The following is a 110201-nucleotide window of genomic DNA, read 5'->3' as shown; positions in this document are numbered from 1 at the left end:
AGATTTTTAAGAAGAGTCTGGAATAGCATAGAGTTTTAAGAGCACTTTATATCATTTTGGCTTTCCTGACAAAGTAAATATAAAATGAAACAAAATAAAAAAAGTCATCACCATATAATAAATAAATATTAATAATTAAAAATAATACATGAATATAAAAATAAAAGAAACGCAAGCAAGCAAACAAAATCCTCAAAGGACAGACTCGAGGGACCGCAGGGTCAGTTTCTGCGGTCAGTTTTCTATTTTTATTTCTCAATGTTTAAAAATTAGTTTAAGGACATTGTGCGATTGTACTAACCTCAAAATGCTAAAGAGTAAGATATATCTGATTTAGTGTTGCTTCATAAAACTTTGGTAAGACTGTACTTAAAATACTGCATCCACTTTGGTCACCATATTACAAAAAAAGATGTTAAGGTTCTGGAAAGAGTGCAGAAAAGAGCAATAAAGATGATTGGAGGCTGGAGGCTAAAACATTTGAAGAATGGTTGCAGGAATTGGGTATTGTTCTGGTCCGCCAGCAGCTGGCAGCAGAGTCGGACAGTGAGGAGGCTGGGAGGAACATGGGCCAGTCCTGGAGTATGGGGAAGGCTCAAATGAGGGCTCTGCATCTGAGGCAGAGGTGGGGCCAGGGCCATCTGGGAGTTATGCGTAGAATCCAGAGCCTCCAGAGTCAGACATCAGAGAGGCAGAGGAACAGGAGGAGCCTGTTCCTAGTGTGCGTGTGTGCAGAGCTGCCAGAAGGCAAGAACAGCTAAAACAAAAGGGACGACTCGGGAGTAAGGTCTGGAGATGATTGGCCCCTCTCATAAGGCTTAAAAGAGGAGCAAAGGCATGTGGGTCCTTTGCAGGAAAGCAACATTGTTAATTCTGTTCCCACTCAGCATCTCTGTTTGATTCTGGACTCCATGTGGCTTTGCCAAGTAGGTCTTTGGCAGCATGTCAAAGGAGATAAAGGTTGGTGATTATCCTGAAGGACTTCTCCCGAAGGACTTTTTGCAACTAATTGGGACTCAGCTGTGAATGAACGTAATTCACAGCTGTTGCAATAAAAGAGGTTTTTGGGACTACTTGTGTGTTTTAATGACTCAGGAAGCCTATGTCACAACAGGTATGTTCAGTCTACTGAAAAGAAGGACTAGGGGATGACATGATAGCAGTGTTCCAATATTAGAGGGACTTCCACAAAGAAGAGGGAATCAACCTATTCACCAAAGGACCAGAAGGCGGGACAAGAAGCAATGGATAGAAACTAATCAAGGAGAGAAGCAATCTAGAACTAGGAGAAATTTCCTAACAGTGAGAACAATTACCAGTGGAATTGCTTGCCTTCAGAAGTTGTGGGTGCTTCATCACTGGAGGCTTTTATGAAAAGACCGGACAGCCTGTGCAGGGGGTTGGACTAGAAGACCTCCAAGGTCCCTTTCAACTCTGTGATTCTGTTATTCACTGTTCTGTCTTTCACGCCTTGCCTATGCAAACAGCAACACAAATTTATTTATTGTGATTAGTTGGACCACTTGGCTAATGATTTACAAGACAGATCTTTCTGTTCCCTATTGGCATTTTTAATTTCCAAATTATTAAAACTGAGTCTTAAGAATTCCAAAGCATCAAAATACTCAGTGGGAATAACTTTCTATGTTAATATATTGAGCATGCTATTAAATATGCTTCCTTCTAATCTTCTGATAAGACAGTTTTGTGATAAAGCTGCATATGTTACATGAATTATTAAAGGACTAGATACTTAAGAGAATCTGTATATTATCAAACTATCATTATTTACTTATTTTTATTTTGCCAGGAAAGCCATAAATCTTTGAGAAGACATTCTAGAGAGCCCTTTCCTTGCAAAAGCTCAAGAATAAAAATGACAAAATATCTCAGGGCACTTCAAAGACTTTAGCCTGGAATAAAGTTTGATGGTATAAAGCTATACTGGCTAAACTGCCATTACATTTTGTTACATGGTTCTCCAGACAGAACTATTGTGTTTGCATTTCTATTTAATGCATCAATTTTTTTCATGTAATGTTCTCTAATATAATACACTTGTATTGTGCATATGTGATATTGTATATCTCATTTTTCATGTGTTCATGCTTTTTGCACAGTTTTCCCCTAATATTATTTTTAAAATTGCATTGCAAAAAGCCCTCCTTTGTTTACATTCTGAAATAAGTTTTGGTTTGTTTTTGTTCAAAACTGAAAATCTATGTAAGTTCACATTACAGTGAAAACTGTTATGTATCTACGTATCCCTCTCTATGTTGCCAACTGTGCTTATTAATGTGATATGGAAGCTGTTTAGGCTAAAAACACTGCAAGATTCCTTGTTCCCCTGCTAAGAGAGGGATGGCAAGCTGAACTACATCACTCAGAACTGTGATGGAATAAATGTGAAGAATAGTTGATACTCAATACAGTAGTATTGATGCTTCAATATCCACCACATTCACTGCTAAACACAATAATTGCACACATGCTAGCTCAAGGAAGTGATCCTCCCTCCCTCCCTCTCTCCCTTTGTTCCCTCTCTCACTGTTCCTTCTGCCTCTCTCCCTGCCTTCCTCCCTTCCATAATTCTTCTTTCCCTCCTCCTTCCTTCTGTCCTTTTCTCCCTTCACTTCCTCGTCCCTCCCTCCCTCCCTCCCTCCCTCCCTTCCTTCCTTCCTTCCTTCTTGAGGAAATATGCCTTGCAGTCCTAGACAGACGATTCAAAGGAAAAGGTGAGATGGGCAGTGTCGTAATTTAATAAATAAAAGAAATAAAACCCTTTCTCCTAAGTGTTTACTCAACTTAGCTATATATATGTCCTCTTTAGAATGATTCATCTTTGCAAGCCTACCAGCCAATGGTTATCATTGCAGCCTAAACATGTTCTTTGAGAAGCCTTTATTTTCAAAAGTTACTATTAAATTATAATTCTAGGGGGAGAAAAGAGAAAATGTATTCAATACACGGCTGAAGAAAAATAGCTATATTTCAATTTAATTAAATGTAAATTAAATCTATCCTAGTTTTTCTCCCAGCCCTATGCATGATTTCCTGCTGGGTACTTCCCAACCCATAGCATGACTCTCCAAGGCTAAGTGTAGCTTCAATCTTGAGAAGCTGTGCATGGCTGCCTTAGGAGAATTGAAGTCTCAATGTCTGTCCCATCCTCTAACAAAATAGACAAGGATGCTGCTTCAGCTTCTCCAGTTGCAGTTGTGTGACACATTTGGGGGGGGGGAATCTACAGAGACAAGTGTGAAATAACTTACCTGTGCTGCCCAGCAAGAAAAACCAGCCTCTAGGAAATGTCTTCCCAAACTCACACAACAAACCAATTTCACTCCTGACATCTATTAAATGAAATCTCACTTCTGCACATATATTTCAGCCTCCTTCCAAATTTGCATTTTAAATTTTAAGCTATGAATAATGCACCCAATAAATTCTGAATGAGGCATGGTCTCCTGGAAGAATTGGGCTTTTGTATCCAGTTATTGCAAGAGCATATTTCATATTAATAATTAAGAATATTTAATTGGTCTTCCCCCCCCCTTCCCACTTTCACTGTAGACACAGCAAATAAAAATTCTCTTCTACGTATGGAAAGAGAGAGATTTGTTTTTGATTGCTTCCGGGTATATCCTCTGTCCCCTTCCAATCTCTTCTGGCACAAAGAGATTGCAAGATTTCTACAGCACAATATTCCATAGTGGGGTGAGGTTCCTAAATCAATTAGCAGGGCTGAATCAAAGCACTTGGGTGGCGTGACAGAGCAAAAGGCTGTCCCTTCTTATTGCATATCTACAATTCAAGGACTTTTCAAATCAGATAATCTTTCAACAACCCACTTATGACCATAGTGGGGCTCAAAATTTTCATGGCTAAGCAAGACCAGTTGTTAAGTGAGGTGTGCCCCATTTTATGACCCTTTTTTGCTGCAGTTGTTAAGTGAATCACTGCACTTGTTAAGTGAACCATGCACTTGTTAAGTGAATCTGGCTTCCCCCATTGATTATGCTTGTCAGAAGCTGGCTGAAAGGTAACTGTTAGGAAATGATTTTACCTAACTTGTTGGGTTGGCAATATATAAACCATAAATATAGCTTTAAGACTGCTGTGTTGCTGTACTGCATCATACTGTGTCCTGATTGGTTAGCTCTGTAGCCAATGTCCTTAAAAGGGAGCTAGAACCTGGTTTGTTTCTCTTTGCTTCTCTTTGCTGTTTTGCTGTGTGCTCTTTACTGTGTTTTGCTACTGTTTGCAACTGTTTATCGTGTATGACTACGACGATTGGTAAGAAGACTTTATTATTGGATTATCCCTGGACCATTGTTTAACCATCTACTGCTTTATATGTGAATGATCTGGACTGTTTATTGGACTCTGCCTTATTACTATTTCCTGAAAGTAAACACAACTCAGTGTATCTGTGTGTTGGCTGTGTGATTTCCTAACTACTCTCAATTGCTTTTTATGTGCACACCCTTGCTACTCAACGGTTGCTCTGCAAATTCCTCAACAGTAACAAATGGTGATCACATGACCATGGGACAATGCAACTGTCATAAATACATGGCAGTTATCAAGCACCTGAATTTTGATCATATGACCATGGGGATACTCAACAGTTATAAGTGTGAAAAACACTCATAAGCTATTTTTTTCAATGCCATTGTCACTTTGAAGGGTCAGTAAATGAATGTCTGTGGAGATTCTCAGTCATTCAGGTTGTCCTAAAGGTGCTTTTTGAAGAGACAACTGGACTTTCTGATTTTTCTTTGAAGATGTTTTGCTTTTCTTCTCATCCAAGAAGCTTCTTCGGCTCTGGCTGGATGGTGGGGAACAGAAGGATTTATACTCTTTACAGTGATGACACAGATAAACCTCCAGGTGGCCTCAACGACTCTCTAAAAGAATACAGATGACCAGCTGTCTATAAGCAATATAAATCCTTCCATTCCCCACCATCCAGCCAGAGATGAAGAAGCTTCTTGGATGAGAAGTGAAACATCTTCAAAGAAAAACAAGAAAGTCCTGTTGTCTCTTGAAAAAGCATTTTTGGGACAGTAAATGAATGATTGCAAGTCAAAGACTACTGTACGGAGAAAATGCAATGCTCTGCTAAACCAGAAGGCATCAGGTTATCTTAAGATGACTCATGACTTTCTCCTCAGACAGTTTTCTGCCACCTTCAAGAAAGTGATATCCGAAGGATGGGACTCATTCCTCTAATGAAATGTTTGATCTTGTTCAATGGAAGATAAAAATGGTGTGAAGGCAGAAGAATTCAATCCAGCATCACTATTTATATGTCCAGGAGCAGTGAATGACAAGTATTTCTCCCTTGATCAACCTGCTTCCAGTCAGAGTACCCTACACTGTTAGATGTGTTGGGGAGAGGTGTGACCCTCTAACAGAGGTGGGTTTCAGCAGGTTCTGACCAGTTCTGGAGAACCGATAGCGGAAATTTTGAGTAGTTTGGAGAACTGGTAGTAAAAATTCTGACTGGCGCCGCCTCCATCTATTCCCTGCCTCCTGAGTCCCAGCTGATAAGGAGGAAATGGGGATTTTGCAGTAACCTTCCCCTGGAGTGGGGTGGGAATGGAGATTTTACAGTATCCTTCCCCTGCCATGCCCACCAAGCCACGCCAATCAAGCCATGCCACACCCACCAAGCCACGCCCACAGAACTGGCAGTAAAAAAATTTGAAACCCAGCACTGACCTCTACCCCAATATTAGCTTTATATCTCATATCTACAGCTCCACATTGAGAAGCTGGCTTCTATTCTCAAGTCAGTGACTCATGTTATCTTTCAACAGTGTGATTTCATTGGTCAAACTTCTTTTTAAAGAAGCAATCAGGAAGTATCTATCAGAGTTCAATATTCTAGATATGTAGAAATCCTTTAAATATCTCAGGGGGAGACATTTAAAACATCCCTTTGGAAGGAGAGATGTTTTTTCAAACAATCAAATGTCCCAAACAATAATATTCTAAAATCCAGATATGTCACATCTGGAACCAGAAAAGTTGACTATTAGATTTAGCATTTCAGTCACGCTAGATAAGATCCCAGATCAGGAATTAAGAATATTGAACAATGAAATAACGAAGGATAGTATTATAATACAAAGGGAATGTTTTTTAATTAATGGTGTCATGAATAAAAGTTAGAATAAAAACAGAAATAAGAGAAAAGGGGAATAGTAGTAGACACATTTTTATAAAATAAAACAACTGCAATGATAAGAGGGACGTTTAGAAACTGAACAACGGTAGTGTTATGTATGTTTAAATAACATGAAATAATGGAAGATTATAATTTGATATGAATGTGTATTACTAACTAGAAATATATAAACTGGATGAATGTGATAACTATGATCAATAATGCTCTTTTATCTGTATTGTAATGTATGGCACCCAGATGTCACACTGTTCAACCACTGATATGTATATGTAATATAAAATTAAAAACTTGATAATTAAAAAAAAGGAATTAAGATTCTGTTTCTCATCATATTGTTGGCCGTAAACTGAAAAAATGAAACATTTAGGAAAGTAATTCTCTTGAAAAAAAAAGTTTACAGCTAGAGAGCAGGTAATAGAGGCATGGGCAACAGACTTCCGGTGCTCCTCTCCTTAGCAAATTTATTGCATCTTCCCACTGAACATTTATTAGTTAGTTATGTATCAATTTAAAGACCACTCATTAAACTGTGGTAAGACTAGGTCCCTCTTTGGGTAATGTGTGAAATGCCTCCTTTAACAGTACAGAAGAACAACCATTGTTTTTTGCATAACTTTGGTTGCAACCCAATTTGGTTGTGACCCGAGCCTAATTTTGGAAATTTGGTGCTTACAAAAAAAAAATGGTGCGGAAGGGGAAATCGGTGCCAAAAAAAAAATGTGAATTTTTTGGTCGGAGCCCGATTTGGTCATGGTCAGAAGCATTCATGATCAGAGGTTCTACTGTATATGCTAAGCAAGAGCAGTTCGGATAGTTAAACCAGGAATCAAGATACTTTCTGGAATTTTAGAAATCAAGTGATGGTGTTTGATTTCATCGTTGTGAGTTTTCCTACAGAAAAAGTGTCCCAGGGCCTATGCTTTTCTTCGTTTTCCTCCATATCTTTTCATTTCCCCCTACCAATAAATCATATCTGCCTCATCTCTCAATTCCTGATTAAATTACAGTTCCATACTCTCTTGCAGAACCTCTCATTAGATCTTCATCTTTATATGTCTAGTAGAGCACATCTCACATTATTAATATGGCAAATTACCCTTTTCCTTTCATCCTTTAATATAAGCTGCTCTTTAGACTAAAACCTTTGGAGACCAACCAAAAGCGAATTGATGAGAAAAGTACACTGTTTTTGTGTGCATATGTGAGCACACTTTCTTTCCCTCTTGCCTACTTTTTAAAAAACTATTTTTTTTGCTCAGTTGTTTCTTTCTTATTGCTCTCCGTTTCTCTGTTTCTCTCTCTCCATCTCATTTGCCTTTCTTCTTTCTCTCTCCTTCCATCTATCTTTCCTGCATGTCCATTTAACATAATATCAATTTTAAAAGAGATACACAGACAGGTTAGCCTCTTACCACAAACACAATCCTTTATTATTAAATTATAACGCATATCTTTATTAATTTGTGTATTAATTCTATATTTCATTGAATAAGAAATGGATCTGATTGTACATGGTTGTACATGGTTTAGTTCCTTTCAGAGGAACTAAAGAGCCTCTTGATGCAGGTGAAGGAGGAGAGTGCAAAAGTTGGCTTGAAACTCAATATTAAGAAAACTAAGATCATGTCATCTGGCCCCCTCAATTCCTGGTAAATAGATGGGGAAGAAATGGAGGTAGTGACAGATTTTATTTTCCTGGGCTCCAAGATCACTGCACATGGGGACTACAGACAAGAAGATGCTTACTCCTGGGAAGAAAAGCTATGGCAAACCTAGATAGCATACTAAAAAGCAGAGATATCACCCTGCCAACAAAACTGTGTATAGTCAAGGCTATGGTTTTCCCAGTTGCAATGTATGGCTGTGAAAGTTGGACCATAAGGAAGGCTGAGCGCCAAAGAATTGAGGCCTTTGCACTATGGTGCTGGAGAAGACCAGCAAGGGCCTGGTGGCTCAGCAGACTAAAAGCATTGTGATTAACACCAGCTGTCTGCAATTACTGTAAGCTCGAATCTCACCAGGCTCAAGGTTGACTCAGCCTTCCATCCTTTCTAAGGTAGGTAAATTGAGGACCCAGTTTGTGGGAGCAATAAGCTGACTTTGTATAAATATACAAAAGTATGAAGGCTATTGCTTAACGCATTGTAAGCCGCCCTGAGTCTCCGGAGAAGGGCAGCATATAAATCAAATTTTTAAAAAAAGACTTCTGTGAGTCCCTTGGATTGCAAGGTGATCAAACTGGTCAGTCCTAGAGGAGATCAACCCTGACTGCTCTTTAGAAGGACAGATCCTGAAGATGAAACTCAAATACTTTGGCCACCTAATGAGAAGGAAGGAGTCTCTGCAGAAGAGCCTAATGCTGAGGAAGATTGAGGGCAAAAGAAGAATGGAACGACAGAGAATGAGGTGGCTGGATGGAGTCACTGAAGCAGTAGGTGTGAAGCAGTAGGTGAACCAGAGGATGGTAGAGGACAGAAAGGCCATGGGGTCACTATGGGTTGGACAAGACTTCACAGCCAACAATAACACAATGCTTTCTGTTGAATTTATAGAAAGGAGGTATTGCCTGTTTTAATTTATGCTATTTTATTGTATTGGAAATTCTTTAGCCACTAGAGAATATGTAGCCCCCTCAAACTGAAGTGCAACAATGATAAAACACAACAGCAATAAATGAAACAATTTCTAAACAAAACAACTATAGAAACAAGTCATGCCAGTGACAACATAACACCAGTTATTAATTACCATAACATCAGGAAACTCAATTCTATATGCAATATCTGAAATAAATAAATAAATAAATAAATAAAATTAAATAATTAAATAAATAAATAAATAAATAAATAAATAAATAAATAAATAAATAAATAAGTAAGTAAGTAAGTACATACATACATACATCAGTGGTGGGTTCCTCCCAGTTCCACCTGGTTCCGCTGAGCCGGTAGCAGTGATGATATGATGTCACCGAACCGGTTCTGCCCTCCCCCACCCCCCCACCCCCCACGTTATTCTTACCTTTTATTTGGCCCTACCCCCAATCTATTGCTGCCTCCTGAGTCCCAGCTGATGGCTAGAGGGAAAAAAACTGTTTAAACTCTTGCCGCAGGGCTTCAAAGGGCCGCCCTACAGCTGATCAGTGCTAAAAGAAAACAAATGAGTAGACCAGTGCCTGCAAAAATACATGATTAGATCAGTGCCTGCAAAAATACATGAGTAGACCAGTTCCTGCAAAAATACATGAGTAGATCAGTGCCTGCAAAAATAAATGGGTAGATCAGTACCTACAGCCTGGTAGATCAGTACCTCTGCTAAATCCTAAATAATTGTCACATGACAATCAAGCCACACCCACAAAATAAGCCATGCCCACAAAATAAGCCACGCTCACAGAACTGGTAGTAAAAAGATTTAGAACCCACCCCTGACATACATACATACATACATACTTCAACTTTCAGGACATATTAGGAATATTATGCAAAGCATAGATGTGTAATAAGAAATAGCAAGCCAAGAAATAGAAATATAACTAAATGTAGTTTATCCAATTTATTGCATTACTCATGCCTTTCTATCCTTGCAAAAAAATCTTCCTGCCAGCATATCCATTTACCACTTTAAATAATAGAATAACAGAGTTGAAAGGAACCTTGAAAGTCTTCTTGTCCAACCCCTGCTCAGAGTCAGGTATAAGGTCAAGAGATCTTATAAGACAGAAGAGACTGTCCAGTCTCTTCTTTTTTTTTTTTATTGAAAAAGTTTTTCAAATACAAGTTTTTCCCCCTTTTCCTCCCTTCTTCCCCAACCCGCCCTCACCACCCATCCCCCCCTGTGACTTCTTCTTCACAACAATAAGCTAATTCATAATTAATTACATAATATTTTACCATGCCCTTACTCACTCCTCAAAGTACTGACCCTTAGCATAGTATTCTTATAACTCCGCTTTTCTCCGCTTTTCACAATCTACCCTTTTTCTCCTCCCCCAAACTTATAAAATATTATTATTATTACAACAACATAACTTTTACTTTTATATATATTAATTTAACATTTCAAAGCAGCCTTCTCCAAATTTATTCAGTTCTATCCAATTCTTCCACTCCCCAAAATATATGACTTAAAAATCCTTTTTCTTAAACTAATCAATCACTAAACTAGCCTATTTCAACCCAGTTTCCTGCAAGATTACCATGCACTACAATTCTAAATATAATCCACTGCCCACTCTGCTGAAATATACATATGTCTATATATACATTCCATTTTATAAAAAGAGAAAAGACAATAACTTTAAATTTATAATTCATTTAGTATCTTCTTTGATGTCTTTCCACTAGATTGTTAAATCCGTCATCCATAATAGGGTAACATAGCATCCTGGTGCAACAGTTTATTCAAAATCTTCAGTCATCTTCTGCCCCCATCAATAATGAATATCCTCATGTATATATAAAAGTAAAAACAACCACCCGAGTGACATTATAATTATATTCCATATAGTTGTAATTGTGGTTTTCATCAGGATTATAAATCCCCATCATCTTAGTGGGTAACAGCCAGATCTTCTGCATGCCCCAGCATGACTCTCTTGCCTTGTAACTCAAAATAGATATAATATATTTATCGGTAAAAGAAATCCAAAATAGATAGTTCAAATCCAACAATGTAAGGCTCTTTCCACATCCCAAAATCACGGCATTGCAGAGATCTGCCACTTTCCTCAAGATAGTATTAAACGATAATTCGCCTCCAATATCTTTTCACATATTCATTTTTTTTTTTTAAATCCCTGGCTTCACTGTTGCTTGGTTTAGAAACTACTATTTCTACGAGATCTGTTTCTTTTCTTTTTCTTTTGCGGGTTGCATTTCCATCCAGATTTCCTTCCTACAAGTTGTGTATCAGCTGATCGGTTGTCATTCTGCTTTGTAAATTGATCTTGTTGGTTTTGTTTTATTATCTCATATGTCTTTTCCATCACTTGTATATCAACTGGGTGATTTACGCACTTGTCTGTAAGTTGATAGTTCATCACATTAGAATCAGATGACACTGCTCTCAAATTTATAGACAGTCCAGCTGGGGTATCCAAGGAGTCCAAAGACAGTTTATCTACCACAGCCTCTGTAATTTGATGTTTTCCCTTTATTTCCAACTCCTTTTGCTTGTCCTGTGTTATGCCTAAAGATGTTAGATTTATTTTTAAAAATTTTTGATAAAATTCTTCCGCTTTTTCGACAGTATTCAGTTGGTATCTTACTCCTTGGTGTCTCAATATTAAACCAACTGGGACGTCCCACCTAAATAGAATATTCCTTTTTTTTTAACTCATTCACTAGAAAACCAAATTTCTTCCTCTCCATTAACATCTTGGGCGGGAGTTCCTTAAAAATCCAGATCTTCCTTCCACGAAATTGCAAAGCAGAATCATAAGAATTCTGGACAATATTATTTCTAATTTCTTTGTCTGTAAAATAAATCACCACATCTCTAGGCAATTGCCTTTGTTTTGCCAACCAGGAGTTTATTCTATAAATTCTGTCAATCCTGCAAAACACTTCATCAGGTTGAACCTTTAAAATCCCAGCCAGAATTTCAGAAGATATCTTCCTTAAATCTCTGTCATCTTCCTGCAAACCTCTCAGTCTAATTGCATATTCTGTAAAATTGTATTGGATCATTAAAACTTCTCTTTCAATCCTCTGTTGTACATTTTCTTCATTAACAGTCTTTTGATCAGCCTCCATTTTAAGTTTGTCTTCTGAACTATTATCCTGAATGTTTGCCAAATCCTTTTTAATTTTTTGGATCTTGTCATCCAAATTCTCCTCAGTTTCTTTCATTTTAGAGTTAGTATTTGCTTCCAACTGAGTCATAAAGTCTGCTAAGCCATTAGCTACTTTTAAAATCTTTCGATCCAAAAAGCCAAACTTAGATTTCACCAATTCACCAATTTCTTTGATTTCCAACTTAAATTTTTCAAGTTGCTGATTCACAATCTCATCCCTTCTTACAATCTCCTCAAGAAGAAATTCTATTATATTAAAGTCAGGTTTCTGAGACTGGAGAGTTAAAACTTGTTGATGTAATTTATTAATGGGGGAATCCCCCCCCCACTGCCTGTTTGTCTAGTTTTATAAGTCTCGGTGCCATTTTTCCACGCAGACAAAATTTACTGGAAAAGAGAGAAAAAAAAACTTTTTTTCCAACCAAGATCAATATCAGATCCTCAAAGAGAGAAGAAAAAAAAAAAAAGAAAAAAAAACAGAAGTGAGAGTGAGATTTTGCCTTCAGTTACAGCCAAAAGTATTCATTCCGCTACTTTGTAATTGAAAACGGAAGGAGTTTCCCTTTCAGCCTCTCTTCAAGCCGCAGCAGCAATCGCCATTTTAAAAAAAAACTTTTTTTCCCTTCACTTCACTTCTTAGGCAAAATAGAATAAAAAGAATACTTGCGCTTCAGGATCAGAGGTCCAGCTCATATCTTCTTTAATTAATTTATTTGACAGATTTACAGGCTTGCTTTTGCCCCCTAGCTCTGCGTGTAGCAGAGATTTCCCAGAGCCCGGAGCATCGGCTGGGGATACGGGGAGTCTCTTCCGCTCCCTCCCAAAAGTAAATAAAAAACTTTTGGGATTAGGCAGAGGACTCTACCCACCCCAGCCGGCTCTATCTCCGTTTCCTAATGGAAACGGAGTTTTTTCGAGCCGCCATTCCGCTGAAAAAGGCGGCTCTTACAGGCAGTGGGTTCGACGATCCCGGAGGAGCGTCCAGCGGGAACAAGCAGCAAACCAGAAGTCTGTCCAGTCTCTTCTTAAAAGCCTCCACTGATAGAGCACTTACAACTTCTGAAGACAAGCCATTCCACTGGTTGATTGTTCTAACTGTCAGGAAATTTGTCCTTAGATTAGGTTGCTTCTCTCCTTGATTAGTTTCCATCCATTGCTTCTTGTCTTGCCTTTTGATGCTTTGGAAAATAGGCTGATCTCCTCTTCTTTGTGACAGGCCCTCAAATATTGGAACACTGCTGTCATGTCACACTTAGTCCTTCTTTTCACTAGACTAGACATACCCAATTCCTGCAACCATTCTTCATATGTTTTAGTCTCTGTTCAGTATTGAGTCACTTACTAAGCATTCCATTTATTCACAATACAATGCAAAAAGATGCTGAGGCCCTAGAAAGAGCCACAAAGAGCAACAAAGATGATTAAGGGGACTCTGAAGGCTAAATAATATGATGAACAGATAAGTGTGTTAAGTCTAATGAAGAGAAGGCTTAAGGGAGACATGATAGCCGTCTTCCAATTCTTCCAATTCTTGAAGGGTTGTCATAGGAAAGAGGTGTCAATTTATTCTCCATAGCACCTGAGGGCAGGACAACAACCATTTGTTGGGGATGGTATAAGGACTCCTGCCTTGGACAGGGGGTTGGACTAGAAGACCTCCAAGTTCTCTTCCGTATGATTTTATGATCCTGTGATTCTCACATATGTTAACTTGCATTATACACCACTCTTAATCATCAACCAATTTGAGCAAAGCATGCAATAGCCCAAGCATATTTATTTATTTTATTTATTTGTCAAGAATATATTAGGTAATATATATAAGTATAAGCATGAATTGGATACATAAAATAAATACAAATAGAGGATACATTAGGACAGTGACAGTAGGCATACTGCTGCGCTTATGCACACCCCTTACAGACCTCTTAGGAATGGGTGAGGTCAACAGTAGACAGGTTAAAATTTGGGGGGTTTTAAATGATAATATTTATCATTTACATTCTCCAAACCCTCAGGCACAGAATTAAGATTCTTTCTCATGGTATATGTTTCTTAATAATTTGTCAAAGTGCCAAAATCTGGTCTGTCAACTCCTTTCCCATCACTGGGAAAAGTAACCCAACATCTACAAGTAATGTGGGAACATAAATGATGAATCAGGAATCTTTTAAATTTCCTTAGTCTGTACATGAGGTCTGATTTAATTGAAAAGGTTGTATATGTAATGAACACTCTTTCAGTGATGTTAGATATGTGATGGGCCATTCAAATTAAGAGAACAAAGAAGAGCAACAAATATGATTAGGTGACTGGGGGCTAAAACATATAAAGAACTTGCTGGAATTGGGTATGTCTAGTTTAATGAAAAGAAGGACTAGGGGTAACATAATAGTAGTGTTCCAATATCTCAGGGGCTGCCACAAAGAAGAGGGAGTCAAGCTACTCTCCAAAGCACCTGTGGGCAAGACAAGAAGCAATGGGTAGAAACTAATCAAGGAGAGAAATAACCTAGAACTAAGGAGAAATTTCCCGACAGAACAATTAATCAGTGGAACAACTTGTCTCCAGAAGTTGAAAATGCTCCAACACTGGGAGTTTTTAAGAAGAGATTGGATAACCATTTGTCTGAAATACTATAGGGTTTCCGGCCTAAGCAAGGGGTTGTACTAGAAGATCTCCATGGTCCCTTCCAACTCTGTTATTCTACTCTACTCTACTCTACTCTATTCTACTCTATTCTACTCTACTCTACTCTACTCTACTCTACTCTACTAATTATAAGGAGTCACTTGATGTCTCAGTCAACAAATGAAATTTTTTACTCTTGACCATGCTAGTTACATTTGATGGGAGCTGCAGTTCAAAACCATCTGAAGAACCATACATTCTCTGCCCTAGGATAGTATTTCTCTAGAGATAGCAAGAAAATAGTACTTCATAGGTCACCTTGCTTTTTCCCATCTTTATTAATCAGTACATAATGTTTGAACTAGAGATTTGGGACATTTATGCACATTTTCCAGGATTAGTTTCATTAAAATGACCATCCTTGGGCATTTTCCTTATCAATCATCCACTTTTCATATCATTATTATGATGTCTGAGATTCGCTTGAGCACTTTTTTTCCTGACAGCTTCTATATCCTGTTACTAAAAATGTAGTTAATGCATTATTAGCAAGTGGATTAGTCAACTGCTGGCAGAAATGATGGTTTAACATGTTTACATGACCCTTTCTATTCCTCTGAACCTCAAGAAGAACAAGAAGATGTGCTGGGATTTGGGAGCATGTGGAATCTATTTATCCTCATAAAAACTGAGGTATACTCAGTCCTGCTGTTGTCTTAAAAGCTCCATCTGTTGTCTCAACGGCAAAAATGAAATGACTGCTCCCCATATGGTCTGACACGTAGCTATTTTCCTTCATCCCTTCATGTCCACTTTGATCTTAAAAAAATTTAGAGTGACAGAAGAAAAAGAATTATTAAAGGTTATTATGGAATTGGGGTAGATATTTTAAACTCCGAACATCTGCCATGTGTTAAGAGAGGAAAGTGCTTGTCAGAATTGAGCAAAATGGTTGGAAATGTCATTTTTCAAGTAGTTCCAGATGCAATCAATTATGTTCTCATTTTACCTGTGCAAGCTACAAAATCCAAAAAGAAGAATTTGGGTCAGTCTGTACTTCTTAACAGATGTAAAACAGAAAGACATAACCACATGGTTCAGTTAAATTTTTATTTTAGCATGCTTATGGGATCCGAAGTTCCATTCCCCTAGTCAGGTTTGTTCATTGGTACATCTGGAACACTTTCAAACAGAAAGGACTTCGTAGTCTTTAATCTACTATTAAAATCTACTTGAAACTGTTCTTTTCAGTAAATGTCAAGATAAAGTTCTTGACATCAACACAAAAGACGTACCAGAAGGATTGTGGTGGGATCCTGAAAATTTGTGTGTAAAGATGTAGACCCCAAGAAACCTCTGTAATAAATATTGCACATGCATCTGTGTCAGGACTGACTCCTAGCAACTACCTGGATAAACTCCTGCAGTTTCCTTGGCAAGCTATTTCAGAAGTGGTTTGCTATTGCCTCCTTCCTAGGAGAGGGAGGGAGGGAGGGAGGGAGAGACTGTCCAAAGATCATCTTGTTGGCTTTGCGACTTAAGATAAGACTAGAACTTTCTTCAGGTTTCTAGCCTGATGCTTTGACCACTACACCAAACTTGTTCTTATTAATTAATACTGACAAATAGCTAGGTCATTGAGCACAAAGACACTTCTCTAAATTACATTTTGTTCAAGATCACACCGTCTCTTTGCAGCCATGAGTTGTTTTGATCACTAAGGCATATAACAAGAGCTAAATAAGGAAATCTTCACAAGCTGTCTTTATTTGTTAATGTTTAAGAGACACAGGGAATGTTCTCTCTCTCTCCCTCTCCCTCTCCCTCTCCCCCTCCCTCCCTCCCTCTCTCTCTCTCCCTCTCTCTCCCTCCCTCCCTCTCTCCCTCCCTTTCTCTCTCTCTCTCTCTCTCTCATGCTTTTCATCCATCAAAATCTAGTTTAAGGAGCAAATTGTTTTCCTATGCTATGTATTTATTAAAAATATAACTTCTAATATAATGAATGTTTGTTGGCAGTTTGATTTCATGGTTAAGGTATCAGGCTAGAAGCCAAGACTGTGAATTCTAGTCCTGCCTTAGGCATGGAAAATGAATGGGATGACTTTGGGCCAGTCCCTCTTTGTCAGCCTTGTTCATCTCACAGGGTTGTTGTTGAGGGGAAAGTAGGAAGAGGAAGGAGTATTAGGTGTGTTAACCTCCTTGTGTTATTTGTAAAAATAATAAAGGCAGGATATATTTTTTTTTTAAAAAATGAGGTAATCCCACATTTGGCATCCAAGAAAACTATGCTATGAACATTTTTCTTTGTAAATGGGATCTACTGCTACTTACTTAGTCAGTATGCTTTTAGCACTCTTTAAGGGAGTATAGAGTATGGAGTTGACAATACTCAATATTCAATAGCACATCCTCTAACTAGGGCTCCTGCTATATATAAATCCCCAACAACTTCCATCTATCCAAAAAGCCACAATCTCCCATTTCAAAGACACTAAGAGAAGCAGCAAAAACAAAAGTTTTAGGATGCTAAAACCTAAGGTTTATATTAGAATTTTTCTCCAAGATTTCCATCTTCAGAGTAGAAGTCTTACTAAAAGCACATTACAGGTCTTCTGTGGGATCGAAGCAGTTTGCTGCTTGGATTGCCTCTTTAGGATTGCTGCTGCCTCATCTCCATTCTTGGTGCTGGGAATCATATCTGTGGCTATCATATCCCTTACATGAGTATCTCCTTGCTCATCAGCTAGACACTCTACCAAATCTTCTCTTCACAATGTACATAAGGCAGACAGCCAATCCTTGTTATTGTCGAATGTTCTCAGATGCAGGAGCTGAGGTTACATAATCAATCTTTGGCAAATAATGGGTTTCCCAGTTCCAGAGCAAAACCTATGAATTTCTGGGTCATTCCTTCTTTCCTGCATTCAAAACAAGAGTAGGTTATGAGCAGCAGAAGAAATATTCTTTTCATAATGTTCCTTCAGGCTGATTCATTCTGTCTTTGAAGCTGATTCCCTGCAACGTCTTGTTAAGCCTACAAGTAGAATGTGCAGGAGAAATCGCACTGCAAGAAAACTGGCTGGGCTCAGTCTTGATTGGGCAGACAGGCCTAATATGACATCTAATTAATTCTTTCTTATTTTAATTATGTCTCTCTTTTTCTCCTTAATTCAGGAAATATTTGGCTACTTGAATAATTTTATTTAACATTTTCTGCGTCATGCTATGTTGTTCTGTTGGAAAAGATGATACAACAATATTAAAATATCTACAGGTTACTGCCACTAATGAGTGATCTTCCTGAAAACTCAGCACAGCAGGAAGGAAGGAAGGAAGGAAGGAAGGAAGGAAGGAAGGAAGGAAGGAAGGAAGGAAGGAAGGAAGGAAGGAAGGAAATTATTTCCTCCTTTGCTTTGGTTCCCTTATGATTTATAGGGCAACTCTTTTAGATTTATAGCACTGCAAATATATTCTTCCTTTATTGTCTAAACTTTTCATATGAGACTGGAACTTATTAAAATGTGTACATTTCCCTGAAATGTGGCAAATAAATGAATGAAACACAGCACATTATGTAGAAGCAAGTATTAAATGAGGATAATTAATCACCTAGCAAATAAATCAGGAGTAGTGACTAGGTCATACTGCACAAGAATGAGAAGTGGCTTGGCATACAAACCAATCCATATGGGTAAAGATGCGCATTTTCCTTAACTGCAACCCATTATCTCCTAAACACAGCTCACATTTCTCTTAAGAGACAAAGAGACTTTGATTTATGACCATTAAACACTACCGAACATGGCAGATTGTACACCAATCTAGACAAAAAGATGATGAAGAACAAAGATTTGAATCAATGCAAGCAGTTGGGCATAAAAAACCATGAATAGTTTGTTTTATTTTCAGAATTACTACCCACTCCCTGATCCTCTCCCCTTAAAATCGATCCACAGAGAATTCAAAATCCAAAAGAATCTAAGAACTGCAATATATGATATTAAAAAAGCAAGAGATAAAAGGAAATCTCTATTTTAGAAAAGCCAGATATCTAGATTTTGGGTAGAAATCAGTAAAATAATTATTTAAATTCACTCTCGGCAAGTTTTGTGGAGCCTTTTTTCATTGTTTATGGCCAGATTATACAAAAATCTAAATTGATTAATCAGATGAGTTTCAGTTCACCGATTCATCATGTCATCAATTGACCAAAGCTGCATAAGAGCCGTGGTGGCACAGTGGTTAGAGTGCAGTATAGAGAGCAGGCTACTTCTGCTGATCACCGGGTGCCAGCAGTTTGGCAGATCGAATCTCACCAGGCTCAAGGTTGACTCAGCCTTCCATCCTTCCGAGGTGGGTAAAATGAGGACCCAGATTGTTGGGAGCAATATGCTGACTCTTAACCACTTAGAGAGGGCTGTAAAAGCACTATGAAGCAGTATATCAGTCTAAGTGCTATAAATGCTATTAACAAACATTTTGAAGAAACAGTCTCTTTTCCAGTATATCAATGTTGTAGCTGCAGGTGACATCTGAAAAGAGGCATTCCCACCTGGGTGAAAATAAGAGCCCTATCATCTGTAGATTTATATGTTTTAAAATATATTGTTCCAAGATTTGGGCAAAGGCTTGGAAAATTTTAACTAGGTAGGCAGCCAGCTATTGGCAACAGTAAGCACACTTATATTTCCATTCCTTTTCATTTCTCTTGTAAGCCTTTGCTATTAAGTGATTTGGAAAAGGAAACTATTTCAGTCCTCTGAAATATTCAGGTGCTTTAAAACACAAACTGATACATTAAGCTCTGAAGTCAGACCTTAATTCAGATAATAATTCAGATAAATCTGAAGTCAGCCTTCTTCTGCTTCTCTCTCTTCCATGCCTAGCCTTCTGTTTATGGTGGAAAGAGGGGGAGGAAGAAGGGGAGGAGGGGGAGGAGGGAGAGAAGGAGAAGGAGAAGGAGAAGGAGAAGGAGAAGGAGAAGGAGAAGGAGAAGAAGGAGGAGGAGGAGGAGAAGGAGAAGGAGAAGGAGAAGGAGAAGGAGAAGGAGAAGGAGAAGGAGAAGGAGAAGAAAAAGAAATGTAGTGACCACCTGGATATTTAATAATAATAATAATAATAATTTTATTTCTATACCGCCCTTCTCCCGAAGGACTCAGGGCAGTGTACAGCCTAATTAAAAAACAGAATAAACATCAATTTAAAATAATTTAAAAATATTAAATAAATTTGGCTTAATTTAAAACCCCAAAAATTTAAAACATCCAATTTAAAATTATATTGCTATTTATTTATTTATTTAGTTTGTTTGTTTGTTTGTTTGTTTGTTTGTTTAACAAATGTATAGCCCTGGTTGGACAAAAGTGACAGTTGAGTCACTCTCTACTAGGGTAGTTCTTAAAAAAATATTTATTAAGAAAATTTATATTGCCACCCAACTCACTCATGGTGACTCCAAGCAGTTTACAGAAATAAAACCCCAATACAAACCCAATAAACCCATCCCTTCTGAGAGAGGGGAGATGAATGCCTCCAAGGTTCCCTGTGAATAGACTTATGAAGGAGCACATGGCTTTGGGACCCCAAACTGTCTCCACATGAGCAATGAGCATACATGCTGCTGAGGAAGGATGCTTGGTGTTATTGTAAAAGCTTGCATTTGTTGAATCCCTTTTTGAATACAAATGGCCCTGTCTCAAATGTGCAATAAACCTAACCACTATACAGGTTGTCCATGACTTACAACAGTTCATTTAGTGACAGCTCGAAGCTACAACAGCACTGGAAAAAAAATGACTGATCACCATTTTTCATATTTACAACTGTTGCAGTTTCCCCATGTTCATGTGATCAAAATTCCAATGTTTGACAACTGACTCATATTTATGACGGGTGCAATATCCTGGGGTTACGTAGTCGCCTTTTGCGACTTTGTGACAAGCAAAGTCAATGCGGGAAACCAGATTCACTTAACAACCATGTTACTAACTTAATAACTGCAGTGATTCACTTAACAACTGTGGCAAGAAGGGTCATAAAGTGGGGAAAATTCACTTAACAACTGTCTCACTTAGCAACAGAAATTTTGGGCTCAATTGTGGTCGTAAGCTGAGGACTACCTGTAGTTTATAAGCCATATGTAAAATTTAGAGGGATGTGTGAATCCAACCATTCAACAAACAATGGCTAAAACAAACCCTAGCTTAGAAGAATGTATGGCATTCACTGGATACTCCAGACCCAAAGACCATTGAAATTAGTATTTTATTGAAAGTTTAATGTGTCAGAAGGGACAAATATTATATTATTGGGGATGAATCAAATCAAGTGAATTTAAATGAATTTAATTCATACAATATGGAATCTTTTTTAGTTTTTACTCTGATCCTACCAGCTCCTGTTTCAAGTATAGCTTCCATCATACCACTTAAAGGCATACCAAGAGCAGCTCCGGGCTTGAAAAGAAGTCACACAAGTTCTGAAAAAACTGAACTTATTGAAATCATTATCAGGAGTTTCCAAACAGTTGGACCAGATGCCAGAGATGGCATGAAATATTCCCCTTCAGAAAGCAGAGCAGGTAGGATGCCATCTTTCAAATGCATTCAGTTACTGCTTAGGAGTCCCGATTACTTGTATGTGATTTGATTCTCCCTAGTACTCACAAACGCACGCATGCAAAATTGCAAACATAAGCAACCCACCAGCATAATGTAATTAGCAGCTTGAATGTTACCAATTTTCCTGGGAAATAATGACCTGGACTCTTTTCATTGCTGCCAATGCTGCAAAGCTGGCAGCCATCCCTGTATTCAGATAGCTGCCCCCTCACCCATCCTTTTCCCTATATTTCAAATCTGATTACATATTTGCTTGTCGTACCAGATACCAGTTTTACCAAACTAACACAGGAAGATGACAGCTTACCCAAACTTCTTCCTGAGTCCTAAAATAAATTGCTGAGGGTCTGCCAATCCTGTCGCCACCCACCAGGCTGATGATTCAGAAGAGAAGTACTTTATGTTTTCCTGTTGGACTGCAGGGCAGTGATGGCTTTTAAAGGGACAAGAAGGCAGATGTGGGATAAATAGGAAGGGAAATTGAGAAGGGAGATGAAATGGTATTTGGGTTTCATCCTCAAGCAAGCCCTCTTCATTTCATATGCTTTAACCAAGAAATGAATCTATTAAGAGGTTTAGTGCAACACTGACTGACTTTTTTTGGTACTCTGGGGGATCCATTGGAGAGTTCAAATAAGTCAATACAGCAGATACAATTTGCAAGGGAAACTTAATGGGGTTTTGATTGTGTAGTTGTAGCAAACATCTTAACCTTTTTGACCCCACCTCATCCCTACCTGTGCTTCCTATTCAGGGGGAAGGGGAAAGGAACCACCTTACTAAAGTGATGGGGTCATGGAAGAATAGAATAGAATAGAATAGAATAGAATAGAATAGAATAGAATAGAATAGAATAGAACAGTTGGAAGGGACCTTGGAGGTCTTCTAGGCCAACCCCCTGCTTAGGCAGGAAATCCTATACCATTTCAGAAAAATGGTTATCCAATCTCTTCTTTAAAAATTCCAGTGTCGAAGCAAGTTGTTCCATTTTGAAGGCAAGTTGTTCCACAGATTTGGACGAAACCACAATTTTCTTTTTTATATGTATTTCCTTACTTTCCAATTATAATTTTGAGAAATTCTCCTTTCTGCCTTTTTTCATACTTTTTACATACTTTTTGTATGTATGTATTTTATTGTTGGCTGTTCACCACCCTGAGTCCTTGAGGAGTAGGGCGGTATATAAATCAAATAAAAGTAAAAGTAAAAGTAAAGTTTTCCTCAGCTTTCTTTTGGCTGTATCCTGCTGTCTTGGTGTACTCCCTACTTAAAAGGAATCAGAAACCATGTCAAAAATAATCACAAATCTAGTCAGAAAATACACCAGAGAGACAAAGAACAGATTCGGAGGCTTCGTATAGTACAGGAGCCTCAAGATGAACAACCCTAGTTTCATAGCTTATAATCAGTTGAGCTGCCTCTTGACTTTTTTCATTGCTTAACATCGGCTAAGCAACTTGTGGCTGAATGTATTGTGTAAACACAGATACTATTTTGCTAGATAGATGGGGATGGGAAGGGGATGGGATGGGATAAATGGCAGCTTCTATTGTGTTGCAGGGATTCCTACCAGGACTTAAAAGGAGAGTTGGTTTTCAGAGGAGGCTCAGGGTTTTGTAACATCCACAGAAAGTTCTTGTTCCTAGATTAAGTACAGGGATTAAGTACAAGGCAATGAGAAATGACATGGGTTTTTATTATGTTCTGGGTGAAGAATGGAAGTGAGGCCAGAGTGATTTCTAACAGCTCTTCATTCAATACTGCCTGTGAGGCAACTGTTGCTCCCTGGCTGACGCAGCTCCTTTTATAGGGAAGCTGATCAGCCCACAACCAATCAGGAGAGAGTATTTTCCCGCTCCAACAGAGGACCAGACTGAGAACTTCGACTGACAACTATATACAATACATAACAGTTTTCATACTTTTTGGGAAAGCTCTCTGTCTTGCAAGGCTGGGTGAGGGGGGGAAGAATAACTGCATACAGCTTCCTCCCTCCCCTCCCCCTCCCCCACACAGAGTTTCTCACATCATCTCTGGAAAGACGCAATGCCTGTTTTGATTCATGGCGGGCGTTATCAGCCTGTACCACTACAGGGAGGAAAATGCTAAAGCCAGAACGAACAAGAAAAGCTGTTTCTGAATAAGATAAAGAACTTTAAAAACAAACACCATTACATTCTGCCCAGGGAGTAACAAGATTATTAGCGAGAAGGATCAAAGTTTCAGAGCTTAAAATCGTTCCAGTTTTCACCATTCCTAGCACCTAGCAGTGTCCCGACTTAATGCCATCATGAAGACAAACAGGAAAAAGAACATCTCCAACAGTTAGCCCTGCCTCCCTTGATGCTTTCAGATCTCCTAATGGGCTTGACAGAAAGGAAGGGAAGTGAAAAGTATTTATTGTCCAACACATGAAAAGCACAATTTGTGCTTGCTTTGAAGCAACGTTTATTGGGTGTAAGAAAATGAGTTTTCAGATGAGAATGCGAGGATGGAAGTCCAGTTTTGAACTTTCTCCATGGCCTAATAAGTAAAAGAAGCAAGGAAACTAATTAGGGTTCCAAGTAAAGTGAGCTGGTGCAGCAATCCCATTTTTGAAGGATAAAATGAGCTCATTGAGTATTAGCCCTTTTGTTAGGGATATAATGAAATATGTATAGGATAATAGAAATAGAATAACAGAGTTGGAAGGGACCTTGGAGGTCTTCTAGTCCAATCCCCTGCCCAGGCAAGAAACCCTATACCACTTCAGACAAATGGTTATCCAACATCTTCTTAAAAATTTCCAGTGTTGGAGCATTCACAACTTCTGGAGGCAAGTTGTTCCACTTATTAATTGTTCTAACTGTCAGGAAATTTCTCCTTAGTTCTAAGTTGCTTCTCTCCTTGATTAGTTTCCACCCATTGCTTCTTGTTCTACCCTCGGGTGCTTTGGAGAGTAGCTTGACTCTACCCTCTTCTTTGTGGCAGCCCCTGAGATATTGGAACACTGCTATCATGTCTCCCCTAGTCCTTCTTTTCATTAAACTAGACATACCCAGTCCCTGCAACCGTTCTTCATATGTTTTAGCCTCCAGTCCCCTATTCATCTATAAATATATAGATGTATAGATAAGTGTGTGTAACAGGGACATGGTGGCTCAGTTGCTAAAACACTGAGATTATCGATCGAAAGGTTGGCAGTTCAGTGATTCGAATCCCTAGTGCCGCTAACGGGGTGAGCTCCTGTTACTTGTCCCAGCTTCTGCCAACCTAGCAGTTCGAAAGCACATTAAAAAATGCAAGTAGAAAAATAGGAACCACCTTTGGTGGGAAGGTAACAGCATTCCATGCACCTTTGGCATTTAGTCATGCCGGCTACATGACCACAGAGACATCATCAGACAGTGCTGGCTCTTCGGCTTTGAAATGGAGATGAGCACCGCCCTCTAGAGTCGGGAACGACTAGCACATATATGCGAGGGGAACCTTTACCTTTTTATAGGTAAGTAGATGTGGCTCATGAATTAATTAGGGCATCTGTCAGAACTCTAACAGCATGGCTATATAAATGTATTTGTGTAAAAGTATGGGATGAAGTTGTATAGGATATCTTTTCATCATGAAGAAAATCTATCTATCTAGTTCCTAGGAATCAGAAAAAATGCTTGATGGCACATAATGAATCGATCAATCTATCTTAGAGATACTTTGCAACTTTGCTGTAGCAACAGAAATGTTTACTGTGGTAGCCTGGAACATAAAGTAAATGGATTGCAAAATTCAAGCTCAGTTTGCTAGTCTTCCCCCTGCTCCCCTGCCCCAGCCCCCACCCCTATACACACACATGTACCTAATCGTAGTACAAATATTTCCTGGCAATATCTTTTCTCTCTCATGTTCCCTTGATATTTTCTTTATTTCATCACTAGACCATGAATGAGGCAATTCTAAATCATCCTTAGCTGTACAAATATTAAAATTGTATTTTCTCATTATTCCAAACCCATTTAAGATACATAAAATCTGATAGGCTTTATTCCTTGCCATTACCCGGCAGGGAAATTGGGTGACAGGAGTAATTGGGAATAGAGGCAAGGATAGAAATCAGTAAGGGGACAGCAAATATCATTCCACCATAGTTTTGTACTTAATTAAGAATGGGTAGAAACTTGAAGTTGAACTTGATAAAGGGAAAGCACCCAAAAGTTAGAAGAAATGTCGATGTCTATGGAGATTCTCAGCCATTCAGGTCATGGTTGTCCGGAACTGAAGAAATTTCTTGAATGAGAAGAAATGTCTTCAAGAAAAAACAGAGAAAGTCCAGTTGCCTTTTGAAAAAAACACCTTTGGAAAAAAATTAGAATTTGCTTTTTCAGGACAAAGTTATATAAACATCTCTTGTAGTTCTGGATTTTGATGTAAACAATATGGATTTGGGCAGTGGTGAAATCCAAACTTTTTTAATACCGGTTTTGTGGGCGTGGCTTGGTGGGCGTGGTGTGGCTTGGTGGGCATGGCAGGGGAAGGATACTGCAAAATCTCTATTCCCTCCCCACTCCAGGGGAAGGATACTGCAAAATCCCCATTCCCTCCCCACTCCTGGAGGAAGGATATTGCAAAATCTCCATTCTCACCCCACTCTGGGGCCAGCCAGAGGTCGTATTTGCTGGTTCTCTGAACTACTCAAAATTTCTGCTACCAGTTCTCTGAACTACTCAAAATTTCCACTACTGGTTCTCCAGAACCTGCTGGATTTCACCCCTGGATTTGGGCCATCACCAAAAGGTTAAGGAAGCCTAATTGCTCTCAGACATCTGGGAAGAAATTGTGAAATAAAGGCTGCTCCACTAAAAATAGTTACCCACCATGACAGATTGAAGAGCCAGCAAGTAACCTGCTCTTTGTAATTCCTCTCTGGACAAGAAGAAGAGTTGAGATCACCCACAAGTATTTCTTACAGCTGCTCTTCCCAAGGAGACGGCAAGATAGTGGTCTCTGGCATGTTTAGTGTTCTGGGAAATGAGCTATCTTAGTCAACCGATGTTTAGTGCCTATTTTCCATTTTTTTCTTTTTTTTCCTGCACCTTCAGCTTTTTATTTTTTGTACTATGTATTACTTTTTAATTATAGAGTTGTCATTTTTAATAAAATTATTTTCAAGAAGGAAAGCCTAATTGCTCTCCTCTGTTCTGATTTCCAGCATAAAGAATAATTTTCAAAGATATCCGCTTCTTCTAAAACAGATATGTGTCTGTGTCTGTGTCTCTTCATTCATCATTTTCTAATTGTGTAGCAAGGAGGTGGAATTGGTTCCTCCAAAAATTACAAACAGATTATAACTAATTCAACCAGATTAATGATGTAAAAAAAAATCCTTAACATCTTGAGAATAAACTTCCAGATTTTGCTGGAATTGTCAACTTTGTGAGATAGTCCAGATATGAAGCACAACCAGATGAACTAATTCTACACTATTGTAAGGTAAGGTTAATAGAATCTTGCAAGTCTGAAAGATTCTCATTTCTCCCCCCATTGTCTTTACAGCCCATGAAATTATGGAGAGTCCCTTCTAAGACATTTGCCACATCCAGATTTCTTCTAAGCCAGGGGTGTCAAACTCAAGGCCTGCACATCTGGCCCATAGGATGCTTACATCTGGCACACAGGGCTGGCCTGGAATAGCAAAGGACCAGCCCATGGTGCCTCTGGAAGCCAAAATGGGGTGCACCCTATTTTTGGCCTGGAATGGTCTTCTGCAGCACTTTGCCAGCCATGCACCCCGTTTTGGTTGGCAAAGTGCTGTAGGAGGGCATCCAAGCCAAAAATGGAGTGCGGGGGGGCACACATTGCCCCCCACACCCAATTTTTGCTGGCAGGGTGCTGCAGGAGGCGTCTGTCCCATCTCCTCCCCCCATTGGAGTAGAACTACAATGCTAATCTGGCTCTCGAAAAAATCCAGTTTGACACCCCTGATCTAAGCATTCAACTGCTACTAGTCTACAGCTCTGACTCCCAAGGCCATTCTCACATATCATTACAGTAATGCTATTTGATTATACCTGAAATTAATCCCACAAGCTGGAAGCATAAACCACCTCAGAGGATTAACTTCTGATAATTAATGTCTAGAAAACTACCAGACCATCCTTTGAACAACTAAATTAGTATTGTCCTGCTCAATAATGAAATATACTGGACTTCCATTCCTAAAATATTCCATTTACACTTCCTAGTCTTGATCTAGACTGAGACTCCATGCACTTCAGAAATGAACTCCAAAAAGGGAACCACAAGATGCACATGTTGAGTATCAACTCCTCCATTTCTTACAATGTTTCCAGAAAGGATGGAAAATGTATACAAAGTGAGTCAAAGATATAGTTCTCAGCGTGAGATAAGCTTCAGAAGAGGACTTTGGAAATTTTATCTATGAATATTTTAATTTTATTTTTCTTGATGTGTTTATTTTGTATCTTCTTTTAATTACTGTAAGCTATTTTGACTGCATGCATAATCAGAACAGAGAGGGGTATCAAATGTAATCATAAAATATAAATATTTAAATATAGGACTACAGCTCTGTGGCAGTGAAGATGCTTTGTATTCAGGTCCCAGAGTACAATCCTAGGAAATTCTAATCCCTGGAGAGTTCCTGCCTCTTGGTAGAAGGAATGTTAAGCTTGATGTTGTAGTTGAGAATATAACAGCACATAATGTCTTGTAATTGATAGCTATGCTTAAAACAAATTTAGAACTTTTATGCAACACTTGGCTTGTTCTCTATTGGCATTGCAGATATGCAATTGGCTTCACATCATAAGGTTCAAATGAATGGCATTCAAACGATCATTTTTCAAAGTCTGCTGGTTATCAGGAGGATACGGAAGATACATAAACTACATGCTAATTTTTTTCCCCTCTACCATGAAAGTTTCTTACCAATCCTGGGAGGAACTGCACTGCAGTCTGCTTTTCTGCATGGAAGAGAATCAGCTTGATAACCAATATCTTGAAATAAAATGCATAGTGGGGATGAGGAATCTGTGATGAAAAATAATGCACAGTTCCACTTGCCAGAATAAATAGATAGTGAAGATGTGTCTCGGATTTTCAAAACAATGGATTCTCTGAATCTCCACCAGCCTTTTCTTATCCTTCAGTACCTCTTCACATAAAATTGTTTTATTTTTAAGGCAAGGCGATGAAAATGCATGCGACTTTGTGGACTACCTCCTTCAAAGATTTTGCATAATGCAAGGGAGGGAATTTCCTGAAAAGAGGGGGTCTTCCTGAATATTTGTCATCCACAGGTACTTATTTCATTTGTGTAAAAAGCATTTTACAAATTCCAAAGATGACATCATTTGCATATGGCATTATTACACCAGTGACACAAATTGCCACATATGCATGTAAAAGTAACATAAATTCAATTTTATCAAGTCTCTGTTGGATGCAATAGGCTCAATCCATCTTTTTTTTTTTTTTACTCTAAAATGGAAATTTGATCCATTGCATTTAGAGTCTGCTAAATGTGCCTTGGACTTCAACTAAATTTCTTTAAACTAAATTTGATTCTGGGTATGTGGATGCATGCACAAATATACACAATGTGACATCATTTCAGGAGATCCCTGTTTGTTTTAAGCTCAGTACCAGTTTTGAACTTTTTTGTATTCAAAAGGTGATAGTATCACTTTATACTTCACTCTACTGCCATGTGTGGAATACTGCATCCATTTCTGGTCATCGCGATAAAAAAAAAGATGCTGAGACTTTAAAACATGTGCAGAGAAGAGCAACAAAGATGATAAGAGGCTAAACTGTACAATGGACAGTTAAGGAAACTAGGCATGTCTAGCTTATCAAAGAGAAGGATTAGGGCAGGGGTGCTATTCAGCAGGTTCTGACAGGTTCTGGAGTACTACTAGCAGAAATTTTGAGCAGTTCGGAGAACCGACAAATACCACCTCTGGCTGGCCCCAGAGTGGAGTGCGAATGGAGATTTTGCAATATCCTTCCCCCAGGAGTGGGGAGGGAATGGGAATTTTGCAGTATCCTTCCTCTGGAGTGGGGTGGGAATGGAGATTTTCCAGTATCCTCCCCCTGCCATGCCCACCAAGCCACACCCACCAAGCCACACCATGCCCACCAAGCCATGCTCACAGAACCGGTAGTAAAAAAAAAATTGAATTCGACCACTGGAATGATAGCGGTTTTCCAGTCCTTGAGGGGCTGTCAACACAGAAGAGGAGGTTGACTTATTCTCCATAGCAAGAAGTAACGGAAGTGGAAGAAAGATTCAACCTATAACTAAGAAGAAATTTCCTGACAGTGGGAACAATTCAACAATCAACGGAACAGCTTGCCTGGTGGTGAAGTGGTTGAAGCATAGTATTGCAGGCAAACTCTGCCAACAGCCTGACAGGATTCAAGGTTGACTCAACCATCCATCCATATTACCAAGGTTGGTAATATGAAGACCCAGATTGCTGAGGGCAACATGCAAATAATGCTTGTAAACCATCCAGAGAGTACTATGGGGTGATATGGTATATAAGCCTAAATGCTACTTATATTACCTCTGGAGTTGTAGGTGCTCCATCATTGGAAGTTTTCAAGAAAAGACTGGAGAACCATTTGTCTGGGATAATATAAAGTTTCCTGCCTTGAGCAAGGGGTTGGATTAGAAGATCTCCAAGATGCCTTCCAGCCCTATGTGTCTGTGATTTTGTGGAAGAGACAAAGCAATCTTTACTATATGCCTTTAAGTAGATGCTTTAGATGATTCTAAAAAAAAAAATCTTTATTTTACTACATTTTTTAAAAGTGCATAAATATGAAACCCCCCCTAAAATTTTAAATATTCAACTAACAAACAACAACAAACAAAACCCCAAGAAGAAAAAAATAATCAAAGCATCTCATCTATTTATCAAATATTAATATTAAATATTGTATATCAAATGATAACTTAAAAGACTCTATTGTAAAACATCATGAAATTGTGCCTAAGGGAAACATACTGCATTGTTTTCCGATTAGTAGAAAATATGACCTTTTCAACATGAATAAATAATGCATATTTTGAATCCAGTCCTTAATATCCAGGATAGCAATATTTTTTCCTGTTTCTCAAAATAATTATCTTACCAATTCTCCCTGTCACATATAACCAAAGTCCTAAAATTGTAAAATTTCACATTTTTTTTTAAATTAATGCAATGTACTATATTTAATAACACCCACAGATATGGAAATAATATTGCTAATAATAATATAATGCCAAAAGATATTAATTGCTCACCAAACAAAATCATTTGTGGGTATGACTTTCACATCTCCAAGAAAATTTGGTATCCAATCTTAATTAATTAATTAATTAATTAATTCAACATATATGTCTGCCCATCACAATGAGTGACTTTTTTTTGGTGCTTCCAATAAACTCTACCGAGAATCTTTTGATTAATCAGTTTCATTCTTAAAATCAACAGGATCAATTGAACAATTTTTAAAAACATTGACTATTGATGTTTCATTATTACATATTTAATAGAATAAACTAATAACAGAGTTGGAAGGGACCTTGGAGGTCTTCTAGTCCAACTCCCTGCTCAGGCAGGAAACCCTGTACCATATCAGACAAATGGTTGTGCAGTCTCTTCTTAAAAACTTCCAGTGTTGGAACATTCACGACTCTTGGGGGCAAGTTGTTCCACTGATTAATTGTTCTGTCAGGAAATTTCTCCTTAATTCTAGGTCCTTCTCTCCTTGATTAGTTTCCATCCATTGCTTCTTGTCTTGCCTGTCAAAAATGTGCTTCAGAAAAACATATTGCTACAGTTGTGAATTAGGTAAATGGCATTTGATTTGTTCAGAAAAATCCTTAAAATAATTGGTTGTAAACCAATTGTAAAGTAATTGGTTTACAATAACTAATTTTGGGGAGCCTAGCTTGAGAAAAGCATGAACTAATTGACTTCTAAGATCTCTTCTGATATAATCATTTTATAACCAACAGAAAGAAGAGCAAATGAAGAACTAGGATTTGAATTTAGTTCTCATTCAAAGAGTTTTTACTGAGTATCCAATAAAATAGCAATAGTCCAGCAAACAGCGTATTTGTGAACAACCATTAGATTGAAATTTTAATCCTAGAGTTGTTTTCATTTCCAACAATTACACCAATGAAGCTGAGGTCTCTTTGTGTCATTCTGCTATCTTAAAACTACATCTATGTCATGATCAAGTAGACTTGATCTAATAGAAGATATGTCTCCTAAAGCCATTCAAACCCTTCAATCAGAATAGAGCTGGAAGGGACTTTGGAGGTCTTCTAGTCCAACCCCCTGCTCAGGCAGAAGACCCTATCTGTGAAAAGTGGCTTTCAAATCTCTTCTTAAAAACCTCCAGTGATGGAGCGCCCACAGCTTCTGAAAGCAAGCTGTTCCACTGGTTAATTGTTCTGTTAGGAAGTTTCTCTTTAATTCCAAGGTGCTTCTCTCCTTGTTTAGTTTCCATCCATTGTTTCTTGTCTTGCCTGCAGGTGCTTTGGAGAATAGATTGACACCCTCTTCTTTGTGGCTGCCCCTCAAATACTAGAATACTGCTATCATGTCCCCCCTAGCCCTTCTTTTCTCTACCATACCCAGTTCCTGCAACTGTTCTTCATATTTTGTTAGTCTCCAGGCCTTTAATCTTCTTAGTTGCTCTTAGTTTCCCTCTCAACAATCATTTCTGTAATCCAAGAATTTAGGAGAACTGATGCCCATCATCTATTATTTAAGTTTTATGTGGATTTTCCATGTATATTCTAGCAACTAATCAAGTATAAACTCCCATTTTAATTGATATTGCATTATTCCTTTCCATTTCCATACATTTTGTGCAGATCTTTTATGTTGTTTTGTGATTCTCTACTTTTTCTTTAGACATTAGACACCAAAGAGTTTGTGATTAAATGAAAGGCTGTAATTTTCCCCACCGCCTCTTTAAAATCTAAATTAATTGTTATGATAAAAATTAATATCATTAATGGTTTAACTACTCATTTTCTTATCAAAACTGTCTCTTGTTAAAAGCTCATTTTTCTCTCAGATTTTATGTATGACTAATTTCTCACAGAGTATTCATGAAGCTTTGGTTTTGCAAAACTGAGTTTCATTTTTCTTTTGTTTGCAATTTTACTCTTTTCCCCTCTCACACATATACACATTAACATGATGTGTCATAATCGCATTCCTCTTTTGTTGTTTTAGCTGGTTCAATGAAAGCATTGCCCTGATATAGAATAAGGAATTTACATTTTGGACAAGAAGATTAATTTCCTTTAAAAGAAAGAGAATGACTCTCTACTGGTTTTAAGCTTCATTCTATTACAGGAACACACTTTGGAAACATAAGAACAAGAACAAGCTCAGGACGATGAACGAATGGGAAAATCAACACAGAGAATAAAAAAATAGGAATACAGCAAGGTGAATTGGCTGTTGATTCAGAGGTTGTCTGATTTCAGGACTATACCTTCTTTCATTCTTAATGGGGTTTTGTTACACCAGAAAGGATGCATTCACAATCTAGTGGGCAGAGTGGAGTGCTTCCTGGGCTCAAAGCTCCAGCTCAAATAGCAGATGGCCTGAAGGGCTTTTGCACACTTTTAGCTGATGCAGCAGTTATGGCCAGGATGCGGTTATGGCCTGGAGATGCTTGCTCATGTCCTTGACATTTCTCGACTTGATTAGTGTAATGTGCACTAAATGCAGCTCCCATCAAAGATAGTTAAGAACAATTAATAGTTAGAACAATTAATCAGTGGAATGGCTTGCCTTCAGAGGTTGTGGATACTCCATCATAACAGGTTTGTAAGAAAAGATTGGACAGCCATGTTTCCAGAATGGCATAGGGCCGGGATGGCGAACCTATGGCACACGTGCCACAGGTGGCACGCGGAGCCATATCTGTGGGCACGCAAGTGTTGCCCTAGCTCAGCACCAGTGTGCATGCTCACACCGGCCAGCTGATTTTCAGGCCTTCCGAGCCCACCGGAAGTTGAGAAACGGGCCACTTCTGGCCTCTGGAGGGCCTCTGGGGGGAGGGGGAGGCTGTTTTCACCATCCCCAGGCTCCAAGAAACCCTCTGGAGCCTGGGGAGAGCAAAAAACAGGCCTACCGAACCCACCTGCGTGCCCAAAGCGGGGGGAGCGCAGAGGGGTCACGCACACATGCACGGGGGTGTGGGGGGGGCATTGAATTATGGGTGTGGGCACGCGCATGCACAAATACACACCCACCCGCATCCCCCCACTTTTGGCATGCAATGGCAAAAAGGTTAGCCATCACTGGCATAGGGTCTCCTGCTTGAGCAGGAGATTGGATTAGAAGATCTCCAAGGTCCCTTCCCCTGTTATGACTTTAATGCTATAGTTCAAAACTAGGAAACAGGCAGAAGTATTTACAGTTGTAATTAGAAAACAAACCATAGTCCCATTCTGAGTTCAGGTTCAATAGAGTTGGTCTAATATTCCTCATTGAGTTTTTGTTGTAGGGATAGCATTGAAGGAAAGTGGAAACTAGAGCCACCAGAAAAAATGAATGAATGAATGAATGAATGAATGAATGAATGAATGAATGAACGAATGAATGAATGAATGAATGAATTTATTTCACAGGCATTTTGCAGTGCTATTCAAAAGTCATGGCTTTGCTCCTATCTGTTTAAAAGTTCAATGGAACTTTTCAAAAGGAAAAAAATAGTGTAGCAACTTGACAATGAGATTTTGTGGCAATTGATATTGTTTTACTCCCCACAGGAGATAACTAATACAGTTAAGAGACTGCAAGATGATACAAGCTCCACATTTGATTGAAATGCCAAGCAATTTCATTTCTAGATTTTAACAGTTTATCATGTGACAGGAAAGCTGCTAATGAAAGAAAAAAATCAACTATTGTTCCAATTTTGCTAGGCGGATTTCTGGAGATAGTGATAGTAAACTTGTTTTGTATTTTTGGTAGTTGTTCTTGCTGTTGTGTGCAGAACCTGACTGGGAGATAGAAGAGTCTTCTGGTGCAGGTAGACATAAAAGGGTAGTAAAACCTCAATTATCTTACTTTTGCAAAGTCAAGCATAGCAAAACCAGTTCATTGCTTTTCAGGATAGAGTACTGAGAGTACACTCTGTGTAATGTCAGCCAGTTCACCATGGCAATATTTCAAGAAGGAATTTTTTTCCTCCTGGTTTAAAAGCAACAAACAATAGACAGACTTCTAAGGTACTAAAATAATCGCATAATGCAACAATACCAAGCTGAATTTGGCTGATTTTGAAACAGAAACTTAAAAAGTGCTAAAATAAAACGTTTAGTGTTTCTTTCTTCTCTTTTTTAGAATTTTATTACAAATGTTTTTACTGCATTTTAGCAAGCTGCTCAAAGCTGTTAAAGGAGTAGGCAGCATAATGTATAATAAGCTGTTAAAGAGGTAGGCAGTAAAATAAAAATAGATTTTCTACATAAATAAATACAAATGGGGGGATGGGAGGATGACAAATAAATTAGCTGTAGATATTAACATTATTACTTTGATCAATCAATTAATTATTTAACTACTAGTCTTTTAACATACATATCCAAAAATAATTTAGTTTACTCCCAGGTTTAAAATAAATTGAGGTGGGGGCATGAGAATTATCTAATACACAGACACATTCTCCTGATTTTCAGAATTTTGTATTTACACATTTGTTGGTAATCATAGGTACTCTGGGATTTCAGCTCAGGGAAAAGCTAGAATTCCATGGAGATGAGAGACCTGAAGAACTGGCATGGTCTGCTTCTAACATAAACCTGGAAACAAAACCTTCTATCTTTATTTAAGCAATGTTAGAAATGATATTGCTGTCTATCCCACTGACCATTATTGGCAACTGTTAGGAGGAACAGCTAAGCATGGTAGTTAAATCTTTTATGACCAGAATTTTTTGAGGTGCTCCAATAATGTTTTGTGTTCTACGCAATCAGGTTGCCTTGCCCAGGTGTAATGGTATGATCTTGGGAAATGGATGGAAGAAATGTCCCCGAGGGAACCATCAGATAAGAGATGGCATGACCAGTGGTGGGTTGCCCCTGGTTCGCACCAGTTCTATAAAACCGGTAGTAAAACTGACGGGCAGCCCCGCCCACTGACCCTGACGCAGAAGAGTGTGCGAGGCCCCGTTGCAAACCAGTAGTAAAGGTAAGTAGAACCCTTAGGAACGCTTAGGACCTGGTTATTTACAGGACCGCCTGCTACCACCAATAGCCTCCCACCGGCCAGTACGCTCCCATAGAGAGGGGCTCCTCCAGGTGCCGTCGGCCAAACAATGTCAGCTGTTGGCCCCTAGGGGGAGAGCCTTCTCTGTGGGGGCACCTACGATCTGGAACGAGCTCCCCCCAGAGATACGGAGGATCCCAGATCTGCGCACCTTCCGCCGCGTGCTTAAGACTCTTCTATTTCATCAAGCCGGCCTGGCCTAAATCTTCCCCCTTTTAAATGTGGAAATTTTAAATTTGTTTTAATTATAGGGTTATGGGTAAGGCATTTTAAATTGGGGAGCCATTTTGGATTTAATTTTCTTTTAAATGTATTTTAATGTTTATATTATATGTTTTTTAATCTTGGCTGTTCACCGCCCTGAGTCCTTCAGGAGAGGGGGCGGTATAAAATTTTAATAAATAAATAAATAAATAAACCCACCCCTGGGCATGACCCATAGTTGCACAATGGGCAGAGAAAGAGACCAGCGGTGGGTTTCACATATTCTTACCACTGGTTCGCCACGTACGTGCACCTTTTGCGCATGTGCCCGGCCTTCCGCGCATGTGCTTTGCTCGCACGCGCACCTTCCATGCCTGCACCTGGCCTCGAAAATGTGGCTAAATAGGACAGCATTACACCGGGACAGGTGGGTGGCTTACCCGCAGTCGCCACTACCAGTTCACCCGAACCAGTCCGAACCGACTGAATACCACCTCTGAAAGACACAGAAAAGAACCTCCCAACTTCTCGGACTGTAAAACAGGCTCCAGGAGGTTTGCACTAGGAGTCTGTCTCCTGCTTTCTAGCCTGGCGTCTTAACTACCTAAACAAACTGGTTCTCATTTGAATTCTTTTTAGGCACTTTGTTTATATATTCTTTATTTATGTGTATTGCATGCTTTATCTTAGTATTATCTAATCTATTATTTAGGATATAAATACTGGGAAATAAGCAAACAAACAAATAAATTTTGAAGCTGAAAGACTGTGAAACTACTTTTTAATCATCCCCGTATGGAATCTAGATGCTTTCCTTTCAATGTTAACGATGGAGTTAACCCTCAGCAACCTTTCGTTGTGTTCATTTTCTAAGCATAAATTGCTAGCAAAGGAAACATTCATAGGCCCTTTTCAGAATGTGGAACTAATTACAATATATATATTGTTCACTTTTTGATTGGGGGGGGGGTCATTATTAGTTACCTATCAGGTTTTCCAATGTGATAAGTTCCTCTATATTTTCTTTAATAGATTTCCTTATTATCATATATATTAAGTTTTCTGGTCTTTTGTAAAAAACAACAACTAGTTTCCAGGTTGCTGATATGCACTGCCTTAAAAACGGATGATCTGTTTATTATTAGCTCAACATTTTGGAAGATTAGAATAAGAAGCATGGTTTTTTATGCTTTATTGGAGAAATGCATTGGTTTGAGGCTTAACCTTCCAAATGGCTGTTATATTAAAAGCTAAAAGGATTGTTCAGAACACCAGTAAATACTCATAGATATTTGAAATAGGTGTGTGGATTTTCACAAATCCTTTATCAATAGCATCTTTCAGAAATGGCCATGAAATTATTTTGTATAACATGAAGCAGATTTAACTCTCCTTTGCTCTAATAGTTTCTTCTTCTTTTTCCTTATAAAGAATAATCTTATGATCCCTAGGAGGGTAGTCCAAGGTTCTTGGGTGGAACTAACTAAGATTCTTTCTAGCCAGAGTGAAATACCTAATATTCTTGAGTTTAACTGCCAGAGGTGACTATTTCTAACATTTGGGACTCCTGGCTTTGAAAAGACAAAGTGTGCTGTTGGAGAAGAGCAAGAGGCTTTAAAGCAGATCAAAGCAAAGAGAAATTCTTAGAAATAAGTTGGCCATGCAGTCTCAAGGAGTGCTTTACTTGAACCTCTATTAATGACACATCTCTTTGAAAGTTTGTAAAGCCCTAAAGGACAGGTCTAATTTCTTCTGCCCAAGTGCAGACCAGACGTTCCACAATAAGTTGCTGCCTGTATTTCTCCCCTACGGGAATTTTATTTTATTTTATTTTTAAAAAAGCACACATTGTGCAATGTATAGGACATTGTACCAAAAGAAAAAAAAATGCAGGGGTAAAATTTCCATTTGGTGAATCTAATAAATTCATATTAACGTTTTTGTGCAAATAATTTTATTGAGTTCTTGAAAATAATAATAAAATACTAAATAATACAAAGAGGGAAAATTGGGGAAGGTAAAATAAGGGAGGAATGTAGAAGATAGCAGGGAAAAATACATAAAACATAAAAAGAAAAACGCCTGACTTTTTCCAATAGATACAATTTTACAATATACCTACTCTAAATTTAAGTAAATACATCAAAAACATACTAAAAGTAATACAATGAAAATATCTTATTTTAAATTTAACCAATAGGTAAAATGCTAATTATTAAATAAAAATTAGCATTTTACCTTATTGGTTAAAATTTAAATAATATATATGTGTATATGTATGTGTGTGTGCATGTATGTATGTATAAAAACATTTCTCTAATCAAAGGTGATTTAAATCATCCAATCTCAAAATCAATTTTTCAGGTATCTTTTTTAAAAACAAAAATTCCAAAAATACTCTTCCAATAACAAAAAATACATAAAAAGAATTCATAGAAAATGCTAATAATTAATATTCAAAATAACAATACAAATATCCTCTCATTTTAAATTTAAACCAATACAATAATTTTAGTTTAATGAGATTTATATGCCGCCCTATCTCCAATGGACTCAGGGTGGCTCACAACAATAAAATGCACAATTGCACCTTAAAACAATATAAAATTAAAAGTCCAAATTAAAACAATGTAAAATCAATTTAAAATCTATTAAGAAAACCCCCCATCAGTCCAGGCTGTGTAACATTTTTGTATTTTGTATTGTATGTTATGTATAAATCAGTATCTAGTAAGGAATAGTTCCAAAAACTATGGAAGGAGTAGTTCCACCACTCCATGCAATCCCCCTGCCAGTTTTAGAAGACAGTTTTCCTTTTTGCTTCCTAACTGCCACATATTTTAGCCTGGGAAATTGGGAGAGGGGTTTTGTTGGAGCGGTAGAAAGTTATGACTAACAACCTTCCGTATTCAAGGATACTTTTGCCTGCATCTGTTGGAGACTGCCTGGAGATTGTATCCAGTTGAATGTGAAGAGTTAATTGGACTATGTTATGAACTTATAGGCATGGGGCAGGGCTGTGAACTGTTAGCTGGGTGTGGAAAACCTGGAAGCTTTCAGATTTGGGTTTTCCCACATGTGCCAACATGACATCTCTAATAAATTCGAACTTTGAGGAACTTCAGGCCTTGGAGTTTTATTTCGTTGGGGGTATTCCTTGGAACCCTGACACCCCCATCCCAGTTTCCCACAGCACTAAATGTGGCAGCCCTGAAGATCCAAAGAAAAAGATGGCCTCCAGGGCTGACAGCAGGCCCAGATGAATGGAACTTCTGAGCTGACCAGTGTAATTCAATGCATAATCTGTTGAGTTCTATTAACTATTTAGAAAGCAAAAACCATATGTTGCTTTAACAAGAATTTACGACACACTTGGAAAATGGAACGTTTACATTTCACAGGCACATATGTAGTGTTGGACAGAACTGTCTGGGAATAATCTTAGGAAACACTTTTCTTGCAGACCAGCAGCTCACAGTGGATAGTTCATACACATACACATGTCACATTTAACAGTGGCAACGTTGCTGGATGACTTCATTAACAAGCCTTCTCAAAGCAATCCTACCTCAGATAGGATATTGACAACTGCCACAAAGTACCGCACAGAATCTTAGCTAGAGGTTCTCCTGAACCCCTGTGAACCCCCAACAGCCCACCCCTGATTAGGGGGATGTTCCTATCTTGATTATGCCAATTCTTTTTACCTAACTATTCTGCTGTGAGTGCCATTTTTCATATTCATCATGGACTCTTTGGCAGTCTTTGTATTTTTTAGGACAGGAAATCTGACAGGTAGATGAACATTATTTGAGTATGGCAGGGTCTCTTTTGCTCATAGGCTGCCTTTTTGTTTTCCAGTGTTTTTTTCTGCCACCATTTTCAGGCAGCATATCTGAAAGCACAACATTCAGTACCAATTTTTAGAATGACTTCTGGGACTGCAGTGCAGATTTTGGAGACTGGAGATTGTCTAAGCCTTTGCTCGAAGGTTGGTTTTTAATCAAGAATACTATAAATCCTTAAATTAAAACTACTGCCATGGTAAATGTACTCATTACTCTTCTTGAAGTAAAGCCTCTTGTGCACTCAAGAATGTTGCAAAAGATGCTGATACTTCCAAACTGACCAGGATTATGTATCTTCATGCAATTGTGCTTTAAAAAAATGTTATTGGTTAATCTGTTAACTACCTATATATTTTCTAGTGCCGATTTTCAATACTGTGTCATGTTTTATGGTTTTAATATTTTGATTTTTACTTGTTCTGTTCTCTTATACTAAGTCAGGAGTGTCAGACTCAATTTCATTGAGGGCTGCATCAGGGTTGTATTTGACTTTGGGGGTCTTGGGTAGGCGTGGCGAGGGTGGGCATGGCCAGCTCAACAGTGATAGGCTGCAAATTTTTTAACCGGTTCTCTGCTCTAATGACTGGCTGGGTGGACGTGGCTGGGTGGATGTGGCTGGGTGGGCATGGCCAACTCAATGTCAACTCATCGAGGGGCGCTTCACCTTGCCCACCCTCTCATGACAGTGGAGATGCTGCAATGGTTGTGTGAAAAATGGTCATAAGTGCCCTTGTCATTTGAATGGTCACTAAATGAACTGTTGTAAATCAAGGATTACCTGTACAAAAATACAAAAACCTCCTTGGTTGCAAAAAGATGCCATAAATACCGATCATTAGATTAGAAAGTCAAGTCCCAGGAATAAAAGTACCACAAAAAACTCTGGGGGGAGGGGGAACTCCAGAGAAGCTCAGTCTACAAACAGAAAGTCTGGGCGTAAGGCTTACAATGTAACAAGCTTAGCCCAGAGGCAGTTTCTGAAAACACTTAAAGCAGCAGGGCAGTTAAGATAAGGATTAAGCTAGAAATACAGACATACCAGAATGTTTCCTTCCTGCCTCCCTTGCAGGAGTAGCCCTGTAAAGTGGGAAAAGATTTCTTCGAACAACCGGTTCTCCAAACTGATCAGAAAACTAACATCCGGTTTGAGAGAACCAATGTGAACCAGTAGGCCACCTCTGCAGCTCAACGTCACTCATGTCTGGGGTGCCTGTGGTGGCCCTAGTGCTCTGCCGGAGAAAATGGGCTCCCGAACTCCGTTTTTGGCTGTGATGGCCTCTTGCAACCCTCTGCCAGTGAAAACGGAGCTTGGGAGTGCCACCTGTGGACCTCTTAAGCTCTGTTTTCGCTGGCAGAGGCACTACGGGTTGGTCCTTCGCTGTTTCTAGGGCAGCTCCACAGGCCACATCAAAGCACTGGGCCTTCGTGGGCCGGATCCAGCCACCGGGCCTTGTGTTTGACATCCCTGTTCTAAGTCATCCAGGAAACATTTGTGTAAGAGGGTTGGCATTAATATCTGGAAATAAATAAATAAATAAATAAATAAATAAATAAATAAATAAATAAATAAATAAATTTACAAATAAAGTTGTGTTAAGGACTTTCTGTCCTTAAATTTATTTGAATTAGTTTTCCCGACTGTATTCCAGGGGAGCATAGCCTATGGATCCACAACCACATCTGCCTTACTTTTTCTTTAAAACCTCTAGATGTCCTTGCTGAAAAACCATGGCACACCATTTATCTCAACCACCTTGGCAGGAAACTACAAGAAGAAACTCCCAATGACACAAAAACTCTGAGAGGTAGAAGAAGTATACTAGAAAAGCTAACAAAAAGGCTTGTGTAAGCTTTTCCTAGAAAATTGGTTTTTAATCAACAATAGTACAAATCCTTAAATTAAAACTACTACTACAGTTAAAGTACTCATTACTCTTCTTCTAAAACTTTTTTTTTTTTATGGTACTGTGGAAGGTTGCAAGAGATGCTGATACTTCCAAGGTAACCAAATTATGTATCTTTTATAAAACCCTACATGGCATGAGGCCAGGTTACTCGTGGAACTATCTTCTCTCAATTACATCAGCTCACTTCACCTGGTCAGGCAGAGAGGATGTGTTACAGACCCCTTCATTTTAAAGAATTTCAACCGGTAGGACTTAGAAGAGAGCCTTTTCTGCCATTGCCCCCATCCTTTGGAACATTCTCCCCCCAAATGTGAGGTGGACCCCACCTTTTTGGCTTTCTGGCTCTTGCTCTGACAGCTCACTTGAGGGTGTCAAAGCGACAGCCAACCTTGGAGTTGGTTAGTACCTTGAAGATCCTTTCCCCACCTCTTAAACTTTATTTATTTTATTCTTATTTTAACTATCTCCTACTGGAATATAATATTGATATGTTTTAGTTCTACATCACCCAGAGTCACTCTGTGAGTAAGATGGATGGTCTCCAAATTTGATAAATGAATAAATAAACAAAACCCTATTTGCACTGAAATGAAAATTCTAATTCTAGTGCCTCTTTCTCATGTTCCCATGATGTAACTGGCTAGAAGCCATTTTTTAGGGGTGGGAGGGATTATTTCCACCTCTTCCACCTCTGCTGAACTTTTCGGCCTGGACGGCTTCCTGCAGTACCCTGCTGGTACAAATGTGGCATGGGGGGTGCATGTACTACCACCACTACCACCCCCGTGCCCCGTCTTGGCTGCCGGGGGCACCACAGGCCGGTTCTTTGCTATTTCCAGGCTGTCCCCATGGGCCAGATTTAAGCACCCTGTGCTTAAATCTGACCCATGGCTTCTAGGCCTGACAAGTAGATGGCTTCTAGGCCTGACAACTAGAACTCAGTCTCCAGTTTTTAGTCCAGTGGTTTTAATCACTACACCAACAATTTATGTGGGCCTTGGCCCCATAGGAAACTTTTAAGTGTATTCCACAGGCATTAAAATGTTGACATTCTTAATTTAATAGGCACCACAATGCTGTCCTATAAACGTAATGAAAACGCTTTCATCTTAAGCCATAGAAATATAAATAAAAAGAAACTCCTGAGGAATGCTTTATCTAGTCACAATGACACATGAACTAAAAATCCTAAAGACACACCATTCCTTCCAGAAGACCAACTTTAAATATAATTATGTTCCTCCTTATCTAAGCATTTGCTGGCAATGTTCTCTGCCAAACAGAAAAATTGTTTCTTAATTTTTTTAAAAAGCTGCAAATGTTACATAAACAGCAAACCCTTTTAATATAAGAAAAAAATATTCATCAAAACTACCATCCAAAGAGCCAAAAATATGGAAAGGGAGACAAGTGAAAACAACCACAGTATATTTTAATCAACAAGGCTGAAAGCTGAGGAGATTAATTCCATTGTGTCCAAGTCTGAAAAATATGATAACAAAGAGAAGTCTGTCCTTTCCCTCAATGAATATTTTGCTCTTCAGATTGCCTGTTAGGAAACATTCTGTCACTAGGAAATAAAGACACTGATAATGAAGCATTGGAAAGAGATAAATATGTTTGTTTCCGGAACAATTTGACTCTGCTTAGAGCATTTAAAGCAGGGGTCCCCAAACTTGGCAGCTTTAAGACTTGTGGACTTCAACTCTCAGAATTCTCCAGCCAGCATAGCGTAGCTATATCAGTGGGCACGCCAGCTCAGCTCCAGCGGGCTGATTTTGGGCCTTCTGGGCACACCAGAAGTAGGGAAACAGACTGTTTCCTGCCTCCGGAGGGCCTGGGAGGGTGGGGAAGGCCTGTTTTTCTTTCTCACCTGGCTCCAGATAATCTCTATGCATCTGGGGAGGGTGAAAACAGCCTTCCCCAACCCCTCGGAGGCCCTCTGGAGGCCCGAAACGGCCCATTTCCCAACTTCCAGTTGGACAGGAAGTGATGTTTTTTGCTGTCCCCAGCCTCCAGAGACTCCTAGAAATGCTCTGGAGAATGGGGACAGCAAAAAAGTCACTTTCTGTCCAACTGGGAATTGGGAAACGGGCCTTTTCGGGCCTCCAGAGGGCCTCTGAGGGGGTGGGGAAGGCTGTTTTCACCCTCCCCAGATGCATAGAGAGGATCTGGAGCCAGGTGAGAAAGAAAAATGGGCCTACTAGGCCATCGCATGCAGGAGCAGGGGGGAGGGGGTCACACGTGCATGCACGGGGAGGGGCACATAGAATTATGGGTGTGGGCACACGCACACGTGAACCTTCCCCACCCCCCCTTCCTGGCACGCGATGGCAAAAATGTTAGCCATCACTGTCCTATAGAATATAGAATAGAATAGAATAGAATAGAATAGAATAGAATAGAATAGAATAGAATAGAATAGAATAGAATAGAATAGAATAGAATAGAATAACAGAGTTGGAAGGGACCTTGGAGGTCTTCTAGTCCAACCCCCTGTCTAGGCAGGAAACCCTACATCACTTCAGACAAATGGTTATCCAACATCTTCTTAAAAATTTCCAGTGTTGGAGCATTCACAACTTCTGGAGGCAAGTTGTTCCACTGATTACTTGTTCTAACAGTCAGGAAATTTCTCTTTAGTTCTAAGTTGCTTCTCTCCTTGATTAGTTTCCACCCATTGCTTCTTGTCCTGCCCTCAGGTGCTTTGGAGAATAGCTTGACTCCCTTTTCTTTGCGGCAGCCCCTGAGATATTGGAACACTGCTATCATGTCACCTCCAGTCCTTCTTTTCATTAAACTAGACATACTCAATTCCTGCGACTGTTCTTCATATATTTTAGCCTCCCGTCCCCTAATCATCTGTGTTGCTCTTCTCTGCACACTTTCTAGAGCCTCCACATTTTTTTTATATCGTGTTGACCAAAACTAAATGCAGTATTCCAAGGGCGGCCTTACCAAGGCATTATAAAGTGGTATTATCACTTCATGTGATCTTGATTCTATCCCTCTATTTATGTAGCCTAGAACTGTGTTGGCTTTTTTGGCAGCTGCTGCACATTGCTGGCTCATATTTAAATGGTTGTCCATTAGGACTCCAAGATCCCTCTCACAGTTACTACTATTGAGCGAGGTACCACATATACCACATGTACCTGTGCATTTTGTTTTTCTTGACTAAATGTAGAACCTTACTTTTTTCACCATTGAATTTCATTTTGTTAGATAGATGTTCAAGTCTGTCAAGTTACTTCTGTATCTTAAGTCTATCTTCTGGAGTGTTGGCTATTCCTGCCAGCGTGGTGTCATCTGCAAATTTGATGAGTTCCCCATCTATCCCCTCATCCAAGTCATTGATGAAGATGTTGAAGACTGGGCCTAAAACAGAGCCTTGGGGTACTCCACTTCATACTTCCCTCCATGTAGATGCAGTTCCACTGAGGACTACATGTTGAGTGCGGTTGGTCAGCACTTGTATATAGGTAATACACAAGCCAAGAATAGATAGGTTGCAGCAGTACAGAATGGGGCAAATTGGCATGGCCCACTCACACTGGCGTGGTGGACATGCTCTGCACTCTACGGCTCCAGTTCCTGCTGCTGCTGCTGACAGTGCAGTCCATCCTCTTGCTGTGTGCTCTGCCCACCCACCCACTCATTCCACCCTGCCTGCTCTGCCCACTGTTCGTTTGCCTGCCTGCCTGCCTGGACAATTGAGCAGTGGGCAGAGTTGTCTTCATGGTGAGTTGTCCTCCCGTGGCAAGTTGCCCCCATGGTGAGTTGGTCATGTCAAGCTGTCCTGCAGTGAGTTGGCGGCAGCGAGTTGGTAGAGGTGAGTTGGCAGCAGCAAGCTAGTGGCAACATGTTGGTTGCAACAAGTTGGGCATGGCAAGTTGTCATAGATCCTGTAGCAATTTTCATTACTTTTCATGATTTTATAAGTTGATTGATTGATTGGTTGGTTGGTTGGTTGGTTGATGAAAGGAGGGAGGCAGGCAGGCGGGCAGGCAGGAAGGAAGGATGGAAGGAAGGAAGGAAGGAAGGAAGGAAGGAAGGAAGGAAGGAAGGAAGGAATTTTATTTTGTATTTTTTTTAAAAAAAATTCCTTTTCCCGTGGATTGTGCAAAAGAATATTGTATATTTGTATAATTTGTATTTTTATAGCATTTTACTCTTCTTGTACACATATGGTTGCATTGTTTTATTCTTTTTAACATTGTAAACTGCCCAAAGCACCTTATAGTAGAGATGGGCAGCAAATAAATTTAAATAATAAATAATAAATAAATTAGCAGAAGCCTTTTCTATGTGATTGAATCCATATGAAATTGTTCTTACTGTTAGGATTTTTTTTATCTTGTATTGAATTGGACTCTGCCTTCTTGTAACATATATCCATTAACCAGTGTCTTGCACTCTGGGACAATCAAGAACCGGCCTCAACCTGACCGTTCCAAAATTTGAAGAGTTGTGTCATATTTGCTCCAAAGACTCTCTTCTCTGAGTTAATATTCCCAATTTCTTCAATGTTTCTTCATAGGATTTAGTAGATGTCTCTTTCAGGAGCTACATATAGCAGGAAGAAAGTCCCTAGATGGTCATATCGCCCTTCTCTGCCCATTCTCAATGATTTGTCTGAATCCTTTTTGATGTATGATTCCAGTATTCAGTGTAGGCTCTGAGCAGTTCAGGTAAAGTAGAACTATCATTTCCCATGAACTGGACATTGCACTTTGACGGTCAGGCCTGGAAGCCATCTTTTGCATTGGGCCTTCAGGCCTGCCACATTTACTACTGTGGGAAACTGGGAGGGGGGATTGTATGGAGCCAGGGTGATATATAGTCATAATAACATTCCTTTCTCAGAGAGTCAAGGACATCTTGCCCTGCACCTGGAGGGCTGGAACTGGGAGGCATCTCCAGTTGGGACGGTGCTTTGATTGGACCATGTGATGGACATCTGGGTGTAGGGCAGGGACTTGGACTTTCCTTTGGGTGGGGAAAACCTGGAAGCTTTCAGATTCGGGTTTTCCCAGATGTGCCAATATGACATCTCTAATAAAATGGAACTTTGAGGAACTTCAAGCCTCGGAGTCTTCTTTCGTTGGGGGTGTTACTTGGAACTCTCACATTGGCCTTGCCTTGCCTTGCCTTCTTTCCTGTCCTATGATAGTAGCCATTTTGTCTCTCATGCTTCAGTGAGACCTGAGTGGACTGGAATGAGGACAGTTTTAGGCCACTCTAAATTTTCCACCCTTTTGTGCTAACAATTTGGTTGAAAAATGAAGGACTTGTGAACTGCAAAGAAAAGGGAACTTAGTGGCTGATACTGAGGAACTGATATTGCTAGAATGTCAGGGTCTCTTTCTCTGCCTAGGTGAGAGAGGAGGGAAGGTGTAATGGCTTCCAGTTTCCCCCCTCCCCTACTCATTATGGGTATGTTTAGACCGCTAGCTAACCAGGTGAGCACAAGGTTAGTGGAGAAGTTGATTAGGGAATGATTAATTGGGGGTAGCAAGGAGGATACCTGGGGCTAATGAGTGCCGGGCAGAAACATCCCAGAAATGTGGTTAAAATGTGCTTGGTTTTGTTTCATTGGGTTGAATGATAAAGGCCTTTGACCTGGAGGTTGACAGAAGTAAGAGTTTTGGAGTATCTGGGGAGATGGAGTAGGCAGTAACATAATGGTGCTAATGAGCAGGGGAAGATCTGATTGGAGATGAGGACAATCTGTTCTTGGGGAAGGCTGTCTCAGTGTGTTATTCTGATTCAATGTTCCAGCCTTCTGGACTTGACCCTAAGGCCCAGTGATCAGACTGTCAGTGACCCAGGCTGTGGCCCATCATTGCTAAATACCAGAGCAGCTTGTAATAAGATCTCTGTCATTCATAATTTAAGAATGGAGGAGAGGACCAAACAGACATGTCTTACCAAGACCTGGTAGGTATGGAGGTATGTGTGCTTCTTTCTGAAATGTGCCCATCTGGGTCTCTAGTATGGCATCATTTGCAAGACTATGATAGGGTAAGGGTAATAGAGTGGCAGTGGAATGACTATGGTAGGGTAGAGACAATGGGGTGACTGTTGGAATGTGAGAGATATTGGTAGCTTCTAGAGGCAAATGTGAAACTCTGATTAGGTTGGACAATAGGGATCAGATAGAATTGTATCAGTCTCCCCATTGCATTGTGGCTTTCCTACCTGACCCAGTAAGATTATCATGGGCCCAACTCACATCAGACACTGTATCTGTTTTATCCTGGGACAATGGAGACACAATCTGAAGTGTGGGGACCTTATTATTAGGCCCTTGTCATGATCAGTTCCTTCTCTTTAAGCCTTGGGGCTCTTTTCAGCCACTTCCTCCTATGCCTGCAGGGAAAAAGAAGCTAGTTAATTGGCCATCTCAGGTACCTAATGTGTGATCAATTCCAGAGGGAATCTGAGGGTCAGTCTGAGGCACAGTTCAACTGCAATCTTAATCACTATCTGGAATGAGGAACAGCATGTTGTTGCTGTTCCTCATTTAGGGTTGCCAGGTCTGCTTCCCAAAAATAGCGGACAAGTTGGGGGGGGGGTTAAGTAGTAAAAAAATTAAAAAAAAATTACAATTAAATTATATATTTTCTTACAAACATTTTAACATGTATTAAAATAATCACTTCAAAACTTTATTTAAAATTCAAAACATCAAATATATTATAATAATATGTAAAATATTAAATTACATTTTACTTTGCTGTCGTGTGTATTTTTTATTTGACTGCGCAGCTTTGATCAATTCTTTGTGTTTAAGGAATAATTCTTTAATTTCAGTACAACGTTGAGAAACATCAAAATATATACAAAGTTCACTTCGAACTGATACAAGCAGTCGGTTACGTTCGTCAGTCCACAAATTTCCCATGACGCTGAAAATTTGTTCAATGTTTGCATTTGATACCGGAATTGATGCACAATACTGGAACAGTTTCAGTAAACTCGGAGCTGGCTCTTTCTTGAAAAAGTATGTCCACTTATCAAGGGATGAATCGCCCTGCAGATGAACATAAACTTCTTCTAAGGCAGAAATTTCATCGAAGAGAGTATTGGGTGGAAGTTCTTCTCGCCATGGTGATAATAACCAGATGTTCATCATTTCTTCTAAAGTTGGAGGATTATTGCGATCAATTAGATTGAAACAACTTAGCGTCTCATATACTGAATCGGTGAAATTATACCACTTTTCTAGGTACGCAATGGCTCTTTGATACACGTTGATGACTTCTTTCTTGAACTTTTGCACGGCATTCTCAGGCAAATGTTTTTTACGTAAGGCAAATAAAACTTTCATTCCAAAAAACTGTTCATCGTATTTTTTTTGCAAAGAATCACGCAGCTTACACATGATAATGTGAAGATCACATGCAAGAATTTTCTTGCTTTCCAGCTTCAGTAGGGTGTCTTGCATTATTGACATGAAGAAGTGCATGAAATATAAATACAATTCTGAAATTGTTGGTTCATCGTCCTTTGCGAGTTCATTTTCCTGATCCGAAATAAGGTTCCAGATAACCTTATGACACTCATCAGATCCAAGAGAAATAAAATACTATTTTAGAGGTATCCAGTTTAAAAGAAGTCTTTCGACTGCTTTAAACAAACTTAACCAATGTGTTGGAACATGGCGCAAAACTTCATGGAATTCTGACTCGCAAAACTCAAAAAATGATTTCAACTCTTCTCATTTCTTCGCAGAATTCGAAAATTCGGCAAAAACCTTCAGCACTACATTTTCGATATCAAAAGATAACTGCTTTAATGCATTTTTTGCGCTGTTGTGTAAAATGTGATTATTGCAATGAGCATTCGATCTTTGTCTCATTCTGACTTATGAAAAAAAAGACAAAACGCGATTCTCCTATCCTTATTCTCTTAGACTGTACAGCTTTAGATTACGTACCATTTCATCATAAAGCTTTTGAATAAAAAAAATGTCCACTATTTTGTGAAAAAAAATAGTGAACATAATGTGAAAAAAGTGGACTGTCTGCTCAAATAGTGGACAACTGGCAACCCATTCCAGGTGATTATTAAGACTGCAACTGAACTGTGCATCAGCTTCAGGACTCTATTGTTCCTGGAATTCAGGAATATTATATTGGGTCACACTTCTGCAGATTGTGTCAGTAAATTCTGGGGAGGCCTCTGATGTTCAAGACATTCTAGGTGATGAATAGCGAAACAGAGAGTTCTGCTGGAGAAGAATGAAGAGCAAATCTCACTGAACAAGGGTAAATCTTGTTCTCCCATCTCCCAATCTTCAGTCCTGCCCCTTCATTCTATTCCTTACAATTGTCTCATGGAATATCATATGCCTTCTTATTAAAGATTGAGCCAAAAGACATGGCTTTAAAGGCAGATATACCATTTGCATTCCTGCACACTAGGAAGCATTTTGGGGAGACTGAATCCAAATTGCCACATGGTTCAATTATGCACCACCCTATATTCATTCACTATCTGAATACCCATGCTCCGCTATGAAGCTATGTGATCAGGCTTGATAAATTGACACTTACAGCTTGAAAATTAATGAGTAGTTACAATCAGCCTCTCCTCTCCCCTTCTCTCCTTCAGCCTTGCCCCACAGAAATGTCTCCTATCCTATCCCCTTCTCTTCCTCAGGCTTGCCCCACAGAAGCCTCCCCTATCCTATCTCCTTCTCTCCCTCAGGCTTGCCGCACAGAGGCCTATCCTATCCCCTTCTCTCCCTCAGGCTTGCCGCACAGAGGCCTATCCTATCCCCTTCTCTCCCTCAGGCTTGCCCCACAGAAGCCTATCCTATCCTATCCCCTGCTTGCTGCTGTGAAGTAAAATGAAAGTGAAACTCCACTCCTCTGCTTGTGTTTTGCATTTGGAACAGATTTCTTTTCAGGTGGGGCAGGGGAGTAGAACTCCTTAGCATCAGAGCATGTTAATCATAATATAGGAAATACTAATGCTCTGATGGTCATTTAGAAAAATCCTTTCTTAGTGGCACCTAAAAGCCAAGAGGAACATATGTGGCAAATTTCAAGTTTGTAGGCTTTACAGTTCTGGAGATTTCGTGATTACGGCGTGAATGGTTTTTGCTTTTATATATATATAGATTCATTAATTCATTCATTTCTATGGCTGTCCATCTCAGTCAATTACCTTTTTCTCCATAAGGCAGGATAATAATAATAAAGGAGGTTCCATTTCAAGTCATCGGCCTGTCGGGTTGTTTTGCTTGCACACATTATTCCCCGCCCCCCACATCTTCCAGGCAGATGGAAGAGAAAAATTCCTCCACCACCCCCCCACTCTGTCCCAACTAGCACTCCCCAAGGGAATGCAATGTGAAGCTCCATTGATCTCCCTTAATAGCTCCAAGAAGAGGTTCAATAAAGGCCATCGCTCTGCTTTACCTAAATTATACCAATTGCTGTAATTAGCAAGCTCTGTGAAAGCTTTGTTTATTTACCCAACAAACCAATCGCTTGGGGAATCGCTACAGACATGACTCCTTATGGTAGTAAACCTTGCATTTCATCAAGCAAAATTGGGGTGAAGTACAGAGGAATTGTTTCCATGAGTTTAACCTTTGTGGATGAATAGAGAGGTGTAGGTACCTAACTGAATGAGTGTTGTTTTTGTCATGGTGTTGTTTTTCTCACTTTCACATGGTGACCCATTCTTTTCACAAACTCGTCAAATTCACTCCATCCTGAATCACAAATATGAATCACAAATATGAATCACACCATCCTGAATCACAAATATGTTTACTTGACTTACATATCTGACCATCTTAATACATGACTCTGGGTGGTTCACAACATTAAAACAGAAAAAAAAAAATATCTACAAGTACAAGTAAAAAATAGGCAAGAAATAAAACACAGAGCAGCTGGAGAATCATAAAAAGCCCTCAAGATAACCAGGAAATAGACTCCCATCACACATCCAGGCTCAAGCACAGAATCAGGTCTTCAAGACCTTGTGGAAGGCTAGCAGAGTTGTAGGGCTAACACAATATCTAGAGTGCTGATGTTCCAGAGGGCAAATGCCACAGTTGTGCATATCCAACTTCTGGGTGTTTATAGCTCAGTGTCACATGGAACCAAGAAAATTGGTTTAACTATGATAATAGGTAAACTATGGGTAGGTATTCTGGAAACACAGTCATTTAATTCTTTTATATTTTTGTCTCTCAGGCCATGGTACCTGTCTCTAGCTGCAGGTACTGTTATATCGTTGCATTTATCTTCCTTTGCATCCTTTTGCCAGAAATCTCTTCCTTGCATTGTCTTTACCTGTGAATGTTCTCTTGCTTTATATGCAGTCTGTGCAGTCCTGTTTATTGAGTTTACTCCTGGTCTACCCAAGCATTTGTAAATACAGCCTGAATTCTCAACGAACCTACACTCACCTCACTCTGTATTCATACACTTGTTTTTCCACGGACTTAACTAATTTCTTTCCTACTCTTAACCTACCTTTTGTATTCGCTATGTCATTTCTTCAATTGCCCCGGTGAGATAATCTGAATATTCATGTGTTTGAGTGGGGTTTTTTTTTTTGCATGAAGTTGTGTCTGAGTAGAGTGTCGGGTGGATGAGTGTTTGTACAGGATTATCGCCAGATTTAGAAAAGTGTGCCAGAAAATGAGCCAAGTTCATTATAGCCTTGGAACAAGCACAATCACACAAATTACTGGTTTCCCACCATCAATGGCAGCAGGGAAGCAGAAATCCATAGGGACTGTGTTGGAGAAGCAGGCTAAGTAATGTGTCAATTAGGAGTGTATGAGTTTGCATATCACTTGATCTGACAGATTATGGATCTCTTTGTTTTCTTCTAAAGTGAGGTAGGCTGATGCCTGCACAGTTGCCCAAAGAGGACAAAAAGGGTGGGCTCAGATTTTGCTTTATTTTTCTTGGGTATTTGGTAATTTTTTTAAAAAAAAAACTACATGAAGTCTATTTTTAATCTCATGGTAGATTATGAAGGATGTTTTTAATTTAAAATGGCAGGAAACTGTTCCATCAACTTTTGGGTAAGAAGACTGAGGGAGTTCAAGGGCTGTATAAATAGCATTCCATTAGAGCAGTGTTTCTCAACCTTGGAAGCTTGAAGATGGGTGGACTTCAACTCCCAGAATCCCCCAGCCAGCGCTGCTGGTTGGGGGATTCTGGGAGTTGAAGTCCACCCTTCTTCAAGCTATCAAGGTTGAGAAACACTGCATTAGAATATTAGGACCAGTGGTGGGTTGCTCCTGATTCAGTCTGGTTCTATAGAACCAGTAGTAAAACCGGCGGGAAGCTCCTGCCACGACGTCATCATGGCTGATCTGCACATACACAGAAGTGCACAAGCGGGTGAGCGAAGCAAAGCGAGCGTGCACATGCACTCCGGTTGCGAACCGGTAGTAAAGGTAAGTAGAATCCACCCCTGATTAGGACTATAAATTGCATATATAAAATAAAATATTACACAAACCTCCCTGCAACACACATGACCAATGGTGATGTAGTGAATATGAGGCACTCTTAAAGGGAATTTTCTGGTAGCTCCCTGCCTAATAATTTAGGTGTACAAAATGGAATACTGTTTTCTCCCTGGTCATTTAATATACAGGGCACTTCCACATGAGATTTCTACTGCTGTTCAAAACTTGTGGAACTTGTGTGATCCCAAAACATTCATTAAATTATTTCTGGAATACCCTGGTCTATTTCAAACCCAGTAAATTAGTTTTGTTTTGGGGTTTTGTATGTAATTTCCTGTCTCACCCTTTCTGGATTCTTGGGTACAGGTCTTTAAAGTGGAAAGGTGGCTTGAAGTTATTTCAGCTCCCCTTCCTAGAAATCATGGGTACGAGTGTGTTTTATTTTTGTTTTGCCATAGACAAAATGAAGGTACACGCTCAGAAATTATGCAAAACATACTCTGTCCTTATATACTTGTGTCCTACATTTGATAGCCGTAGCACTTAGACTTATATACCACTTTGTAGCATTTTATAGGCCTCTCTAAGCAGTTTACAGAGTAAGCCTATTGCCCCCAACAATCTAGGTCCTGATTTTACTGACCTTGGAAGGATGGAAGGCTGAGTCAACCTTGAGCCGGTGAGAATTGAACTGCTGCCATTCGGCAGAATTAGCCTGCAATACTGTATTCTAACCACTGCACCCCCATGGCTCTTACAAGGTCTAGTGGAAGGCTTTCTTGATACAAGTTAGAATGTCATGGAATGTCATGGAAATATTTAATCTTTTCCTCCCCTTCTCCCCCAAGATGTCTATGCATATATTCAGACAACTGTGCACAAGATGGGTAGGGATGTGAATTTGTGATGGGGAGTTTTTTGTCTTTTCCATGGATTGGAGGGAGGGACTCTGTTGCTCCTCAATCTCCAGCAACTCAGGACAGGATACTGCTTCTTGATATCAGGTGATAGTGTTGGAAGAAATATCCATCTGGTTCAGTTCCAAGCCGGGAGAAAGGCACTAGAGACAAAATGGAGTCTGGAGGCTGATTGGAAAGAGGGTACATTTATTTATGAAGCAGAACCAGCAAGCATATGTGATTCTGGGTAGCTGACCACATGGAATTGAGAGTGAGGGGTATATTTACAGTACCTTCTCTTGGGCTTTGCACTTGAGCTTCCTGTTCCTGTGCAAGAACATGTATTCTATTGGATGTTGTCAAACTCCCATGGGGTCATGTGGGGTCATGTTTGTCTGAGTAAAGTTTGCTGGGTGATGCAATGTCCTTAGGAGATTGTGGAATGCAGTGAACTCTGCTGCTAGATAATCCTATTATGTCTTAGAGGGCCATGTTTTAATCCCATCACCCTGGATCTGAAGGTCTTTTGTCTTGTAGATATGTGGCCCAGTCCTGCTGGAGCTATTAAGAAAGAGTTGGGGGCTGCTTTCTGTCTTTTAAAAAAAACATGTTTCTCCACTTCTCATCCAGGGAAATATAATATTCTACCTTTTAATAATTCTCAAAATATTTCATTCTTCTAGGAGAGGGGTGGGTGCTAACTTTCTACAATAGCAATAGCACTTAGACTTATGCACACACACACACACACACACACACACACACACACACACATCATAGTGCTTTTACAGCACGCTCTGGGTGGTTTATAATGTCAGCATATTGCCCTCAACAATCTGGGACCTCATTTTATTGACCTCAGAAGGATAGAAGCCTACCATGATCGAGTTCCAGGCTGTAGGCAGAGTTTATCTGCAATACTGCATTCTAATCACTGTTAGGCTCTGATCATGAATGGTCCTCAACTTCTTTTGCGGGGGTAGAAAGGGTAGCAATGTGGAAATGCCCTCAAAGATCAGAACTGTGGAAACTACTCTGAATTCATTGCTGATTACAAGGGTGAAATTGGTGTATAGAATACACTGAATGACAAAAATATTACTCTAAACAGCTACCTTTCTCTTAGCTTAATGGGCATATCAGACTTTTACACTCCCATCAGAGACTGTAATGAAGGAGAAAATGTCATGAGATTAATCACTGCTTCTGACAAAGAACATAATAAAAACAGAGGGATATTACAACCTTAAATCACTCTCATTACATTCTTAGCGCCCGGCATCTGGCAGCTCTTCTTAAATGGCTTCCCTGCTGGGCTGCTGATGCAGAATCAGGGTCTTACTACTCATAGCAGGGCTCTTCTGCCATCCCCTAAAGGGGTTCGGTTTCCTAAATTGCAATAAAAGATGACAGGAAGAGGGGACAGCCTTAGGTGAGGAGAACTCATTCAACTGCAAAACCAGAACGCTACATTTTATGCATATATAATGATGGCAAAGGACAACCTAAAAATGTCTCCAAGGCTCTTCAAGACTCTCTTTTTTCCCCAAGCTTCGCTGTTTGGCTACTAATATTTTCTTTCTCTGGAGTGCTGATATAATTCTGAGTAAGAGGCAAGAAACTTGTGACTGTAAGAGCGGCATCAGAAGTAGACTTAATCTCCATGTGACAGAATGCCTTAATGGAAGATCTTCTTTCTTAAGTACCTGTCAGTGGTGTGTTGCTCCCGGTTCTGTCCGGTTCTTGAGAACCGGTAGTAAGAGCAGCGGGAGGCTCCGCCCACCCACCCGGATGTCATAAGGTATGATCTGCGCATGCGCAGAAGTGCACACACTCCTGTTGCAAATCGGTAGTAAAGGTAAGTAGAACCTGCCCCTGGTACCTGACCCATCATTATAGTAGGTTCTGCTGGGGCTGTCAGCCCTTGAAACCAATTTGGAAATTTTCAGGGCTGCCACAGCAAGGCCGGTTGCTGCTGTGGGAATTTAAGGGGAGGAGACAGAGATAACTGGGGGGAATTGTAGCCAAAATAACATTCTTTCCCATGGGAGCCAAGGACGTCCCTACCAGGTGTTTGGAAGGCATGAGCCAAAGGCAGCTGAAGGAGGACTGTGACCTGATTGGACCATGTGATGGATGTGTGACTTGGGGGGCAAGAACTTTGGGATTTGATTTGAGTGGTGAAAACCTTGGGTTCTTCAGAGTTGGGTTTTCACCAGCTGTGCCAATATAGCATTCCTAATAAATTCTTACTTTGAGGAAACTCCAGGCCTCAGAGTTTTGATTTCGTTGGGACTGTTACTTGGAACCCTGACGGGTCTCCTTTCTTGATGGTACATTTGCTGGGAAATCACAAGGTGGCAATTTGGGAGAAGATATTGGAGAGTCGAGGATTCCAATTATGAGATTCTTTCTCCATTTAGTTAAAGGGGTCTTTTAAGCTTTACACATGAGATAAAAATTATTCTTAATCCAAGACTTTTAATCAACTCTACTGTATGCCATGGTGACTCCTGTGTTTCTGGGCCTACAAATGAAGCTACATTGATCCCCCACATTTGATCCATGCAGCTGATCTAGATTATCAGCTGTGGTTTCTGATCCTGCTTTATGAGGATTCAGATTGTTGGGGGCAATATGCTGACTTTGTAAACCGCTTAGAGAGGGCTGTAAAGCACTGTGAAGCGGTATATAAGTCTAAGTGCTATTGCTCTGATATCTCACTTTGGGGTAACATTTGTACTGAAAAAGGAGGAAGAAATCTTATAAACAATAAAGAGGAAAAATGCTTCTTCACTCCATGTGAATGAAGAGGGACTTATAAGGAAGGGTCCTTTGCTTTCATACACTACCTATGTCATTCCTGAATAAAATAAAATAAAATCAAGGCTAGTGTTAATGCAGTCACAGGATACGTGTATGGTATAAGCAGTAAAGTTAGTTGCCAGCACCCAGCCAACCTCAGCTGATCTCTAAAATTATCCATTATCACTTCCATTCCATTATCTCTTGTTAGGGCGAAGAATAGAAAAAGAAGGAAAGTGAAGGAGGACGCTGTTCATTTGCTGCACCTACAGTATACTCTGTAGTTCTGGTTCTCATAAACCTCAAAATGTTTGGAATATTAAGGTATGTTTACATTTGAGAATCATTTATCTATGATAGAAATGAACTCTGGTGGCGCAGTGGTTAGAATGCAGTACTGCAGGCTACTTCTGCTGACTGTTGGCTGACTGGAATTTGGCAGTTCGAATCTGACCAGGATCAAGGTTGACTCAGCCTTCCATCCTTCTGAGGTTGGTAAAATGAGGACCCAGATTGTTGGGGGCAATATGCTGACTCTGTAAACTGCTTAGAGAGGGCTGTAAAAGCACTGTGAAGTGGTATATAAGTCTAAGTGCTATTACTATATTAGAATAATGGTTCTGCAATTTCAATATCCCTCAATATTATATTATTATTATTTATTTTATTCATTAAACATGAAACTCAGTCAACTGAACATTCAAAAATGCATCACAAATACCATTGACTGGTGCTAATGGTTGATACAGGTTGCTGCCAGCATCCTAGGTATCAACCAAGTACCTTCTTAAGATGTACGATGTTCCAAGTAGCACAGGTTTTTGCAGTTCCATTGGTGCTATTGTAAGAAGCTGCAATTTGTTGATGTATCTTATAAAATTCTTGGACATGGTACCAAGTGCCCCGATGACAATGGGTATCACTGTTACATGTTTCATCCATAGCCGTGTAGTTTCGATGGCCAGGTCGCGATATTTCATGATTTTTTCCAGTTGTTTTTCTTTTCTTTTTTTTTATTAAAAAGTTTTAACAAGTATTACAGCAATTTTTCCCATCCCTCCTCCCCCCCTTCCCTCCAACCCCCCCTCCGCCCACCCACCCACCCTGGACTTCCCAGAGCAAAAACAGGGTATAGCATAACAAACATAAGCTAAAATAAGCTAACTTTCTGTAGTCCCCAAATTCCCTCTTGCTCTTTAACTCCCCTTTCAACTAACAAAACAATTCAAAAAGAAAATATTGGTTTCATTCATAAATTATTTGGAACTTTTTAGTCCGATATTTGTTTTGAGTATAGTCAATCCATCTTCTCCATTCCAATATATATCTTTTGTTTGAATGGTCCTTCAAATACGCTGAGATTTTAGCCATCTCTGCTAAGTTCACTACTTTTAATGTCCATTCTTCAATGGTAGGCAAGTCTTCCTTCTTCCAATACTGCGCCACCAAGAGTCTGGCTGCTGTTATTAAATTTAAAATCAACTTAGTCTCTATAACAGTACAATCTGTAATTATACCTAACAAAAAGAACTGTGGAGTAAATTTTATCTTCTTTTTGAGAATATTTTGGATAATCCACCATATTTTTATCCAAAATGCCTTAATTTTTTTACATGTCCACCATATATGATAATACGTGGCATCATCACATTCGCATCTCCAACACTTAGGTTATAAACATGGATACATACAGGCTAGCTTTTTGGGATCTAGATACCATCTATAAAGCATTTTATAAAGATTTTCTCTTAGGTTTTGGGCTTGCGTAAACTTTACATTTCTAACCCATATTTTTTCCCACATTTCCATCATTATTGGTTCTTCAATATTTTGTGCCCACTTTATCATACAGTCCTTAACTAACTCCGTTTCTGAATCTATTTCTACCAGTGCATTATACAACCTTTTTATATGCATTTGACTTTGATCTCTAATCTGTTTTACCAAGTTCTCCTCATTCTGCAAAATACCAATTTTCTGATCTTCTCTCCATCTAGCTTGCAACTATACATATTGAAACCATGTTTGAATTATTATTTTTTTATTTTATTTAAATTTGTATACCGCCCTTCTCCTAGTGGACTCAGGGCGGTGCACAGTCAAGTAAAAAACATCCAATACAAAATTTAAAAATTTAAAAGAATTATACCCTTTGGCCAAAAATTTAAGAACCTTACGACTAAAACCCATTAAACAATTAAAAATCTAATATCTCAAAAACGGGGTGGGGGGGTTCACACCAGTCCTGCTTGATGGAAGAGAAAAGTTTTTAGGGCACGGCGAAAGGCCCGGAGATCTGATATCCTCCATATCTCCGGAGGCAAATTGTTCCAGAGGGCAAGTGCTGCCACAGAGAAGGCCCTCCCCCTGGGGGTCGCCAGCCGACACTGCCTAGCTGATGGCACCCTGAGGAGTCCCTCTCTGTGGGAGCGTACTGGCAGGTGGGAGGCTATTCGTGGCAGAAGGCGGTCCCACAAATACCCAGGTCCGATGCCATGGAGCACTTTAAAGGTACCTTGAAGCGCACCCGGAAGTCCACCGGGAGCCAATGCAGCTCACGCAGGAGAGGTGTCACATGGGAGCGCTCTCTCGCTCCCATAATCCCCCGTGCAGCCGCATTCTGCACCAGCTGGAGCCTCCGGGTGCACCTCAAGGGGAGCCCCATGTAGAGAGCATTGCAGTAGTCCAGGCGGGAAATGATGAGTGCCTGAGTGACTGTGCGTAAGGAGTCCCGATCCAGAAAGGGACGCAACTGGCAAATCAGGCGAACCTGATGAAAAGTCCCCCTGGCCACTTCTTATCCTTTCTTCTTTTAGTTGATTCAAAGATTTTAATTGTAGTATACCTCCTTCCTTATTAAGAAGCTCTTTATAAGTAATCACATCTTGTTTTTGCTCTACACTTATATTCTCTATCGTATGTCTGGGTATTGCCCACATTGGTAACTTATAGTTTAATTTATACTGATACTTTTTCCAGACACGCAATAAAGCATTCCTTAATATGTGACTTTTAAAAGCCTTATCCACTTTCTTATCATATAATAAATAAGCATGCCAACCGTAAACCAAATCATATCCCTCAATATTCAATATTATTTCTTCTGTTAAGTTCATCCAGTCACTAATTGCTGACAGAGCAGCTGCCTCATAATATAGTCTTAGGCTGGGCATTTTGAGACCTCCTCTTTCACATATATCCTGCATTATTTTTTGTTTTATTCTCGGTCTCTTCCCTGCCCAGACAAAATTATTAATACCCTTCTGTCATATCTTCAAATTCTCATCTTTTTAAAGTATTGGTATCATTTGAAAAAGAAACAAAAACCTTGGCAAAACATTAATTTTTACTGCTGCTATTCTTCCTAACAAGGATAATTGTAATTTTTTTCCAGTTTTCCATCTCTCTCTGTATTTTTTGCCACAATGGATCATAATTATGCTTAAATAATTTCGCATTTGATGTCATAATATAGACCCCTAAATACTTAACTTTTTTTACAATTTCAAATCCTGTTAGTCTTTCTAATTCATCTTTTTGATTTATAGTCATATTTTTAGTTATTATCTTCGTTTTCCCTGCATTTATTTTAAATCCAGATATTTGTCCATATTGATTAATTATGTCCATTAAACCTACAACCGACTGTAATGGTTGGGTAATACTCCAATTAGGTTAACAACTTTCCTTACATTACTCTTCATTTGTCTACCATTTATAAAACCAGTTTGATCATTATGAATCATTTGTTGTATGACTGTCATTAACCTATTTGCTAGTATTTTAGCAAAAATCTTGTAATCTGTATTTAAAAGTGATATAGGCCTATAATTTTTTGGCTGAGTGTGGTCTTGCTCCTCCTTTGGAATCAGAGAAATATAAGCTGTCCTCCAGGATGGGGGTACAACTCCTCCCGATTGTATGTTGGTAAATAATTCTTTGAATGGTCCCACCATTTCTGACTGCAAGTATTTATAATAAGTAGCTGTCAAACCATCCGTCCCAGGAGCTTTACCCACTTTCAATTGCTTAATTGCAAACATAATCTCCTCGGAAATTATTGGTTGATTTAGACCCTACCTTTGCTCTTTTGTAATTGTAGGAATATTCTCTTTCTGTAAGTATCTATCTATATCTATACTTTGAATTTTATCACTAGCATACAACCTCACATAAAATTCTAAAAATGCTTTTTTAATCATATTTTGCTGATAAACCTCTTTACCTTTATATTCTATTTTCTCTATGGTCCGTGACTTTTGTTTTTTCCTTAACAAATATGCTAACCATCTCCCTGGTTTATTAGCATTGCAAAAAGTATTATGTTTAGCGTATTGCAAATTAGTTGCGACCTGATCTTCCATTAACATATTAAATTGCCCTCACAATAAGTTAATTGTCTCTTTTATTTTCTTGTCTACTGGGTTCAATATCAAAGCTTGTTCTTTTTTTTAAATTTCCTCTTCTAAGTCCTTCCTTTTTTTTCCTGTTTACGTCTGTGTTTATTATTCAAATATATCAAAATATCTCTCATATATGCTTTACTTGTATCCCAAACCATTTCCATAGATGTACCCTTATGCATGTTTATAATGAAAAATGCTCTCATTAATTTTTTACATTCTTTTACATTTTCCTCATATCTAAACAGATTTTCATTTAACCTCCAAGACCTCTTAGATCCCATTCCATACTCTAATTCCATCCAAACTGGACTATGATCCATTAAAACTCTTGGGCAGATCTTCATCTTCTTCACCCTAGAAAAGAGATCATTAGTAATTAATATAAAATCAATCCTAGGGAAAGATTGTTGTCTATCAGAAAAAAAGATAAAGTCTTTTTCTTCGGGGTTCCTCTCTCGCCAGATATCTCTCAACTCCATATCATCCATCATTTCAAAAAACGATTTTGGCAATCTTGAATGCATTGAGATATTCTGCAAGAGCCCCTTCTTATCTTTTTTAGTGTCCAAAACTCCATTCCAATCTCCCAGTAAGATACATGATTTATAATCCCATTGTAATAACTTGGAATGTAAAAGCTTATAAAATGTTTCCTGTTAATTGGTTCGGTGCATAGACTCCAATTAAAAGTATTTTTTCTCCTTTTATTAAAAGTTCAATTGCTATAAATCTTCCTTGATCATCTGCTTCAATTAATTTGGCAATTAAATCTTTTTTTAGGTATATAACTATACCATTCTTCTTCTCAGGAGCAGATGCAACGAAATGTATACCTAACCTTGCATTTATTAAATATTTTTGATCTTTACTTCTAATATGAGTCTCTTGTAAACAAATTACATCATTTTTAAACTGTTTCAAATAATGAAATATTTTTCTCCTCTTTTGTGGTGAATTTAGGCCATTAGCATTCCAAGTCCAAAATCTAGTTGCCATTCTTTGCCCCCTGAAGCTTTTGTAGCATCTGCTGAAAATCTCCATGCATTTTACTTTTCGGCCTTGCTCCTCCCACTGCTTCTGTTTTTGTAGTGTCTTGAATCATCTGAAGTTGCTGCACTCTTAATTCTTCTTGACGCTTGGTTGCCGCTTGGGTCTGTCTTTGATCCTTAGGTTCTTCTATCTCCAAGACTTGAACAGTAGTCAAAAGTTGTATTAATTCTTCTTGAGTAATCAAAGCTCCCTTTTGGGCCTGTGCCAACATTTTTTCCTTCTCCCCCTTTCCTGCCCCCTATGCTTCTGTCTTCCTTCTGGCTTCTGGGGGCTGTGGGCATTCAGTCTTTAGTACATTGGTGTAAAAATCTCTTGCCTTCCACACTGAGTTAAGACGATATCTTTCTCCTTAACAGTTCACCACTAGTCCAGCTGGAACTTTCCATCTGTACTGTATCTGACGGTTTCTCAGTTCTTCCACCAGAAAGGCATAATCCCTTCGGGCTCTCAACATTTTGAGGGGGGGGATCTCTTTTGGTATTAAAACCTCCTACCCCTATACTTGAAGTTTATTTTTAAAAGTGACTTGTAGGATTTCATTGTGTATTCTCCTTGTTGTAAAATAGACTACAATGTCTCTTGGTAAATGTTTCTGTCTGGCAATCCATGAATTGACACAATAAATTTTGTCAATTTGCCATTCAAGATTTGTTTTTTGATCTCTCATTCTTTCTCCCATTCAGAAGCAAATGCTTCTGAAAAGATCTCTCTCAAATTCTCTTGCTTATTTTCTTTGAGGCCTCTTATTCTCAAAGCAAATTCCATATCCCTATATTGTATCATTATCACCTCAGCCTCTGATCTTTCCATCTTATCCTGGACCTCCACCATTTTATTTTCCAAGTTCTCATTAGACTGCTTAATTTCTTCCACTTTTTCATCTACTGCTTCAATATGGCCTGCCAGACCTTGAACTGCCATGATAATATCTTCTCTAATTTCGTGATTTCGCTTTTGAATAATCTCTTTAATTTGAACTATCTCCTCAGCAATATCTCGAATTTCATCCTCAAACACCGAAGTAATTTTTTTTCCGTAACAGAGGCTTGAGTTTTAAGGGCTTCCTGCAACATTTCAAGTGTTAATATTGTTGGTTCCGTTGGAACAGAGATTGATTGTAATTTGGACGTTTGAGCTGGCGAGCTCCCAGCACTTTTGGGGACTATAGTCTTTATTTGTTTTGAAGGCATTTTTAGTTTCCAATTTGAATTTATTCAGCAGCCAGAACAATAAATCCGCTAAATCCAAAAATTCCCAGTCTTTAAATAATATCAATCCTTTTTTAAAAAAAGATCACTGCTGTAGTCTTTTTAGCCTTTAATCTTTTTTTTTTAAAGCAGAAATCTCTAATTTTGAACAGGGGCTGCCAGCACTCAACGAAACTTTCCTTTTTAACTTTCACTTTCACGCCCCATTAAAGCTCAATCGTCATCTTGGTTTCACTTTCTCCCCTTAATAAATCAGAAGGAAGTAATACACATTTGGAGTTAAAGTTCAGTACTTGCAAATCTGATCTCTCCTGAGTTTGCTCAGCCTGCTTCCAAATGATGTTTATTCCAAGCATTGTTTGCAGGGGTGGTCGCGGCGTCTTCTTCTGCTTAAAGCAGAAACATCCCGGATCCGGAGCTCTGTCAGGCTTCCAGGGAGCTCTCACCCTTCGAGCCCCAGAATTGTTCCTGGGGCTCCTTGGGGAGCTCTACCTACACCCATCTGCTCTCTTCTTCCCCTTTTCCCAGGGAGAAAGTTTCCAAGCCGCTAGACAGCTGATTTGCACTGTTCTAGCAGCTTTACAAGATCGCGGGGCTGGCACTCACAAAAGGAACATCTTCAGCGCCTGCGGTGCCACCGGAAGTCAGTTCTTTTTCTTCGACTCTGGCATCTCCTGGTACCGTGAAGTCAGTAAATGGTATGTTTCGGTTTTCAACCACTGTGATATCTAGCATGTTGTGTTCCAAGTGATGATCTGTGACAATTGTGTTCCAAGTGACAATGATGATGATGATAATGATGATGATGATGATGATGATGATGATGATGATTCATATATTTAACTTAATAACAACAACCTATTGAAGTGCCAAGGCATACAGTATTGCAGGAGGAGAGGGGGGAAGCCCTTCCAATGCCGATAACCTCCTCTGAGATTAGATCTACACATTATGCCCAGAAATAATTCTCGGTTGCTGGAAGATTTGTTGAGTGTTTCAGATGCTCAGAGATAATTAAGAATTTGTTCAGAGAACAAAATGGCAAACTTGAAAAGTGCAGAAGCTGAACAAATTATCTCTTAAAATCTGCAGTATTTATTAGATGCCATGTAGGCTGGGAGGCAAGTTAACATAAGATGCCACTCTAGTTGTTTGAACAATGGACATTTTAAAAAAAGAATCAAAGAAAAAAAGAATAGAATAAGAACTTAAAAGCACACCACCACCCCTGCTCTGCAAGTAAAAAAACAGTCACCTTTTGCTGCTTGAAATATTTGAGCAGCATAATTCATTTCTGAATGAAGTTAAAGACAGTATGGTCCTGCTTCCTAACCTGGATTCACTATTAAATATTCTTAAAAGTTGTTATGATTGGAGATAAAGTTTTGAATGCTGACAACAGTTTCCCTCTTGTTAGAAACAAAGCGTCAATAGCATGACATGAATAATGGTTGCTCTTGAACTTTTAGCTTCCATGTATTAGCATACCTGAATTGTATTAACCCTGGTCTAGATGAGAAATAGCCTAGAAAGATCAATGCATACAAGCAATCTAGTTTTCATCCCAAACATTAAACAGGATATAGCACATGAAAAACAAACAGATGGATAAATTGCAATGAGGAAATTTGTAAAATGGGAATTTCCAATTAGAGTGTTTGCCTTAAGCTAAATATCCAAAAGTTGTTGTTTTCCAAAAGCTGCTTAAAGTATATCTGAGTCTTTTACTGGTTATCTTAGATGAGGAACAAAATTAGAATCTTTTTTATAATAAACACATAACCACTTCATAGAATCCGATAATAAACTCAGATCTCTTGTTCTTCTAATGGAGGCTGAATTAGTTCTGTTTTCCTGAAGAGAAAGAAGAGGAAGAGAGAGAGAGACAGAGACACAGACACAGAGAGGGAGGGAGAGGGAGAGAGGGAGAGGGAGAGAGACAGAGAAACAAAGGGAGAATTGATTGCTGAACATCTCATAAGGTAATAAGCCCATTGATACTATTCTTGATGTCCACCATTCTCAGCTTTTAAGCTACAAGTTTTGTCATTAACAAAGATATACATGCCAGTTAACTGGTTTTCCTGACATCCAAACCATTTCAGTGTGTCATTGTTTGCATGTGTGTATACTACATCCACTTTCCACAATAAGAATGGTTTCAAACCCTACTTTAAAAATGCTTTAAAAATACAGAAGAATTCTATATTGTTCAATTGTTTCTGGGTCCAATTCAAGGTCCTGGTTTTGATTCTGAAAGCCCTTCATTACACTGGGACGGGGGATCAGGTTATCTCAGGGATCACCTCTCCCTGATTACATCTGACCTCCCATCAGGTCTGGCAGATCTGGCTGAAATTCCCATCTGCCGTGGAATTACATCAGGTGGGTTCCAGGAGGTTTGGCCTTCTCTGCTGTGACACCTGCCTTATAGAATTTTCTCCCTCCCATCCCTCTCAGTATTCCACTTGTCTCTTTAGAATATTTTTTAATTACAACAATTAATCAGTCAGTCTCTTGTGAGATGGGCAACAATACAAATTTGATAAATAAATAAGAATAGCAAGGATGAGCAGAGGACTGCTAAGGCAGCCTTTTATTCCAAGACTAAATACATCCATTTCCCTCAAACTTCCCTTATAAAGGTACAGGTAAAGGTTCCCTTTCACATATGTGCTAGTTGTTCCCGACTCTAGGGGGTAGTGCTCATCTCTGTTTCAAAGCCGAAGAGCCAGCACTGTCCGAAGACATCTCTGTGGTCATGTGGCCGGCATAACTAAACACCAAAGGTGCACGGAACGTTGTTACCTTCCCACCAAAGGTGAGCCCTATTTTTCTACTTGCATTTTTTACATGCTTTCGAACTGCTAGGTTGGCAGAAGCTGGGACAAGTAATGGGAACTCACCCCATTACGTGGCACTAGGGATTTGAACCACTGAACTGCTGACCTTTTGATCGACAAGATCAGTGTCTTAGCCACTGAGCCCCCACATCCCTAAACTTCCCTTATAGGATATCCTTAATCTCAGAAGAAAAAGTTGAGCAGCAAAATGATAGTACATTGAAGTGCAAGATATCATATAAATTGGAAATACAGGTCCGAAACATCAACTTTTTCCCATCTTTTATTGTATTGACAACCAGAGGCCTTAGGAGTAAGAGATAGGAAACTCTATCTCTGTTCTTTTTTCTCCAGATTGAAGACTCTTTCCACCTGTTGTTTACTAAAGAAATAAGAGTACTTTCTTTCTTCTTTCCCCCCTATTTTCCCCCTATTCACTATCATGAAGACTCAAAGGAAACATGATGGATGACTGGACACCATCAAAGTTGGCACCACCAGAGCACAGAAAAACTCAAAGAAATAGTGCAAGATTGAAAGATGATGATGATTATTATTATTATTATTATTATTATTATTATTATTATTATTATTATTATTATTATTATTTCTATACCGCCCTTCTCCCGAAGGACTCAGGGCGGTGTACAGCCTATTAAAAACATAAAAATATACAGACATCAATTAAAAAATAATTAAAATTATTAAATAATTTCAGCCCAAATTAAAACCCAAAAATTTAAAACACCCAATTTAAAACCCTTTACATTGATAGCCCGGCCTGGCAGAACAGCAGGGTCTTGAGGGCACAGCGAAATACATGGATGTCGGAGATCTTGCGCAATTCTGGGGGCAGTTCATTCCACAGGGCAGGAGCTCCCACAGAGAAGGCCCTTGGCCGATGGCACCCTGAGGAGCCCCTCTCTGTGGGAGCGGACTGGCCGGTGGGAGGCTACTGGTGGCAGAAGTCGGTCTCGAAGGTACCCAGGTCCTAAGCCATGGAGCGCTTTAAAGGTGGTGACCAACACCTTGAATCGCACTCGGAGGACCACTGGGAGCCAGTGCAGCTCGCGCAGGAGAGGTGTCACGTGGGCACAACGAGTCGCGCCCATAACCACCCACGCGGCCGCATTCTGGACCAGTTGGAGCTTCCGAGTGCTCTTCAAGGGGAGCCCCATATAGAGAGCATTACAGTAGTCCAGCCGGGAGGTGACCAGGGCATGAGTAACCGTGCGCAAGGCATCCTGGTCCAGAAAGGGCTGCAACTGGCGAAAGATGTGGAGATACCTAGCCCATAGAATCGCTAAGATTGGGACTGGCTGAATGGATAACATCATCATCATCATAATTGACCCAAAAATATTTTATTTTAAAAGGGAAGGAGAAGGGTTCCACTCTCCAGTGCCAGTTCCAGGACAATTAGAATACATGCCTTGTGCAACTTCTTCTGGTTGGTCATGTGTATTTACTTGTTTGTTTGCACCAACTTCTTTTCACTTTTAATCAACACTATCCTTGACCAGAGCACATGTCTTGGGCTGTGTAGGACTCCAAGAACCATGGAAAGATATCAAGAGCATCCCCTCTTGGATTCTGCCCAGGAAAACCACAGCAGCCTGAAGTACTTCAACCTTCCCCACTGCTACTAATATCCCCATCAAGTTGACCTTTGCTGTTCCTGCCATTTTACAATGTACAAGCCAGCAGGAGATGGTCAATCTTGTCAGCATTAATGCAGATGTGAAATGTGACTCATTACTGTCCTCCTCCATTGATGAATAGGGGCTGGCCAGAGCAATGCAGCTGAGGCATAGTTCATCCCAGTTGCCAGAGAGATAAAAAGTTGGAAACCAGCAGAAAGAACTTGGTGCAATTACATAAATTCTGTTGATGCACAGAAATATCCCATGAGTTTCCAGCGGGGTGGAGAGTGGATGAAGGGTGGATAGAAAAGGAGACAATTTGGAGAAGTCTGGCTTAAGGCAATCCTTCCTTCCTTCCTTCCTTCCTTCCTTCCTTCCTTCCTTCCTTCCTTCCTTCCTTCCTTCCTTCCTTCCTCTTTCTTCTTTCTCCTTTTTTATTTTTTCATTCTTTTCTTTTTTCTTTCCCTCCCTGGCCTAACTCTATAAACCCTATTACTCTGATTGTTTCAGGTCCAACCTCTTCCATAAGGCCTCAAAACAAGGGGTAGAAAGAAGAGCATCGTGTTTGCAACAAGGAGATCAGCTTACAGTTCCACTTCCAACGAATATCAAAGAAAGCTTTGCCAAGGCCGAAATAGTATAGCTACTGTATTCACCTTTTTTTTAGTGACCAAGAGTAATATTTGGACTTTGAATTGGTATAAACAGCATCTTGCAGGGGAGGGATGCCAAAAAAAGAAGAAGGGGGAAGATGATGACCGTAATCCTCCAATCAAATCCTGTCCTGTCACATGTAGGTAGAATGTCAATGTGTGTATCAAAATGGTGAGTCCTCAATCATATAACTGCCATCTGGATTTTTTTTAAAAAAAATTCCACCCTTGTGGTTAGTGAGTTTAAAACCAAACTGCAAAAAAATCAGTGATTCTGATTCAGTGAAATTGTAGTGTTAATAAAAACAGATTAAATAATTACTCCCTAACTCGTTTAATAATTTGCCTTTCTACTGCTTTAAAAATGACCACACTTTATTCAGAATACAGGTAGTCCACAACTTATGTCCACAATTTATGACCACAACTTATGACCACAACCTATGTCCACAACTTATGACCATAACTTAAGTCCACAACTTATGACCACAACCTATGTCCACAACTTATGACCACAACTTATGTTCATAACTTATGACCACAACTTAGGACCACAACTTATGTCCACAACTTATGTCCACAACTTATGACCACAACTTATATTCATAACTTATGACCACAACTTATGTCCACAACTTATGACCACAATTTATGTCCACAACTTATGACCACAATTTATGTCCACAACTTATGACCACAATTTATGACCACAACTTATATTCATAACTTATGACCACAACTGAGCCCAATATTTCTTTTGTTAAGCAAGATAGTTGAGTGAGTTTTGCAACCTTTCTTGCCAGGGTTCTTAAGTGAATCACTGCAGTTAAGTTAGTAACATGGTTGTTAAGAGAATCTGGCTTCCTCATTGACTTTGCTTGTCAGAAGGCCCCCAAAAGGTGATTACTTGACCCTGGGACACTGCAACCATCCTAAATATGAGCCAGTTGCCAAGCATCCTAATTTTCATCACATGACCATGGGGATGCTGCAACAGTCGTATGTGTGAAAAAAAAATGTCATGTCACTTTTTTTCATTGTCATTGTAACTTCTAATGGTCACTAAACAGATAGTTGTAAGTCGAGGACTACCTGTATTCAAGAAACTCAGAAACTCCTACCTTTGTTGCTACACATTTTCTGAGATTAATAGGCTCCACAGAAATCACCATAAGAATTGCATAAAACCTTTTTCAAATATCGATAAACCATCCTCCTGGTAATATATTATAAATCAAAAATAATGCCAAAAAAATAGTTTTGTACTGCAAAAAAAAACCAAAAAAACAACCAGTTCTGTTTTCACTGCTTTCTTACACATTACGAAGGATGGCAGGGGCATCAAAGAATCAAGATGGCAACTGTAACCATACAGCCAAATCCCTGGCCTTCTTTCTTTGTGTTGTGCATGTAAAATTGACAGATCTTTGGCTGTATGGTTATAGCCATCTTCTTGACTATTTTAACCTGCAAATTGGTTCATATATACATACATACATATGTACATACATACGTGTATGTGTTGTTGTTGTTGTTGTTGTTGTTGTTGTTGTTGTTGTTAGTTGCGAAGTCATGTCCGACCCATCGCGACCCCATAGACAACATTCCTCCAGGCCTTCCTGTCCTCTATCATCCTCTAGAGTCCATTTAAGCTCATACCGACTGCTTCAGTGACTCCAGCCACCTCGTTCTCTGTCGTCCCTTTCTTCTTTTGCCCTCAATCGTTCCCAGCATTAGGCTCTTCTCCAGTGAGTCCGTCCTTCTCATTAGGTGGCCAAAGTATTTGAGTTTCATCTTCAAGATCTGGCCTTCTAAAGAGCAGTCAGGGTTGATCTCCTCTAGGACTGACTGGTTTGATTGCCTTGCAGTCCAAGGGACTCACAGGAGTCTTCTCCAGCACCATAGTTCAAAGGCCTCAATTCTTTGGCACTCAGCTTTCTTATGGTCCAAATTTCACAACCATACATTGCAACTGGGAAAACCATAGCCTTGACTATACGCATTTTTGTTGGCAGGGTGATGTCTCTGCTTTTTAGTAAGCTGTCTAGATTTGCCATACATATAAATGTACATGCCATACACACACACACACACACAAACACACGCATGCATGCATACATACATACATGCATACCAGAGGTGAGTTTCAGCAGGTTCTGACCAGTTCTGGAGAACCATAGCGGAAATTTTGAATAGTTCGGAGAACCGGTAAATACTGGCTGGCTCCGCCCCCATCTATTCTCTGCCTCCCGAGTCCCAGCTGATTGGGAGGAAATGGGGATTTTGCAGTAATCTTCCCCTGGAGTGGGGAGGGAATTGAGATTTTACAGTATCCTTTCCTTGCCACGCCCACCAAGCCACACCCACCAAGCCATGCCATGCCATGCCTACCAAGCCACACCCACAGAACTGGTAGTAAAATTTTTTGAAACCTACCACTGATGCATACTGTACATACATATATTCATATACAAATGGCCCATTGGGAACCCCATATTAAAACAACAAACCTTATGTGCGGCCAGAATCTGAAAACAACATTTAATAAGGCACACTACTTGAGTGAGATGGTTCGGCTGAGATTGGCATATGTGGGTCTGATTGGGGTAGATTGTAGGGCTGATACTGAAATATAATTTTATCTTGTTACTTATTTATATATCAAATTATTGTATTTTACTCCAATTTCATTTTAAATTGCTTTTGTAGGATTTTATTAATAATTTGTATTTGGAATTCTAGATTTTGATATGGCCTATGGGCAAATCAATAAATTAAACTAAAACTAAAACTAAAACTAAAACTAAAACTAAAACTAAAACTAAAACTAAAACTAAAACTAAAACTAAAACTAAAACTAAAACTAAAACTAAAACTAAAACTAAAACTAAAACTAAAACTGCACATTTTTGAGAATACCATTCAAATTTCCAGGGGAATAATACCCCAGTAGAGGAAGCTAAGAAACACTGTCTCCTGGTCCCCCTCCACAAACTTCACATAAGGGGAACTTTTCGTACCTCAACTTGGGACAAGTTCCCTAGCAGTTCCATCCCTCTCTTTAGAGAACTTCAGCACCTCTTTCCTTATTTGGAGATAGCACTGATTGGCTCATGATGTTCTCATGTTTCAAATCAAGTAGAAGTCAATTATAGGCCAGTTTCAAACTGTTTGCTAGTGACTGGGGAATGTAAATGGCTCAATCAAATCCTTAAGCAGAACTGCTGTCAGTGCATGGCACAGGGGGGAAAAATGGTTTGTAAGTAACAGTCTTAAAGTTGATGTAGACCAGTGATGGTGAACCTTTTGAGCTAGGTGTATCAAAAATTTGGAATATGCCTAACTTAACATCTCTAGAGTGTCACACCCCATCCCCTAAACAAAAGAGAAACAATTTTTTACATATACATTTATTTTTTTAAAAAAAATAAAGTCCAATCATATTTGTGATCTCCAGGATCTGAAGTGTGCCACACAATATTCTATTGACAGGTCTCTATGGCCTACCTGAGACAGCTCCGGGTCACACAAGACCTTCATGGTTTAAGCTCCTTCAGAGAATGTTCTTCTGTGGCTTCCTGCAGCCTCCAAAAGCCACATGAAAACATGTTCCGTTCTCACATGGTTTTCAGAGGCTCTGAAGGTTGTGCAAGAATCATGTGACTTCTGGAAAAACCAGAGACCTCAGGAGAGCATACCTCATTCTTGCACAGACTTTACAGCCTTCAAAAACTACATGAAAATGTGTACTTTTATCACATGACTTCTGGAGGGTCTGGAGCCATGCAAGAGAATATCCATCTCCTCAAAAAAAAACCAAAAAAAAAAAAACCCAACAACCATCAGTGCTGGGATTCAGCCGGTTCGCACCGGTTCCAATGAATCAGTTGTTAAATTACCCACCCACCCACCCACTATCAAAGTGGATCCTCGGCGCTGTGCTGCAATGAAGAAAGAGGCAATGGAGCAGCTGGCGTGAGGGAAGGAGAAGGCCGCTTTCCCTCTTTCTTCTCCCTGCTCCTCCTCCTTCCCTCATGCCAGCCGCTCTGTTGCCCATTTCTCCATTGCAGTGCAGCACAGCACCCAAAATTCACTTTGATAGTGGCGGAGGGTGGGGGGAAAGCGTAATTTAACAACCAGTTCCTCCAAGGTCAGGTTGGCCATTGCAGGAGCTCATCCCACAGGTTCGATGGAGCTGGAGGATGGGGATGGGTCATGCCTCCCATGACAGCCAACCTGATTCTGGGTGAACCAATTGCTAAATTGTTTGAATCTCACCACTGAAAAACATGTGAGAATGGGGGTGCTTTTAAGAATAACTCTGATGTTGGTGAACCCAAAACATCATAGCACACATGTCATAGGTTTGCCATCATTGGTAGATAGTAGTAGACTATCAACAAACCAATTAGGGGAGGGGAGGGGAGGGAAAGGGAGGGAAACTTCTACTGTCTCTGTCCTGAGAGCTAAATGAAATGCATGCACTTTAGAAAGAGAAATAATAGAAAGAGAAATGCTGTAATGCGAAGAATTTCAAATAGATAATGCTAATGCAATTTACATAAATCCATAATGCATTTACAGAATGCAAAATACTCTAATTCAATAATGTCTCTGATGATTGCTGTAATAACTTTGCATATTTGTAAATTGTATCAGGATTTACAGTTATTTGTGGGTTGGGTATGTGTACTTGTTTATTATTTTCCAAATACTGGATAAAAAAAACCCGATGCCTCTGAAAAGGAATGTATTTTATCTCTCCAAAATAAATTAATTTCTATCCAGATAGAAAAATGAATGTGGGGGTGTATGCAAAGTTGCAGATCTGCATGGATGTGACTCCTCTCCCCATTAATTTTGTGTATACAGAAGATATCCAACATGGAGCTTGAGTTACCCTTAAACACACAGCCCTTTTAACATTAGAATAAGATTCATGTGTCCATTTTTCATTCTCCATGAAATCTATGGTAAGAGAAATTAAATGGGGAATTTCTACACATTTTTCTAATATTTTTTGAAGTGCAAGGGTCCGACATTAATAGGGATAATAACTCTATTTTTTTTAAGTGAACTATTTTCCCCCAGTGCTTATCCTGTCTTGCAATTTAATGAAAATATGGAAAAAGGGGGAGACTGAAGAAATGATTGTGCAATGCTCTCTGGAGAAATGAATGTACAAGAAAGACAGAACCATCATATCTTTTGCCAGCTCTTATAGCCTGATTTATAGCCTGGTTAAGACACTGAGCTTGTTGATCAGAAAGGTCAGTGGTTCGAATCGCTAGTACAGGTCTCCTGCATGGACTAGATGACCTCCAAGATCCCATCCAACTCTGTTACTGTTACAAGCCAGCCATGTGAAGCTCACTGAAATTCTCTTCTCTCAAAGATGCTTCAAAAGGAATTCTTTTTCATCAAATTGAATGAGAACTTGTAGGGGGGAAGATGAAAGACAATTTCTCTGCCTGACACTATTTTCTTGCAGGTCTGCTCTTTTGCAGGATTTACTTACTGACTGTCATTTAGCTGTACAACCTTTGATGATCCCTAGGGAGCAGGCAAGAGATACAGAAACCCCTACCTCGTTGGTGCCTCCTAGTGGATGTATGACAGAGTCAAGTCTTCAATCCACAGTTACAATGATTTTTTTTTAAACCCAGTAAAATATTCAGCAGTACAAGAAGACAGGTTTTTTTTTTTAAAAAAAAAACAATAACAACAACATCAATTATTTGGAGTACAACAGAAAAGGGGGGAAATTGCACCACTTAAAGAAAATGCAGCACCGCCCGTGCCAGTTAGAAGTGATTTTTCATGTGCTACATTATGTTGAAAAGGGTATGAATTTCAACTGAGGGAACCTACCATGGATCTTAGGATGTTGCATGTTTAAACCCTGTAGAGAGTAGCATGACCTGGATGGATTCCATATACATCATGTGGTGTAGAGGAAACAAAATTAATGTTTATGCTCCTCCTGGAAGAGAGGGGAAGATAAAAAGGCAGCTGTGTAGAAAAGCCTTGGGATATTCTTTAGCACCATAGCTGACCTCTATCTCTTTTCTGGACAAGTGGACACACTTCCAATCAATGCATTGGGCTACAGCTACCTACCCTGAGAACTGTGGGGATTGAAAATAAAGCTGTTGGAAATAAAGATAATGCTGCCAGCTGGTGTTTTGCTTTACCAAATCCCATTTTGTTATGTTTTTATTTTTAAGGAAAATAATATGTCCTAAAACAAAATAAGGATTGTATTAGACATCAGTAGAGATATCTAAAATATAGATCATCCTTCCACAACTTGGATATTGTCTTGGTGTGTGGAGTTTAATGTGCAGAATTCCATAGAAAGCTGGGCCACTATAGAGAATTCTGGGAAGTAAAGTCTTTCCAATTGGAGATACCTATAGGCAGGTATAAATTTAGAATATAAATTTCTAAAATAAAATAATCAATTTAAGTTTAAAATAGATGATAGAGGATGGAAGGATGGAAGGAAGGATGGATGGATGGATAGATGAATGGATTAGACAGACAGACAGACAGACAGATAGATAGATAGAGGTAGATAGGTAGAGGTAGGTAGGTAGGTAGGTAGGTAGGTAGGTAGGTAGGTAGGTAGAGATAGAAATAGATGGATGGATGGAGAGAGACAGAGAGAGAGAAAGAGAGAGAGGCAGGCAGGCAGACAGGCAGACAGGCGTGTGTGAGAGAATCTATCCACAAGTGAAAATTAAGATCCTTAAATTAAGGTCCTTAATTTAGTGTAGATCTCTTAGTTCCCACTTTTAAAAAGCATTCTTCAGCAGAATAGGCCCTTAAACAAGATTCTGATTTTTTTATATCAACAAAAATAAATCCAGCTAGGATATGAGAGGGGTTCCCTGTTACATAGAATTAGAAGATTTTCATAATTCACTTGTGCTTAATATCTCCACTTTATAACTTGTCCCATTACTTATCTTTATTATCCCAAATGTTGTCAGGGAAGATGATAGCACTGTAAGGCAGATGATTTAAAAGCAATGGTGAAAAATTGGCCCATGAGGTTTCAAAGAAAGAGCAGGAACAGCAAGAACTGCCTACCATCAAAAGTAGCTAGGGGGATAAAGGTGATTTTTATAGTTTTCCTCCTTTCCGGCTCACATTTGTCTTAATTAATCACATTTTATGTCTTCTCCAAGGAGTTCATGGTGATTTCCATAGTTCACCTCATGGGTGGGTCTACTTACCTTTACTACCGGTTTGCAACGGGATCGTATGAGCAGATCGCAGGTGACGACATCTGGGGCAGTGGGCGGGGCCCTGCCGGTTTTACTACTGGTTCTTGCGAACTGGTCCGAACCGGGGGCAAAAGAGAAAAAGTTACTCACTCAAGCTCAAACCATGAGCATCATGGTTTACACAAGATTTATTTTTTTTTCTTCTCCAAAGTTTTATGGTCTTGTGCAGAGGGAAAGGTAGCTTTGAATGCATAAAGGGAGGGTGGGAAGGATGCAAGCAGCCTCCCTCTCTGTCCTGCATTCAGGGTAAGGATCAATCTCACCTTGCCTGCAATTAGGTGCAGAGGAGAATCATAGATTTAGAAAGATCCTTGAGGCCATCAAATCCAACCTATTATTTGGATATATTGGCCACCAGAATGCACCACATAACTGATTTAATCCCACTGGGGGTCATCATAGATGGTAGCCAGTTGTTATTCACATAACTTTTGAATTTTAAATGACTATAAACAGTGCATTAGCTCAGTGTTGACATCCAATTTTTTTTACTACCAGTTCTGTGGGTGTGGCTCAGTGGGCGTGGCAGGGGAAGGATACCACAAAATCTCCATTCCCACCCCACTCCAGGGGAGAATACTGCAAAATCCCCATTCCCTCCCCACTCCTGGGGGAAGGATACTGCAAAATCTCCATTCCCACCCTACTCTGAGGCCAGCCAAAGGTGGTATTTGCCAGTTCTCTGAACTACTCAAAATTTCTGCTATCAGTTCACCAGAACATGTCAGAACCTGCTGGATTTCACCCCTGCATTAGCTCTAGAGCAGGGGTGTCAAACTCGATTTCATTGAGGGCCACATTAGGGTTGTGTTTGACTTCAAGGGGCTAGGGTGGGCGTGGCCAGGTGGGCATGGCCAGCTTGATGTCACTCGTATTGGGGGCACCTGTAGTGGCCTGAGTGCTCTGCCAGTGAAAATGGGCTCCCGAGCTCTGTTTTTGGCTGTGATGGCCTCCTGGAACCCTCTGCTGGCAAAAATGGAGCTTGGGAGAGCTGCACATTGCCCTCCTGAGCTCCATTTTTGCTGGCAGAGGCACCATGGGCTGGTCCTTTGCTGTTTCCAGGGTGGCCCTGTGGGCCAGATCTAAGTACCCTGGTTGGCCGGTCCAACCCGTGGGCCGGTCCAGCCCATGGGCCTTGAGTTTGACACCCCTGCTCTAGAGTATTAGCTCTACATTGTAAACAGAAGAACAGATGCTTTGGAATTGTGGAGGTGGAGTAGACTCTAGAGAATCCCTTGGATTACATGGGGATCAAATCAGTCAATCCTAAAGGAAATCAACACTGACTGTTCTTTGGAAGAGCAGATACTGAAGCTGAAGCTCAAATACTTTATCCATCACATGAGATGAGAGGATTCATTGGAAAAGACCTTGATGCTGGGAAAGATCAAATACAAAGGGAGAAGTGGAAGGCATAGGATGAGATGGTTTATATAGTGTTATCAACACAAAGAATATGAATCTGGGCAAACTCTGGAAGGCAGTGGAGGACAAGGGAACCTGGTGTGCTATGGTCCATGGGGTTGCAAAGAGTTGGATACGATTTAGCAACTGAGCAACAAAATAAGCAGAACATTTGGTTCTGGCACTCAAATAATTTCAGGAGAGATATAGAGAGCCAATCAGAATGTATATCCAGTCCACCTTCCTTACATTCTTAAAACAGAAGGGCATAAATGCTACAGTATATTGTCTATTGTTGCAGTTGAAGCTGAAGTAGTCATTGACAGGTAGGACATTGTAGTAGATAATTTTATGTACTACGCTTAGGTCAGTCCGAAGGTGGTTTAGGCAAGTTTGGCTTGCCCAGTTTCAGACTGAAAAGTAAAAGTAGTCCTTGAAATTAATCAGAACTCAAAATGCCACATTCCTTCAGTCTTGATTTCTACCTCTGATTAACATTAAACAGTTTCATTTATTTTGGTTTTAGGACGGGTGTAACCAAACTTTTAAAAGGTTATGGATTATCCTTCGAAAAAAATGGCTAAAACTAATAGGTATCCACAAGGATGGCCTCTTTCTTCTTGTGGCCTTTTTTAGTCTGTTGGATACAAAGGTAAATTGTGATTCTATGGATTCTTTATTGAAGCAGTTGTGATTCTGAGATATGCATTCAGCCAATAGTACTAGGTATGGACTCTTAGATGAAACACTGGCAAGTTAGACAATCACTTGAATGCAATCATTTATTCACTTTGATCAGATAAATCAATCAAATACTGTTCTTTGGCACCGCAGAGTTTTAGTGAACTCTGCTAGTGAACTTTAATATTTTATCCTCAGTGCTTCTTGATGGCAGATTTAAGGAGATGAGTTGATGCCAAAGGTTAGGCCCTTATGGTGATGAATTGCTGGTCCATGTTTTATTATTCTCATGCAACATTTTAATAATATCTCTTAGGGAAAAAATATCTCCTGGACAAACAGTGTTTTGTCCAATCAAAATTTTAACTTAAAGTACATAGTAACCAAATCAATAGCAAGCAGCAAATATCTAATTTTCTTTTTCCTTTCCTTCACTCCGTCTCTTCTATATTTTGTTTAACTGGCAGTTTTATATTCGGCTGTGTTAAGATATTATAAATGTTAAAAGGTAAATCAATATTGCCTATCTCCCATTATATTTTCTGTTATGTCAACATGACTCTGTGATACCTCCAGGACCACTACTTCCAGGTAGAGACACTGCTCATCTCAGTGTAAAAATTTCAGATAGAGTTATAAGAGATAAATATATATAGTGCAAATGGAGTTCAAAGCCAGCTATTTAATCCAAGACTAGACTTTAATCCAAGACTATTTACTAGATGAATAGTAGAAGCAAGATTTGAACCAGTAACTTACTAGCTTGCTATCTGTGATATTATTTCCATAGCTGTAAAATGAAATAAAGTTTACGCTGAAGTTTAAAATGTTCTCAAGTCAACATGTAGTCATATTTGTAAAAGTAATCCTTGAGTTACAAATATAATGGAGCCTGCCCATTCCATTTGTAACCTGAGGATTTGTGGGAGTGAATCTCATACCTTGAATGGGATCACTCCCTCCTTTCGCCCATTCATTCGCTAATCAAATGCGAGGCTTGTTAAATGTACATGAGGTATTTCAGGGTGGGAAAGGCCATGAGGGTGCCTACTGATGGAACAGGCTACCTGCCTAAGACCATCCAAGGCCTCCCTGACCCACTGAAATATCTCATGCTCCCCAAATTGCTTTCCCCAGAACCTGCCATGCTGTGTCACTTACCTTGTGAAGATCTAGCAAACAGTCTCCTCTCCAGCCTCATACACCCCTCTGTAGTTCCGTTCAGGCCTCCGCAGGCCTCCGCTGGCCTGTTGCAGGCTGAAATGGAACTTCCGGGTGCTGGACCAGCACTACAAGGCTTCATTCAATCCTCCACGGGCCTTCCCCAGCCCATTGCAAGCTAAAATGGAGCTTCCAGGGATCAGATCCAGCCCCTGGAAGCTCCATTTTGACCTGTAACAGGCCGGGGGAGGCCCGCAGAGGGCTGAACGGAGCTTTGGATGGCTGGATCCAGCCACTGGAGGCTCCATTTCAGCCTGCAGGCCAGGGGAGGCCCACAGAGAGCCAAACGGGGCTTCTGAGGGGCAGATCCACCCCTCAAAAGCTCCATTTCAGCCAACAACCTGCAGGACAAATGTTGTAGAGCCTCTGCGGTTGTTTGTAAGGGCAAACAACTGCCGTGGTGCTGCAAGATTCTTAGTTTTGGGCCTTGTTCAGAAATACTAGGGGACACTGATCATGTAACTTCGAATGCTCGCTAAAGGAACACTCATACACTGGGGATTATCTGTACACCTTAGTTATAATCAGTGTTCCTTACCTCATGCCATAGACCTTACTTTCTATTGATTAAGTGGAACACAAAAGCTCGTGTCTTGATACAATTTTTCATCTTTAATCTGCTTCAAGAAAACAGGAACAAGTCTAGTGTATCCCCTAGTAACAGTAGAATGTTTTTAAGAAGTCCAGTTATGAAGAAGTTTTAAAAATCCTTTGGATATTCGCAAGTAACCACTTGATTATTGTAAACTCTGTCAATGGTCAGCAGCTATTCATAACACAGAAAGGAGGGATAGCAATAGAAGAGAATATTTGTAGGTCAGGGTTGAACTGTGGGGTGTTTGGTTCTCTCTGAAATTGATTGTTTTCTTGCAGATGTTTCATTACCAAACTAGGTGTCAAAACTGACTCAGCCTCATCATTGTCCACACCTGATTTCAGCTCTCAGGTGCCAAACAGAAACGGGAGGGAGGGTTTGGTAAATTCCTAGGGAGGAGGGAGGGCTCAGGAATGCATGAGAGCCTTCTGTCATCTGAGAAGAGATACCTACCAAGGTCAAACTCCGAGAACTGTTCAAATAGCAGAGACTGTTTTCCCAAAACAAAAGCACTGCATGTAATTGTTGGACAATGAAGAAAAAGAGATTTTACCTATGTGGGTTTTCACATGAAAACCTCAGAACTGACTTTGCTTCTGCTTGTATCTAGATCTTTCAATAAAGTCCTATTGTTGGTATACTCATTGGACCAGAAGTTCCTTTTTTAGAATGTGCCAACTAGGACGGTTGTCATTAGGTAACATCATCATGTTCCCTGATGATGCACTGAAGATGATGTTACCTAGTTTGGTAATGAAAGAAAGCACCAAGTACTTCAAAGTTAGGATTGCTTTCACCACAGGCAGAAAGGTGAAAACCAAAATTTCCAAACTGTTGGAATATGCACGGAAAACGTAGTTTTGCTTCCAATTTCAGACTGTCCAACTTCAGTATGATACACAATAATAATAATAATAATAATAATAATAATAATAATAATAATAATAATAATAATAATAATAATAATAATTTTATTTATATACCACCCTCCTCCCGAAGGACTCGGGGCGGTATACAGCCAAAATTAAAACATAAATATACAATATCATAGTTAAAATTAATTAAAATCATTAAATAGTTTTGGCCGAATTTAAAAACCAAAGTTAAAACCCAATTTAAAATCATTCAATTAGACAGCCCCGCTTGTCGGAACAGTAGGGTCTTGAGGGCACAGTGAAAGACCCGGAGATCAGAGATGTTACGAATATCCAGGGGCAATTCATTCCAAAGGGCAGGGGCTCCGACAGAGAAGGCTCTCCTCCTGGGTGTCGCCAGCCGGCATAACTTGGCCGACGGCACCCTGAGGAGTCCCTCTCTGTGGGAGCGAACTGGTCGGTGGGAGGCTGTTGGTGGCAGAAGGTAGTCCTGTAGAAATTATCTTGGAACTCAACATTATGGAAATTGCCCTCCCAACACATCAGGAGGCTTCCAATTTGTGGAAATTAGTGCTTATCTGATTTAAGGCCTGAGAGATAGGGCTTTGGCAATCATCCCCAAGAGGCATAATCATCCCCAAGAGGCATAAAACAGATAAGACTCATAACTCTCATTTGTTTGCTCAGGGTTCATTTCTAAGCAATACGTTAAAAGGCAACAAGTAGGGAAGGTATTATGCTGTAATGCATTAAAAGCAATACTTTAAAAAGCTTCTTTTTTTCCCACTATGGCCCCTAGGAAGCCCCTCCCCAAAAGGGAATGGAGGCAAGGAACTTTCCATGATCAGCTTCTAATGTTTCCATATGTTTCTACATCTGAGGCTCTTATTAGCTAACTATTCATGATACCAACCAATTCTCTCTAAATGTATCTTGTAGGTTTCAAAGGAAGCAATTTCTACTGGGAAAATGGTTGAAATTTAGAAATTTATAGAATCATAAAGATGGAATGAGCTATTTGGACCATTAAGTCTAATCTCTTTTCAACGAAGGGATTCAAACTGAAGCATTTCCAAGAGAAAGCTATCCAGCATCTGTTTGATTGTGTCACTGAAGAGGGTAGTTCACTGTCAAATGGCTCTTATTGTGACCACTTTTCAATATCTTCTGTAACTTAAGACTATTATTCTGTAACCAGTATTCACAAAAATAGATGGTGGTCTTCTCCTGTGCCATACTCTTCAGGCATTTGAAGGTAACTACTATATTCTGCTGTTCTTATCCAACCACTATTTTCAGAGTCTCCTGCTTGAGCTGGAGGTTGGACTAGAAGACCTCCAAAGTCCCTTCCAGCTCTATTATTCTATATTCTAACATAATGACTTCCCTCCGTTTCATCTTGTATTTTTAAGTTTCCAGCCCTTGGTTATTTGTTGCCATTTTCTCAACCCCTCTGAATTTGTCTGAATCCTCAAATGCTTCCATGAGATGGAATCAAGCCAAGAATAGAATAGAATAGAACAGAACAGAATATAAAATAGAATAGAATAGAAATTTGATTGTCACTTTAAATGTACACCAATCAGCATATCTTAAAATGAAATTTTGTTGCCTTCAGCTCTCAAAAGATAACCATTATGCATATTCCCTCATACCAGTGGTGAAATCCATTTTTTACTACCTGTTCTGTGGGCGTGGCTTGGTGGGCGTGGCGTGGCTTGATGGGTGTGGCAGGGGAAGGATACTGCAAAATCTCCATTTCCACCCCACTCCAGGGGAAGGATATTGCAAAATCTCCATTCCCACCTCACTCTGAGGCCAGAGTGGTATTTGCCAGTTCTCCAAAGAACTCAAAATTTCCGCTACTGGTTCTTTGAACCGCTCAAAATTTCCGCTGCCGGTTCTTCAGAACCTGTCAGAACCTGCTGGATTTCACCCCTGCTTCATACACATATCTATATTGAGCCTTGGTGGCACAGTGGTTAGAATGCAGCAGTGCAGGCTACTTCTCCTGCCTGCCAGCTGCCTGTAGTTTGGCAGATTGAATCTCACCAGGCTCAAGGTTGACTCAGCCTTCCATCCTTCCAAGGTGGGTAAAATGAAAACCCAGATTGTTGGGGGCAATATGCTGACTCTGTAAACTGCTTAGAGAGGGCTGTAAAAGCATTGTGAAGCAGTATATAAGTCTAAGTGCTATTGCTATATGACCCAGAGGAACATCACACTCTAGTTTGATACATATTCATGGTGGGGGGGAAAAAAGAATCCTGTGAGTTTACAAGATAGATGGCATAAGGATCAAAGCTGTTACAGAATCTAGTAGCCCTACTCTAGGTACTTCAAAACCTCCTCCCAGAGGGGAGCAACAGAAACAGACCATGAAGTGGGTGTGTGGGGTCTCTAACAATGCTTCGAGTTCTAAGCACATAGTGCTTATAAGCAGTATCCTGAATAACAGGTAGCGAGCTTCCTATAATCTTCTCAGCTGTCCTTACCAGTCTCTGTATGGACCTGTATGGATCAGGGGTGAGTTCTACTTACCTTTACTACCGGTTCGCATCGTGCCCATGCGCATGTGCAGATCGCTTCTGATGACGTCCAGGTCAGTGGGCGGAGCCTCCCGCCAGTTTTACTACCGGTTCTATAGAACCGGTCTGAACCGGGGGCAACCTACCACTGGTATGAATCTGAGGCACTGCTGCCACCAAACCAAACAGTGCAAAATATAATGTAGCTATTCCTTTACAATCACGATGTCCTATGATTGGTCAGGCTATTTAAACAAATAAGTAAACAAACAAGAAAAAACAAGTTCTTGGTCAAACTGAGCATAGAAGTAAGGGTTAGAAGAAGCACTTCAATACTACAGAATTAACTCATTTTCTGGGTTTACACAGTACTGTACACTAAACAACATACACACAAACCCTAATCAAGGTTAACCCTCATCAAGCATAGCAAGTTGCTAAATTTGTAACTGATCTGCTTTAAATAGCTTGTGTGACACAACCTTGTGTAGGCATGCTCGTGTCCATGTTCTTTTAATAACAGATAAGAAATTGAACTAAATATACATGTTCAACTTTAGGATTTTCTGCATTACCAAACACCCACCACAGATAATTGATATATATGTGTAAAATTAATTTGTGTTAGTTCATGCATGAGTCCCTTTTTGAAAGCAAAATTATTATTTTTCTGCCAATACCTTGATTCCAAGGTATTTCCAAAACAAGGTAATACAGCACCATTCCCCCCACCCCCAAATGCCCTGGAATAATGTAGAACATGATGCATTCTGGGAAAAGAAAATTTTAGCCAACAATTTAGCAGTTGTTGAAATCATTTGAGTAAGTGCTATCACAGCATGACACCTGCAATTAAGATAAAAGCAAGGGCAATGTATTATAACAAATAAAAGGAATGCAAGTTATAATTATAAGCCTAACTTTAAATAGGAACACAGGTGATTCTTTTTTAAAATGACCAGTGAAAATAATTAGGTTTCCAGTAACCAAAATAAAAATGGAGAACCTAAAAAGAGAGAAAGAAAAAATTCCTGCATTATCTTTTCCCCTTTTTCTTCCAGCTCTGTTATTCTTTTCTATGTCCTTTCTTTTGACTTAAATGCTTTGAAAGATGAGATGAGAGAAGCCACTTCCCAACAGGTAACCCAAAATGGGTTGCATGTGACTCTTTCTGTTGCTAAGCAACCATAAGGAACTCTCTTTGACCTGCAATTATCCAAAATTGGCAAAACATCCTGCCCATTTATGAACTGCAGTGATAGCAAATGAATCCCGAAATCCAAAGATCAGGTTTACATAGAAGATTGTTTCACATCTTTACAGAGTAGGGAGAGAGGGGGGAGGGGGAGGGGGAAGAGGAGAGGGGGGGAGAAGGGGGAGAGACTATCTAGTCTAAGCAAAAAAACCCTATTTTTTCCAGTTGGTATCAGCAGCAGCCACCAGAAATGTGTAGGAAAGCTATAAGAAGGTCACAAAAGCAGTAATTATACCCTGAAGTCAGTTCTCCCAGCAAGAATATTAAGAATATTCAAAGACAAGGACATTCCTTTGAGAGAGATCTCCCCTAACACAAATTTGTCAAGAAGCAGTGCCAAGTTGTTAAATTCAGAACGTTGCAGCAAGATGCAAAGATTTCATTTTAAATCAGCAGCACTATTTGAATATGACACACACACTAAATGACCCTGGACTCACAGTTATTTTCTCAGACCCTACCTGAAAAGTAAGTTGTGGTGAGAATAACCTGGAAAATAGGGAGGGACAGGTATGCCATTCAGAGCTCCTGGGAGGAAGAGTAAAAAAATAAATGAGAATGTCTTTTCTGTAAAAATTAAACAATGAACTTTTCAGCCTGCAGAAGAGTTAGGTATTTCTTCGGAGCTGATTTGGGAATTCCTTTGTTTCAGCTGATGAAGTCTTCTTCTTAGCCTTTTTTCCACTCAACTGTGGGGTCTGTTTGTTTACTCTGTGCTAGCCTAGTTCACATGGCACAGCCATCAATTCAGGGGTGAAATCCAGCAGGTTCTGACAGGTTCTGGAGAACCGGTAGCCGAAATTTTGAATAGTTCGGAGAACTGGCAAATACCATCTCTGGCTGGCCCGAGTGGGGTGGGAATGGAGATTTTGCAATATCCTTCCCCCAGGAATGGGGAGGGAATGGGGATTTTGCAGTATCCTTCCCCTACCACGCCCACCAAGCCACGCCCACCAAGCCATGCCCACAGAACCGGTAGTAAAAAAAATTGAATTCCACCACTGCATCAATTCATGGCGCAACCAGGGGGTTGTCTTCACCAGGGGTGGTATTCACTTACCTTCGCTAATTGTTTGCAAATGTGTACGTGTGTGCGTGCGGGCGCACTCTACTCATGAGCGCCACCTCCGCTCATGCGCATGCGCAGAGTATCAAAAACATCTATAAATGGGACATGATAACATCCGGGCGGGTGGGGGGGAGCCTCCCGCAGCCACCGCTACCGGTTCGCCAGAACCAGTTAGAACCGGCTAAATATCACTACTGGTCTTCATCCAATTTGTCACTGAACTTGGTGCTGCTTTTTGGAGATGAATGTGACTAGCCCCAAATCACCTACCTACCTTCCTATCTAAAGAGGATTACAACCTAGATCACTCCTCTCTTAATCCAGTATAACCAGTGCATTGGCTGTCTGGCTGATGATTTCAAAAATAGAAAATAAACCCAAATACCAATCATGGACTGACCCAGATGCACATACCAAATTCTGGCTCTATATTTGTTCAGAGGCAGAGAACATGAATTTAAAAATCCAATGGGGAACAAAATGCCTTTCTTCTGGCATGGAGTCACACATTAGCTGAAATAGTTGGCCGCTGAAGGAGATCTTCATCCCAGCCCTCAGAGTTCATTCATGTATGAACTAAGTGCTAAAAGCTACTTACTTGACAGTTACAACTTCTATGGGGTTAGTAAGATGGGAAGAAAGCTTCAAGGACTGGCCATCAGAGTGGCAATGGTGACACCTGCAGATTACATTTTGTATTACCAGTTGAAAAACTGGAAAGAAGGATGAGTGCAGATCTGCAAGCTATCTGTCAAACCAAATGACTGACACAACATAGCTCATCTAACATATACATGAAGTACATACATGAGCCGTGGTGGCGCAGTGGTTAGAACTACAGTATTGCAGGCTAACTCTGCCCCCTGCCAGGATTTTGATCCTCACCGGCTCAAGGTTGACTCAGCCTTCCATCCTTCTGAGGTCAGTAAAACGAGAACCCAGATTGTTGGGTAATATGCTGACTCTGTAAACCACTTAGAGAATGCTGTACAGCACTATAAATTGGTACATAAGTCTAAATGCTGTTGCTATTGCTATCCTTGTTAAGTCAGAAGAGTCTTTGGACAAAGGAAGAAAAGAAGGAAAAAAAGATGGGACTCTGTATTAACACATAGTTAACAGATATTATGATCATCCATTGTGGTGCTGATAAAAGATGAGAATATAGGACCAACAAACATGTGCTAATAGACTTTGATGGCATTCAGAAAAGAATTAAAACAAGTGAAGATGGACAAAGTCAACCATCAACTAGTACAGGGGTGTCAAACTCAATTTCATTGAGCGACGCGTCAGGGTTGTGTTTGACCTCGGGGGCGGGGGGTGTAGTAGGGTGGGCATGGCCAGCTCAGTGTCACTCATCAACACTTCGTTTTCAGCTGTGATGGCCTCCTGTAGCCCTCTGCCAGTGAAAATGGCACCTGGGTGGACCACACATAGCCTCCCCGAGCTCCATTTTTGCTGGCAGAGGGTTGCAGAAAGCCGTTGCAACCAAAAACAAAATCGGGAAGGCCGCGTGTGGCCCTCCTGAGCTCCATTTTTGCTGGCAGAAGCACCACAGGCCGGTCACTCGCTGTTTCCAGGGTAGGCCAACGGGCCTTGAGTTTGACACCCCTGAACTAGCAGGTTTGATAGACAAAATGGAGGCAATTAGGGACAAAAATACCAGTTCCATGGAGGATAAAGGCCAACAAGAAGAGATTGCTCCTACTTCTGTACTTTTTAGTGGTCTTCTCCAGGCATGCTCAAAAGGAGGACTTCAAAGCAGATGAACTTCTGGGTTTCTTCTACAGTATTCTTCTATTTCTGACAATATGTTGTATTTCTTAATCCAGTCTTCTTTTGGCTTGGCTTGGCTTGGCTTGGCTTGGCTTGGCTTGGCTTGGCTTGGCTTGGCTTGGCTTGGCTTGGCTTGGCTTGGCTTGGCTTGGCTTGGCTTGGCTTGGCTTTCTAGCATAAAAACAAAAACAAACAAAAATTGCCCGATTTAATAAAAACTGTAAGAGCTTACTAAGGGCTGATGTTTTTAGTTATCTGGATTTGACACTGAATGTGTTACTGGCTGGGTTATTTCTGTTGTTGTTTGGTATTATTGTGGTGAAATAGTGACTTTTCTATGGACTCAAATACATTATTGTGAATTAAATAAGCTGGCCAATCATATACCTCTAGAAGTCTATAACCATTTTTTTTTTATTGCTTTCAGCAGCTGGAAATTTTATCTATATCTATGGCAAGCATTGAGACTCTCTTAAAGGGAGATAAATATGGCCCATGAACTTTCTTCAGATAGCTTCCAGCTACATGTCCACATCCATTATCTCCATTCCTACCTCTATCCAATTTCCCTTCTTTTCCATTAGCTCAGTCTTCTCTTCCCAAAATCCAGTTCCTCCACCTCTTCTTGAATTGCCTTCCCTGGAACTAGGAAAATTCCAGTAAGACACTAACTGGAGATAATTGCTTTCCTTTACAAACCTTCAAAATAACCTCCATTGTTCTCAGTGGAAACTGACACTTTATTGATGTGCTGAAGACAAACTTTTGAAAAGTATTGATTGCTTCAGCGGAAAAGGTAGCCTGTCCCTCTGAAAAGTTCAAATTGTATTTGGAAAAAAAAAATCCCTCCTGCACTGCAGTTAGACCTTAGAATAACCTCCATTGATGTTGATGGGAGCTTTTAAAATTCCTTCTGGATGTTTGAGTTTGCATTTAGTTCTGGTCAACTGTGTAAGAAACTATCTCTATGCTGGTGTGCTTATTCAAATGTTTTTGCCCTGAGCCAATTCGGTCTGTTAAGTCCCATTCCGCAACATGTCTCAGCATTATTTATGAGAGAAAACTAAGTCCTGTCTCTTCTAACTACAACTGTTTTACAGCATCATCAGTTTAGGCTTAGCCTCCAGGTCCTAAAAGCCCTTTTCTTTGCAGAAGTCATGACCTTGAGAATCTCATTTGTTAAGCAAATATCTCTTTATTCTCAATTGCTCAAGTGCACAGTGTTTCATACCTTTTCTGTTCTTCTTTCATTACCTACCCCCTAATTATACTGGACTTACCATGTCCCTTGTGAAGTTAGACTTCATACAACCAGGCAGAAAGCAGGAAGGGATGTATTTGGATCCTAACATTGGCTGGAGAAGAGCCTAATACTGGGAAAGATTGATGGCAAAAGAAGAAGGGGATGGCAGAGAATGAGGTGGCTGGATGGAGTCACTGAAGCAGTCGGTGTGAGCTTAAATGGACCCCAGAGGATGGTAGAGGACAGGAAGGCCCGGAGGAACGTTGTCCATGGGGTTGTGTTGGGTCAGACATGACTTTGCAACTAACAACAACAACAACAACAACAACAACAACAACTGGCTGGTGGGTTAGGGACAGAATTTGACATGCTAAGGCAAAGCCCAGCTGCATAGGAGCAAATACTTCTGAGAACAGGGAGAGACCAAACATAAAACCTTTCCAATCAGAAAATGCATCCACTGCCATTCTTGTTTGCCTACTTTAAAGACGAAACAGAGATATCACATCACTTTTCCAAAAATGTACCTAGGTTAGCAGAATGAAACAAATACAGATCATCAGAACCTTCTTTCCAATTTTAAGCTTCAGACAAAAATTGGCATAAGGTTTTGCAGTAGATTTTGTGGCTTCCTATTTGACCATTTCACAGTGCAAGGAGGAGGAGGAGGAGGAGGAGGAGGAGGAGGAGGAGGAGGAGGAGGTGATGGTGGTGATGGTGATTATTTATTGGCCTCTGGCTGGTTTTCTAGAAGGTGGTGTCCTTAGGTTCCACCAATGGAGCATGAGATGACCTCATAATCAACTGTAGAGTTTTGGCATTTATAACTCCCAGAATGTTTCTGCTAATGTTCAAAATATGACAAGTGCATCATGTCGGGGTTGACACTGAACTAAAAGGAACTCTTCATCCACTAAATGAACCAGGATTGTTTTAATTTAACAGAATAACAGAGTTTGGATTACTGTATAGAGCCAAGTGAACTTAAGAGTCACTTGTGATACTTTGCATTTCCATGACATATTTCACCAGTTTAGTTAAAAAAAATCTAATGGCTGTATTTACATAAGGCACTTAGTATGATTCTTAATTATCTTAATTATTTTTTGTGGTATAAGATGTTCTGCAAATTTAATCCATATAACAAAATTATAATTCTAAGTAGTCTCTGAACCAAGAAAAAAAGGCTTTAGTTCAGCAACCAGTCTGCATGTGTTATGTGAACATTACCTATGATTCCATAGCCTCATTTAAGGCAGGTTCCAATTACTTAAAATGTGTGTTTTAACAAAAACACCAACATAAATCTTTGTATAGTTTCCCTATATTTAGAAAGATTATAGGAAGGGAAGCTTACCTGCTGAAAAAGCAAAACTGGATATTCTACTAAAAGAAATTATTATGATTAGTTGCATAGTCAGTCAATGTTTAGACTGATTTTGGCATTTTTATGCATCTCTCAAGTACTTTTCAAGGACCTGGGGTAAGTAGATGTTATCATTTGAGGATGTTAAAGGTATCCTCACAGGATGTAAAATGTTCCAAGTAAGTAAAGCTGCCTTTTGCAATTGACTGATGGCAATTTTGTCAATGCCAATGGTGTTCAAGTGGTGCTTCAGATATTTTGGGATTATACCCCAGGCACCTATTACCATAGTATTGTTACTATTTTGCTTTCTTTTGCCATAGACATTCCACTTTTATTTGCAGGTCGTTTTATTCTGTGATTTTCTCCTGTTATTTCTCTTATCTTTTGCGGTCTCCAGGTACTAAATTGTCTACTGTCCAGATTCTTTTGTTTTATTAATGTCAGACTTCGATGCTATCTCAAAATAAATGAATTTCCAAACTGCCAATCTTTAAGGAAATCTTCTCTTTATTCGAGTACAGCAACCGGATCATGACTCAATGCGGACAAGACTGACCTTTTGCCCCCCAATCCCTCCCTTTCCGATCCCCAATTCTCTGCTTCTCATTGGCTATCTTCCAAGTCACTTTCCTGACTTCTTGTCTCGTCATTTCACAGGAATGTTCCTCTCCTCCTCATTTCCACGGAGACCAAGCTTCAAAGGGATTTAGCAGGCAAAAGTTCAGGGCTTATCTCCCTTTTCTATGTCAGCGCTGAGACCCTGACATCTAACAATTGTTCAATCTAGGGTGCGTCAGATGCTTCATACTTATTAAGGCTTATCACCATAAAAGCTGTGGTGCCACAGTGGTTAGAATGCAGTATTGCAGGCTAATTCTGCTGACTGCCATCAGTTTGATTCTCACCAGCTCATGATTGACAGCTTTCCATCCTTCCAAGGTTGATAAAATGAGGTCCCAGATTGTTGGGGATAATATGCTGACTCTGTAAAATTGCTTAGAGAGGGTTGTAAAGCACTGTGAAGTGGTTTGTAAGTCTAGGTGCTATTTGCTAAATGAAAATAAAGCTAAAAGAATAAAGCTAAAAGAAAATAAAGCTATCACACAGTCACCCAAATGTTTAGACTGAATTTGGCATTTTTATCCACCTATCAAGTCTTTCCCAAGGACCTGGGTTAGGCAGATGCTATAATAATAATTATTATTATTATTATTTAAACTTATATGTTGCCCTACAACATCCATTCGGTTAACGTTTCTTTACAACTACCAATCAGTTTATATAAGAAAAAAGATTACTGCCACCGGAAGGCTTGATTTCAGAGCATCCTTAGCATATTTGCAAGATGAGCCACTGAAATGAAAGGGATTTTAAGTTAGCCAAGACTAAGCCTAAATCCAACTTTTATGGAAGATTTCTCAGGCATTGAATTTCCCCAGTGACTCTAATTATAACTACAAGAATGGTTGTCCTACTCCCCCCAGTGAGAGTATGAAGCATGATCAAGCAAAAACCGCACTAAAAAATTAAATCAGTATATAAAGTATTAAAAGAACAGACAAAAATGCAAGAAGCTATAAATATTCATTAAAGCAATGAAAGCATCGTATAAAAAGATTTGAGCATAATAAATGAAGTAATTATAACGTGATTGTCACAAAGGCAATAACAAAGGAACGTTAAAAACAAATAATATGTGGCAGAACCGATATAAAAGAATCAGCAATACAGATGATCAAACATTAAGTGAGAAATTAGGTTAGGGTTAAGGTTCACTTTTACAAAAATAAACCTTGCAGGGGGGGGGAAATACACCTAGGAGTAATGAGAACAATAAGCAAGCCAATTATTTGTATTGGTTTAAAATCACAAAGTCCTTGCTGATCTCTGATACTTTCTTCTTTGCTATAAAATAAAACAATAGTTTTCAGGATGTTTGCCAACATATGATCAACCCTCTTTATACTTTACATAAGTGACCTTTGTGATCATATTATAAGCAACTGCATTCTCTTCGCTGATGATGTAAAACTATTCAATACCACCGACAATGCTGCTACCCTTCAAAAAGACCTTGAGTATGTGTCAGAATGGTCAAACAATTGTCAACTCCAAATCTCAACCAACAAATGCTCTGTCTTACACATTGGCAAAAAAAATCAGAACACAAAGTACAAGCTGGGCGGATAAGACCTCGTAGATGACCCTCACTCTGTCAAGGACCTTGGAGTACTCATATCTAATGATTTAAGTGCCAGAGCCCACTGTAACAATATATTTTTTTTTAATTTGATTTATATGCCGCCCTTCTCCGGAGACTCAGGGCAGCTTACAATGTGTTAAGCAATAGCCTTCATACTTTTGTATATTTATACAAAGTCAACTTATTGCCCCCACAAACTGGGTCCTCAATTTACCTACCTTAGAAAGGATGGAAGGCTGAGTCAACCTTGAGCCTGGTGAGATTTGAACTTACAGTAATTGCAGACAGCTGGTGTTAATCACAATGCTATCAGTCTGCTGAGCCACCAGGCTATTGTCAAAAAGGCTCTAAGAGTTGCTAACCTAATCTTGCGTAGCTTCTTCTCTGGTAATGTTGTACTACTAACTAGAGCATACAAAACATTTGCTACACCAATTCTCGAATACAGCTCATCTGTCTGGAACCCGACTGCATGTTGGACATTAATACAATTGAGAGAGTCCAGAGATATTTCATGAGAAGAGTCCTCCACTCCTCTGCAGAATACCTTATGCCACCAGACTTGAAATTTTGGGCTTAGACAATATAGAATTACGCTGCCTTCGGTCTGACCAAAGCGTAGTACATAAAATTATCTGCTACAGTGTCCTACCTGTATCTGTGTATTTTATTTGCTGGCTGTTCACAGCCCGAGTCCCTCGGGAGAGGGGACGGTATATAAATATAATAAACTATAACTAACTATAACTAACTACCTGTCAATGAGTACTTCAGCTTCAACCACAACAATACACAAGAACACAATAGATACAAACTTAAAGTGAACCACTCCAAACTCAATTGCAGAAAATATGACTTCAGTAACAGAGTGGTCAATGCCTGGAATGCACTACCTGACTCTGAGGTTTCTTCCCCAAATCCCCAAAACTTTAACCTCAGACTGTCTACTGTTGACCTCACCCCATTCCTAAGAGGTCTGTAAGGGGCGTGCATAAGCGCACCAGCGTGCCTACCGTCCCTGTCCTACTGTCCCCATTTATTCGTATCCTTATCCTGTATTCATAATCATGTTTATACTTATATCTGTTATCTTATACATGCTTGACAAAATAAATAAATAAATAAATTTAAAATAAAATTTAAAATAAAATAAATAAATAATAAATATGCACCGAAAAGTAGGGGCATACTACAGAGGTGAGCAACCACTTTACAGGCAAAGTAGCACAATTTTTGTAGGGATCGAGGGCCTCCTCTGCAACACAATAGAGTAAGCACAACACATACAGTGAACAAGGATAGGTTATCCATGTTTGCCTAGTCAGAGAGTTGAGATGGGCAATTTTTTTTTCTTTTTTTTAAATAAGGAACTACAGTATCTTATGTTTCATTATTCAAAATTTCAGGAAACCGTTGTCATCAATCATAATAAGTACCTGATTTACAGGACTGCAGCCAGAACGTCGTTAAAATAAAAAGGGGTCTATTTTCCAATTTTGAAATGCAGAGTAAGAGATTATTACAAGAGGAAAATATAAGCAGGAGCAACATTTGTTTTAAAATGTGCATGTCTATGAAATAAAAGCAGGAAAATGCATGGTGGTTGTGCATATGTGTTCTGCCCCAGCTACGGACCCCAAAGAACGCCAGCATACACAAAATCTATAAAAACTTAATTTACTAAAATAACTCAGTCTTTCTCAAACAAAGGCTGTTAATAAACTTTCTTAACAACCTACAAGAAACCAAAGATAAAGTAATCACAATCTTACTACGGTTGGCAAAAAGCCCAGAAGCAATTTTGCAGAGAATCCAGATGTGAAAAGGAGTGAACTAAAGTTGTTCCCTACAAATTGCTTCAGTTGGCGTTCCTCCTTAAATAGGCTAAGGGAGTGACTAATTAGCCCCAAGCCTTACTCTTGAGGAGACCTCCTCCTGAGGAACCACTCCTGCCTTTTGGCAGCTCTGCGCACCTGTGTATTGAGAAGAGGCTCCTCCTCTTCTTCCTCTTCACTTATGGGAGCTTCTGGAGTTTCTGAAGGCCCTGGCTGAATTCCTGCCTCTGGCACCACATCTTCTTCAGCCTCCTCACTGTCCAACTCGAGTGCCAGCTGCACAGGCTGCTGGCGCAGCACTACACCAGCCTCTTTGCTGTCTGAATCAGCTACTAGCTGCACAGGCCGCTGACGGGCCACAACAATATGTGCAAAAGCATAACTCTGGGAGAATGAAGACCCTCTCCCAGTACAAGTAGTTGTCGACTCACAACAGTTCATTTAGTGACCATTCAAAGTTACAACAGCACTGAAAAAAGTGACATGACTGCTTTTCACACTTACGAAATAATGAAAATAAAAGAAAAACAATCCTCTAATGTGGCATCCCCATGGTCACGTGATCAAAATTCAGTGTCCTGGGATCATGTGATCACTTTTTGCCACCTTCTGACAAGCAAAGTCAACGGGGAAGCCAGATTCACTTAACAGACTGTGTTATTCATTTAACAACGGTGGCAAGAAATGTTGTAAAATGGGGGAAAACTCACTTAACAAATATCTCACTTAGCAACAGAAATGTTGGGTTCAATTATGGCTGTAAGTCGGTGACTACCTGTACTTGGGAGACAAAAAATAAGCCAAAAGGTTAAGAGGGGAAATTGCAATAGGTGATTGCACCTTCCAAAATATAAGGCAGACATGTTGTAGGAATTGGGAAGAAAAACATGTTTCAGGAGATAAAGAGAAACTCCAGATTTATTTTAAACAGAAAACAATAAGACAGTGATGGCTAAACTTTTTGCCATCACGTGCCGGGGGCGGGGGGGCGGGGGGGGGGCGGGGGAGGTTCGCATGTGCCCGTGCCCACACCCATAATTCTATGCATCCAGCCCTGCGCATATGTGTGCAACCCCCCTTCCCCCTCCCCCGGCTTCTGGCATATGATGGCCTGGTAGGCCCATTTTTCTTTCTTACCTGGCTCCAGATCTGGGAAGGGTGAAAACAGCCTTTCCCACTCCCTCGAAGGCCCTCAGGAGGCCTGAAATGGCACATTTCCCAACTCCCGATGGGACAGGAAGTGATATTTTTTGCTGTCCCCAGCCTCCAGAGCTGGGAAATGGGCCCTTTCAGGCCTCCAAGGGAATGGGAAAGGCTGTTTTCGCCCTCTGCAGATGCATAGAGAGGATCTGGAGCCAGGTAAGAAAGAAAAATGGGCCTTCCCCACCCCCCAAGGCCCTCTGGAAGCAGGAAACAACCTGTTTCCCTACTTCTGGTGGGCCCAGAAGGCCCGAAAATCAGCTGGCCGGCATGCACATGCGTGCCAGAGCTGAGCTGATATGCCCACTGCTATGGCTATGCGTGCCACCTGTGGCACACGTGCCATAGGTTCGCCATCACGGCAATAAGAAATGGTCTTCTGGAAAAGCAAACACATTTAAAAATCATAAAATTTAGCAGCTAGCTAAATGCCTTTAGAAAAAAAGCTAAGACAGGATTTACACAAAGATCTTTCATTTTCTAAAGTACTGCTGTGTCAGTGTTTCGCTAAACAAAACCACTGCTTGTTACTGAATATAACATGGCATCAACTGTGTTTGTAACCTAATCTTGGACCATGCAGTGAGGCACATGGTTTTAATTGCAAGAGACAAAGGTGGAAATCTGGTTATGCATTTTTTTTTGGGGGGGGGGGTCATGTCGATGACCCAAAAACCAATCCAGCCCCAACTGCAAGAGGAGTAATTGCAAAAGTCGCAGCACTAAATTGTTCAGATGCCTTCCAAAGTCTAATCAGTTCACTTATTTCTTCTTCCCAGTGGATATTACTGAGTTTGCAATCTATGAATTCATGTTGCTGTCTCAGGTGGCGTTAAAATATAACTCAATAACTGCATGCATACTGTTTCTCTTTCATAAGAAAGCAAATTCTCTTTCAGTGAAGAAATGGCTCTCAATTAATTGATTACAAGCTGTTTTTCCTGTTTTTTGAGCTTGATCAAAAATTAGATAGTTTTCAAAGTTTATCTAGATATCAACGCTTACAACCTTCCATCAGCTTACAGCTATTAAATCTATATACCCAGACAAATATTTTCACCTTGACTTTCTCCTTGATATGATGAAGAAGCATGTGTTATCAGTCTCTAAAAATTCTCATTTGAAATAATCCTCTAATGAAACAACATTATCCAGGAAACAGATAATGAAACAAAAGCTAGTTGATAACTGTAATTTAAAAAAAAAATCTTCTCTCTTCCAAAGGCTCAATATAAGAGATATTTTATGATCAAATAAGACATCTTCCCTCGAACAAAAACCAATTCTGACTTCAACATAAAAGTCCAATAAACAATGTTATAAAAAAATAAGCAGGCAAAAAGGAAGATAGAGACCGAATGTTTTCAAAAGATTTTCTGAAATTTCTTGCTCTTTCTTTGTCCATACGTTGTTTGACTGTAATGCTATATATTATACCAATTTGATATTATTCCGTAGTTTTACACAGGTGCATTCACAGAGAGGTGGTTTGGGGTTTGTAAATGAACATGTATCTTTTAAAGAGATTACCCAGGGACTGTCTTATCATCAAAAGTATTTTTCCCATACAGTAGTCCAGCATGTCTGAGTTGCAGGCACAACTCCCAAGGGATTCACAAAGAGCAAAAGGTCAGGTGCCTCTTGAAAATTCGGAAGCAAATGGTTAGAAGAAAAGAAATAGGAGCAGTTTGAAGGATTATAGCCATACAATCAAGGAAGGCCTATGTCAGAATAACTAGAGACCCTAGTGATGATGATTTAACAACAATTTGATATCAAGGTCTCCCAAATCAAAATGGAGATGTCTATTCATTGAACCAGTCTATGCCTTCTATCATTGTCACCTTTTCATCTCCCTTTGCATGACCTATTATTTAGCTTTAATCATACATGCCCAGAATTGTACAAGAATGAAAGATTCCATCTAAAGACAGCTCTCTCCCTCATTCCCATCCCTTCTTGAGTCAGGATTTCATCTCTCTGGAACTTTCCTTACCTTCCTTGAAGGAAAACACCCATGGATCTTTCTTCTCTTTCTCTGACCAAGGAACCAACAACCGCTTCCCACATTCATGTCAACTTTATTCTCCAACTTTTCTTTCCTGCCACTCTCTTCTTCAACAGTCATTGTAGTTTATATTTTCTCTTCACTCTTTCTGGGCTCTTTCCAATTTGGGGTTACCAATAAAGGAGAATATTTATAGCTTAGAGTTGAAATGAAGGGTTCTTGGTGCTCTCTGAGCTTGCTTGTTTTCTTGCAGATGCTTCATTATCCTAAGGTAATATCATCAGTGCTAGTAAGGAGGGCTGTTTGCTGTCAGTTTATATTCTGGTGACTTGCCTGTCTGCGTAGGTGGGGTTAGAGATTCTTTGGTTGAGCTGTTTATTTTACCACCAATAGACACATAGACATTAACAACATCTATAGACTATGCAAAGGAGACAATCAACCAGCCCAAAAGAGAACAAAAGACTCCAGTAACTCTCCACCAGTAATCAGCACCCAGATCAGCATAGATTTAACTCCAAGGTTAACTTCAGACCAACAATACCCCAATCAATAAACTGCCAAAGAGCCCATCAATAAACAGCCCAACCAAAGAATCTCTAAGACCGCCCCCACCCACACTGAGAAGGCAAGCCACCAGAATATAAACTGACAGCAAACAGCACTCTTTACTAGCACTGATGATGTTACCTAGTTAGGGTAATGAAATGTCTGGAAGAAAACAAGCAAGCTCAAAGAGCAACAAGGACCGCTCAATTTGGGGTTAAATTGGCAGCATGTCCCCCCAGCAACTGAAGATGTCACTCAGGGCTCTAGTCTCTAACACCAGTGGAGTTGGACCAATGGAAAAGCTGTCTACATCTGCCCCAACGACAGTTGCTGTGGTTTTAACCATTCAGTTGGGTTCGATTCTTGGCAATTTTATAGGCAATTGCTCCAGGGGTGAAATCTAAAAATTTTCGTTACTGGTTCTGTGGGCATGGCTTAATTAGTGGGCATGGCTTGTTGGTCAGGTAGGCGTGGCCAAGTTGACGTCACTTCTTTGCCCTTTTTTAACCTACAAAACACAACACAACACAACTGGCTCACCCACAATGGCCCCTGCAACAAGCAGAGTTTGAGTTTGAGTTTAGAGTTTATTGGATTTCTATACTACTCTTCTCCCAGGGGACTCAGGGCGGTGTACAGCCACATTAAAACACATGAATTTATAAAATTTAAAACCAATTAAAACAAATATATACAATTTGGCCCTCAAATTAAAACACACATACACCCATTTAAAATTCATATTAGGCCAGTCCGGCTTGCTGAAACAGGAAGGTCTTTAGGGCACAGCGAAAAGTACGCAGGTCAGGGCTAAGACGAAGCTCTAGGGGCAGCTCATTCCAAAGGGCTGGTGTCCCCACAGAGAAGGCTCTCCCCCTGCCAGTTGGCATTGCTTGGCCAACGGCATCCTGAGGAGCCCCTCTCTATGGGAGCGTATTGGCCGGTGGGAGGTTGTTGATGGTCTTATATGTATCCCGGTCCTAAGCCATGGAGCGCTTTAAAGGTGGTGACCAACACCTTGAATCGCACTGGGAAGACCAATGGGAGCCAGTGCAGCTCGCGCAGGAATGGTGTTACATGGGCGCGCCGAGTCGCACCCATAACCACCTGCATAGCCACATTCTGGACCAGCTGGAGCCTCCAAGTGCTCTTCAAGGGGAGCTCCATGTAGACAGCGTTGCAGTAGTCCAGACGGGATGCGACGAGGGCATGAGTGACTGTGCGCAGGGCATCCCGGTCCAGAAAGGGATGCAACTGATGCATCAGGCAAACCCGATAGAAAGCTCCCCTGGCCACAGCTGTCATGTGCTCTTCCAAAGACAGCCGTGCATCCAGGAGACCACCCAAGTTACGAGCCCTCTCTGTGGGGGCCAAGATCTCACCCCCAATAGTCAGTGATGATGCCAGCTGACTATACCGGGACGCCGGAAACCACAGCCACTCAGTCTTGGAGGGGTTGAGTTTGAGCCTGTTTCTCCCCATCCAGATCCACACGGCCTCCAGGCACTGGGACATCACATCAAGGGCATCATTGGGGTGGTTCGGAGTGGAACTTCACACAGCCACAAAAAGTCCAAAAAACCAATGTTCACACTTTACATACACACAACACAACACAACACAACTGGCTCACCCACAATGTAAAAGCAGCTGTATTAGACCCAAAATGGCCCCTGCAACAAACAGGAACCTCACACAGCCACAAAAAGTCCAAAAAACCAGCTTTCACACTTTACACACACACACACACAAAACACAACACAACACAACACAACACAACACAACTGGCTCAACCACAATGTAAAAGCAGCTGTGCTAGACCCAAAATGGTCCCTGCAACAAGCAGGAACCTCACACAGCCACAAAAAGCCCAAAAAACCAACGTTCACACTTTACATACACAAAATTCCACATATAGCTTTATGAGATTTTGTGTGTTTGTGTAGTTAGAGTGAAACACTACAGAAACACACTAAATCTCACAAAGCTGCACAAATATTATATTATATTATATTATTTTTATTTTTATATAAAAGCAGCTAAATTTAAAACTTCCTAAACTTTAAATGGCTAGGTCTAAAAAAAGAACAACTAAAAAAAACCCCAATTAACTATTTTTTAAAGCTCCCAAAGGGGGGAAAAACTTACCCAATTGAAGGGACAAGGCAGGCAGGTAGGCAGGCAGATAGAGCTGCTCACTGAGGAGCTTGATTGCAGGCAGAGAGATTCAGTTGCTTGCTGATGCAATGGATTGCAGGGATTACAGCAAGCAAAGCAAGGCAGGCATTGCAACCAGCGACTCAGGATTCGGTCCGAAGAGCAAAGGTAAGCAAGCTGGAGGCTGGGGGGGAAGGGATTTTTGCTACTGGTTCTCCAAACTGCCCGCCGCCATCGCTACCTACTCGCCCGAGCCAGTCCGAACCGGGAGCATTTCACCCCTGAATTGCTCTCTGTGCTACCCTGTCAAGCACAGCTTCCTTCAGTTTTGGATGCTCATCTTTGTATCAGTTCTGATGTTATTAAGCCAGTGTATTCTTTGCTTGCCCCTTCTTGTTCCACCGACCATTCCTAGTATCATTGACTTCTCCAACAAATTTGCACACATCACATGGTCAAAGTTAATCAGATGTAATCTTGTGTTTTTGGTTTTTAGTAATGTGTTTAATTTTATATGATTCAGCACCTCTCTGTTGGTTGTTCTGGCTGTCCATGGTATTGTGATAAAGTATTCTGGTGAGATTTTTTTTTTTTTTTACAAGGTAGTTCACCATTGCTTTCCCTAACCCTTCCCATTTATCCAGGCTTGGGACCGGTATATGGTTGATAAATCAACAGAACTGGCTAGCAAATAAGTCAGTTTATCAGCCTTTGTGACAGTACACCTAGACTTCAAAGCTAAGATTGAGCTTCCTCTCCCCTTTTTTACTCTCTCCTTTTACTAAGTCACACCAACACAACAGCCATTCCAGGCCACTAAAAACCATATGCTACATATCACTATACCAAACTTGAGTTTGGGTAGGGTAGGGTAGGGTAGGGTAGAATAGAATAGAATAGAATAGAATAGAATAGAATAGAATAGAATAGAATAGAATAGAATAGAATAGAATAGAATTCTTTATAGGCTATGATTGGCTACACAAGGAAGGATTTTGTCTCTGGTGCATAAGCTCTCAGTGTACATACAAGCAACAAATGATAAATCATGATTATAATCGTAAAATACATTCATCATAAATCATAAAATACAGCACTCAGTGATAGTCCTAGGATACTAAATAAGCAATCAACGTAAATCATACTAGGAGACTAAATAAAGCAATTAATATAAATCATAAGGTACAAGCAACAAAGTCATAGTCATAAGAAAATAAGGAGTAGATAATAAAAAAGATGAGAAGGATAGTAGTAATACAGCCCTACTAGGTAGTTTGACAGGATTGTGGGAAGTTACAGTAGTTGTTTAGCAGAGTGGTGGCATGGGGGATAAAACTATCTTTGTGTCTAGTTGTTTTGATGTGCAATGCCCTATAGTGTCGTCTTGAGGGTAGGAGTTGAAACAGTTTATGTCCAGGATGTGAGGGGTCTGTAGATATTTTCACAGCCCTCTTTCTGGCTCGTGCAGTATACAGGTCCTCAATGGAAGGCAGGCTGGTAGCAATTGTTTTTTCTGCAATTCTAACTATCCGTTGAAGTCTGTGTCTTTCTTGTTCGGTTGCAGTGCCAAACCAGACAGTTATAGAGGTGCAAATGACAGACTAAATAATTCCTTTGTAGAATTTGTAGAGGAAGGGATAAATAACAGCTGAACATTCTAAAGTGGGAAACACAGTTGAGGGAACATGCACCTTGAGCGCTGGCGGTAACCCTGTTGAAATAAAACAGTCATCTTGTTTTGTCTTCTTTGCCCTTCATTTCTTTTCTTCCTCTATAATATGTTTGACAGAATGCTGGAGATCAGCCAATAAGCAGAAATGGTGTTTCCCTTCATATATTTTTTTCTTTACAAAGGACAACCTGCCAAGGTCAGGCAAATCTTAGCAAAGACTAGAATTTCCTTGTCTTAATATAGATTGCTCCTTTATTTTGCTGTTGGATAGCAAGGTCTGTTTTGCAGGGCAGATTATTACCAAGGTCAGTCTGCAGTCAGCAAGAGGCAGTGTCAGAAAGTATAAATGCATGCAGTGTGACCACGAACATCAGAAATTGGCTGTTTTAAGACTGAAAAAATACAAAAGCCATTTGTTGAGACTTCGATTTCATAATCCAGAATTTGAAAGACAACAAAGCCTATCTAATATTAACCACTCAGGAGAAAAATCCATTTATTTACTGAACAGCTAATCAATAATTATACAAAGTATCTCAGGTAGAATTTGAAAAGCAGAATCAAAATCAGAACTTGATAAGTGGTATTTTGAATGTCCAGAGAGTAGAAACTGAGTGATTTAATAAGGGACTACAGTTTTGAACCAAGGCAATCAATGCCAGACTTCTTCTCAAGAGCATGCATGACTGTGAGAATACATTTGTTCTCACCTGTTAAGGTGCCAGGCATCGGCCCAGAAATATTGTTCTGAACTATCTTAATGGCCTCTTTGCGTCTTCTCTCTACATTCATGGCTTGGTGCCTCTGCCCTTTATACAACATCATGCCTGGCTGCAATTTATAAGCCTTACCTTACAATTTATAAACAAAATGTATCTTTCTGTGCCCCATTCTCCAGTGCTACTGGCTATGCAATTTTGGTGATTGCGATTCTTTGTGGTCTTTGCTTTATCTTTTGCACAGTCTATACGTAGTCCTCAATTTATGATCATAACTGGGTATAAAAATATGGTTGTAAGCAGTGGTGAAATGTAAAATTTGTTACTATCGGTTCTGTGGGCGTGGCTTGGTGGGGGGGGGTTAATGTGACTGGGTGGGCTTGGCTAACTTTTTTTTTTTTTTTACTTTTAAAACCATTTTTTCTATAACCTCTTCGGCCGAAGAAGTTGTAGAAAAAATGCTTTTAAAAGCCTCTGATGATCCCAGCTGAGTTGCCTGATTGTCAGAGGCTTTTTTTTTCTTTTAAAAACATTTTTTCTACAACCTCTTCGGCCAAAGAGGTTGTAAAAAAATGCTTTTAAAAGCCTCTGATGATCCCAGCTGAGCCGCACGATCATCAGAGGCTTTTTTTTTTAACTTTTAAAAGCATTTTTTCAGCCGAAGAGGTTGTTTAAAAAAAAAAAGCCTCTGATGATTGTGTGGCTCAGCTGGGCATTGGGGGGGGGCAGGGATTTTTGCTACCAGTTCTCCTAACCATCTGCCGCCATCGCCACCGGATCAGGTGATCCGGTCTGAACCGGGAGCATTTCACCCCTGTTGCAAAAAACATTGCAAATCATGGTCATATAACCACCGAACACCACAACAGATGAAAAAGCTGACCCACCTGGCATGCAGCCACATGACTGTGTGAGATGGTGCTACCATTTACAACGGCTGGGAAGGGGTGCTATTTGGGTTGTGAAAGCACCCATTCCGAGGCCATCATAACTTCAAATTGTCATAAAACAATTGGTCATAAATCAAGGATTGCCTGTAATTCAAATAATCCATTTCTCTGGAGAGTACATTTCATAAAAAAGTTCCCCATTTTTGGTTGCACAGCACAATGGATGTCTTTGAATCTAACATCACCTTCTTTCTCTGTGAAACATTTTATTGAGGGTAGACCTGACTCCAGATCTGGGATATACAGTATAAAGAGTCTTTCATTGTTAAACTGAGCACCTGTCCTTTGCTTAATGCACTGAATCTTACTATTCTTTCCTAGCTGAGGTGGTCCATTTGCCAAGTAAAAGGTGAATATATATTGATTTAAATCAGTGTAAACCCCATCTCCAATTTTGCAGCACTTACTGCTAAAAATCAATGACACTTGAATAGAAAGATGGAACTGTACAGAAATCTCTGGAGTTATAGGCAGCCAGCAGCTTCTGCACTGGTTCAGAAAGGAATCACTCTCTGTCTGATGAGTATCACCACCATACAACTAGCGGTGACAAATGATTTAACTAGGTGAAATAGGTGACAAACGTCAATGGAGATTCTCAGTCATCCAGGTCATGGTCGTCCCAAAGGTGCTTTTTCAAGAGGCAACTGTACTTTCTTGTTTTTTCTTTGAAGATGTTTCGCTTCTCATCCAAGAAGCTTCTTCAGCTGTGACTGGATGGTGGAGAATGGGAAAATTCCTTGCAGACAGCTGGTCATTTGCATCGTTTTAGAGAATCATTGAGGCCACTTAGAAGTTTATCTGTGTCTCCAGGGTCATCTTAGTAGTACAAATGGGTCTGGAGTCTTCTTGGCTACAAGGTATTTTCTGCCCTGTGTCCCTTCACTGTTGAAGACTGATGCAGGCTGTTGGAGATGAGTCTGTGCTGTCTGTGGGTCCTCTAGTCTGCAATTTTTTTCTGGAAATCCACTCACACTCCCACACCATTCGAAGGGTGTATATCCCAAAGTGCATAGCTAAAAGTCTATGGAGATTCTCAGTCATCCAGATCATAGTTGTCCCAAAGGTGCTTTTTCAGGAGGCAATTGGACTTTCTTGGTTTTTTCTTTGAAGACATTTCGCTTCTCATCTAGCCAAAGAGCTGAAGAAACTTCTTGAATGAGAAGAAAAACCAAAAGTCCAGTTGCCTCTTGAAAAAGCACCTTTCTGTCAAAGTCAATAGGGAAGCCAGATCCACTTAACAATTGGATTATTAACTAATCAGCTGCAGTGATTCACTAAACAATGGCAGGAAAGATCATAAAGTGGAGCAAAACTCACTTAACAAATCTCTCACTTATGAACAGAAATTTTGGGCTCAATTGTGGTCATAGGTCAAGGACTACCTGTATTCTTATATCCATTAATTCAATAGGAGAAAATAGAATTAGATATAGCACAGGATACTTCTCTGGGTACAAAGTTTCCACTCTAGGTATCAGACTTGGACACTATGTTTAGTTGAGCTATGAGGGGGTGGAAGGATAAAACAAACTTTGAAAAAGTAACTTTACTGTGAGCACAAGGTTTAAACAAAAGACTACAGGTTTCCCACCTTCCCTGTTTCTCCACTTTTTTGTTTTTGAACCTGGTAGTCTTTTACCTATAACAAATAAACCGGGGATTATTGTCTGCATGTCCAATAATAGCAATAGCTTGAAGCCGTGGTGGCGCAGTGGTTAGAATGCAGAATTGCAGGCTAATTCAGCTCACTGCCAGGAGTTCGATCCTCACCGGCTCAGCCTTCCATCCTTCTGAAGTCAGTCAAATAAGGACCCAGACTTTTGGGGGCAATATGCTGACTCTGCAAATTGTTTAAAAACGGTTGTAAAGCACTATTAAGTGGTATGTAGGTCTAAGTGCTCTTGCTATTGAAGACTCTGGTTGAGGTCTCTCCAGAATGAGCTGGTTCAAATGGAATTCAAACAGGCTAATCTGTAGGGGACTGGACCATGCTGAAATCAAGCAGTTATAATGGCACTCCAACAACAATTATTAATAACTGGTAATAATCCAGCTGTTTTTATGCCACATGGTAGCAACTCTTATCAAGCTGCTAGGGATATGAGAAATCCAAGTTCTACCTCATACATTTGTTTCTAGCACCATCTGCTTGTGCATCCAATTTCACAGATGAAATGGCTTATAATAAACATACACACAGCAGGCCCGGAAACACACTGCATTTGATTGACAGAACCCCATAAAAATATAGCTGCTGTCCTTTGGCAAAAAATCGGTGTTCAAAGAATGATGTTGATGCCACAGTGAAGAAAGTAGCATTGAAAGTACAAAGACTGGCATAATTATTTGACGGGTTTTAGTTTTTCTTTGCCCTTTTGAAGTGATTGATCAGAAAGTCTCTCCAAACTCATACTGGGATCGTCCTTGTTTTTGTAAAAAGTGAGTCTGGGATAATATATTCTAAATTCTAAAGCAGGCCAAACCACAATTTTACAAAGAACTACACTTTAAAAGCCCTGATGTATTTTAAACTAATTGTGTTTGTCAACACTCAAAAACTTTGCTCTCAAACCAGCAAATTCTCAAATCATCTGCCTACAATCATTGGCAACCTTCAGTCTCAAAAGAAAGTCTGAAAAGAGGTCCTAAAACAGCATCTGGTGTGACTAAAAAGGCCAATTCGAGAGCGGCAATCCCTTCCACACTGAGGGCAGATATATTCTGTCCCCTGCCCAGCCCCCAGATTTCATTGGTTCCGGGACTGCCTCTTTGCTTCAGCCTGCCGAACAAGTGTCTCTTCAAATTGGAGAAGGCCATGCTGTGTCTTTAGCCTCCAAGCTGAACGATCAGAGGTCAAGGTTTCCCAGTTGTTAATGTCCATTCCCAGGGCCTTTAGGTCCCTCTTGCAAATATCCTTATATGGCAGCTGTGGTCTCCCTCTCAAGTGCTTTCCCTGCACTAATTCTCCATACAGGAGATCTTTCGGAATCCGACCATCAGCCATTCTCACGACATGCCCAAGCCAGAGTAGATGTCGCTGTTTCAATAGTGTATACATGATAGAAATTCCAGTACGTTCCAAGACTGCGCTATTTGGAACTTTGTCATGCCAGGTAATGCTAAGAATACATCGGAGACAGTGCATATGAAAGGTGTTCAACTTTCTCTCCTGCCATGCATAAAAGGTCCAAGACTTACTGCAGTACAAGAGTGTGCTCAGGACGCAGGCTCTATAGACCTGGATTTTTGTATGTTCCGCCAGCAAATTCTCAGATCATGTGCCTACAATATATACCAGCTAAATGGAATTTCCAACAGCCCCTTCACTTGCTGCTATGATGTGGAACTCATCACCAGAATCAGTTGTTTTTTAAAAAGTCACTCATTTTTTAAAGGACCATTTTCCCTTTGGACAATTTGAATTTCAGGCCAAGGATGGCATATTTTGCATCTCCTGTTCACTTTTGGCACTTGCCTTTTGATGTGGGCCATGCCTAACTTTTTGAGTGTACCTTTTTAAAGCCAAATGAATTCATGATCATACCAAAATTTCCACTTCTAAATTCATCTCTACAGATAGAGATTTTTTTTTTAAAAAAATAACAACACTATCCATTTATATACATGTGCTGCTAACTAGAGTACTGCTTTTGATAAGATCATTCAGCATTCAAATCTCTGAATGTGTCTTATCTCTCCTAAGGGAATCCTTACATGAAGAAGAGAAAGAAGTGGAAGAATGAATCCAGGAGTCCAATAAATGAAAAAAACTAGTAGAAGTACTACTGGAGAGGCAACAGTAGCACTGGTCTAGTAGCAGAAAGCAGATGCCAGCTGTAAGATTGGCTAACACTGATTGCACAGCTTCCTGGAAGTAGAATAGGTGTGGTAGGAAGCGTTTGCCATATTGTTCTCACTAGACCCAAAATACCTAGTTATCCCCCAACTGGTGGCTGGATCAGAAAACTCTAAATAGGATACCTGGAGTTTCTCTCAGTCCATTACTAACTGTGACACAGAAAAATGGATTGCAATTCTCTGTACCATTACTAGGCAACTAAGAGGCTAGGGATGCTACAGGAAGAAAGGAAAATATTTTCTGTCTCCATACAAAAACCCTTTAGGACTTAGCAATAGCACTTAGACTTATATACCACATTACAGTGCTTTACAGCCCTCTCTAAGTGGTTTACAGAGTCAGCATATCAACCCCAAACAATCTGGGTCCTTGTTTTATCCACATCGGAAGGATGGAAGGCTGAGTCAACCTTGAACTTGGTAAGATTCGATTTGCCAAACTGTTGGCAGCCAGTGATCAACAGCGCACCAGAGTGCCTACCGTCCCTGTCCTAATGTTTTCTTTTATTCATATCCTTTTCATGTATTTATAATTATGTTTACACTTGTATCTGTCATAAAATACATGCTTGACGAAATAAAATAAATAAATAAAAATTAAAGTAGCCTGCAGTACTGCACTCTAACCATTGCGCCTCTAACCACTTTAGATATCTTTTAGTACCTTTAATAATGTTGATGTTTGTTTCAATCCTGGAATTGACTGCTGGCCTTCTATCACCAACCTCAGGTTGAGCCACAGCCCCCCACCCCCACCCTGCGATTTAGTCTGGTTTCTCTTTTTGTAGTTCACCAGGCCCAGGATAGAGCAAGGATTTCCCCTTCACTACTGTCCTGGTTCCCCAAGGTATGGAAAGTAGAAAACTGTCTATACTGACGTGGAGGTGGCAGCAAGGAGACCAAATTGGCCAGTTGCTGTTTACCTCAGAACTGAAGGCCCTCAGAAGAGAGGCTGGTTTGTCCATGTGGATGCCTTTTCTTTTTTTTTGCACCTTCCCAAAGATACAGGTGGTGCCTATTATCCTGTGTTTCTGGAAGGCCCTTAAGATCTGCTTACCCTGTTTCCCCAAAAATAAGACATCCCCTGATAAAAAACCCACGTGAGCACGTGCACTAAAATAAGTCTCCCCCTGAAAATAAGCCCTCCCCAAATATATTTAAATGCAGAGCTGGAAATCACGTAAGATGACAAGAGAACCCCATTTTGTTTCATGCACCCCAAAATAATAAAATAATAATAAGACCTCCCCAAAAATAAGGCCAAGCACTTATTTGAGGGTTCAAAAAAATATAAGACAGGGTCTTATTGTGGGGGAAACACGGTAGTTTACAGGCCTGTAGTTAATGTTCAAGAAGAGCTCCAGATGCATGTAAGTTTTTTTTTTTAATTTTTATAACTGCTTTAATAACAGAAAGAGAGTTGGAAAAGACCTTGGAGGTTTTCTAGTCCAATCCATTGCTCAAACAGGAGACCCTATATTATTTCAGACAAATGGCTGTCCAGTCTCTTCTTAAAAGCCTCCAGTGACAGAGCACCCACAACTTCTGAAGGCAAAAAAAAAAAAAAAAATTGTTTCACTGGTTAATTGTTCTCAGTGTTAGAAAATTTCTCCTGAGTTCTAGGTTGCTTCTGTCCTTGATCAGTTTCCATTCATTTTTGTCTGGACTGTTATGCTGTGTGGTTATATTTATAACTAGTCAACCCGCAACCTGATGGATCATCATTTCAAAGTATTTTTTTACCAAAATCCTCAATGCTTTCAACAATGGCAGAGCTTCAAATTCAGGGAAATCTTCAGATATATATCTGCCTTGAAAGATGAACTATATAGCACAGTCAAATATCAGGAGTTGACCAAGTTGACCAGAGAAAATATTTTAGGACATTTTGTACTGTATCATAAAATGTTTTATAAAATTTGCCAAATTTCAATTCTATAGGAATTATGAGTCCAGATTTTGGATGCATTCTGTAAATTAGCCCATCTGAAATAATTTGGTTCAAAAATTGTTTCCCTATGATTCACCGTTTCACCCCTCCCATCTTTTTAATTTCATATTATTGTATTTCCATTGTTTATTTTTATTCTTATACTCCTTTGCTGTTGTTATGTTTACATTTTATCATTTTATTGCTGTAAGCCACCCAGAATAGCTCCCTAGAGAGACGATTGGAGAATAAATTTAACATATAAAAAATAATTGCTGTTGGACTAATCCATTTCCTGAATGTTATGAAACAAGTTTTTATAGACTTTCCTTGCCTTTTTATAGGACAGAAAAAAGAAAAAGAAAAAAGTGGCTCAGAAAAAAGAGAGGTATATAGTTACAGGAACTTCTACATTCATGAATATTCATGAATATTCCTCTTCTGAACTCTCACACTAGCTATCTCCTTTGCAAAATAGCAGATTATGTTCTTAATAACAGTAGATGAGAAACTAGTCTGGCTCACAATTTTTGGCAAATATAGTCATTGAAACCCTACCAGCTTAAATGTACAAATCATTCAGCAGAGTACATTACCTGGACTGAATTTATGAGGTTTGAAATACTGGGCTGATCCCTGCTGACTTATCCCTGCTGGTATTATTATTTCAAATTCTTCTATACCTATTACCATTTTTGCGGTTCAGTGGTTCGAATCCCTAGTGCCACATAACAGGGTGAGCTCCTGTTACTTGTCCCAACTTCTGCCAACCTAGCAGTTCGAAAGCATGTGAAAAATGCAAGTAGAAAAATAGGGACCACCTTTGGTGGGAAGGTAACAGCGTTCTCTGCGCCTTTGGCGTTTAGTCATGCCGGCCACATGACCATGGAGACGTCTTCGGACAGCGCTGGCTCTTCGGCTTTGAAATGGAGATGAGCACTGCCCCCTAGAGTCGGGAACGACTAGCACATATGTGCGAGGGGAAGCTTTACCTTTACCTTTAAGAGAGGGAGGGAGGGAGGGAGGGAGGGAGGAGGCTCAGCATTAAAAATCATCAGATTTTCATCCATAGGCTCTTCCTGTAACAGAATTCACCCTTGAAATCCCAAATTCTATTTTTTGCATTTTCAAATCTGAGCTTTTAGAATCTTGGCAATCATACCAGCTTGTCAAATTGCCTTTAGAAGTTCCATCATAGCCTGAAATATTTTGCCAAAGGACTCTCTTATTTCCCTATCCTGCTTCCAGCCAATAGCAAGCCAAATTTATAAATGAATTCTCTAGGTCAGCTGAACGATATGACTGGGTTCCATGAAGACTGGTGTTCCTATGGCTTCCATCCTTTCT

The 110201-nt window shown here is 39.9% G+C and overlaps 2 long non-coding RNA genes across 2 annotated transcripts; both read right to left on the bottom strand.

The window, feature by feature from the left end:
* Nucleotides 1–25109: 25109 nt before the first annotated feature.
* LOC148116362 (uncharacterized) lies at nt 25110–29949 on the bottom strand. Its single transcript, XR_015734446.1, has 2 exons — nt 29809–29949; nt 25110–25523 (listed from the first exon to the last, which is right to left on the bottom strand). It is a non-coding gene; the product is annotated as an uncharacterized LOC148116362 (long non-coding RNA).
* A 27703-nt stretch (nt 29950–57652) lies between these two features.
* On the bottom strand, nt 57653–89138 carry LOC117675007 (uncharacterized). The gene is made up of 5 exons (XR_015734445.1): nt 88929–89138; nt 87091–87329; nt 75701–75802; nt 74331–74442; nt 57653–58116 (listed from the first exon to the last, which is right to left on the bottom strand). It is a non-coding gene; the product is annotated as an uncharacterized LOC117675007 (long non-coding RNA).
* Between the last annotated feature and the right edge of the window lie 21063 nt (nt 89139–110201).

The sequence above is a fragment of the Pantherophis guttatus genome, chromosome 1 (assembly GCF_059756535.1).
Source record: "Pantherophis guttatus breed Tessera chromosome 1, ASM5975653v1, whole genome shotgun sequence".
Classification (NCBI taxonomy): Eukaryota; Metazoa; Chordata; class Lepidosauria; order Squamata; family Colubridae; genus Pantherophis; species Pantherophis guttatus.
Note: the sequence above shows the minus strand (reverse complement) of the source record. Positions and strands in the feature narration are given on the sequence as shown.